The sequence below is a fragment of the Plectropomus leopardus genome, chromosome 24 (genome assembly GCF_008729295.1).
Source record: "Plectropomus leopardus isolate mb chromosome 24, YSFRI_Pleo_2.0, whole genome shotgun sequence".
Lineage (NCBI taxonomy): Eukaryota > Metazoa > Chordata > Actinopteri > Perciformes > Serranidae > Plectropomus > Plectropomus leopardus.
Window position 1 is genome coordinate 4,768,768 of NC_056486.1, and position 138,243 is coordinate 4,907,010.

Sequence of the window (138,243 nt, forward strand, 5' to 3'; positions counted from 1 at the left end):
ACAAGCTTTCAGGAAACGTGCACAAATACAGACTATATGAATGCAGAGTACAGAATGCTCCGTCGGTTTCCGTATGTAATGTTGAGCATAACAGGCTGTTATAGTTCTAAAGAAGAGTTAATTTAAGATCAGCTAAATGTGAAAAGACAAGAAAAGACAAACAAACTGCTTTAGCCATGCAGCTGCTGTCCCCTCCGCCTGGTGCTGCACACTCAATCCTTTAAGCTCCGTTTCGACCAAATAGTCTGGTTCAGTTCAGTTAGCTCAGTGTGCATTTTTTGAATTTCCATTGTGAATAGTTGTGGATGGTACCAATGGAACCATTCCTTCCTTTGTTGGGTAGTGTCGTTCCGGTGCGCTCAGGTGGCACTGAAACCCTGCTGTTGCATGACAAGAAGTCAATGCACAAACCTGCACTTTGAGAGAGACTCTCACTCCTGCCTGTTTTTCGTTGCTGTCTTTTATTTTAACGTTAATGAAAACAATCCTGCCCACATTTAGGGGTACTGTCTGCGGAGCAAACGATAGACAGATTAGGGTCTAGGTACATGTTTGTAAGATTTACTTTTTGTTCGACAGCTATTTTACTGAAGGTTTTTGGAAGACATGCAGCTTTAGTGGTAAGGAGAATCAGACCGATTTGTCCTCCTTTCTCCCCAGTTTATAAGTAAGTGAGCTATGGCAAAGAAATACTCCAAAGCTTGCAGCTACTTGCAGTCTTCAGCAATTCACCCGCTAAGTGTGAAGTAGATCAGATGAACAGATCTTGAGATATGAGAGGGAAACACAGAAAGACAGACGGAGATTCCTTGCTTTGTAGTTAAAATTTGATCCAAATGATTCATTAGAATTCAAAATCAGACTGCAATTGCCAACCTAAACCTCCTCTGAATAAACAGTACAGGTGAGGGTCAGAGGTCAGAGTCGTCATGCTGTTGCTGTCACTCATTCTTCATCTCTGCTTCCTGCTCGCTCCTCCTCTTTGACCCCCTCTCTTCCATTTGCTCCTCTTTTCCTCCCCACATCTCCTGTGCCACTCTCATCATCACACTCCCCTCATTTTCACTCCTCCTCCTCTCCTCCTCTTCTTTGCAACAACAGGAAAGAAAAATGTTGATAAAGACAGAGAGGGCGGGAGGAGAGAAAGGAATAATTTATTTCTCAGGTGATAAGTGACATTTGATGGACACACACGCACACACACACACACACACACACACACACACACACACACACACACACTCGCGCTCACACACACTCAGAGAGTAAGGCAGAGCAGCATCCAGCCAAGCTAACACGCAGTCTGAATACTGATTAACCAATCAGAGCCCATTTCTGCCTGGCACCAGAGACACTCGTTGGCTGCCATGGCAACCAAGAAAGCATCATAGCTGAAAGGAGAGGGAAGTGCCTTGGTGTGTGTGTGTTAAACTGAGCAGAGAAAGAAATCTGTCTCCTCCATCATGAGGAGCATTCACAACATATTTTTTTGAATCAGTCACTTTTTTTTTGCTGGTTGCTATGGAAATTATTATATGTTCAGCATCTTTAATGCTTTGAAACTTTCAAAGTGCTCCGAAATTAAAGCTGCACTGATCAATACTTTCTTATTAACAGTGTTTCAGATGACTATGAGAGACGAATCACTTGAGTAATAGAGCCACAGATAAGAAGACTCACCAAACTACAGTTTCCCCTGTGCTTTGTGGAGCAATTATTTTGTTTTAAACATAGTAATAAAACTAGTTGAAAGGGCGTTGAACTGTTAGACATGATCATTCGACTACTATGAAAGAAAATGGCAATTGTTGTTGTTGTGAGGTGAGATTTTGCAACATGCCAAAAGTAGGCTTCTTCGTACAGAGGGAAGCATGTTGCAATGTCAACGGTACACGTAAAAATGTCCGCTACTCTGAACATTGATTTCAATGGGAATGTCCGTCCAACACTATTGTTTCTATAGTTTTACAGCCCACTCATTCAGTAATAATAAAACAATGATCACTGCAACTTTTAAATGGAAGTATGATGCCTTTGCACAAAATATTTTGGAGTAAATGTGATCAAGCCTGTTGCTGGGTTTATTCTGGACAGAGCTTTGGCAACAGTGTGTCTGACACACTTTGATGACTGTGAAACATTTTATTATCTGAGAGGCCCTGAAAGAGAGAAGAGAGCAAAATTAAAGACAGGGAGAGCCTTTGTCTCGCTGCTTTGGCAATATTGTTCTCAACTGTCATGCAAATGAGGAGCAGTGGAGTGAGAAATGCAGGGAGAGATGGGGAGAGCAGAAAGAGATAGTGAAAATCGTGCTGTATTATTCCATATGTAGCCAAAAGCAGGAAAATTCAGTGTCTCTTTGTGTGCATTCAATGTAAACCCTTCTGAATGAGGTAGCATGCACACTATGTATATCAGTAAACAGTATTTTTCCTGTATACCACTGCAGGAAGTGTGATCATAGAGTGCATTATAGCACAGAACTGCTGCATGTCGCTACACAAACACATCTATTTACTCATCCAATCCCCAAGATTTAGGTTTCACCACACACCCCAGTCATGCTGTTGCTGGCACACACACAAACACACATACACACTCACAAAGCCATGAGTCATGGGGTAGTTTTCACAGTAATCACGTCCACTCCAAACCACTGCGTCACTTCTCGTCTCTGTGGAGCTGCGTCGTGTTTAGCTTGACCACCGCGCAAATTCAGCCTCTTCTAAAAGTGATCAAAAATGGCAGAATCATGTGTTGACAGTTAATCTCACCATCGCAATATCTAGAAGTGTAAAATTAACCTGTAGTACAAATTAACATTGACATGAGTGCTGTGTTTCACTCAGCGCCTCTGAGGCTCACTTCAGTAGTCTGTATTCACTTTCAAAGCATCAGCAGTGAGCCAGGAGGAAATTTGGGGGATTACTGAATACTATAACAAAATCAGGCAGGTTTAACACTTGGCTGCAATATTGCTGGGTTAACATTTAACAAGTGTGTCCTTTAACATCTGGATTAGTGATAAACTTTCAGTATTCAGACACCGTCCTCAGCAACAAAGAAGCAGCATTGTCTTGTCTTTAAATGTCTAAAGAAAGTCATGCATGTTTGTACTGCAAAACTAATGTTCCTCCAGGATTTTGAGGGCTTTTGGGGGGTGGCATTAATTAAATGGCAGCATTACTGAAAACTTGTAATGCATGTTGCATACTGCATTGCATTGCATGGTATATGGGAGTAAGATGTAGGGTACATAATATGTACACTCAAATTTGCTGTGCATTCTGGGTATTTTATAGTGCACTATATAGTGGATGAAATTAACAGCTGAGAATTTGAGCACCACTACAAAATAGCAAACACACCATGTAGTGCACATTTTCCATGATGGGGAACTGTTTCAAACACAGCTTGCGTGTGTCACAGGAGTGCACACTCCTTTAGCATTGGTCTTATGATAAAGAAAGAGAGGGGCGAGTAGTGTTTAAGCTAGTCATAAAACTGGGTGCAACTTAACAATTACATTTTTTTAAATGTTGTGAATAGTCAAATTTGTGGTTAAGTTGAGGCAAAGAGAAAAAACAGCAAGGTCACACATAATTTACAGTGATTGGCTGAATTTGTTGATTAACCTTCTGAAAGTTGAAACATCACTTTTCTTGTGCTGTGTTCAGATGTCTGTCATAAGCATTTAAAACTTTGAAAACTGAGCAAATCTGACGCCATTACAAAAGTCAGTGAGCAACTTGGCAGGAGATGACCCACAAACTGCAAGAAATTAGGAAAAGGAGACGAGAAAATGTCCTGAGAATTAGTTTTTGAAAAGAGAGAGAAAGAGAAATTATTAGAAGTTAATTAAAATAATAAAAATAGGGAACAATGTCCAGGAAAACTATATTTATTATTGTTTTTAGTAGTAGTAGTAGTAGTAGTAGTAAGTATTTTATTGATAAATGTATATCTTTTTTTTCTTTTCTTTTTTGCTAAATTTTAGGAAAATTGCTTGTGTTTTTTGAAAGATATCAAGTGAACTGCTCAGGTTTCAAAGGGTTAAATAACTGTTAGTTTATTGCTGTCATTGCAACATTATGGAGAGGTTGACGAAGGCAGTGTCAACCATGTCATAAAAGGTTAGTTTGCTGCATTATTTAGAAGTTAATATGAGGACAAACCATTATTCAAACATGCCAGTATGACATACTGTTTTTCCCACAGTTAAAGTAAGCCTTTAGAACTTTTATTGCACATATATTTAAAGTAAGGAAACTGAGAAATGCACCTTTAAGGCACTAAATCCTGAGTGTGTATCGCCTTTGTGTCTGAATATCTGTGTGTATGTGATATTATTAGATGGATGGATGGGAAGAACAGAGAAAAGGAGGAGTGCATTATTACAAGATTTTGAAGGGCACCTCAGCAGGTTTAATATTGAAGTCAGAAAGAAGCCTTCAATATCAGAATTCATAAATATTGCATTTCATATGAATATGATTTCCCTGGCTGGCTCTCATCTGACAAACACACACAAATATCTTATTATAATTTGGGATATTCTAGTCGTTTGTTATGAAGCTGTGTCATCAGGTGTTAACCTACTAATAAAGCCTCAATCCCACTGCGCAAAAATGCAACGCAGAAGTACACAATTGGCATCCACAACCGGGTGATGGACACACAACAAAGGGTGGATCTGCAAAGTTCAGCTCCTTAACCTCAGATATGCAATGACGCACGGCCACTAATTACCATCTGTCTCCTCCTAAGCAGCGCTAAAACACTGATCCAATTTAGTCTGCACCAAGTTTGAAAAAGGGATTGAATAATTAAGAAAAATGCTGCTTTCGTCTGTTTACCAATACTACGCCCTGTCTGTGACATCAAACACACTGAAACAACACACACACACACACACACACACACACACACACGTATCTGCAACAGAGCTGTGCACACAACTCTACTCTACTGGCAATGGAAAAGCAATCTAGCCTTTTTTTTAACGCGTTTACCAGTGTTTAACACCTGCGTGCATGCTCTGATTTTGGTAGAAAAAGGGAAAAAAGGCTGAAATATCTTCTAAAGAGAGGTTTACATTTTGTGCTTCATTTATGCATTTATAACATCTGGAGCATGTGTATTCTGGCTATACAGGAAGGCATTTGCAGTTTCTGAATGCTAGAAAAAGTAGAAGAAAAGGCATGAATGAAAAAGCTCTTTGCCTTCAGTGCACACAGAAAATTAGGATCTCACTATGGGACCTTTTTGAGGAACTAGAGTTAAAATTACTGGTGAAACTTCTGCCAACAGTTCACATTTTGCTGGAAATAGAAAACCATGGGTGTGAATGGAAAAGAAGAATAAGGCAGAGCTGGGTCAAAAGCAGCAGCGTTTTTGGGCCTAACAGGTAACTCAGCATGTTGGTTCATTCACAAAACAACCCCACCACGCTGGGTAGGAGCCATATTGAGCGGTTTTTTTTTATCCCCCCCATTTTTAGAGAGTAGCTTTGAAGTCACAGCTCCATGGTTTGAGAACAAGCAGGGGAGAGAGAGTGCACTTCCTTTGGAGGTTTCTGAGAATAGGCCGCTTTATTTCTGTCTACCTCTTTGCGGGTGCGGAAAGAGAAAAATGGACTGGAGCAGAGAGAGAAGAGAGTCAGGCAGACAGAGAGATCAATGCCCAACCTCAGCACAAAGCGCAAGGAAAAATAAAGTGTTTTTCTTTGCTTTTAGGCAGCAGTAGGTGTGCAGGTTTGGTGACCTTGGCAACCGGCAATGGAGCATTTGATTGGTGTGTGTGCACGGGAGTGTGTGTCACATGCAGAGGAGGTCAAGATGTTTAAATGGAAAATCAATGCCTTACTTACAAATGCACATCTAGAAAAGGCCTATTTTCTACAGAATAAGAGGAGTTTTTTGCTTCTTTTGAGCAGTTAGTTTATTCGCACAATAAACCTTTATTTAGGTAGAGCTTTTTAGCCTGACAGTTTTGTCAGTTGATCATAGTGTGAGGCACGTCTGCAATTTCACCCGTGGGTGCTGCCGCCACTCAGCCAATTCAGCCATTTCGGCATTCACAAAAGGTAATTGTCCAGGTGTGTGCCGGCAGCTGTTACCGCAATTACTCTAAATTATAGAGAAAAAAAAAGAAATAAACTTAACCTGCTCTGGTTGACTTTTATCTAACCTCTCAGTTGAGCTGTCGTCGAGATCACGAGATGAAAAAGCTTCAGTGAGTGTGACACTCCACAATCCAGCTGGGAGGCATTGAATTAGCAGGTACACTTATCAAATTTCTCTTTAAAATTAAACTTCTTTCATTTTACCAAGTCTACAGCCATCTTCGTGGAGCTACATGTTGCGTTTTCATATTAATAAATCACTGCCTTGTTCTTTTTAAGACATTAGTGTAATTACTGTTAACAAATAAGACCAATAGGGAGACATCCAGTGGCCTGTCCTTGTACATTTTGTGCAGCCAGATATGACCTGACTGCACAAAATGTTCCATCACAGTGTGCAACTAAACTTAAGACCATAACACAGTAGTGTCACTCCTGATTAACACTCCACTGTTTCATACATGAAGGCTTTCTGGGCAATGAAGGGGAGGCTATATTGATAAAGTGGAAAGTTCTCAAGATTAATACACTGAACTCTCGAAGACCTTGGTGCCTTTATTTTGTTGACACTGATTGAGTGATGCAATGGTAACTTGACAACGAATCAGTTTTTCAAGTTATTTGATTTAGTCATTACTGAATCTTTTTTGCTTTATGGTTAATAATTTGCTAATGTGCAATGCTAAATTTACAAATTTCTGGTGATCTATTTTCTCTGTCTGATCTGACTTGTTTTCTCTCCTGTGTTTATGACTTAAGACCAGGTACAAAAAAAGTTGGAAAAGAGTTTTTACCAAGATAGTCTTCTGGCATTCCTTAAACATATTAAATGCAGACCCAACATTTTTTTGAAATGCTTCATGGTGTTTCATGTCATGTTTGCTAAATGGTGCTAGACCAAAAGTACAGTTGTTGCTTTGGTTACTTTTCATTGTAGCCCTACAGAACAATGTATAGCTCGTTTTCAACATGCCCCACTGTATGTAAGACCTTATGTTGTATTATATCTACAGATAGTCTGTTTGTCATAATGCATTCTGTATATAGATGACATTGTACTAGATAATAGAAGGAGGGTGACATACTGTCTGGTTTTCATTGCCTAAAATATGAAAACTCTGCAGTATTTTCATCAAACATTAACAACACAAACACACCCACCCCAGCTCCCTCCCACGTCCCTCTGTCCGTCGATCTGGCTCTCTCTCTGTTTTTGCTGTCTGTCAATATCGGTGGCATTTCCAGCCTGCAGACAGCTTCTCCCATCAGGCCTCATGACTGACGGCAGAACTCTTGTGCATGCGTATGAATACAAGTGGGCTAATAACCTATTCTCTGCCCGTCCCCTTAATGTGTCCATCAATCCATTTGACCATCTAAGCTGAATAAATATCTTTAAATCAGCCACAGCTTGTAAGACTGAAATGTCACACTCAATAACTGAAATCACACTGGCTTAAAGTCGATCAGCTGTTTGTTCATCCAGCACTTTGGTCCACTACAAGATATCTCAACAACCACTTTATCAGATTGTCTAGTGGCTGATGTGGTGACCCCTGACCTTTCCTTTTGTGCCAGTCACACTTCCATGTACTGATACTCTCCTCCAGCAGCTCCATGCTGCCCGTTTTAGACTTGTTTGTTTTGTTGTGATTAACAAACTGAGTACAGATTCGACACTCTTGACCTTGTTGTGCAGCCGATTGCACGTAGAGACATTCTGAGTCTGAATGTGGACGGAAAGAGGCACAATTTACATTTTCAAGCCAGCACCAGCATGACCTTTTTGAAGGTATTACACCTGGAGAGTTCAGGACATGATTTGTCTCGTGCACTTTACCTTGGAATATTTAAACAGCGAAACTGCATCATTCCCATATGAGCACATGCACAAGGTTGATAAACCACGGGCAGGAAAAGGGCAGCTATGAGGGCAATGACAGTGAAAATGTCATGCAGTGTTGCTGCTGCTAAAGGCAGGTAGTACCACTCCAGAGGAGGGAGACGATTTGAAAGGAATTACAAATGTTTTGCAGCTCCAAAATAGCCGCGGATATATCTGTTTCAGACTAATCCATATCTTAGGCTGGATTGCACCAACAAGTATTAATTTAATCTAAGAGTAACTCTCACCAGAGTTTAGTTAAACCAGATTAAAATGTGAACATCCAGATTTTAAATTAAGCTGAGCTCTGTTGCACCATCATTAATCAATCTCAATTAAATAAAGCCAAGTTTATTTATTTAAACAGAATTTAATTTAACATATATGGAGATGTGAGTAGCAAAAATGCATAATATCAAATATAAATAAACAGATATTAATTAGTTTATTTATATATTATGTCTCTTTTTCCCCTAATAATTCCTTTATTTTCTTCTTCAGTGGATCCTCTAAAGCCTATTATAATGTTAAAGGGGAGCTGCCCAGGGTGGGGGTAGCTGATGGAGGTGGGGGGGTATTGTTGTGCATTAATATGTTTGTTGTTTATTCTCCAAGTTACAAAATAAAATGTTGATAACAAAAAAGAATTTAAACTGAATTAAATCAATAGGGACAACCATCATATTGAAACATGATTATTTTGCTCAATCCGGCCACAGTAAAAGTTAAATCTCTGCAACTGTAACTTCAGAAATAACGAATTAAATCTAATCTAGATTTAGAGTAAACACTGTAGAGTAAACTGAGTTTAAAAGCAAGGTTTAAATTGAATCTTTCCTAATTTTTAGGAAATATATCATCCTGCTTACAGTATTGTTATATATAACAAATAACATATTACATCGTGACCCCTGTGTCATGCAACATATCAGATCACCAGATTCTTGCCAAAGCACAGCCCTAGCAGACACAGTGCACTGTAGCCATAACAAGAGACAACTTTCAGCCGAAACTGCACTGTCATGTCTCTCAGCAGCATGCTGACGGGCAGCTCTGCTGTCCTGTGGACACTGAGGAGCTACAGCACCATCAACAACCAAAAATCATTTGACCAGAGTGATGGCAGCTCAGCTGGAACTGTCGACATGTTGCCTGTCCCTCGTGTTGAATAGTCCCTCCTGTCTGCATGGATGGCCGCCTGCAGAGATGGCCTGATCCCTGAGCGTTGCCTTTTTCACTTAAAGCAGAACTTGAGGAGGCAGATGAAAACTTGAAAGTGTTTGTTCCTACTGTGTGAAAGAGGATGTTGTGGTTTGAATAAGTGTCCAGATTTTCTGCCCAAACCTGCTGGCCATTTTTAGTGTAAAATTAACACAATGTTTTTTTGTGTGAATACTACAGGAGCCAGAAAAAGTTTCACTGCTTCATCCAAGTGACAGTGAAGTGGCTGAGACAGCTGAGACATGAGTGTCTCAAAGAAGCAGGGACTGCCGGTGGATGGTTCGGGTGTGAGACTTGCTTAAAATTCAAAATAGGGAACTACAGAGCAAAGCTGTCAAGATGTGGATGTGCGGAGGAGTCAGGTAATGCAGAGGAGAGGAGCAGAGACGGGCCTGAACAGAGAGAAGTAACCCTGCTGCAACATCAAGAAATCCAGCCGAGCTGAAGTGAGCTCACCTGCCCGAGTTTTTGAAGCCAGAGTGTTAGAAGCAGAGATGATGGAGACGAGATGTGCTGGTGAGCGACATCTTTCAGCCCTGACCCTCTTTGTGAGTTGACTCATTTTTGTTTCCCTGTTTTCTCTTGAGTCGGCCTTTCATATGTCGTCTCACAGTGCTCCCTGATATACTTCATTCCTAATAATTTCAGCTGTCAACTAGCACGACTTGTGTTTACTGAGAGGAAATTACTCCGGTCCTGGCCTCTCTTTGTGTGTGTTGTCTGTCAGGTTTCATACAGAAGAGGTCGGTGGAGGGTTACATAATATGGTGCAATATTTTCAAGCTTTCATTAACCACATCGTCTGAGTTTTAAAGATCAATGTTTCAGGATATTACCAGTGTCTAAAACAGTGTGAAATGCTTAACAAGTATCAACATCAAATCAGTTCTCAGAGCAATCAACCTGAACATAGACCATGAGGCCAAGAAAAGGCCTCAAACAGCAACATGTTCACACATCCAAGAAGCTGCAAGTTAAAACTAGATAGATATATCTTTTATTTGTAAACTGTTCTGTAACTTTACGATTGATTATGACACACAGAGGACAAAAGAGTGGAGGGTGGCTTCTGGGACTTCAGCCCCAAATGTGTCCTTAAAAGCCCCAAATCTTTTAGGTTTCTAAATACCTCCGACTCTGTCTTTCAGGTAATACTGTACGCCACCCCCATCAAATTTCATCCCACCTACAGCTCTCAACAAAAGGTAAGAAAGCTTTATTTGTACAGCACATTTCATACAGCAAGGCAATTCAAAGTGCTTTACCGGGCAATAAAATATAATAACATAATAAAGAATACAGATTTGCAATAAAAGAGTAGTGAATGTAATGATGAGTAAATGAATAAAATGGCTGACAAGAGATACAAAGATAAAAATATTATTTGAAATTATATAAAATCAAAACTCTTACAGGTGTCTTCATGGAAAACACTATTTTCTAAGCATTGCACTTGGAGGATTTCTTTTATTTCTAACTGCAATTGCAACATTACACCAATGTGGTGACACTGTATTATATATGTCTGTTGTGGACAGAAAAAACATTTGAAATAAAATAAAATTCTATTTTTTTTTAAATTTTGTTTTTCTTGACAGCTATAATGTGTTTCCCAAATGATATATAGATTTTATCTCAAATTACTTGAAAAATGATGCATATATCTTCAGTAAATGGGAAATAAAATATCACTGGGGAGGTATGCCCCCAGCCCATCGAGCCCTGAATGTTTACGACATCTGGCTCTGCCACGGTTGATAATAGGATGCAAATTTTCAAGTTTACTGGATGTGAGGATTTCTTAAACTTCCCATGGGTCCTAGCCAGACTTGAACAAGGACATAATAGTTCATAGTCAGCACCTTAAACAACAAAGCCATGAGAGCACCCGTTATATATCAGCCACATGTTAATTGTTTCATTTGTTCTAATTTTGGAAAGCCAAACTCCTCATCATAATCAAAGGCAAAGCTGCAAAAAAAGTTCTCCCAGAACATTGTTTTGTCTCACAATTATTTATAATTAGACAATCAAAATTAGTGAACATCTAACCTGGGAACCACTTCAAAAAGTGAAAGTTTGGGGTTGGATGAGGCTTCAATTATCCAGCACTTTGAGAGTCTTTTCACACCTTGTTCAGTATCCAGGCAAAACTATAAGACTTAACTACAATCTTCCGGCCTAATTAGCCTCATTAAAATCCCATAAATGCAAATGTCCAATTAATTCCGCGAATCTATTCTCAAGACTCTTGTTAAAGCAAACCATGAACAAAGGAGGTGGAGGTCCTGGACACAATGCGAGATTTTTCAAATTGTGGCCTTCAAGAGCAGAAATGTGAAGCTGCAGCTCAGTTCTGCTGTGTAACGTGCACATTTCAGCATGTCTTCCAGCATTGTGCTAAACTATGTATTAAGCAAACTGTGGGTACAACTCCACCGAGAGACAAGAAGGATGAGAAGAAGTAACAAGAATTCATCCTTTTGATAAGATTCTCTCAAAGACACCTGCTGCCAGAAATGCCATTAAATGTCAGCTGTCTGTTCCTGGCTCGACAACACACAGACACACACACGCACGTTTTTTTCTCTCCGTCTCACCTCAAAACAGTGTTAGAAGGTCGTACAAAAGAGGATCAGGTCTCGAGTCAGTCTCAGAGAAATGAACCAGGCTTTTCTTTAATGACATTCACACAGAACATAATGACGAACAGTGAGAGGAGAGAGAGGCTGGCGGACTATTCTTCAGCTCGCATTCATGCATTTACGGCATAGCTAATGCATGATGGGATATGACAGTTGGGCTTGTTGCTTTATATCAGTGGGTCAAAAAGAGATGTTTAAAGCTTGCTGCTGTGGAAATGGGACATGTGTCATCTGCGTCGCTCTGCTCTGTGGAAACCCCAAATTTAACTAATGTCCTGTTTTTGTTGAGCAACTTTAATGATGTTTTCAGGGGATTCCTTAAAGCTCTCATTTCATAAAAAGTCAGACTTCCATGTCCTTTTTAATATAAAGCAAGTACAGGTGCTGATACAGTATAGTATCTGGATATGGCAATGCTGAATCAAAACAGATGCAAAGTATGGATTTAAAAAATTATTAGCTTTACAAATGCAAATAAAATATTCAATTAGCCTATTGGTATAATAAAACCAGTTACTTGATACATTAACTGCAATAAAAATAATTGGAATGAGATGAACAGGCTAAAAATTTAAGTTCTTAGATAAAAAAAATTGTTGAAAAGATTTCCTTTGGGGACATAATTTGCAGTTAAAAAAATGTAATACATTGCAATACATTGCAATAGATGTTTTTGCAATACTCAGCATACTGCAAAATATTTAATATTATAGCCTTGGGCCTTTGGTGATTCCCATCAACTTACAGGATGTATATAAATACTGGAAAAGAACTGAAACGCCACAGAAACTGCAGGCTGCCAGGACGTCTGTTGAGTTGTGACACTATATAAAAGGAAGAAACTGCCACTACAGTGTATTTACAGCCATTCCTCCAGCTGCTGAGGTGGTACAGAGATGCCCAGAGCGTACAAATGAAACATCAGGAAACACTGACCAATCAGAGCAAACTGGGCATTTTGGAGGACGGCTTAAAGAAAAGGGCGCAGAAACGGAGCGTTTTAGACCGAGGGTGATACAGATATGATCAGACAGACAGTATGAGATAGATAATATTGTTGCAATGAAAACAGTAATGTTCCGTGGATAACCTCCATGTAATATAACATAAAAGCAAATTTATTTCCTTTAGCTAACAACATAACATAGCTCTACACACTTTCCGCCTCTTCTTCGTGTTCGCCCACTATTTGAAATCATGTTTGAATTGAGTTTAAATCTGATATGTTTAAAAAATGCAGAGCAAGTATTATTATCTATTATATATAATAGAAAAAGAAAAAAAAAACATCTAAATTTTGTCCATGAGAATGTGTTGAAACCCTGGTATTTCCTGAAATGTCAGACTATTCCTTTAATTGTAGCAAGGATTAGCAGTTAAGAGTGCCATAATCTGTTAAGCACAGTGGATTTCACACCAGCTTTTTTCAGAATGATGCTTTATTTATTTATTTAGTTAGTTATTGTTTATGTGTATAGGGACACATATACAGCTTAAACCAATAACACACACCACAGCATTTATAGCCTAAGCTAATTTGCTATGCCCCCCTATGGACCTTTAAAATACATAAAACCCAACAACAAATACACAAGAGGCGGCGCTAAACACAAACTCAAAAATAAATATGTACATTAAGGAAACAAAACTCAATGACAAAACTATAGACAGAATAATACAAGACACAGACTATTATACAATATAGCACCATAAAACAAGATGCAGCAAATCATTTATACAAAAATTGTTTCAGTTTGAGTTTAAAATGATCCTTTATAGTCAGGACACAGTTTCTGATTGCTTAACTTTCTTTAGATATCTCTAAATTTGTCTGCAAATCAATTGCAGTTTTCTCTAAATCTTATCAGACTTTTGTCTTTATTTCACCTGTAAATTGAACAAGATGACAGAAGTAACCTTTCAAGTAATTTATTAGGAAATGACGTTCCCATAAATCAACATATGACTCTTTTGTTTTACATCAGAAAGGAGTAAATGCTTTTACCCTCTGCTACTAGAAATAAAATTCTGCAAAAAAGTACTAAATCCTGTAATTGTTTAATAATGTTATATTGGACTAAACAATGTCATATTTCAATAACCTGCATCTAAAATAGGCCTAAAAAAGGTGAAAATATATTACTGTAGAATGCAAACTTCACTAACTTTGCTAAAATCCCTACATTTCCAGAAAATATCCCGACCATACGCCTTCACTCGAAGCTGTGGCCGAGGCAGGAAGTCCTGGCTGTCACCTCTGTGTGGCCTCGTGCCTCCAGGCTGGTGAAAGTGCAGATGTGGCAGTGAGGGGCAGCTGGATCTGTTTCTAAGGTATAAGTGAAGGTTCACTGCACACGGGCACAGAGGACACGAACACACATAAAAATTACATCACGACCATCGTTAGGCTGCAGAAATAAAGTACGCTCACAAAGACTACAAAACATTCAACTTTGATCAGCTCAGCTGTTTTTGGAAGATTTACTTGAAGAGACGGCTCACTCCAAGTCAAAAATACATGTTCTCTTACCTGTAGTGTTATTTATCAATCTAGATTCTTTTGTGTGAGTTTCCTTCACTTGAATACAACAAAACTAAATTTCACTCAGCTTGTGGTGCTGAAAACACCCAAAAAATACATCTGTATTTATTCTGCAGACTGCTAACAGCATGGCTGTCAAACGCTCCCAGGACCAGTGACACACGCAGAACGAACTGATACCAGGTCAGTTTGTTGGGGAGGTATTGCTGAATATAAAGGTCAGCAGAGCAAAGCTATTTCTGTTGAGAGAAAATGACATGAGGGGCGTTGGGAATACTGGGAAAGAATGTCTTGAGTGATCAGAAACCATTTGGATGTCATAGACAAACACCTCTTTACACTCTGATTCATCACACACAGACACAATGCAGAAAAGAGGGGAGAAAAGAAGATAGAAGAAAAGAAATAATGAAGATCCCCGTAGTCTGTCTTGTTCCGGCTGAGCAGTCAGGACTCTCAGCTCTACGGCTTTCCAAATTGACAATTTTCTCCGAGTGTTATCCGCAAAGACGAGAGGCTGTTATATCTCGGCCTGAAGAGATGGCTCTCTGGACAAATAAACAGGTATTTACGCACACACATACACAAAAATGCACATTTGCACAATCAAACGACTGAGTGAATCGCTCAAAGAATTGGTTTCTGAGACAGAAATGAAAGCAGACAGAATACATTTCTCCAGGAAAAAGAGGCCTTAGTGATACTGTTTGTGTGTGACAGGACTTTCACACCTTCCTCTCCCTCCTGCCTCTGCATTGTGTGAATCCTCCAACGTCCAACAGCGAGGGAACAAGAGCAGCGTTTTTTTTTTTCATCCCTGACAGCATGTGAATTACAGTGGCCCCACCGAATAACTTAATGTGAGTACAAAAGGCACTGAAATGGTCTGATTTTGTATAATAAACAGCTTTTTGATTGCAGGGACTTCACACCAAAGAATGAAAAGCCAGGATGATTAAATGTGTGAGTGAGTGTGTGTGTGTGTGTGTGTGTTTGTGCAAAAGAGAGAGAGTGAGAGAGGCTAGGGTGGAGAGAATGGAAATCCAAAAAGAGGAGCTGTTACTCCCTCTAGTGGTTTAACGCTTGCATAGTTTAGTCAAAATAAAAAGTATAAAATGTCTATATTATATTCATTTTTTATTGAAACAAGTGGGCGGTACATAGAGAAAATAGAAAACTTTTATTTTATCGAACAAAGTTATCAGTGAAATTATGAAGCAGAAGAAATGTGCAATTATAATTGAAAAATAAAAGAAAAGTGAATAACATATAATAATCCCATACAGAACATTAGTAAAGGTGGTGCATAAAAATAAGAATAAGCAGAAATAATGATAAAAAAAGGTACCCAGCCGGTACACAGATGCACAGGCACACACATCTTGAAGTACTTCTTTTGTCGCATTTGCTGTCAAGGTGATAAATGATTCAGGGATCGTACCTGGGGTACTGGTTGGGGCTGCTGAGTCTTTTTCTGCAGGTTTTTGCACAGCATGATAATCGTACATGAATTTTTATTTATTGTAAATTATATTTGGTTAAATGTGTCCCATTTTTATACTTTTTTACATGGAATGCCTTGTTGTAATTTTTTTAAATTTTATTTTATGTTTCTATGCATTTAGGGTATGTCTTTTATGTATGTCATGGTGAAACTCAAGGCAAATTGTCACATTTGTGGTTTTCGTAATTCACAATTTCAACTAGGTGGATCTTACACAGGGGCTAGATATATGTGTAAATATGTGTGTGCCGGCCAGGTGGCAAGACATGCGTCCAATCTGGACACGCACCAGGCAAGCTACTAAAGTGAGACCTTATCAGGGGCATAAAATGTCTATATTGAAATGTGTTTAAGATTGTTGGCTGAAATAGTTTGATCCTACCTAAGTCACAACTGAGCCAGCTCCTTTTGCTTATGTTGTGAAACACACTGTTATCAAGAGTCAAAAATCAACTTACAAGCACAAATCATCTGTTTTATTCTTCTAGACTTGTTTCCAAAACAGGGAGAGTCTGATTTTGCACTCAGGTGGAGTCGTGTTCACTGTATTCACGAGAACGCTCCTCTTGCAGCTTCAAAAGGAGAAATTGTCTGAAAGCTCAAAGTTCAGGAGGAGGTTCCATGGAAGTTTATTTTTCGAAGGATGGTAAGTGATTGTCATTTTCTGTTGTATGGTGTTATTCTTTGTAATTTTATTATATGTCAGAGGAAAATGTTAATATTTGCAAAGGCCTCCTCTTTTCCCTCTGTTATTATGCTTTAACCTTTGCTGCAAGCTTGCTAAATTGTTCGTCTTGGTTTCTGGACGCCAAAGGTCACTGTTGTCTAGCAGCTGTGTGATCATGACTTTAAACTGCAGCATTTAGGGTTTAGTGGCATCTGGCGGTGAGACTGCAGATTCGAAACAGCTGAATGCCCCTCAGCTCAGCTCTCCCTTTTTGGGCGTCTAGTGGCCTTCAGGTAACATAAAAACGTCAAAGCCCCTTTCTATAGACGGTGCTTGTTTTGTATTTTTGGGCTTCTATAGATACTCAGTGCAATATGGCGGACTCTGTGGAAGAGGATCCACTGCCTATGTAAAATAAACAATTCTTATTTTCAGATGATTATACACTAATGAAAGCATTTATTTTAATCATTTTAGGAATTATGCATGACTGATTTTCTTTTTATTTTGTTTTTTTTTTTTTTTAAAAGAAAAGTGTACCCATAAACACACTGTCCAAGAGTACATTTTTGCATATTCCTGCCAAGCTCTTTCATTTTAAACAGTTACATTGAACGTATTTTATTGTATTATTTTCTATTCTATATTTCAGCTTCTTGTCTTTGCCACACTCACATTCTGATTCTGATTTGGAAAAGTTCGCCTTGAGCTGATATAACATGATTTCTGTCGTCTCGCCTGTAGGTGGCAGTAAGTCCAAACAAACCCCCGTCCATCCAGAGGCAGAACTGCACAGCATCAGCACCACTGATGAATGGTAAGAAGTCAAACACACCAGAGCACACATTCATAAAAAACATTTTATTAAAGAAGAAGCGGGATGGTTTGTTTCCCTATATTCTATACATTATGTGCTATACAATGTAGAGGACAGACTGAGACAGACAGCGCAGGAGTGCTGACCCAGGGTCAGTTTGCTGTTTCACTTCACTCTAATTATTATTATTATTATTTTTTTTTACACAGGGAGGAAATCTTTGTCAGAGAGCAGTTAACTAGTCAAGTGACAAAATGCAGCATTGGTTTGTTTTACTGACAATAAACAAGACAAAATCAAAGCTGGAGCATCACTACACTCATGTGGAGAGTTACGAGTCAACCTGTGCACAGTGACTGCAGGGCAGACTCTAAAGACATCTGCTCCTGAGCTCAGTGTAAATATAGTTTCTTCACCTGCAGAAGTAAATGTTTCCCCATGAGACATTTACTTTTCACTAAACAAAATTGTGAAACACTAATCTAGGTTTGTTTCGGAGTTTAAAGTTTTAGTTTTTAGCCTATAAATATATAATAATAAATTCATTGTATCTCTTAAAAATGCCAGTGTGATTATTTGTCCTTTTTCTTTTAGAAACACGTCCTCTCTGACCCGGGATCAGAGCTCCAGAGAGGTGAGATCAGTGCTCACAGCCGATTGTATAACTCAATGATTATGATGCTACTTGACTTTTCAATCTCAACAAACATTTTGGCCTTTTTTTTAATCTCAAAAAGCATTTGACTACAAAGGAAATCCAGCAAATAGTTTATGTTCAATTAATAAAAAGTGAACAACAATTTGAGAAGCTCATCAACAGCAACGATACTGTCATCATTGTCATCTCATACGCACACAGACAGACCTCACGTACTAACACCACTCCTCTTTGCTCTTTATAACGTCAGAAAATAAACCGCCCGAGTTAACATTTAGAACCATTAAATTCTTTAAATATGGACTTTGATTTAGAAATATTTACATTTCTTTAAAAGAACCATCTGAACATTTATAGTTTTTATTGTTGATGTGATGAGAAGAAGTGAGGTTGTTGTGGTTGTGAGGATTGTTTCTTTGACATGATCCATCTCTCATACAGACAGAAAAGCAAAAACTGTAAAATAAGCAGAGAAACCACACTTAAAAAACACAAACTAAATTCTTAATAACATTCTTAACATCAGTCGAGGTGAAGCCAGATGTTTTTTTTGCCTAACTTATGTAATGGTGAACACAAAAAATGAACAACTGATGTCAGATACTAATATAAGGAGTAGTAAGTAAGCAACAAAGGATTTTTTTTGTCTGTATGAGCCAGATGTGTTTTCATGTCAGTGGAAGCAGAATTGTAAGCGAGTGCGTCATTATAGATCCTGTGTATGATTGTGATTGGACAGCTGACCTGACACTAAAAAACCCTGGATTTTAAGGAGGAGAGAGCGGAGGACTAGGGTTAGACCGATATACTGGTGTGTCAATACTGATTATAAATATTCAGTATGCTGAAGACTGTCAGTCTGAACAGTTTCAGTGTCTTATGCAGTAAATACTGTTTGTTTCAGGGTCATTCTGATGTTCCCCAGTCCTACATCCGTGCCCTCTGATGGTCCTATGTTCCCTGTTTCTAAATAGCAGCTCCATTTTTGCTTAATTTGACATGGCTAGGGTTAGGTTAAGCGGCTATAATAAAGAAATTATACTAGACTCCGGCCCCATGATACAATATCATCAGAGTATTTAAGTCACAATACAGTATTGCAATAACATACGTTGTAATTTAATGCCTTTTTACAATGCAAAATGATACCCTCAAAGGAAAAAGTCAACCTGCGTTTTATGTAATGTGAAGTTTTACAGATGAAGTTTCTTCAGTCATTTTTCTTGCAGCAAAATGTATTTAGCAGACTGAAAAAGCAATTGATTTTGTTATTCTGAAGGGCTACCAAAGTGTCTTTTGTATTTGCAATATTAGGTTATATGATTAAAAACTTAATAGTTGGTGTCTGTGTTTTGATACAGTATTGCCACACAAATTATTGCAAAATGATGCTGTACCGATATTTTCTTCCACCCCTGCCTTAGAGCTACTGGGGCACCTCAAAAGTTACTCTCCAAAGATTTTTCAGCCCTAAATTTAAAATAATATGAATTAATCAATAACTTACTTAACCAAACAAACAAAACATAAAAAAGAACATTCATTTTTAAACATTTTAGGGTCAAAAAATAGATAGTAGTTGATTATTGCATTTTCCAAACAGGTTACAATTAGGGAAGAGATTTGGGGTCAGGTTAGTTTATTTCTGAAATATTTTAACTTGAAAACGGTCAAATTTGACCAAAACACAACAGCAGGATTGATTTGTGCCGACAGAATATTGACCCAGGGAATTTAGGATTTCGAGAACATAAAACTTTGGGAACTGCAGACCCGTAAAACATAGGACCCTGGGAAGATAAAATCCTGGGAATTTAGGACCCTGACAACATAGAACCGTGGGAACATAGGACTTTAGGAACATATGACCCTGGGAACATGAATGCACTCCTGTTTGTTTCCATCATAACAAGAACAAGTATCCAGTAGAAACATGTTCACTGACGGAATAATTGTTCCTAAAATGCTCAGATTTAATCATTTTAATAACTGCTACAAATACAAAATTGAAAAAAGTATCAATATCACACCAGTATCGGTTGAACTCTAGTGAGAAGATGCGAAGCCACAAGTGTTGACGTGTGAAGATGCATATATACACAAACATACATTTTTGCATAAACTCTATGTACATACATTGTGTGTGTTGGGACTTGATTTGGCAACCACGCTGAGAAAAAAGAGTTTTTCTCTCATTAATAAGGCATGCCATGTGACTCGGGGAGCTCAGTCTGACAGCTGCTTTTATTTACCTCCTCACTCTGTTTTCCCAAATTGACCTCATGTTTTGCAGATTTCTTGCAGAATTTCAAGCAGTCTGTTTTGGGTGTTTACTCAGCACATCACGACAAGCTCTGAAAGTTTCGATTGACTGGACTTTATTCCTTTGTGATCCCACGCAGCCGACTTCGCCAGAGCTGTCTGCGTGATGTCATCACTTGGCGACAGCTGCCGCTGCTGTAACGCCAGAGCAGTGCTGGATCTCTCCTCCAAGGCATGACATCATCCCGACATGAAGCGCTTCAAGTCTGCTGGCCGGCCCGTCTCTGTGAGTGCACACTGTGATGTCATACGCCATGCTCCAACGACCGGATGCGTCGCCTGTCGATGCCATCAACGTCATGTCACATATTTGATGGTCGCCGCCCGCGGGTGGCGCCTAGTGAGGCTCGAAGCCTCGGCTCTCTGGCCCTGTAGAGGAATCAAAAGAATTATTTTAATTGTTTTAATTAAAATTACCCTTCCATTAATAGCTTTAAATTTGGGCACAAGAGAACCACAGAGATCATTCCTGTGCTGACAAATGCTGTCTGACATTTGACCTCTCAAATCCATAAATGAGAGTTTTTAGTCACTCACCATTAGTGTTGGGTTGATTTCTGGTTTTGTCAGTCTTGTTTGGTGTCCAAGCTTAAACCAGTTAGTTTATGCAAACCGGCTGAACTGACATTTTAAAAGTAGCCTAAGTCACAGCACCAAATCCAGCTCAAACTGCATTAGTAATTAGCAATATGACAGCATGAAGATTATGATGCAATATGACGCAGACACTGCTGTCCAATAGGTTGTGTTATTTACTGCTTACTATTATTATTATTTCCCATCCTCCTCCTGATGGAAAATATTATACCAAACTCCCTTTAATAAATATAACGTTTTAACAAAACTCTAGAAACACGCAGTACAAGAGAACTGAGACTTGTTCACGTTCTTGTGTAACCCTGGCTTATGACTGTTGACAATGTTTACATCACTGAGCCTCAGTATGAGTATGAGCCAAAACTAAAAACTTACAATAATATTAAAAATGTTTGATTTAGTCAAATCGCCAAGACAGGAAAAAGACTGACCTAAATCAGCTCGGACTGAGTTTTATGACCACCTTACACCAAATGATCAGGAGTGCGCACACACTGAGGTAAAACCCTCAGGATTTTATCCTGACACTGGTGTCACTTGTCTGCCACAGTGAAATTGCTTAAAAAGTTGTCATGAGTTGTGAAACAAACCTGTAGTGTTCATTGAAGTCCAGTCTGAAGCTGAGGAAACGAAGACTCTCATCCGAACTGGTCATCAGCAACACCAGGAACTGCTGAACGATGGTCTGAAGGAAGGAGAGAGAGGTGAGGAGAGACGGAGAGAAAAGAAGATATAAAACGGCTTATTGCATTGAAGGATGTGCCAAATGCAAATAAATGACAGCTGCTCCTGCAGGCGGATCAGGCTGATACCTGGTAGAAGTGTGTGAGGATGCGGAGCTGCGAGTGCATGTTTGGTATGGTTTTCTGAAACTTCTGAATCCTCTTCTTCTCCTCTGCTTCCTGTTCGGCCGTCACTCCCCACTGACCCTGAATCAGACAGAAGAGTATCATTCGTTGTGTTCCCATCATCCCTCTGCTTTTCTTTTTGTATTTAGCCTCCCACCTCCTCCTCTCTCTGTTGCTTCTTCTCTTCAAACTGTAGTCGGAGGGTGAGTTCTTCCAGGGCCGAGCGGTAGAGGGAGTCCTGTGCGCTCTGGAACTCAATGATCTGGTCGAATATGGCCCTCAGCTGGGTCAAAAGAGACTGCACAGACAGATAGATACAGAGTTCAAGGACGCTTTTGTGTTATAATCTACTTTTCTAAAATCCATAACATTATTGTGTGTGCATTACCCTGCTGTTATTGTCCAGCAGGCACCTCGAAATGACGCTGTCAAGGAAGACGTCGTGGGCAGCGATGATGTGGTCGAGGTCCTGAGCCTGCTGCACTTTGTTCCACAGCTCGTCCCAAGAGCACTCAAGCACCTGAAAAACAGGAATGGCATTGGTCTTTTATTTGAAATCATATACGTTACAGTCAGTGTGGTCCGGCTCTGATATGATGGTGGCGCCTTTCTGTCCACAGTCAATATGGATTTCTTAAAATTTGTGTAATTGTTTGATCAGATGTCTGAGCAGAGAAATCGTTACTGTCTGAGAAATGAATATCCCCTCTAAAACAAGCTTTTCAGTCTGACTTTCAGAGTAGTTTGAACCTGCAACCTTTTAAAATTGAGTTAATCTCACAAACTTCAAGGCTGCACTTGATCCTGTAAATCAGAGTCCTGCAGCGCTGCATTTAACAGACGCAGCAGATCGCCTCCCGCTGTAATTGCTGCTTTTTACTGATGTTTTACAGCCCGTGATGGTAACGGCACTGCTAATGGTCTGACCTCGAAGGTGATGTAGTACTGCATTTGGTGGATGAAGTGGACCATCTCGGAGGCCAGGATGTGACACTGATGCAGCACACCGGACAACTCTGGAGGGTAAAAAGCACAACGGCAGGTAAAAGATAAGTTTCTCCCTTTTTAAAAAAAAAAAAAAGAGTTGACAAAAACTTATAGAGATCTTTAAAGGAATACACCACCCCCCAAAATGATCATTTGTATATCAGTTATTCCCTGTGTTGTAATGAATATATGAAGAAAAATTTGACTATCTTGCACGTCTCTATGTTGGACAAAGATTTCAAAAATAGAGAAACTTCTTGATGAAAAACAGACATAAAGGTTGGTGTTTAAAAACAGCAAAACTAAATCAAAACATTGGTTTTCAAACTCTCGCAGAACTGGTTCAGTGTAATACGGTCTCATTTATCCAGCCGTATGCTCAGTACTTCACATACAGACAGCCTTTTCTAACGTGGAACTGAACTAAAAGGGATATTCATAGATGCTCTCGTCCAGGGTTCCTGCAGCTGAAGTCAAGGTATGTTTAAAACTTTTTAAGGATCCGCAGGAACCCAGACTCCACTGATATAACAGTGATTTTACCTCACTGAGCGCATGATCTGCTGGTTAACCACAGCCTCACTCAGTGAGTATTGTGTGACTTTAGTGTTTGGATTCACCAAAGTCACACAATAACACAAACCAACTAACCCACCGAAGCAACGGTAGGACAGCAGCTCCCGTGTTCAGCAATACAGATTTACTATTTATGTCAAATACTTTGAAAAGAACATAGATGAGTTTGAGAAGTACTTGAAAGACACTTGGATTATACTGTACAGGCTGTCTGTAAACAGATGTTTTGATATAGTTTTGCTGTTGTTAAATGCTCAGTTCATCAGGAATTTTCTCAGTTTTCAGATTCTTTGTTCACCATAGCGGCATATTTTACATCAAAGTAACCTAAAGAACAGCATCCATAAAAATGGAAACAACACAAACAGTGTTTTCCCCATGTATGTGTGTGTGTGTGTGTGTGTGTTTATGTACCAGGCATGGTTTTGAGCAGCTTTGCATTACACATTTGTCCCTTCCAGATGTCAGTCAGTGTGTACTCCATCCTCTTTGCCCGCCACAGGAAATTAAAGACGCGCAGGTAGTGGCCCATACACTCCCTCGTGAACACCTGAAACACACACACACACACATATATATACAAACATATGATAACAGCAGCAATAAATGGACATTATGTTGAGAGCTGTATTGAAAGTGTGCATGTGGTACCGTAGCAATGGGTCCATCAACGTGGTAGTCCAGACTGAAAACATCCCAGCCAGTATCACCTGGAGACACCTGCAGCCAACGAAAGACAGATGTCAAAAGATAATAAATCTCTCACACACACACACACACACACACACACACACACACACACACACACACTCTAGCAGGCGAACATCCAGCCTCTTGAGGATCTCTGCGTTGTCAAACTGGGCGTTTGTGGCTCTGACTGCCGTCTCTAAGATACCAGTAAGGTTGTGTTGATACAAAGTGGTGGCAGGACGCACCAACTCTGGTCTGGGACCAAAAAATCAGATACAGTATCATGAGTATTTTGTCTTATTGATAATCGAACGCTGATCATGATATATTCAAAGTGTGTGTTGCTAACTTGAGCAGGTCCATGAGGTGTCTGATGAAGTCTCCCTGGCCCAGCAGCAGGTATCTCCTCATGGCCTGCAGATGCTCCAGCAGCAGGTAGTTGCGGTTGAGGACGTCCAGCAGGTATTTGCTGGTGTCAAAGTAGGCGGCGTCGATCTTCTCCTGAAACGCCCCCCAGGTCCGACAGCAGCTCTGCAGCTATGAGAGCATCGAGATGAAAAGGTTCTCAAGTGGAGTTTTAACTTTTAATGTTCTGCATGAGTTTTCCCATAAAAAAGGATTTGCTGCTCTATCATGATTTTTGTAATAATGTTATGTGCAACGCAATGATATATTTTGCTTTATCATCAGGGTCAAACATGCAAATATCCGCATCAGGCCTCTGCTGCTGCTGCTGCTGCAGGATGACGGAGAGGACAGCGTGATGTCCTTCAGCAGATACAGTAAAAGCTGCAGATCAAACTGGTCAGATGAAGTCCTACAGACGTGATCAATAGAAGACAGCTAAGTATATCTCTTTGCTATGCATAGTCAAAAGGAGCGCAGGACAAGGCCAGTGAGCGGTAAGAGCATCGATCATGGCCTGTCCACTAGCCTCCGTCAATATAACAATATCAATACGAGGACGAAACAAAAAAGGACGCTTATTGCCACTGTCAGCCGATTCAAAAATATAACACTAAATAAGAAAGAAAACAAAACAATAAAGAGAATCGATTAGGCCGGCAGTATCATTGACTTTTACATTTTAAGCATATTGTTTTTCCTTAAACCTGAGCAAATGATTTTAATTTCTTTCAAAAACACGGGGCAATGATGAAGGCAACGAGCAACTGGACAAGACCGAAAAATCTGCACCAAATTAGAGAAAGAACAAACAAATACAAACAAGAAAAAAGTTTAAAATAAAAAATAATGTGTATTAATTTTATATATTTTATAATTATAAATACTTGGAACTTTGGATCCTTTTTCTTATTATACTAAAAAGATGCACTTTGGACTAATATTTTCTAACAATAATTTCTAATAATTATGTCAAGAAGACTCTTTCAATCGTAACTATGCCCAGAAACAAAGAACAGATATAACCATGCTTATTTCACTCTAAATAGGAGAGTGTGAGGCAACATGGGAGAGAAATCGAGACTCTCACCATCTTTGGGTGTATCTGCAGACGTGGACGCTGGTGTCATTTTGCCCGGCGGTGTTCTGTCGTGACAAACTTGATGCAGGAAGTTGATGGATTTACCGATCAGCAGCACCTAGAGGTGAGCAAGAGAGATTTAATGAGTTGATATGACTACATGTCAACAGTCTTACTTGTTTGTGTAAAGCAATAAGATGTGTGATAGTGTGTGTGTACCTTGCGGGCCTGATCCATGGTGATGAAGGAGGGGATCATTGACTTCCTGAGGGAGTACTTGTCGTGCCACAGACGATCTGTCTTCACGTTGGGATCTGATGCTACAAAGAACTGGAAAACAATCAAATAATTAACAATAAATAATAATAATAATAATAATAAAAATAATAATAATAATAATAATGATGTTTTTTGTAGAACTGATCCCACTGTCCAAAGAAAGCCCTCAACCTGAATGGACTCTCATGAAACCTTTGAAAGAGTGAAGTTAAGAGTCAAACACTGGATGGAGAGCTCAACAGACAGAGTGTACCATCCATGACAGAGGTCTTCATCTATTGTCACGTTCACTTATTTTGTCCATTAAGTTCAAAGAGTTACTACAGTAGCTTCAACTGGCTTTCTAATGGGCATGCTGAAGGCTGCGTACTGCATGTATACTGACTCCAACTGTCAGCCTCACTATGAATCCAGCTCTACGCAGCACTTTCACATCAGCTACTAGCTGAAATAAGAGTGTACGGGAATTTTTACTATGATACTGATTAGCGGTGCCTTTGTCTTCCTCTCTTTCTCTCTCTCTCTCACACACACATTAAAACTACATCCCTCTTTTGCTTTTCAAACCCACTTTAGATGAAACTGGCTAAACTGACCGCAGCAGTAATTTGGGAAATAACAATATGGGGCACTGGATATGATGAATTTACTGTTTGTCAGACCACACACCCCAGCCAGATTAAAGCCAGCGGTGTGGACACATTTCGGTCATCCGATGGTCAGCAATGAAACTGATCCTCTATATTTAGTTTTGTTAATTGTATGTGAAGTCACCTTAGTTTAAATTTTACTTTATTAGTCATATGTAGGTTACAATAACATGTATTGGACAAGAGAACAGGTCAGTTCAGCAATAAAAGCACTAGTTGCAATAAACATGATATCAGATGAAGTGACAATAAAATGTAAGATAAGACAGGATGACATAAATAAATAGCGTAAACTTAAACTGATATTTATTTTTAGTTGGCTTAAAACTACTAATCAGTGAAGGCGGAGTTTGCGCAGCCTCTGTTTGATTATATGTACGTGATGTGGTGGTTAGTTATCAGTTAATAGTGATTATTTTCCAACCCCGCTAAAAATAGTGGATAACTGTAGTGGAAGTCTGTGAGGTCATTTTTTTGTGTGTGTGTGTGTGTGTGTGTGTGTGTAAAAACCATGTGTTGTTAATGATGTGTGCCTCAGTGTCATCATTTGGGATCAAATTCATTCATGATCTGCTTGCTTAATATCACAGATTTCTGGTCTTTTTACTGGCTTCTTATTTTTCAGGAGGAAAAAACAGCAACACGTCACACAATCTAACTCCACGCTTTGTCATACCCATGTTTCTGCAAAGTTCAGGTAAATTCCACATTCACTAACAAGTGTCACTGATTTGAGACATTAAAAACATGTATTATTAGTAAAATATAAGGCAGCTGAACTACAAATGTACAGTTAAATTGTGTCTCCTGTCATGACCTAAAACATCTCATATTTACTCCGTAATTACAGGTGTTGTTTATCGCATGTGTTTAACAGACTGTGCGTGTGTGATCTCCAGGGTAATTTCCCTCCTGAAAGGTGCCATAATTTTATCTCTGTGTTGTTAAACACAGCACTTAAGACCAGAGTCCACTGATGACTAATGCTTAATGCTGGACACATAAATACTGTGTGTGTGAGAGGGAAACAGAAGGAGAGAAAAGGGCAGGAGGAAGTAAAGGAGAAACATCCATCACCGGGCTCTCCATTACACTCCTCTCATCAGTCCTCATTGAAGAAGCTGTCCTGCCTCTCCCCCCGCTCTTTATTCCTCTCCTCCCTCCTCCTCTCAGTAATGTTCTCTCTCATTGGGGTCAAACGTCAGAGCAGCTCAACGGAACAATGTTCCAAAAATGACCAGTAAATTCCTGCTGGGCCTCTGGGAAGCAAAATCTCTCATTAAGCATCCGACACCAAATTTAGGGCAGAAAAGAAGTGTGTGTGTGTACCTCGTGGTAGGTGTCTTCTAGCTCTCCATCATAGATCCACCTGTAGAGGAAGTTGAGGATGGGGTGTGACACCAGGCTGAGGATGTGTTGAACCAGCGCTCTCATCTGCGGGTCGCCCGTTTTCCCGTATTTCCCCGTAAGAGTGGACGGCCGAGGCCAGCTCGCCTCCTTTCCGACCTTGGCAGAAGTCGACGAGGGGGCGGCCAGCGTTTTGAGTCGGACTTTGGGGTCGTACATCCAGACCAGGAGCCTTCTGAGAGTCAGAGTGCTCTCTGTGCACACGGTCACACCCTGCTCATCCTCCACCTGCAACTACGACACACAAACAGACACAGCAACATTATCATCAAATGCTTTTACATGAACTTCTCTGTGAGCTCTAGGCCTTGTTTGATGTGTGTACCTGGGAGTGGAGGACCGACAGCAGCCTGTAATACTCCTTCAGCTCCTGGTGGAGGGAGGCGCAGAAGCTCTGAGCGGAGAGGAGGAGAGAGGAGGACACACAGATGAAAATCTATGCTTTGGTAGATTATATACAAAAAGAACATATATGGAAAGCGCAGACACACCTGTCCGACCAGTCCGAAGGCCCGGTCCAGGCTCCTGGCGTCGGTGTACTTCCTGACTTTGTTGTGGAGCCAGCCGAGCTCGGCCAGTCTGCTGCTGGTGTCTCTCAGGGACTTACACAGCACCACCTGGTGAGGAACAACACACATTACAACACGTACACAACATCCAGGAGTCATTAGGACTGCAACTAGGATTATTTTAATGATTAGTTTTTTATTCTGTTAACTAGTTTCTTGATGAATCAATTAGTAGTTTGGTCTATAAAATGTCAGAAAGTGCCAATCAGTGTTTCCAAAAGCCCAAAAATGATGTCTTCAAATGTCTTGTTTTGTCCACAACGCAAAGATATTCTGTTTATTGTCACAGAGGAGTAAACAAACCAGAAAAATATTCACATTGAAAGGGCAGTTTGAAGCTTTTGAAGGCTGTATGAGGTACATATCCAAAGTCAGTGTATTACATTAAGTAGATTATGGCAGCACAATGCATATCTTGAGTCAGTAAACATAATACTTTGTAAGTCGATGTTCGTAGCTTTAAAGGATTTTTCTTCACATTTTGCATGCACGACACACTAGACTCTGGTGAGATTATGTTACTCACTGAAATTGGCATTGATAAGATACATTTACAATTTTAAAGGTGCAATTTGTAACTTTCATGCACGAACGAGCTTAATAAAAAATAATCTTGTGTGCAGTTTGCTGGCACAAATTTAATTTTGGAACCTCTGACAGAATTTATGGAGATTCCCGTATTAACATAATGTACCAGCTGTGACTGGGCTGCTGTGGTTTTGCAGCGACTGTTTTTTTTTCCAGCTGAGTAAGATTCACATTTAATGATGCATTAATTTTTTTTATCTGTTAAAAAAAAACCCTCTTATCCAGAGAGCTTTGTGAAGGGAAGTTAAGTGGCCATAGAAGAGTCCAAAATATTTCCATCCTTGACTCATTTATTTTCGGCCTCAGTGGTTCCTTCTCCATCAGGACGGTGACAGCAGATTGACCACGAGTCTATGTTTAGCACCACTGAGAGGATATGGGACAGGTTACATCTAAGGCCTTTCCTATCAATAATACGAGAGAGGACGATGAAAGGGGAATAAAAGAAAACTGACAGGACAGAGAAAAGAAAAGAGAAAAAAGAGAGGTCGATGTGGCTGGGAGCCAAAGAGCTTCTTATTGATCTGTTGAATCTTTCTTTTAAAGTCCAATCAACAACAGCGGTCTTGATACCATATTGTCTGCTCTGGATATGTGGTGGCCTTTATAACTCTGCTTTATTTAAACAAAACAAACAAAAAAAGAAGATATATTAAACAGCGACTGCTAATGAACAGATTCTCTGTTATTTAAAAAATATGGATAAATAAGCTGATTTTCACTATACAAACAGCCACCATGTGTTCTGCTCGTTTCAGGCGTTTCGGGACGGTGTCGACCAGAGCTGCACTGTGAGGTTACTCTGGGTAATGTGTGCAACCCGCTGAACTAATGAGGCCATTAAAAACTTTGCGGGGCTGGATGCAGGTTCACGTACCTTGCTGTCTATTTTGTAGCAGTTATCCTGGGCGCTCATCTTGATGAACTTGCCATCGATTCCCTGGAAGACGTAGAGGATGTCCCGCACCAGCGCCGCCTCGCTCACCTCCCCTGTGCCAACAGAGGACAAGAGGACAAGAGGACAGACAATTAGCTGGGACTCAGTAGGTGCTCTCATTTTGAAATGAAAACATTTGAGTCAAAGTAGGCTACAAACTGCAAAAAAAAGTTTGTATAATTTTTTTTTTTTTTTTTAAAAAAAAAAAAAAAAAAAAAAGAACATTTTGTATCACTTTGACTGATATCAATCACTTATGTTGAATTTGTGAAAAAAGTTGTTTTTTTCATGCCTCTGGAAAGTGAAGACTTAAAAAACGGAGAAAATATTTGATAATTTAAGTCATAGGCAACTGCGTTTTACAACAGCAAAACTATATCAAAACATCCAAACTTTCACACAACTCATGAAGTGTAAGTGCCATTTATCTAGTCGTGTGTTCTTGATTGATCGATTGATAACTCTGACTTTTCGTTTCGTTCTCCATCAGAAAGGGCAGTCTGTTTGGGAAGCACTGACTGCAGGTATGACTGGATAGATGATTTTTGGATTGGATTGGTATGGGAGTTTGTGAACAAAAGTTTTGATATAGTTTTTTCTGTTGGTAACGATGGACCCTTATGACTTCCATTCATAAAGAAAATTCTCGGTTTTTGGATATTATCTATATATATATATATATATATATATATATATATCTTATTATATATTATATTATATTATTCTGCTTTGTAGATGTCACTCACATCAGGGCGAGGACGGACCACTCTGGAGGAGGGAACTGGGGGTCCAATTGGAGGTCCGAGAGGTGGTCGAGTGGCGAGAGGGGCCAGAGCGGAGGAGGGAGAGCAGCTTACAGGAAGAGCCCAGGCCAGCCGAGAGCCCAGAGGCTGAGCAGCTCCTGCTGCAGACTGAGGGGGTTGACTGAGACACACACACACACACACACACATGCACACAGATATCGTCCTTTTACTAACACTTCAATATGCTATATTTTTTTTTTTTTTTTTCTGATTTGAGTCCCATAGAAACACAAAAGACTGTTTTGTACATCCAACAGCAACTTGCATTTAGAGATCTCCTGTTGGACAATGTACTCGTTTACAATTCAATACCATGAGACCTTTTTTTATGTTTGGAGTGGGGATTTGCGCTTTCGTGACTAAAAAGGTGAGCCCGGACAGCTTGATGGTCATGTTTATCTGAGGAGCTTCTGCATTATTAATGAGCATAAATGGAATTAAATGGCCTTCTGATGCCTCATAAAAACAGATTTATAAGAGGTCGGGCTGAGAAGCAAGTCATTTTCTGGTGCTAATTGATGCTTCCTTTATGTGGCTCTGAGTGTTTTTACAGGACGAGCATCAGATAAATAACCCTTCTCCCCAGAGCCTTTCACAGGAATCTGCTTAAACACAGCTGATGAGTGTGACTCAGTTATGAAAATGTGAGTGGGTTCGCTTCTCTATTAATGCATCATCTGATTACTTAATAACTCGAAAAACTAGCAGTTTTGTTATTGGCATAATGTGTCTTCAACAGGTGTGTTTATGCATGGAAGCTGATCTGAAAACTCACCCAGCCAGCAGCGACTGCGGCGTTGGCGTGGGTCCGTTCAGGGTGTAGACGCCCAGACTGGAGATGCCGCTGGTCCCCACGCTGGCTGACAGGCCGGCGCTCCTCTCCACGTAGCCCAGGGCGAGGCTCTGCGGCCGGGTGCAGTAGAACGGGGTGGAGTGGGCGTCTCTGGGGAGGGCCTGGGCAAAGAGTGCTCCATAATTTCCAACCTGATGAGAAGGTGAGGGGAATCACCCACATACTTTATTAATATCATACCTTTATAATTCGTAAAGAAAGTCTTAAACCTGTGTGTCTCACCCTGCTGGAGGGTTTTCGGGGGTCTTCAGAGAGGCTGAGCAGCAGGTAGAGAACAGACCAGCGATGCTTCAGAACACTCTGTCAAAAACACAACATCCCATCAGCTAAACTTCCCCATAATATGTCAAAGAAACTGCAAAAAATATCTAACATTAACATCTAATTACCCTTTGAAACCTGGATCAGCTTCATTTGTCTTTTGCTGCTTTTAGACACCTTTCACAAGCAGTTAAACATTTTTTTAAAATGTAAGCGGTTTGATATTTTATTATGTTTCGAAAACATGATATAATGCACAATTGGCAACTTGGCATGAGATATCCAGCAAACTGCAAAAAAAATAGTAAAAGGTGACAGGCAAACTACCTGAAAATTGGCTTTAAAACGAGAGTGATTAGAATAATATCAAATAACAAAACAGTTTTTTAAATCATATATTTAAAATTAGATCACAGAAGAAAAATATTATTATTATTATTTTATTATTATTATTATTATTATTATTATTTATATTTATCAATTTATTTTAGCACACTTTTTTCAACTCGTTTTTCAGTTTTATTCTATTCTATCTTTTTCTTTTTTGTTGCCAATTTAAGGTAATTTTCTTGGAATTTATTACTAATTTCTTGTTAAGTTCCTTATTGCTGCTTTCCAGCAGAAATCAAGCAAATTTGCTCAGGTTTCAAAGGGTTAATACATATAACATAATACATTGCATGTTCTTGTAAAAGCCTTAATCTGAGCGGAGAAAATACGCTGACAGACACAAATACCAACCTGTGTCTGAAGTTTTCTGTGCAGCTCTGAGAACAGTGCAGCGTCTGCTTCTCTCCTCTGCTTCAGCACTGCAACACCATTGAGACAAATTTAAAGAAATAAAAAAAAACTCTCCAAAGACACCTTATTTGGGATTTGAAAATAACTTAAACTGCACAGTAAGACATAAAAAGGAGAAAATAAACTGCTGAGGAACATGAGGTCCATCAGGCTGCACAGCTCGCTCTGTTCTGCAGCACAAAGAAAGCCATTGTTGCACTGTGAGTGTAAAATACAAAAGACCTCAAATAATTTTGATGTCTTAAATTTGCAGATTTTAAGAGCTGGGCTATATTTTTCTCAGCAGCTCCATAACCCTACACAATACTTAAACAAGGTCCCATAAATCCACCTAAAGACCGTGAATAAATGATCAGTCTGTACAGTAATGCTGTGCTATTTTTGTTTTATTTTCTGCATCAAAGCTTTGATCAATGTTTTCCTTCTAATGGTACTACCTTGGCTCATGAAAGTCCACTGGGATTTTCTGTTATTGTGCAATAAACACTTTTTGTGTGGAGTGGCTGCAACATAAAAGGCATATAAAAAACCACCTGACAACAACAGAGATGGGCAGCTGTGTCTGGTTGATTAGGAAAAATATACTGTAGGTCACTTATAGAAAGTATTCCCTGGTCACTGGGGGACAATGTTTGTCCTAAAGGGCACTTACATTCTTTCTTGATCTTCTCTGACACCAGGAACTCATCCCGTTCAATAGTGGGGGCGTAATTACTGCCAATGACTCGCACTGCGTACTGGAACTGGTGGGCAACTTCAGCTGGAGGAATAAACAGCAGGTAAAAACTAAAAGGCAAAACAGCCAACACTTTGAAGCAACAACAGATGTAACCAGAAGATTATTGTCTTGACTTTTGCTGCTATTTCAAAATTAATAATATATACAGGGTTCCCACACAGTTTCATGGACAAAATCTCAAAACGTTTCAATTACTTTTCAAAGAACCATTGTGAGTTTATTTTCTTGCCAAACTTGCTTGGTGTTTCTAAACATATTAGATTGAAACTCAATTCAAACATAATTTCAGCTGGCTGGCACATGTGAAGGGAGCGACGTAACGCAGGACAAAAATGTAGAAACATACGTGATGGTAAATCAAAACTTCACATATCGACACATATTAAAGCAATGTCATTATGACAGCTAAAGAATACAAACCTGCTGTTACCCTACATAACGTTATTTTTAAAGAAAACATCGTGACACCTCAGCCACACTGTTACCCTGATCAATAATGAACAGTCCCTAACATTCTAGCTTTGGATAAAAATAACAGCTAACATGCCTGCAAACGTGTCCTGCAAAGCTTTGGTGTGTGCAATCACAAAATTAAAGCTGCAATCGCGTCAACACGACTGAAAGCAAGGATCAAACTGCTATTTTTTCCTCTATCTGATCAAATATGCAAATCTGGGATGTCTGCATCCAGCAGCCTGGGCCTGCAGCTAGCAAGACCCAAGTGCACCCAATAACCATGCAAACTGAGTGTTGATCATTGGAGCACGTTAATACATAGCTGGAGATAACAGCCAACCACTGTATTTATTCAGGCTAACAATGTGTTACAGTGACAGCTGGAAGTACGATGAGGCTGTTCAGCGGGATGTGCAGTGTCTAGCCAAGCCCATTGGCTGACAGCTAGCCCCGCTAACGTACGTCTGTTGTCCGTCGCCGCTAAAGTGATACAAAATTCAATTTACTTCTATTAACAATCAGTCTGTTATTTAAGTGTGTGCTTGTCTAACTGCATTAAAGAAATGAGCAATGTGCTCTTTTTAATTCGGCTTATGTCCCAACGACCAAGACACCGTATTTCAGTAATATCCCAACCGTATCCTAAAACTTTCCGTTACAAAAACACAGCGGGTTAGGCCGGCGTAAGCAGTGTTAACTTCTGATTAATATCAAAATCTGTGCCGCGAGGTGTTAAAATGATAAGCCGAATTAGCCAGCAGACAATACAGATTCAGCCGATGTCTTTATATAATGTGTACAACATATACGATCACTAATGGAAATAGCAACGACAAAGTGCCGGTTTTTTGAATGGGGTTTGCTGTGACTAGCGCGCAGCGTGCTAGCGGTAACGTTCACCGATGTACCTTCGCTTTTCCCCGTGATCCTGCAGCAGAGGCTCTGGAGAAGCACGTTGGGTGATTTCTGATCCAGGGTCGCCATGCTGTAGCGGCAAATGTTGCGTATGTTGCCCGATGATTGAATAAATGGCAGTAAATAATATGGACTAACTCAAGTCCGCTACTACCAACAACGCCATTTTGACAAGTTGCGTCAAGTTAGCACCACGCAGGAAGGATGTGACCCGGCACGAGCGCTATGTTTCCTTCAAAATAAGAGCAAACCTTTTTCATTCAGTTTGCAAACGCCTGCCAATTAGAAAGAATTATTTAATGAAGGCAAAATATCAAGCTATTTTTGAAGTATTTTGGATAAGATGGAAGTTAAAACTAATTAATAGTGTAATACTAGGTATGTGAGTCGAAGATTAGCCTACATCTAAATTATAAGAGAGTCTATAATGTAAATCAGAGTATCTAATCGATTTCTTGCACATTTTTCAGCTCTTCTTCCTGATAATTACTATGAGAGAAATCACAAACTTCAACTTCAAAATGATGGCAACAATGCAAAATAGATACTCCATAGCCTGTTCATTGACACTGATTATTGTCTTTTATCAATACTGACAGCAACCACTGGCATTTAGAATTGCATGGACAATAGAAAAAAAGACAAAACTGATTTTAGAATAATCGATATTTATGCATGTGTTGGAAATATAGGACTGGAATAAAGAAACAAATATGCTACCCAGGGGTTGCACCTTAACACCTTTCATAATCCTTTTTAGTCTGATTTGTTGTCAGCAATAGGCTATAAAATCTTTTTTTTTTTTTTTTTTTTAAGAATGTAGAACTGATCAATGTTTATCTCAGTGCGTGCACTGGTCTTTTCACATGGACCTACTGTAAACCATCAGACTTCACTGTAACATTTAAATAGAGGTGAAAGTTTTATGACCAGAAAAATACTCCCCTGACCTTAGACCGCTTTCATATTAATTACACAGTTGGTCTATGCTGGTTTTGGCAGAGGGTTAAAACTGCTCTGAATTATAACCTTATAACCTATGTGTCTTTGGCAATGCTGAAAATGTAAAAAAGATATAGCCAACTATGAAACATCAAAAATACTCTATGGCAAAGGCTAAAAGTATGACAAACCTGAAATACATACCAAATACATAACATTTTTGAGTTCTAATAATGACAATACAACTATTTAAGAATAATCTCACTGTTTCAAAAAGCAAAAGTACTGAATGGCTTTTTCTCCAAAAAGTTTAACCTGTTTTGGGGGGGTTTACTTTGAAGGTAACAACCGGATATGGTGATTGTTACTTTTGTTAAATTGACGCTGGTGTTTCAACAGAACCCGCCGAAAAGCGTCTCCAGGAAACAGAGAAAGGACAAATGAATGAAAATATTCCCCTCTGGAAACACAGCACCACGATTTATAGTTCTGACCCGTCTGACCTCAACGAAACAGTCAACAGTTACAAACTTATGGCTTAATAATGGCTTAATAATAACGCATTAATTACTTGCATTTTTTTCTGCAGCAGCAGTAGTTATAACTGTAGATATGAAATATCTCTAGAGTGAAAAAAAAAGATTTTACCATGCTAATTTTCTGTATTGAAAAGTTGGAAATAGGAAGTCAGAGTAATGTTACACACACACACACACACACACACACACAGGCTGTATTTTATGCAGAATCTGAATCTGAATCTGAATATTTGAGGGTGACATAAACAATCATAACACTCCTTTTTGCTGCAATCGTATGGTTTTGAGATTAATAATTGATTAATGTAAAAATTGATGTAATTATAATGGTTAATGATTTTGTCATATTGTTAAAAATATTGTCATTGCAAAAATCCCCTGAAATATCATGATATCATTTTACAGCCATATCGCCCACCTCTTGTACACAATAAAAACAAGAACTAAGGAAACGCTATCAAAAGTGAGGAAACTGCAGAGGCAGGATAAAACTTTGCAACTGATAAAAAAAGAAAAAACATAGATGAATCAAAACTCAAAACAGTAGATAAAAAAAAGAAATGGAAGGATAACATCACAAAGTAGAATAAATAAATATGTTGATAATATTAATATCTTATATATTTAATAATAAATACCAGTACAAGATGGTCGTTAAAATGTTTGTATTGAAATATACTCTTGTGAGGAAAAATACACATTTGTATGAGATCTTTATTTATGGTTTCAGCACCATGTGGGTGGACAGCACTGGGGTGTCCACATCTGGACAGCTCCCCAACACACACACACACACACTGTAAAATGTATGCACTGTCGTCTCATTGCATCTTGCAGAGTTTAATTAAAGTTATTGCTAATGTTGTCTTTGGTGCACCATGACGCCCCGTCCCGAACAAACAAATCAATATACTAATTAACTGAAACGTTCAATCAATTACGCCCCCAAAACACTAGAGAGCGCATGCGCTCACCTCCAGTCACGGCCACCACCTGGCTCCTCGTGACGCAGGGGAGAGAAAAGCTCCTTTGGCCGCGGCGCGAGACAAGAAGATTATTAGTCCACGCGCAGAGAGGGGGAGAGGAGGAGACGAGATACAGTCCTCACTCTCAGGAGGAGCAGCCCACTTGTCTGTGCCTGCATGAACTGTCTGAAAACAGACGCACACTCCTCCTGTCACCAGTAAAGCCAGTTACAGTCCCCAGTAGGTGAGTTCAGGTTGTTTGGCGCACCTTTGACGGACCGAGCGTCTTTTTTGTTTAATCCAGGAAGAAGAAAAGGGAAAGTCATGGACAAAGGAGGAGAATTAAAAAGAAGTTAGCGCCTACAGTGAAGTCACCTCCAGGAAAAACGACCCAGAAAGAAGGAGAAGAAGAAGCGTCCGGAGAGGAAAGGGGAGCAGGATGGGGATGGATTTCAGCACTCTTCGGACCCTCATCAGCAGATATGTAAGTTTTTACTTTCCTGTTCGTGCTTTATATTTTGCTTATTCCGACCTCTTGTTCTCTGCACACCGCAGCTCTTTACAATAAGATAAACACAAAGCTTTTATCACTGTTGGTTTCAAATTCCGCCGAAGCAGCTACTCATCCGGATTAAGTTTCACTCGCGGCAGGGAGTGGAGAGAAACTCACTGGGAAATGATAAGGAAACGACGTGACGCCTGAAAACAAACTGTGACTCATTTTCACAGGAAGTTGTGATTTGTTTTAAAGTGTGTTTTTTGTTTTCAACAAAAACAATAGCACTTTTGGCAGATAGTCATTCCAATGGTGCAAACTACGTCCAAATATTATTTATTGACGAATTTTAAAATTTACAGTACAGTACAGTAAAACAGTCATAGATTCATTTTCAGTGTTAACCCTGAGAAATCTGGACTTCTATGATTTCTTTGAAAAACATGGAAAGAAAGCAGTGAGCAATTGACGAAGAAATGACACAAAAATGAGCAAGAAATTAGTTGGGTTTTTTTAAGAAAAAAAAATATGAAAAAAATTACCCAAACAGTAAAATAAATCCAAAAAAGCCAAGAAAACTGCCACAAAAAAAGAAAAAAAAAATGCAAAGTTTAAAGAAAAAATAAAGAAAATGATTATGAAAAAATGCTTGTAAATTATAATAGTTCTCTCAAATTATGTTAACTATGATAATTGTGAACATAGTCTAGTTTTAGAAATGTTTGCCTTGCTTTTTATAAAACAATACACTATAGGGTGTATTATAAAGGGTTGACATACACCATGGTTGGTTATAAAGCTTTTTTAAAAAAATTTTTATTCATTTAAGTGCTATTTAATGCAGTATTTTTGACTTTTTCATCACCATGGATGTTTAAATGACAGATTCTTTAATTAGATTTGGCAAACACCCTAATTATTATTTGGCACATGAAGATATTAATTAAGGTATTACAGCACATCATCTTCAAACTCACCAGCATTCAGTCAACAAATCAGAGCGGTTCCTGAATAAGTGAAAGGTGGAGTCACTTAACGTTATCACCAGTTGTAATGCAGACTACCTACTCAGTCATGACAGAACATGCAAAGAGCTGCAGACAGACGGCAATAACTCACAGAAAAAGTGCATTTTTCCAGCAGCATATTTTGCATAGTTTAACCTTTTTTTTGCATCTGATAAAATAAAATAGTTGAAGTCATGTGTGTGCTAATCACTTAAATTAATGACGCTGCGTCTCCCTGTTGAACAAGACTAAAGTCAGTCACATGAATTATGTAATCCAGTTGTTTTCTCCCTGCTCGTCTAATCGATGGCCAGCAGTGGAGCAGCCGGACTGTACGGCTGTGAGTTGCATTAGGCTCCACAGTAATGTGTTTGACAATAATCCAGGCAGAGCAAAACCCCGTTTACAGGAGCACCACTGAGGTTTATACCCGGCTCCGTGCTCAGCTGAGGCTCAGACACGGTCTCCCAACTGTTACAAATGGCTGATTAGATAAAACCCCCTGCTGTGTGGAGGCTGAAATGGAGCCTCATGGTAAGAAACATGCTCAGACGGGGCTGTGGCTGGGAGGATGTGGGATGCTGATGAGGTCTGCTGCTGTAATTGATCTGGAAAACTGCTTTAGATAAATGGGTTGGGGTTAAATTGATTGTACTGCCGCTGCAAAAACCCGGATGCAAAGAGACTGCTGAATGCTTAAGATGAGGGTTAGGAACATTTATCTGGTTGTCAATATTGGGGCTTTATGAAATATCAGTCAATACTCGGAGCCAGCGGTATGATGGAGGATTCTCCCTCTGATTGTGTCTGTAAAAGTAACGAATAAGAAAGTGATAGCCTGATATATCCTTTTAAAAAAAGCTAATGTGAAATATGAGTGATTTCTAGTTTTTGTTTTGTAGAAGGGATGAAAAATGCATCCAACCCCTGACAAGACTTTGTTTCACGGGGCCAATTAAACTGGCATCACTTGTCGCTTTGTGGGCTGACAGCCGTGATGCTTTGGGCATGTTGAGGTTTGTCTTTGATCAGGAAACTAATAGACAGAAAACAACATCTGTGATTCACGTGCGGCGATAAACATCCAGGTGTAATAACAATAAACAATAAACAGAGCAGAAGCAGGACAATCCCGTTGAAACACATTTGAATCTGCAGTCCATGCACGCTTTGTTTTCACCCATTGCAGTCAAATGATCAGAGTGTTCTCAGTCAGTGTGCTCAAGATGATTTTTTTTGATGTTGCAAAAATCAGATCTGGAATTGAGCATAAATAAATCCACATTTTCACTTTTCGACAAATCTGTTTATAATAAAGCCATAGGGAGTTCAAAATATGTGCTGAAATAATCACTAAATTAAACCCACCTTGTAAGAAACTTAAGAATTTTAAATGAATGTTATTTTCTGTGAACACTGTGCCATAGATCATAATTGGTTATTACCTACAAAAAAACTTTTTGGAGTCTGTAAATCAAAAAGAATGAATTGCTGTCTATGATGTGACGAAAGATGTTGAGAGCAGTAATTTTTTCAAAAGCACATTTCAGTGCACAGATATAGTTTAAGGCAAGTACTCTAAGTTTGTAGAAGCTATTAAATTTATTCAGATATTTTTTCAGTGACTTTCACAGAGCTGAAAGGATCGGTCAATTAATCCATTAGATTATAGCCTGGATATTCTGATAATTGATTAATCTTGGTGGTAATTTTTCACACAAAAATGTACGATACTCCGTGGTTCCAGGTTCTCAATTTTTAGACCACATCTCTGTGTAGTAGCACACTGGATGTCTTTGGTTTTTGGATTGTTTCTATTGGCGTTACCTTTGAGTTGTGATGGATGTCACTATTTTAGGACAATTAGATGCTTAATCTGCTTGGATTAATCAAGGAAATAGCAAAATTAGCAGCAAATTAATCAACAGTAAACAATAAATAGAAGTTGCAGCTCCAGAGAATTATCTTTTAATATGCATCTAAATGTAGCCTACAATATAAAATTTCTCCTGGCAGTCAAGCCAATTAAAAAAATACATAATTAGTGTTGTCAGATATCAACGGTAGCTATGCTAAATTCACTTAAAGGAACACTTCACCCACAACATGATTATTTACATATTAATTACTCTGTTTTACATTTAATTTGTGATGCAAATTTTTCCACAGTGAACAAAGAATCCAGAAAAACAGAGAAAACTTTTACTCTCACTCTCATACAGCTCATACAGTATAATCAAAATCTTCCATGTTCTGTACTTCCCAAACAAAAAGCATTTCCTAAAACCGTACAATTTAAAAAAGCTTCACATTCAAGTAGCGTGACTGGGCAAGCTCGTGCGTTTAAACTCTGCACGTGCATGCCTTTGAACAGACTTCAAACGCCCGCGCTTGCCCAGGCGCGCTATACTTCTTTGTGCGTGAGACTGCAGAGGGGTTTTATTTAGAAAGGGTTTAGCAAAAATGCATGTGTTTGGGAAGCACTGAGCACACGACTGGATAAATGAGACTTTGATTGTACCTCAACAGTAAACAGATGTTTTCACATAGTTTTTCTCCTTATGCACTATCTACTTCAATTCATCAAAAGTCTTCTCCTTTGTTTTAGATCCTTGTTTCAGTAGTTTTCTTAACAAATTCAGTGTAACACGGGGTAAATAATAGATATACAAAAGGTCATTTTGTGGGTGAAGTATTCCTTTAATGCGACAATATGTGAAAAATATGTGTGACATTATTTTAATTAAATGTAACTAAGGGCCACGTTGTACCACTTGGATACCATTTGTACAGTTGCAGAGTTATTTAGCCTCTCCACTTGCTGTCATCTCTGATGTGGAAAGAAGGCAGAGGACGTTATGTAAGCCTACAGATATCTATTAAAGTGTAACATGTAGAGTTTGTAGCTGTCGCTCCTGTCTTGGCTGAATGAGAACAAAATGTAATCTCAGTGACAAGTCGGAGCACTGAGACCTAGTGTACTTGTACTGTACTCTCTCTGCTGGCTCTCCTCCCTTCTTCTGCGCTCTTCTTCTGAAAGTTTTAGAAGGACAATTTCCTGTTCTAAATTCTCTCTGTGCAATACTTCACTGACAAATTATTCTATTATTCTTTTTTTCACCATATAACCTTTTTCTTCATTTTGCATGTTGACCTCTGTGTCCTGTCTGCTTTACTAACATCATAGTCTCTTACAGTTAATTCCATGTTGTCCTTTTTGTGTTTTACCTATTTTGGTCTCTTTGTTCCACTTCGTGAACGATTTGACATCCTTGTTTTTTTTTTTTTTTTAAATCTGTGTGTGATTGTGGCTGTTATGAAGTAACTACCCTAGTTCTCTATTTGGTGTAAAAATAGGATAACACATTCACCGCATTGACACACATAGTGGCTGTTTAAAAACAATGCAGCAGAGATGAGGTGTTAGTTTACTGATGAAAATGTTACAAAAGCAGCACCAGTCTGTGCTTCGCATGTATTATCATTCAAGCCTAAGACTTAATAGTCTTTTTTTTTTTAAAGAGCAGATATAAAGAGGATTAAATGTAGGTATCGTTTGACTGCAGAAGTTTTGGTACCGCTCAGTACTGGGTTATTCTGGGCCAAGACCCTGAAGGTATGGCCTACTGATACCCAGCCCGAGCTGTAAATGAAACAAACTAGAGATGTCATGTCAGTGCAGAGGTGAGCTAAAAGCCGCCGGGCAGCATTCCTCTGCTGCTGACGATCTGGATTCCTCGACAGGAAGTGCCTCTCCTCTCTCTCTTTCTAGCTTCCTGCTTTCACATAGTGGATTAAAGGGTTACTGGTGTTCACTATACCCTCACACACTTAATCCATTTTGCAGCTATGCTTTCAAATAAGCGAATCACTTATCCACTGCTTATTAACCACCTGCTGTATGTTCAGATTTGTACGTTATGTTTCCTTTCCATTGCAGTAGCAGTCTGTAGCATGAAGCATGTTAGCTGATCTGTGCATACAAGACAGGAATAACCGTTGACAGTAAGTGAATAGCAGCTGGTGATCATATTGTCTCTGTAGTGTTACTGTTAAGCGGGCAGGTGGAATTCAGTAGTAGCCAGGTGACGCAGAGGGCAGCGGATCACATGAACTCTTTGGCTCTGTCTCGTTGTCAATAATTCATACGCAGACTGGCTGACAATGTGGGCTGACGTTTGTCTGTGGAGCTTCTTATGGAGTCCTCGCTCAGCAGGGCTGCTCAGTGAGGGGTCCAGGGATGACCGGGGGTGATTGAGGGGGGTACCATGGGTTCCCCAGGAAAATGAGGATCACATAAATGCCATTAATATTTGCTCATGTTAAAATTATCCAAATTGCAGACAACATAAGTATTTAATCATTAAAATACCATGTAGACTAGTATTACAAACAGGTATGTGGGGTATTGTTGTTAAGAATTTCTAACGTCACTACTTTTATAATACCTTTTTTGATACCATGGGCGAAATTTGACACTAAATTGACATAAACTTTAAAATAGCTTTTAAAGGAAAAAAAAACCAAGGCTGTTAAAATTGACTGCAGAATGACTGTCGTTATCATGAACAACAATTAAAACTTTTTTTTACATGAATGAAAACAGGATTCTTCTGGAGGTAGTGTTCAGAAATCTCTGAGATCGTCGCACGTCCAATAAAGTACAAGTAAAAAACAAATCTGAGCTGCAAAAGCTTAAACAAACTTTGTGCTCGTGAGAGGATGTTTAGGTATGGGGACACTGTGGAAAATGAGTATTGAAATCATTTCAAATGTTTAGAGCCAATATACCAATATGAATCAATAAATCTGCATTTTTGACAACACTAATATAGTAATATATCAAAAAAGGCCAAATAATGGAGATAAAACAGACAGCACTCAAAGCCAAGAGGGACCTTTCTTAGACTCCTGTCTTATATGCTTGTTTTATGGTGGCTCTTCTGATGCACCTTTATCCCAAAATTTCCTGCAGAGTTGCAGCTTTCACACAGTAAATTAAAGTAGTAGATAAAATGTTATTTCCTGAGTTAGCAGTCAATTATAAGGCTTTATAAGTCTTTTACTTTGAAGGATATCCGGGTTGTCATGAAGTTGTGTACTAGCATTTGAAACATGCTTGCGTTTGTGTGTGTGTGTGTGTGTATTTCCTCTCAGCCTCATGCTAATCATTTAACACCTGCCCCTCCATACTGTCCACAATCCACAAAGTGCAGCAGGGTTAACCTCTTTACCTGAAGGATTTACAGGCTCTCACTAAGCCATCCAGTCTGGGGATTGTTTCACTGCTTGACTGACGGTTGCTTCACTTTTCAATCACTTTTAGCAGCACTCACTTGTATTTGTATATATATATATATATCGGATCAGTGCTTTGACTAGCATATTGGGCAATGACTGATCCTGCATATCCTATGAATAGCCAGTTGTTGTTTGGTTCAAATGTGAAGTCCAAATTTCCCTTTTTTAATTTTCATATCTTTTGATTCATAAGACATAAAATTCCTGAATCACTGCTTTTTAAAGCAGGTTATCTCCTGTTCACATTGTCCAAATAGTACCTGCTGAGGAGTGTGCGCCCCATTAAAGGGGTTGTATCAGTGTCATTGCAGTAACATTAACAGTGTATTACAGCCCATTGAACAAGGAGACAGATGATGGATGGCCCTGGGTTAATGGTGCATGCAGGGCTCTATCCAAAGAGAGAGACCGATACAGAGACAGAGGAGTGTTGTTTGAACTTGGGTCATCATAATAACATTGCTCGGGGTTGCCAGTGAAAGTGCTGAGAGGGGCAGGTACACCTTAATGTTCTCCCTATCTGAGGGAATGATAGCTGGTCGACTCGCTGCCGGAACACGCCATTCCCCACGGTCCTCATGTCAGAGAGGAGGAGAGAGAGGGGAAGAAAAGTGAAGTGAGAGCGTACACCCCCTCTTCCCAAACGCTGATGCTGCAGACATCAACCCCCTCGTCTCTCTTCCTTTTAGCCCCAACGTCTCCCCCTGTTTCACCTCTCTTTGAGACATTAGTAGGACAGCATTAAAGAACTATTGATTATTTGGATTATTAGTTTGTTGCACTCACCTGAAGGGAAGCAGAATTTTGCTTACTTGCAAGACATTGATTGTTGTTGGTTGACCTCTTCCATTAGTCCCATTAGGAAACATAGTTTGACGGACATCTATCCATAATAAAAGAGTTAGGAACAGCTGTTTTGGCTCTTGCCTCCCTCTGTCAGTGGAATATGATGAGATACTTTATCTGCTGCGGCAGCAGCTCTTTAAATATCTTCTGAGCAGTTTGTATTTTATAGACTTTGCTTAGATATCAGTTGCAGGTGTTGGAAGGAGCACCATTGTCATCCTGTAAATACACCATAGCAGACATTTGTGGTCTGATGAGTAAGGGTCAACAGAAAATTGTCCTGGACAATTATTGGGGCAGATATTTGGCATTTTGCTGATCATCTGCATCTGTTTTATTTTAATAATTGCTGATCAAATTAATTGATTTATTAATTAAAAAGTGCGAAGACAGTGTCAGCGTTAGAGGAGCTTTTACTCTGAAAACCAGAATGGCAAACACAGTATTTGTAGTTACAGGATAGAGTCATCCTTGTTTGCGTGCATCTCATTTTTGTATTTAGAATGATATGGACATTTGATTGCCTTTTTGACAAAAAGCTGATTTATTATGAAATATGGAGCTCCTGAGGCTGAGTTAAAAGCTTTTCAATGGCATCCAAGGGGAGCAATTGTGAAGCCACTTTCTCAGCAAGCAGTAGTACTGGTTAGAAAAGATTGTCCTACTGAAAGTGCATTTGTTGCCTGGCAACAAAATGCAAACCAGTATTATTATTATTGCTGGAAGTGCAGATGATAGATGGTGGTGAATTGCATGTGAATGTTTAGAATCAAGTTGAAACTACTGAGCACTCAAGTGATTTCCATAGCTGAACAACTTGTGCACATGAAACAACATTGATTATTCTGTCCGTAACGTTGTCAATGCACTTTGGCAACCAGCATGAAGTAGATGACTGTGATCCTCTCCAACACGCTGTCAGGCTGCCAGAGCAGAGCAACGCCAAGTGATATAATACTGAGATTACACACCACTGCACTTGGAAATGTCTCTGATAGAATTGAAATGACATGGTGTCACATTAGAGGCAAAATTGGCTTTTTAGAAGTATTCATTTTTGGTTTTTTTGGATGATAAGACTTCATTTATTGAATTTGTACATCTATGTGGACACTTGTGTAAAAAACATTGTCATTATTCTGCAGTTTATGATCAACATGTCCTGTTGAGTTCTAAACCTAAGAATAGGGGCTCCTCTGCAGAAGGAGAACAATACGCATAATGGAATTATGGTCATATAAATATATTTTCTCTGAGTGCAGCATTACACATAGAGTGAACCCAAATGACAACACTAAATCCCGTAAATGTGCTTTGTGTGGCATTTTAACATGAATAAATAATCACCACATTAATATTTGAGCGTAATTGCTACAAACAAAAGAGGCCACAGCTAAATTTGCAACCTAGCAGTATTTTTACATTATGTGTTACTGGGTTTGCTTCAGCACTAAATCTGCAAGATTGATTTAGAGCACAAAGGTAGACATGAATGAGAAAATGCAAATTAACTAAGTCCCATTTACATGTACACAGATGTTTTTACTCCTCCTTTTAAACAATAATTCTGTCCACACAGACATTACAAATTTACATTAGAACGCAAAAGAAAAAAAAAGCTTGCTGGTCTTAGCTGTCTTGAGCAGTACACTTAACACTGAACAAGAGTGAATGGGGGGTTCGTTTTCACTTCTACTGTTGCTGCCAATATTGTCTGCAAACAGTTATTGTCAGTTCCTGCATAATATACCATTAAATTCTTGTTGCTTTATATATATTGAAGTACGAAGACCTTTTTGTTGCTGTGAAGTAAATTTTCCCTGAAGTTTTAAGTGATTGTAAAGATTCACACACAGTAAACACAAGTCAGCTGCAGCAGCGTCTTATAAATAGTTGTAGCACTGGTGGGAGGAGTGGAGTGGATGCAGCGCTCAGCGGACTGACTGGCGTTCCTCCAGGATTTGTGCATCAAACCAGCATGGTGTTCTGCCATCGCCTGGAGCCAAGTGCATTTGTGTATATTTTAACTGCATTCTGTTCAGTGAATCATTTCACTCTCCTGATCAATTAGTTTGTCCTGCAGCTGCAGCCGTACGAAACACTGAGTGCATTTAATAGCATTATAAATAAAATCCTGCAGTCACAGGCGATAAATAGGTGTCGTTGAGGTTATGCAGCTGTAATTATGACTATGCATGAAAGCACTTGTACTTCTTTTAACTTCTAGGAATCCATTTCCACCACGCTGCTTGGCCAGAGTCATGTGACAGGTCTCATGAGGGCCACATGATACCATTAGGTTCCTTCATCCCTCTGATTTGTCCTGTGATTTTAAACTGCACACTGTGATCTAATAATCACACTTGTTGCCAAGACATTTCAGGAATGTTTTGCATTTTGTGTGTTGTCCCTGTTGTGTTGACCATAAAATATCATAGCTGTCAGTCTGTGTGAGAGTATTACACCGTGACAGATGTCAGTCGGAGTCAGAACTAAAGGAAAAGAAGGAACAGTGGGACAGAAAGAGTCAGTGGCTGAGAGATAAAATCTAAAGAAAGAAAGGACGACTCAGACAGTGAGACAATAGTCGGCTGTAGAAGTGAGCGCAGAGAATGAGCGAGAGGGAGATTGTTAATCTCATGGCTGTCAGGGAGATAATGAAGAACAAACTGACCATATAGTAATTTTCTCCTCTCCTGCGCCCTCTCACACAATCACACCGAGTGTGTGTTTGTCTCCCCGGGTGACATGGAAGGGCAGCGCGATTCATGGGGACATGTGACAATGAAACACCACCAACAGAACAGAGCAGGGAGCAGTGAAGCTCAGCTGGACAAAATTAAACTCAACTGAGGGGAAATAAACCAAAAACAGTACAAAGCAGAGAACAGTAACAGTATAAAAGTTACAAAGTATAAAGTGAAAAGTAAGGAATATCAGAATTGGCCCAATTTCATAAATAGTAAAATGGAGCCATTACTTTGTGCCTTTGAAGTGCATTTGTTTGTTTTGGTCTTCAGGAAAAAAGAAGGAGGCATTAGCAGTAACAATCAGTCTTTCATTGTCTGAACATTTTCGGTTACTGACAGCCTGATGGGAAACGCTAATAAGTGAGAAAAAGCATTTCAAAGTTGAGTAGATATGAAGAGCGGGGGCTGCAGAGAGAGACTTGAATTAGGTTTTGACTGCAGTTATTTCACAGTTGATCATCATGTGACTGATATAGAGTTCCCGGAGCCCAGACCAGTGACAAGACCAGGCAGACTGGCTACCCAAAAGCCACCAGTTGGTTTAACCAGCAAACTGACAAGAGGAGTCGAGAGGGAGAGAAAAAAGGTCCAACAGACTGATGCTGCTCATGCTAAGTGGGCCTTGTTGGGCCTCATTGTTTGTTTGTTTTTGTGCATATGGTCACTTGGATTGTACCGAATGCCTTTTTTTGTTTTTACATTTGAAGCTTGGATTGAGGTTTTTGAATGAAGTTTTAAGTGTTTGCATTTGTATTGTATGATATCATCTTTAGCTTTAATTGATGAGTTAAGATGCAGCAGTAGAAACCACTAAGATATTTCCATTTTTGGTGTATGTGTGTGCATGTGTGTGCATGTGTGTCATGTGCTGGAATGATTACTGGCAACCCAAACAGTGTAATAAACACCATTAAGCAGCAGTGTCCCCTCAGGACAAACGTTATAGAAGAGCGAGAAGTGCTCCCATTAACGAGAAGGAGAGGGGCGGAGAGAATGAAAAGTTGGGAAATAAACACATTGGAAGAAGATTAAAAGTATTGAAAGCATTTTGCTACTTTTCTCTGAGCTCCTTGGAGACCAGTAGACAGGAACGCTTTACAGCAGGAAGTGAAAGCATTAACAGAGTGAGGTGAAACACATGTACACCAGACCAGCAGCTAATGGGACTGTCACCCTGAGGAAAATAAAAAATGCCTGACGAACCTCTCGGGATCACAGGCTGTTACCATTAATATACTTCAGCTACAATAATGCTTCTACCCTAAGTGCTTTGTAGGTGGATGAGTCAAATCAGATATCAGTAAAAAACTGACTTTGTGCTAAGCTAAGCTAACTGTCTCGTTGCTGTGGCCTCATATTTAACAGACATGAGAGAGGCATCAATCTAACTCTTGGCAGGAAAGTGAAAAGGCATCTCTGCAAAGTCTTTGCATATACAGAGCGTGAGATGCTTTTTATACTTCTGCACCAGGCATTGTGTTTTTGGTACGTATGTATATCCCATTCTTGTGAACACGATATTTCAAGAACAACTTTAAGGGAATTTCTTCAGTTTTATGCATATGTCAGCAATTAACTGATCAGATTTTAATAGTCAAAGATTGAGGTTATTGTAACCATGTGTCCATCTTATACTTGTGAACCTGATATTTCAAAACTCATTTTTGGCCATGACTCAAGAATTGCTACATTAATAATGGCAGCATTTCTCACAAATATCTAATAGGATAAAATTCTGAAGTGAAAACATAATATATCCAATTAAATTGTCTTTGGTGCCCACTAAAATCCTGCTCGCTTCAAGATATTTGCTAAGCATGTTTTCACAGACGTGAATGTACACTGTAACACTTAACTTAGAAAGCTGGGGGAAAAGGTTATCATGCAGGCCATATCCTGCACAAACAAGACTGTATTTTGCTGTATCCACTAAATATTTCATGCCTCTTCAACATACCTAATCTATAAGTTGTGCACGTCTGCAAAAGCTAAGTGGTGTTACTCACCGTCAAGAGCCTGGTTCCTTTCAATGGCAGTGTCGGAGTTATTTAAAGCGAGCTGAGTATCCACAGATCAATGCAGACACTTGGTGTGACCTGGGTACTCACACAGACACACACACATGTTTGACTGAAGAGTTGGTTACAGATGATAATTACTGAGTATTTACTGAAACTGGTTGGATTCGGTGTTTTTCTGTGTGTTTCTGTGTCCATCTATGTGATGTTTGTGGTTCTCTCGAGGACAACCAAAGACAGTTTGTACTAATGTGTGTCAATGTTTGTTAATGGTTTTTAATGCTGGGAAGGTAGAGAAAAAGTCTGAGTCAGACTGGTGATGTTTCATGTGATGTTTGGAAGTCGAGGCATTCATGGTGAGCTGAATCATTGGCATTTCGTAATCCGCTAACTGCTGAACAGTGAAAGATAAAGTTTGTGTGTGATGGAAATTGTTTTACAATTGTTTACAGACAGACTGTCCTCTTCAGTTTTATAATCGGCTGCTAATTCTGATTTCACAGCTGTGATCAGGTGATGAAAGGCCGCTAAAATGCTGAAAACCTTAACCACATTTATTCCTATGTGGCCTGAATGCAGCATTAAGTCAAGTCATGGGGGATCAAGTGACCATCAGCAGTCCCTCCCTCTCACACATACGCTCAGTAGACACAATGACACGAGTATGAACAGCGTGTAAGTTTATTCCCTTGACATCCAAAGAATGACCATGTTTATCCACAGGAAATCCACAACAATGGTCTTCTATCCCGCTCAGACGAGAAGCACAGTGGTTAGCCTGTTAGCCGCTCGGCCTCCCACCTTGCATCTATCCTGCATTATCCTGCATCGACTGCACTGAGCGCTTAAAGCAGCTTATAACAAGCCGTTAGAGTCGCTTTCAGTGCTGCTACAATGGATCTCTGACTCTGAGGCAAATGCGCATCCTTGAGAAAACATTGACTGTTGTTTGTAATTATGGGAATTTTGGCTCATCAAAGATGAAAATGAAATCTGGAGCTAGAAGTCATGCGTGCGGTGTGGTAAAGCAGGCGTATTATCCCAGTTCCCCACTGAGATCTGCTCCGTGAAAACCAGGCTAATGAATTTCTGTGTATAGCTGAGAGAAACACTGAGGTTATTCCTCTCCTCTCCTCTCCTCTCCTCTCCTCTCCTCTCCTCTCCTCTCCTCTCCTCTCTCCGTTTCAATAGTTTCAAAGAAGAGAGCTGCGATTTAACAGGAAAAATTGTTCTTGCGGGGGTGTTGTGTGTTGGTGATGTGACCCCCTCTGTGAAACGGTGTAATGATGTATTTCCATGCATGTTTCTGTGTTACACAAGATTAAACTGAATTCATTATTTTTTAAAGATAATTGTGTCATCACAGCAAGAAATAATAGAGATACAGGCTGCTTATGTAATCATCCAACAAGTACTCAAGTGCACAACAAGTGCTCGTTAAAAATACATAATATTATTTATATAATGCCTTTCAAAAACCAAGTTACACAATGCTTTGGATCTCTAGACCACGCTCAGTGAGCTGCGTAGTGGTCTGCTGACCCACATAGTAGGGCTGCTCAATTATGATAAAAATCATAGTTTTTCATAACTAGGATTTTACTACAATGAACAACATGCATGGAAATTAATTATTATATAATATATTGGAATATGTTTCTGTGTTTTTCCCTGATGGTCTGAATACATTGCAAAATGTGTCGCCAGGTATCTTTTTGAAGTCACTAATTGGTGTGAAGGTCCAGAAATCTAGGAAAGAATAGTACAAATTGGTAACAACGATGAAAGGGTACAGACTTAATCTTAATTGTCACATTAATTAGAAGACATCATTAGATCACTAGATCATTATCATTAGCTCACCATCTGGGACACTGAGCAGGTGCAGAGTGACCTGCATCACCTCAGTGACCACTGTGGTCTACAGCGTGTAGTCATGCCACTTTAATGACACAATCCCTCTGTCTGCCACTTCCACAACCTGTTATGATTTTGTAACGGTATGATCAGGTGTGTTGGTATGTAGTGTGTTTGTGTCTTGCGTTCCACAGTGAGGGCTGGATCAAACACCTGTCACTATGATTAATTACCGAGGGTGTTGTTTGAAGAGGAGAGTTAACGGAAGCTCTCGAGGTTCAAACTGTTACTCAGCTTTTTTCGGATACATTTTGCTGCATGAATAGTCTGTAATCTATGCAGGCTAAATAAATCTGTTAATAGTAATAGAAGGGACAGTTGTTGTAGCATTGTTGTTGTGGTTGTTGTGGAGGAGGAGGAGTTGTAGTAGTTGTGATAGAAATAGAAGTGTTGCTAATTATAGCAGCAATTGCAGTGATCATTCTTTAAAACTTTTATCAAACAAACTGCAGGACTTTCTCTCTGCATTATCCTTTCAGTATTTCTCTGCACTTTGTCCTTTTTTTAACTGTGTTTTCAGATACGTGGGCCTGTGAGGACACGCAGGTGTAGAGCCTCACACCCAAACACACACACACAAACACACACACACACACACACACACGCACACGCACACACCAGAACAAATGCTGAATCGTAAAGTCTGACTCTGATTAATACCAGCAGTGCTCTCATGTGATTGCACCATCAGTGTGCGTGTGTGTTTGTGTGTGAGGACTCGAGGGGTCGGATCACTAAATCCCCCAGAGACACACACACTTTCCTTTATAGACTGGCTCGGTTTTAACTGATTTGTATTCTCTCCTCTCATCTCTGGTGATGCCGGAGTGCCTTCCTGTTTTACCTCAACACACAACAACAGATTTTTGTTGTTGTTTTGTTTTAAACTTGAGAGACTTTTTCTGTAATGGTTTTGTGATGGTGTTTAATGCTTTTTTACCTCCCAAATCTGGCCTTCGTGTGGAGTGTGTCGATAGTTTGTTCTGATTGACAAAGAGTCGCCAAATACCATCACTGTTAAAGTGTAACATGCGTGGACGTTTATGTCAGTCCTGTTGGGACACATAACCTCACTACAGCCATCACTGATGGGCATTTGCTTCCACCCTGCGCTGTCTCCATGTCCTGACATTGTTTTATGGATTTTTCATTTGTGGCTGATGATTTAAGAATACAGCTTTTGGTTGGCACTGCATTGTCTTTTGCTGAATGAAAATTAGAGTGAAAGTTGTAAGTAGACTGTTCATCTGTTTAGAAAAGAAGTGTTCAAGGAATACCCTGGGTCTGGGTCTGCAGCTCCCTGCAGCTCCCTGCAGCTCCCTGCAGCTCCCTGCACCGGAGAGGAGTGTGAAAGCAAAAAGCACTCACTGTGCAGCTTCATCTGCGGACCAAAGCGTCCTCAGATTTACACTGCACACTGACTTCCAGAAAAAAAAGAAAGAAAGAAAGAATAAATAAATAAATAAAACAGCTGCTCGACTTGAAGAGACCTTTAACTGATTTGAATATTCAACTTTCAAGGGGCATAAATACATGATCAGTTTGTGGGCTAAGTATTACTTTAACAATTGTTAGTTATAAGAAAAGAGAGTCATAAGGTTTGCAACAGTGGAAAAATTCTCACAGTAATTGGATTGCCTTTTTTGAGTTTTGGCTGCTGACACTTACAAAAAGCTCCTCAGTGGGGGTCTTTTATCTGCCCGACAGCTTTTTGAAAGTCCACATATCCTTTAACTTTTCCTGGTCACTCAGCTCTGCCTGTTTTGGACACTGTGTGAACACATCGTCATGGTTAGAGATTTAAGGGTGGTGCTTTGAGGTGGATGATGAGGGTTTATCATTATCTTATTTGGTCTGCCCTATTGCCTCTGGTGAGGCTGAGCGACATGGTGACAGATGGGGAGCACAGCTGGTATTTAATCTGTGACTCAGGTAACGCACACGCCCTCGCTGCCGCACACAGATATCAGGACGTTTATCAGAATATCAAATATTAGAAAGATAACAATATACACAGCCTAGGCGGTTGACAATAATTCTCTAATCCTGCACATTATCGCTCTGCAGTGTGGATGTAGATCCTGCAGCAGTTCAGGCCTACCAGCTGACGCACAGCACAAGATCTCCACGTGCATATAAAACAAGACAGTACGTGTTGGCTGCTATTTTCAACCTGCCCCAGTGCCTCTTTTAAACTTTAAGTCCATTGGGAGCAGCCGTGAAGAAAGTGGTGACTTTGGAAAACGCTCCACTAAAGCTAAAGCTGTTCTACATACTGAGCACATCCGCAAAGGGCCCCACCACCTCTCAAAGCAAGAAGACACGCAGACCATTGTGGTTTCATGTCTCTTTCTGTTTAGTCAGCTTATGTCTCCTTGTGGTCATTTTGTAGTTGTTGGGGTCTCATGAGGTAATTTTATGTCTCTTTGAGGTAATTGTATTTATTTTTGTGTGTATTGTATTGCTCTGTATTTTGTGTTCCATTGTGGTTGTTTTTTGTCTCTTTGTAGTTATTTTGTCATTTTGTGTCCTCCTGTGGTCATTTTGTGTTGTTTTGTCGTCATTTGTGTCTTTGAGGTAATTTGACGAGGGTTTTTTTTTTTTTGGTAGTTGTTTGTGTCTCTTTGTGACAATGTTGTTTGTTTTTTTGGTTTTGTTGTGTTGCATTGGAGTCATTTTGTGTCTCTGTACTCATTTTGTCATTTTTTGTCAGTTTTTTGTGTTGTTTTGCAGTCTTTTGTGTGTTTGTGGTCATTTTGTGTCTAATTGATGTACTTTTGTGTCTCTTTATGTTAGTTTTGTGTCTTTGTGGTTGTTTTGCTTGTTTTTGTAGTTATTTTGGGTCTTCTTGTACTTCCTTTTCCTCCATTTGTGACTGTTTATGGTCATATTTAGTCCCTTTCTGGTTGGTACTTGTTATGTTGAGTGCCGTTTTGCAGTTGAAGGCCAGGGGGCCTCACAGTTTGGGCCCCTGGGCTTGTGCCTGGTAGGCCTGCACAGCAGTCCATCCATGATAGGGAGAATTAAAAGAGGGACTTCCACTAGTCTCTACACTTCTGCATTTATTTATCCCTGTTTTACCCTTTTAGCCCAAACATTTCCACCTAATCTTAAGAGTAGTAGTCAACAGGCAGCCGCACACACACGCTCGTGTGCACGCACACACACACAAACACACACACTGTATGTCTGTATTTAAATCCTGGTTTAGTGAAGGGGACAGGATTTCTCTTATCTCTGTAGCTCAGTGGCAGCAGGAGATAACGCACTCATTCGGCGTGTTTGCACATGCAAACCTGATATATGACACAGTATTTAGATGTGGAAGTGTGTGAGGGGTATGTGTGTGTCTGTCCATCAGCGGCTATCGCAGAGAGCAGGTTGTCGTCCGTGGCTTTTAGTGGAGACTTATTTTCAGCGCTGCCTGTTGCAGCGGGAGATAAAATACTTTGGGATTGGTCGTCAGTTGAACAACAGCTTAGACAAACAATAGTCATTTGTGTGTGTTGCAGTGATTCGTCTTTCCTGTCCCGTTAATGTTATCTATACTTGCCAGGCTTCATACAACACTAACTACAGTATTACTGCAGAGACTCAGCACCACTTATGACAGTTTTAAATCACAAATTTTACAAAAACAGTTCAAAAATCTTAAGATATACAGAACGTAGTAGTTTGCTGTGTAGTGCAATATTGTTGATGTTTGTCAATCCGTGCATCGTGTCTCAGTCATGTGCTGGTTTAATAACAGATTTTTAATGGATTTATCTGTGTTTTCCTGCCTGCAGAAATGAATTTCCTCCTTGAGCACAAACATAGAAGTATGTTTAATCTAATTTAAAGGGAAATTTAGAGGATGTCTTCAAAGTTTTCTGTGCTTCTTTGATCAGTGTGGCATCTCTTTTGTTGGTAATACTGGAGGGAATAACATCGGAGTAACGTCGGTGCCGCCTTTCTTCTCTGGCTGTCTTCTGGTGCTCCACATCTATACCGCTCTCCTCTTGTCTTTTGTCATCCCCAAATCTTTCTCTACTGTGTGTCACTGGTGGTTGGGGTGGGGTTGGGGTGGAGGAGGTGCCTGCTTGTTTCAGGAAGTGTGTGTGTGAGTGGGCGGGTGGGTCCAGCTCTTCCTGTTTACAATATGGTACTCTGTTCCTGATCACAGTGGGGCTTCAGTTTCTGGCTGTGTAATGCTGCATTCAGGTCCTGTGGGTATAATTAGAGCTATTTTTGAAACACCAACTTAAATCAGTAAAGATTTAAGTCATTAAGATATATTGGTGGAAGTCTGAAGTTGAAGTGATGGGCTTCATTGGATGCGTATTTAATTGTGCACAAAAAAATAAATGCAGAACAGAAACGTGAGCATAGACAAGTTCTGTTACCTAATACTGAAGAGGAAAATATACAGAAGTGTCTCTTTCCTTATCACTAGGGTTGCGTGATGTGATGATGATTTCATAATAACTTTTAGTGTTAGTTTCACTTCTTTAAAACACACGACTGCTCTGTGCACCTGTTTGCACATTCAGACTCTAACCTTCCCTTAAACATAACCTTAAAAAAACTCAAATTTAGCCTGAATGTATTGTTCTCAGATTGCTTGAGTTTCTTTGTCTCAGTAAAGACATTGAGAAAAACACACACACCACACAATTGACATGAAGAATAGGTGTGTACTAATTACATCCTTTGGACCAGTGACTACAGAGGTGACATTGTGTGTCATTGTTCGTGTATACCTGCTTTCATACATGTTTGATGTTGCAGGATGCATTTGCCTCCCTGTGTGTGTGTGTGTGTGTGTGTGTGTGTGTGTGTATGAGTAGAGAGAGAGAGATCCCTGAAAGGCTCCCTGTGCTTTCTACTAATGTGGCTTTAAGGCAAATGGATGTGGGTGCTGAGTGAGACAGACCGAAACAAAGCCTGTGAGCTCTCTCCATCCTTCTCTCCTGACCACAAATGTTTCCCTTCCAACTATAAATACACCCCTGAAACCTGCCGCGTCCTGTAACATGAAACGCCGCTAAAAGTGATTATCAAGGTCCAGAATAGCCCAAAGTCTCCCGTTACATCCAAAGGCTGAAGGCCCGAGCTAATACAAGGCAGTTTTATTTTATAAGCCCGCTTTTATTTTGCGAAGATGAGATTTTATTTGATTAAACACAGACAGGCTTTCATGTAAAAAGCTTGAAACCGGTGAAAGTTAAACGTAATCGATAGCAGAGAGATTGTGTGCTTAGAGGCCATCCAGGTTGTGGTGAGAGATGGAGAGGAGAGAGGTGAGAAAACCAATAAAGCTGCATTAAGGGAAAAATGGAAGAGATGACAGTGAGAGAGGAGGCCCACTGATTCTGAGGCAGTGCCATCTGTCTCTGTTCAGTCTCATCAACACTATCAACCTCATCATTACCTGTTTTTGCATGTAATATGCAAGTGTCCATGTATGTTAGACAAAATGTACCAGACTGAACTGGCAAAGTTTCAATTCTATCTGGCCTTTATCAGACAAATGATGAGGTTTATAAACTGCTGGCACACAGCTGATTATATCTGTGTCCACCAATCAAACAAAAACCAGAAACTGTTTCAATAGCTCACTCATGTACAGGATTCCCATGGTCATGGAAAACCTGTAAAAGTCATGGAATTTCACTATCTAATTTTCCAGACCTGAAAAAGTCATGGGTTCCGTAAAAACCAATAATCATCAGATAATTTCCTGTCATATGAGCTACTTCCCTTACCTAGTTTGTTCAATGAATCAGAAAGGACACAAAATCTGGCTAGCCACCAATTAGTAGCATCTCCATAATGTACAGCATGTTTATGCAACAGTGTGTATAATTGGCTGTGTTCCATATTCAGACAGCTAACAGGAAGTGTGTAAGAAATGTGTTAGGTGAAGCAGACGGAGCAGGCAGGTGGGAGAGAAGAGGAGGAACAGTAACACTGTGTGGGCGACAGAGTTGGCAGGCCGTCCATGTTATCTGGTTTTCATCTCCTCCTTCACTGTAAATCAGATATCAGTCAGTTAGTGCGCTCTCTCGCTGATGTGATGGATGTGATGTTGGTTCGGTCTTGATAAAGCATCAATACTGGCCTTCAGAAAGGTAAAGAAGAGGGCAATGATAACAGGGGAGTAGGGATGACAAACTATGTGTACGGCTTGAAGATATTGATTTTTACGTGAGGTTTCCCTTCATTTTCATCCTCTGCTGTCCCTTAAATAGTTGGAGGTCACAGTATATAAATAGCTTTCCATCTTACACAATATAATCAGAGCGGAGAGTTATCCGGGTACTCTGTCTGTCTGTGTGTGTGTGTGTGTGTGTGTGTGTGTGTGTGTGTGCGCGTGAAGCAGACAGAGAGAGTGTGAAGAAACTGGGCCATGCAGCCTCTTGACACTCAATCTCACTCACCGGCCACAGATTACTGTCACCTCTCGTTAGCCTGTGCGAACGTGTGTTTGTAGACGGAACCTGGTTTATTTGTTGTGATTGACAGCTGCCATTGGACATGTTTAGAAAATGATTCATGACTGAAAGAGAGAAAGAGTGTGAGCTGTGTCTCGCCCAGGCCTGTCCCTCATTCTGGTCACTGCAGTTCAAAATGACCAGGTGCTTAATGATAGCTACGGCCCGCTGTGACATGAAAGCCCTCTGGTTAGGGTTCAATCTGTTGGCTGACTGATGACCGTTCTCATTTCTAAATATTGCAACCACTGGTTGTATGCACACTGTGAATTTGCACATAAAAACATTATGTGAAGTTATGTGAAGAAAAAAAAAGAAAGAAATTTTGCAAAAACTATATAATCTGGGGCTAAGATGGAAAATTTTGCATTTTGGATGAAATAATACCAAATACACTACAATGTAATGGTCCGTACCTCTTCCTAAACACACTTAAACTTACTATATTAAAAAGAGTGGAGCCGTTAGGGATGGATGTAAATGTAATGTTACCCAGCAGAGTATTTGTAGATCAGAAAAGACAGATTCATTCATAAAAAAAAAAAAAAAGATCACACACACATTTGTGGTATCTTAGGTGGGAAGTAGTAATGAAAAGCCATGATATGTCGAAGTTACTGGTGTTTAGGGCTGCACCTATCAATTATGGGTTTTTTTGATTAATCTAACAATGATTTTTTCAATTAGTTTATTAATCAATGACACTTGCCAATTTCTTTTGACAAAACAAGCATTCAGTTAATTGAGAAAACCAGAAGATTAATATTGAAAATAATAATTAGCTGCAGCCCTTGTGTTTTCATAGGATTAATGGACCACATGGAGATAGTCGAGCGTTTCCCAAATCCAGCTAGTCATAAAGCGTGTGTGTGTTTGTGTGTGGTGTGTGTGTGTGTGTGTGTGTGTGTGTGTGTGTGTGTGTGTGTGTGTGTGTGTGTGTGCGCGTGTGTGTGTGTTTGTTCCCAGTGCAAGTCCAGTCTTGCCTAAAATACTTGGAACTCAAAGATCTTACTCACATGTTTCAGGTTTAACTGGAGTATTAGGATACTACACCAATAACCTCTCGTCCAAGGTCTGCTACTCCTTGTTTATATAATGGCCTGTTGGGATTACATTTTTTAAGAATGGCAATTTTTTTATTAGAAAAATAAAAAGGTAATTTAAAGTATATTGTTAAAATACATAAACAGTATAGGGGAAATAAGAGGAAAAACAAAAAGATGCAAAAGAACTAACATTTTCAGGTGTCTCATCAGTCTGTATACGTGTGTGTGTGTGTGTGTGTGTGTGTGTGTGTGTGTGTGTGTGTGTGTGTGTGTGTGTGTACTCTGCATTCCAGTCTGAGTCACATGCAGGTCTGTGTATCCGTGGTAACAAAAGCGCTCATTCATGGAGTAGAAACTACTCATTCACTCTGACTCTCATTTCTCTGTCCTCAGTACTCTGTTATCAGTGTGTAGGAGAGTGTGTGTTTGTGAATGTAGAGGATCATCATACATTCAATGTTACACATATTGTTATTCTAAGTGTCTGACAACATTTTGGAAAGAATCCCTACAGAAATAGAGCTTTTTGTTGAAGAGTAAGATCTGATTTGTTTAACCAGAAACAGCCCCCGAATCACTGTTACAAAACCCACCAGGCTCCATTTCAAAAACAGTGATTTTATTTATTTTACGCTGAAGAAACAAAATAAAACTAAAAACAAACATGTTGGTTCATTTATCTTTGTATAGAGCTCTCTTGGCTCTATACAAGCTAAAATTATGGTTTATTTAAAGTTAAAGAGTTTGGTGGGTTTGGTGAGGGCAACTCTGGGGCTGTTTCCAGTTAAATAAAAAGGATGTCAATCTTTAACGAAAAGTTCATATGTTGTCAGATATATATGAGCCTGTCAGCGGTAAAAACAGGCACTTTCATGGATGTTACTTGACGATCCTCTGTCACTTTCACAGCTGCCCGCTGCAGTGCTTTGGCTCAATACTGGACCTCTTTCAAAAATGTTGTTGCTATTACTCATTTAGACACAAAACATGGTAAAGTAGGGTCCCCATTGAAAAAAATACATAATTTTCCAGTTTAAATTTGGGAGTCCAATAAAAATGGGAAATGAGGTTTGATTGTACACATTTTGGATGTTTTATTATAGATCTTAAATGCGTCAATGCAAACCTTCACCTCACTGACCCATACTGCATTTCAGATACTAGAATACATTTACAATGAAAACTAACATTACATAATACACAAAAATATGTGTCTGCTCCAACACACACTCAAACGTGTCTCTTTTTTCTCTACAGTGTGCTGGTGAGGAGAACTGGGTGGACAGCAGGACAATCTACATTGGACACAAGGAGCCTCCTCCAGGAACAGAGGCCTTTATACAACAGAGATTCCCCGACAACAGAATAGTCTCCTCCAAGGTCAGCGAACACCCACACATACACACAAAGATCAAAACACACTGCATGGATACACAAACACAAGACGGCAAACATTTTTTTCTGTCACGCCATTCAAGTTAGCGATAGTGTGAAAGAGTTGTTCTTGGTAATGATGAGATTTTAGAGGAGGATGGGACTTTCAAAATTTAAATTATGAAAGCAAATCTGTTTAGCCTCTTCAGCAAGTCATTTATTGATAATTTTATTGTCTTTTTTAGACTTCTAAAAAAATGTATAGCTGTGGTTAATAAAGGATTCATATTTGTTCTGTTATACTGGATGATATCTGAAGTCAAACTTATAGTCAGATCAGTGAAGTGAAAAAGCATCTTATCATCTACTTGATGTTGACCCCGTTTTTGCTAAAGACCTACTGATAACAGAGTAACACTCAGTAACACTAACACACTAAGTACTGTTTGAACTGTCTCGTGTCTCCAGTATACATTTTGGAACTTCATCCCGAAGAATATGTTTGAGCAGTTCAGGAGAGTCGCCAACTTCTACTTTCTCATCATATTTCTCGTTCAGGTAAAAACTTTGTTTTTTCACGTTTATATTAATTGCAGACGTTTTTTATATATCTTCCAGTCTTTCCACTGCTTTTGTTTCTGCAAAGCCTGCTCCTACTGTTTACTGTAATTGAATGCAGTTTTTAGAGAATTCTGATCCACATTGTCAAATTTGCTGTGCTGTTGTGAATATTTTATATTTGTTTATATATCTTAATAGTAGACGCTGCAACAATATTGTTTTCCCCATGAGGATAAAAGATCCTATGTTAATCATTTTGGTCCAGTGTAATAGTTCCTAAGGACCAGTTCCCCTTAAAATCCAAAATACATATTTTCTTTTACTTGTAGTGTTGTTTATCAGTCTAGATTGTCGTGTGAGTTGCAGACTGTTTGAGATAATTGGAGGTTAAAATGTCTGACCTCTCTTGAATAAAATGTAACTACACGGCACTCGGCTTGTGGTGCTTCTTTCCATGGACGAGAGGCTCCTGCTCGCGCTCACGACAGCACAAGACCTTCATGGCGTCCTCCTCCGCTGAGCTGTAGCATGCTCAGTGATGTTAGGTGAACTGGCAGTAGATGCACGCTTCCTTCTGCACAGTGATACAGTTAGCAGGTGTAGCTCTACAGACAGAAAATAGTTCTGACATTAAAACTGCTCACACCAAGCTCTGTGGATTATCTTGAGCAAATGGGTCATTACTTCTCGGGAGAGACATCGCCTTTGAGTTTTGTTTTTTTTTTTGTTTTTTTTTGGGTGCATTGAGCACCCTGCAACTCACCCCCAAACAATCTAGACTGATAAATAGCACTACAGGTGAGAGGAAAAATATGTATTTGGATTTTTGGGAAACCTGTCTCTTTAAAGAGAAGCAATCACACTAAATTGTTTAGTAATTCTTTTACTGATGTCCTGATTTTGTGTATTTATTCTGAATGACCTGTCATACAATAGTAGGAAGAATGTGTTATACAAATAATAATATATATTTTTTTGTAATCCAAGGACAATTTTAATAAAGAAAACAAGCCAAAATGTAGCAAACTGCTATAAAGTTTGACCCACTGTAATTAAAAAACATTATTTGTTTTCGTGTGTCAGTTGAGATTAGCTCTATCAGTGTTTTTATGATTCATATTAGTTTCCTGTAGAGGCCTGTAAAGGTCAGATAATACTTAATGTCACTTTTTAAAGCTCTCTGTCACTTTGAAATATTATTTTGCCCTCCATTCATGTCCGACATTTAACTCTCTCTGTATGTGTGTGATACTCCAGTTGATCATCGACACTCCCACCAGTCCGATCACCAGCGGACTGCCGCTCTTCTTTGTCATCACAGTCACCGCCATCAAACAGGTGCGACCGAGAGGTTTTAATTTTACTTTGTTGTACAACTTACTGACATTAAACACCACAAGCAAAACCTACACACTTTTCATCACAGCAACCTCTTTGTCCCCGTTTCCCTCTGTCAGGGTTATGAGGACTGGTTGAGACACAAAGCAGACAACTCCGTCAACCAGTGTCCCGTCCACGTGGTGCAGCACGGGAAAGTGGTCCGCAAACAAAGTCGCAAGCTCAGGGTACGTGTGTGTGTGTCACGAGATAAATCACTCACCTCGTATAACATGAACAGAGCTTTGGTGCATTTGTTTTATTGGCTCGCGCCGAGGGATTTTCCTGCCACTAAGCTCTGTGTGTGTGTGTGTGTGTGTGTGTGTGCGTGTGTGTTTAGGCCTACAATTGAGAGCTTTTAAAGTGTGTTATATTAATGTACGTTATGTAATGTATTCAGAGAGTGAAATTGCGGCTAAAATAACAGATGCGGAGGATCTGTTACAGGATCAAATGTCCCGTGAGAGAACAAATGTTTGTGACTGTTGGCTGAACTTGAGCGGTTTACAGGTGGTAAAGCAGAAGGTTAGCTCGTTAGGCAAACTGCATTAGTCGAAACTGCATTAACAATGCTAACAGGATGAGTGATGGCACGAGGGTTGCCAGACACAGTGCATTGCTGAAATAAAAAATATGTCTGTCTCAGGTTGGAGATGTTGTTTTGGTGAAAGAAGATGAGTCTTTTCCCTGCGACCTCATCCTTCTTTCTACATCTCGAGATGATGGGACCTGCTACGTCACTACAGCCAGTCTGGACGGAGAGAGCAGCCACAAGGTGCGTACAGTTCATGTGCGTGTATTGAATGCCTCCATGCTGGCAATAGCTATGGTGAGAGGCATAATAAATAAATGCTAATAAATTGCACTTTGAGAGCTAAGGTGTGCGGACCTTTCTTTGTTTTGTTTTTTTCGATATTTCTATTATTATTATATTGTATATTTTATTGGTCCAGCACGTGCCTTCAATGGTTTTTGGATGTGCAAGACTACAATGCCTTTTTGGTCTCTTTTTATTCACCAATCCCATCTCTTCTCTTCACTAGACATACTATGCAGTTCAAGACACCAAAGCTTACAGCACAGAGAAGGAGATCGACTCCATACACGCTACTATAGAATGTGAACAACCACAGCCGGACCTGTACAAGTCAGTACAACACACGTACACCTGAAAAACACAAAATAAAAACACAAAGTTAATGTCTGAAACATATTATTTCTATTTTCTCCGACGTCTGTCTGACACAGATTTGTGGGTCGTATCAACTTCTACATGGAGAATGAGCCAGTGGCAAGGTAACTCAAAGCCCTAAATTACCACAGAAATGTCTTCATTTCCCCCAGTAAAGATCAGTTAATCAATACAAGCTGAGTTTTCCAAAGAACACTGTAAAATCTACTGTATGTCAATCCACCAAATGTTTTCCATCACATTTAGTCTCAGTAGTCTCACGCTGATGCTGAAAACATACCAAGCCATGAAATGTCTGTGGAAGCTAGAGCAGTCGCTCTGAGCTCAGCGAGCTGCAGCCATTTGATTCTGTGCCGGAGTGCGGCAAAACTAAAAGTTGGGGATAGTTGAATATTTGCGGGCAGAGAATACTGGAAACTAATCAGTAAACAGAGTCCTGTGACTCCTGTAACATGTCACAAAGAGTTTCTGCCTGACTGAAAAACATGGAAATGACTCCCGACCACAGAAAAATGTAATTATTTCGGTGGACTGCAAGATGTTGTTTTGTGTGTTTTTGTTTTTACTTTGATTTAAAGAGTGTTGGACATTCTGAATTTCACATTTTTCTGCAGTAAGACAAATGTGTTGGGGTATAGTTTTGTTATTTTTCCTTCAGTTGTTTTGTTTGTGGTGGTAGTAAAATATAGGAATGTAATTTTTGTTTGTTCTGTACAACATTGCAAAACGTGTCTCTAAAATGAATTTGTTTCTACTTGCATTTGTCCCAGAACAGAGACAAACTTTTAAAATAAGGACTTTTTGATCTTAGACAGAACAATATAAATCCTGTACAAGGATAAACACCAGCGCACTTTTACTTAAGACGTGATGAAACAATCTGAAAATAAGTTGCTGTCTGTTCGCAGGCCGTTAGGATCAGAGAACCTGCTGCTTCGAGGAGCCACACTCAAGAACACTGAGCACATCTATGGTAATATCACCTGAAACACAACACATGTATGCTAGAAAAAGTGTTTATGAAGGTTTCTCTATATAAGGTTCACCTCAACTTTTTTCTAGAGCTCTCAGTTGCTTCTCAGTGTGTTGTTTACTGTGCTTAGTTTTCCTCAGTTGATGTAAGCCACATCAGTCACATACAGTATGGTGTGTATAAGGTTGCATATATCTCCTTGACATCTCAAAAAACTTTGGACACTGCTGAAGACTGAGATTTGATTGATAGCTCTGGGAAAAGTAACTCAATGGACCTTGTGTTGAAGGTCCTGCGTGTAGGATTTAGGGGGACATATTGACAGAAGTGGAATATAATACAATAAGTGTGTTTTCTTTAGTCCTTCATCACCTGAAAATAAGATTTGTTATGTTTTCAATCCCTTAAAAATAGCCAATTATACAGTTTCATTTGGTTTCAACTTCAACAGCTAGATGCCACTAAACCTCACACACTACACCTTTAAGATGTTGCTTTGTCAAACTGTTGGTCAAGAATTAAATTTAATGTTCAACATTCACCTCTGCGTCCTGTTCAGCGGTGGCCATCTACACTGGCATGGAAACCAAGATGGCTCTCAACTACCAGTCCAAGTCTCAGAAACGTTCTGCTGTGGAAAAGTAAGTTTGCTGATGTAAATATTGCAAGCTGTTTCTGGAGGAGAAGCTGTTAGCATTGATTGACATCCACATACACGCTTTGCAGTCTTTGGCAGCATCACTTAATGCCGGATTAGATAATAGTTTCTATTTTTTACCCATCCATTTATTCATTTCTTCATTTAACTGAGAGTCCTTGTGTCTCTGTGGCTCGCTGCCTTGACTGGATCACTGTCTTTCCATCTGGCGTTGACATGCATCTTGTATCCAGATGGCTTGTAGATATGACTGTCTGTAGGTGGATTACATTTACACTTGGCAGCAGCGTGGGCTCATTAACTCATTGGAATTGCATTTGTCCTTTTGCCAAAATGAACTTGGCTCGGAGTAAATGTCTCAGTCGTTCCTTTTAAGGACACTGTGTTTCTGTCCAAACCACCTTCTTTCTGAATTCATGCACTTTTGTTTCTCTGGTTTTTATCTGTGCATTATTCATAAAACGCCCCTCGTTGTTTCCCCCTGCAGGTCAATGAATGCTTACCTAGTGGTCTACCTGTGCATCCTCATCAGCAAGGCGCTAATCAACACGGTGCTGAAATACGTGTGGCAGGCCGACCCCAACAGAGACGAGCCGTGGTACAACGAGAGGACAGCGACAGAGAGACAGAGACACATCGTCAGTCTGCTAATTACATATTCTGAATCTGTTAAAAAGATTTGTCTTCATCCCGTCTTTACCATCTCATCCTCCTCCTCTTCTCCATCAGGTGATCAGGGCATTCACCGACTTCTTGGCCTTCATGGTTCTTTTCAACTACATCATTCCCGTCTCCATGTACGTCACCGTGGAGATGCAGAAGTTTCTCGGCTCCTATTTCATCATGTGGGACGATGAGATGTTTGACGAGGAGCTGGGAGAGAGAGCCGTGGTCAACACGTCGGACCTGAACGAGGAGCTGGGACAGGTAGCACAGAACATTTCGAACAGACTAAATGTTACTGTTCTGTACGGAGTCGTGCAGACATAAACTTCACACATACACGTACTCATACACATAATCCTGCTGTCTTTCCAGGTGGAGTATGTGTTTACAGACAAGACGGGGACTCTGACAGAAAACAACATGGAGTTCATCGAATGCTGTGTGGACGGACATGTTTATGTACCTCATGCAATCTGTAACGGACAGGTAACAGCTGATGGATGTTTGTTTTTTTGCTGACACATTTTAATTTCCAACCTCAAGGGGCCATGTCCACCAAATAGTTTTGCCTGAGACTAATATATTTTTATATTTATATTTTTTATTTGTATATGTGTCCAACACAATTACCTGAGATTGTATTGTTTACTGACATTATTCCAAAAAAACCATCAATGCTTTTTACAACGTTACAAAACAACTGACATAACACAGCTGTTTCCAACATTGTACACGTGTTTTGTTTTTGCATGTTTATGTTAATATACTTATTTAAATGTACTTAATTGGTGTTGTTGCCAGGTGATGCCTGGTGCAACAGGTATGGACATGATCGACACTTCGCCAGGTCCAGGGGCCAGGGTGAGCATAGCCTCAGAGTGTTTTTTTTTTTTTGCATGTGTGTTGTGGCGTATGTGTGTTAGGGTAACGCTGTGTTGTCCACCACAGGAGCACGAAGAGCTGTTTTTCCGGGCGCTGTGTTTGTGCCACACGGTGCAGGTGAAGGAGGAGGAGACGGTGGACGGCATCAAGCATGGCATCCACCAGGGCAAGTCCACCTCCTTCTACATCTCCTCGTCTCCAGACGAGGTGGCGCTGGTGGAGGGCATGAAGAGGTGGAGCGCACGCACGCACGCACACACACACACACACACACACACACACACACATCTCTATCTGTACACACACAGAGAGCATTGAGAAACACTCACTTTTCCTGTCTATTTATTTCTTTCCACCCACACACATTCAGTGTATTCACTCCATTTCCATTAACGGTGCTCTGCTGTGTGCCGCAGGCTCGGTTTCACCTATCTGAGACTCAAGGACAGTCACATGGAGATCCTGAACAGGGAGGATGAGATTGAGAGGTGAGCTTGTCCCTTTAAAAATAATAGTGTTTATCTCTTTAATCCTCTGCTATAATTCACCAATCTGCTTTTGATTTACTTTAGAAGTAGTTTATAACAGATTTAGTGCTTATTATTATTGTGTATGTACTTAATATAACATTAACTTCAGATTAGATTATTACAGAAGTCTGATGCATTCACTTGAAAAAAAAAACTGCTCCTGTTAATTCTCAAAAAGAGAGCAATTTTTTTCTCAAGTTAGTGCATCACACTTCCAAGGATTTGTTGGTCATCTCTCTCTCTTTTTTTTTGTTGACCATTTTGGAAATAGAGGCCTAGTTTCTAGTTCAGTGTGTAACCATACCTACATAGTTTTTATAGCACCTTTATGGCCAGTGTATGAATATAGAGCAGTGATAAGAGCTGATCTGATCTACATATGATTTATACTAAAATTACATCACCACTTCGACAAGTATGAGCAGCCTTCCAGCTATGAGTATAAATTTAGATCAGTGTTGAACAGAGATGATTGTTGTTTACTGGAAGCCTCGTACCGCTGAACATTTAGTGGTTTCAGCTTTCAGATGATCATCTTCAGTATGTTTGAGTTCGCTGAGTAAGATTTTTAAGGTTTGTATGACCTTTGATTAGAACCAATTCGACCCAATTTCAACAGTCAATCCAGGAGTCTCTTAATCGATCATTTTGGCTCCGATAAAGCAGCTTATATTACAATCTTTTCAACAGAGTACTTGTTTTTGTCATTTCAGCAGACTAGTGTCACTGCTCTCTTTGAAGTTATACAGAATTTTTTGGTCTTTCTTTTTTTGTTACTTATTGCTTTCTTCACAAGAAATTAGGGCAAATTGTCCAGGTTTCAAAGGGTTAATATGAATGTAGTAGAATCATTTTTAATGTTTGTGTGTTTTTGTTTCTTATCAGGTTTGAGCTGCTGGAGGTTTTGACATTCGACTCTGTTAGAAGGAGGATGAGCGTCATTGTCAGGTCCAACACTGGTAATCAACCTTAAACTGTTTTTAAGCATTTATATATTGGGGAGGTTTGTGTGTTTGGTTTCGAGCTTACACACTTTACCCTTTTCTGTTTGCCTCTGTGTGTGTGTGTGTGTGTGTGTGTGTGTGAGCAGGTGAGCTCTATCTGTTCTGTAAAGGTGCAGACTCCTCCATCTTCCCCAGGGTTATATCAGGCAAGGTGGAACAGGTCAGAGCTCGGGTGGAGCACAATGCAGTGGTGAGAGCGTGCACGCGCACACACACACACACACACACACACACACACACACACAATTCTTCTCATACAATGCATTCATAATATGACAGAAACTATTTTTCTATGGGAGCATTATTCACATGATTCACCTTGTGAGAGTTTCAAAGGCTGTATTGCCTTCAGTGGTTTCCATAGTTATAGCATGTGACCATAGTGGTTTCCATGGTTACCGCAGGAAGTCGATCAGTGGAGCATGGCCCACTTCAGTCAAGCAGTTGTTCTGTAGTTATCCATTAAAGGTCCAGTGTGGCTGGCAGTTTTTCCCATCAGCTGTTGGACATTTCAGTTGATAGTGTGTGTTTTATGATCTCATGACTCTGGTCCTTCTGTCTGCTGGACTAACCAGGATATACTTCATCAAAAGAAAGAATCCACCATAAAACATTTAAATTGATCAGTGGATACTGGACAGAGCATGTGTTTTGTTGTGCAACTCATCAATATATTAATGTCTTTATACAACCACATTTGATTGTTAAAAATTCACCTGGCAAATGTAGGAAATAACCCACTAATACAGAAGTAGGCCACATATTAAATGCAAAATGAAAAAAACACATTTCCAAATAGTTGCCAAAATGGACAATAGATATAAAAGGGTGATAGTAAAAGTATCTGATGATGAGGCTTTTAGTTCTCTTTACGCATAAAGATGAATTGAATAAAGTGAATTGAAGCTGTAGTGGAAACCAGGTCAGTGGGACCTCACTCATTGTGCTCCTGTTGATAAATTGTAGTTTTCTGTGCACACAGAGAGATCTCTGGTGGGCGCTGGAGTGGAGAGGTTCAAATATAATGAGAAGTTGCTGCCCACACATTGCACTTTGCATCCATAGCCCAAACTCAAACAAATGTCTGTATTTTATTTGTTTAAAAACTCAACTGCAGACAGCATCTTTCAGATAAAACATGAAAAGAAGCCCATTGCAAAAAGTTTATTTCTGTATTGATTTTTCCTTGATGCACCAGTCGGACCCAGTTTGAATCTCTCTTCTTCTCCAGGAGGGTCTGAGGACTCTTTGTGTTGCCTATCGGCGTCTGAGTCCTGAACAGTACCAGGAGGTTTGCCACTTGCTGAGCGGGGCCAAGTTGGCGCTACAGGACAGAGACAAACGACTGGCGGAGGCCTACGACCTCATCGAGAAAGACCTGACACTGCTGGGAGCCACTGCCGTGGAGGACAGGTCAGCAGTCTCTTTTAAAAAACAATTCTGCTGCGAGTTATGTGGAAATTTAGTCCTTTTGGATTTAAATGTATGCACTTTAAAACCTTTTATTCTGTGCATGCTGCTGCCATGACAATTGCTGCCCCACTTCTGAGCTAGCGTAACTGAGCGAGGGCAAGAGGCAGTTCAACCCCCTGATCGCACAATCGCTACTACAGCAATTACAGTGCAGGCTTTAAAGGGACTGTTAACCCAGAGGGTATCGCAGGGCAACTCAGCTCACTCTGTGCACAAAGAGGCAAAGTGAAAATGATTCAAATGTTGTTTCTCCGATCCTCTAATGAATGCTTTCTTTTTTGTGTTCTCCTACTTTCATTCAGGCTCCAAGAAAAAGCAGCAGACACCATCGAGTCCCTCCACAAGGCAGGTATGAAAGTGTGGGTGTTGACTGGCGATAAGATGGAGACAGCGGCTGCAACCTGCTACGCCTGCAAGCTGTTTCACCGCAACACCCAGATCTTAGAGCTGACCACCAAACGCACTGAGGAGCAGAGCCTCCACGACGTCCTGTTTGACCTGAGCAGGACTGTACTGAGGCAGCACGCAGGCATGACCAGGGACACCTTCTCTGGGTATGTGTGTAGCAAACTTTTAAGATTTCAGCTAAAATATCAAGGAAGAGTTCTACAGAAAATGAAATTTAACAAAGACAGCTCAGTTAGTCATATCTAAATAAGGTTTTGTAATCAAAGGTCAAAGTCACTGTCACCCCAAAAACATGTTATTGGCCAAAACTCAAGAATTCACACACTATTTCTGACAAAAACTCATGCAAAATGTCTGATAAAGTGATGAAGTGATGACATTTTATAAACAACAAGCTTTGGTGTTGTGTTGTTTTAGCTGAATGAAACCATCAAGCTGTTTCCATACAGACTCGGGTTTGACAGGTCTTGTGTTTGTCCAGTTTATCAGGTGACTGTCCCGACTACGGTCTGATCATCGATGGAGCCACCCTCTCTGCAGTGATGAGGCCCGCCCAGGAGGACTCCAACTCAGGGAACTACAAAGAGATCTTTCTAGAAATCTGCCGCAACTGCAGCGCCGTGCTCTGCTGCCGCATGGCGCCGCTCCAGAAAGCACAGGTAGACAAAAACGAAATACATAAAAATTTAAATATAAGTCAGTGTTCTGGAGTTAAGCTTTGTGCTGATCTGTTAATCTCCTGTGAGGAGTAAAATGTGTGACATCACTTTTTCATATTTCTAGATCGTGAAGTTGATCAAAGCCTCCGAGGAGCACCCGATCACGCTGGCCATTGGAGACGGAGCTAATGATGTCAGCATGATCTTAGAGGCCCATGTTGGCATCGGTTTGTACTCCGGCAGTTTTGTTTGTCCTTCAATATGAAACTAACATGCTTCATCTCTGTAAAATAACCTCATATTAACAATCGCCACAATTTACTCAACCTTTACTTTCATCCTCACCAGATGAAAGAGCACTTTTTGCACACACCTTAGATACACACTGCTCTAACACTTTATATATATGTGTTAATTATGTAACTTTAATGACAAACCTTCACATCTTCAGGTATCATGGGAAAGGAGGGTCGTCAGGCGGTGAGGAACAGTGACTACGCCATCCCAAAGTTCAGACACCTCAAGAAGATGCTGCTAGTCCATGGACACTATTACTACATACGCATCTCTGAACTTGTGCAATACTTCTTCTACAAGGTAACCTGTCTGTTCATTTCATGCATGGCGTTTGTGTGAGACCAGCAGTTTGCATATTTTATATATATTTCCATTTTTCACTTTTTTTGTGAGGCTGCAGCTTTGTTACAATTTAGTTTGTGAATATTTAGTTCAATAAACAACAAATGTTTGCCTCTACAAATGTTTGTAGAGGCATGATACATTCACTTGAGTAAAAAATATTTGCTGTTTTTCTAGATTAAAAAGAAATTTTATTAAGTTACTGTTTTTATTAATCAAAAAGATTACACTTTTGTAAATGCAGAAAATGAATATAAAAGAAATATAAAAGCAGATATTTTTTCCCATGAAAACTGGAAAACTTCCATGATAATCTTTATAATAAAAAAGGTGGCAGATTTTTTTTTGCATAAAAACCTAAAATTCTGATTCAACTTCAGCAAGAATTTGCAAAAACAAAACAAAACAAGCAAAAAAAAACCACTTTTAATCACTTCTATATTCTTTATATCTATTGATCTGCTGCCTACATTTCTTCTAAAATTAGTTTTTTTTTCTCGTAGAATGTCTGTTTCATCTTCCCCCAGTTCCTCTACCAGTTCTTCTGTGGCTTCTCACAACAAGTATGTACTCACACACACACACACACACGGTCATAAGAAATTAATGAAAAAAATATCAAAAACTTGTAAATGCTCTCTTCACGTCTCTCCAGCCGCTGTATGACACAGCGTACTTGACTCTGTACAACATCAGCTTCACCTCGCTGCCCATCCTGCTCTACAGTCTGATAGAGCAGCACATCAACATGGACATCCTGAAGAAGGACCCAACTCTCTACAGGTCAGTGTTAATATCTGGTAACATACAAACACAAAATATGCACTTTCTGATGCTGAGTTTACATATTAGTGTTTTGTAATTTTGGTATTGGAAAACGGTGTTTAACCTCCTGGAACAGGTCAAGATTGAGATCACAATGACTCAGTCTGCTCCGGGACATGATGTAATTTCTGCTATTTTATTAGAGTTTACTTCAGCCTCATCAGCAAAATTGAAACAATATTTCAATTTCAAGTTATTTTATACATTTCAAAGCTCATGTTTATTTGCTCTGGTGGGTGTGTCTGGTCACCCTCCTGTTCAAACACATTTCCAGCAAACCAGAACCTTGGTGAGCAAATAACAACTGTTTAAATTATACTGGGTGGGTTTAATACAATGACTTGTAACTGGAGCCTTTGCGCTTTATGCAAAGTATGTAATGATGTAATTTTTGGGTGACGCACCCTTGCACCAGGGACCAACCCAGCTTAGCAAACAGGAGTAGAGTTGAGAAACGGCTGTAAATGATTTTGAATTTTCTGTTGAAGCGCTATTTTAAAATTCTGATTGCAAAAATGACAACACTTGTTCACAGACATACTGATGCTACACCGTCACAGCTCATCTCTGCACGCTGTAATCTGTTTCCATTTGTTCATCACTCAGCTCTACGTCTTAACACCCCTTTGAAATTAAAAATGAACTGACAGACTCCAGACTAACTTGTATTTGTAAATTGGTCTGGCTCCATTTTACACATTTTCAGTCATAATATCCTCCGCTGGATTTTTTTATGTACAAAATAATAGCAAAAGATAAGGCATTTTTTCAAAAGCAAAAGAGTGCACTAACTCAATATGAATCCAATAAGCTGCAGGCATAAACATTTTTTATTGATTTTACGTCCACGCAAAGGAGACATTTGCTCAGTGCATTCAGATCAGGCCTCAGAGGGCAGAAACCTCTCACTTTAATAATTCGGTTTGAGTTTGGTCAGAGCAAAGTTTCATATGAAAAAAAAAGGCTAAATTCTCCCTTTTTTCATTATATTATCCTCAAAAAATCACACTGCATGTCTCTTCTTTTGTTAAAAACAGTGAGATTTTTGAAGGAACATGAATGGTCTCAGGTCATTAGGTATATTCGGGTTTATGGGCGCCTGTGGCAGTGATGCATATGTTATTGCAGACAAATGAAAAATCAGATTAGAATATCTCATTACAATCATTTCTGGTTAAGGCTAATGTAGTTCTGATCAATAACTGTAATTGCTCGTATGGTCAACATGAGTCATTCATACTGTTTACTGTTATGTTGTCGTCACAGGGATATTGCTAAGAACTCTTTGCTGCGGTGGCCCATCTTCATATATTGGACCATCCTGGGTGTATACGACGCCATCGTGATGTTCTTTGGTGCTTACTTCCTGTTTGACAACACCACCTTCACCAGCAACGGACAGGTAACGTCCACGTGTCAAAGACAACTCCTTTAATTCAATTTTGGTGGGGACAATTATGCTACATCTTTCAAATTATAAATATCAATCAATTAATGACAAAATCATTTTTGGATGTTTAAAATTATATCAGATTCGAGGCTGCATACTTCAATAGAAAACATTTTGTTTTAATTTCTTCTCATAATGCAGTTCTCGTGTTGCATCTATAATTTGCTTGTCAATTTATCAATGCACCTAGAAGCAAAAATAGTTTTTTTTTCTGAATTACATTTGGGATCATTCTCTTCATTTTCTTCACACAGGTTCGATTTATGTTAATTTTATCTAAAGTTAACACTGTTAACCTTTACTGAAAGCCACAAAGTTGCTTTGATAGTAGATTTCTTAAAGGTCTGGTGTGTAAGATTCGGGGGGGGGGGTCAATGGCATCTAGCGGTTGCACATTGTAACCAGCTGTCACCACTCCTGGTTCGAATTCCTTTAGTGTTCATTGTTCAGGAAGTTTTTTTTTTTTACAGGAGCTGTATTATCCTCCGAAAGTCTCTTCCTCTAAACGCAAATAAACACAACAGGTTATTTCAACCAGTAAAAACACTGAATAAAGCAGTTGCATGTGAAAAGAAATCTGTTTTTTTCAGTGCTCTTATTGTGTAGGTGTTGCTAACTGCAGAGGACAAAACATGTAAGTCCCTATCTCGAGCCAGTTTTAGAGTAGTCCGTTCTGGACAGCTTTAAAAACATGGCGCTACAACACGGCGATCTCCGTAAACAAGGTCGCGCTTCCTTTGTAGATACAAACAGCTCATTCTAAGGTAAAGAAAATACTATTCTTATTTTTTTTGGTGATTAGACACTAAAGAAGATTATAGATTATAGATGAAAATACATACCCCTAAGTCCTACGCACTGGACCTTAAATATAAAGCATCTAAGATATCCCTTTTTTGGCTTATATTCTGGCGTTTTTATTTATCATTTTTATTGTATCTCAAAACTAAGAGTGGTCTTACTTGTAGGTAAATTAACTAAAACTAACAGTTAAAAAACTCAGTTGAAAATCAGTAAAAAAGAAAACCATGAAACAAAAAAAAGGCAATTTCAGTGGACTGGCAGCTCTTCGTATGTACTTTTAAAGCTGATAGTCGTTCTCCCATTAACATCCAAGATGTGACAGAACGACGGGTTTCCACCATCTTCCTCTGTGTTTCTCTATTTGTTTCTTTTCATTTTCAAACAGCGTTACTCTCCCAGAAACCTCTCAGACTGCTTTGATTTGCCTGATTTCACTTCTTTTTTTAAAAAAAAAATTCATTGAATTTTTATTCTTCTCCAGCCACAAAACTGTTGTTTATTTTCTTATGATTTTCTTCTTCTGGCCTGCTCCTGTTCTTCTTCCTCTCCCCCTTACCTTTGTGTTGCTTTTTCTTTTTGCTTCTCTTTCCTCCTCCCAGCTAATGACAACCAACACACAGATGGTAAGCCTGTCCCTGTCTCTCTGTCATCTCTCCCTAGTTTCAGTTTCCAATTTCCTGTTTGGTCCCTACACACAGAAACCGCTCATCATCACCGTTCATCTCATGTCCAGCCCGTAGAGCTTGCTGTAGACATAAGCTGTAGGCTTATGTAGTGAACCACGCTCATGTGTCCAGGTCTTCATGTAGTGAAACACCTTGACTATACTGTCTGTGTTTGTTGTGTGTGTGTGTGTGTGTGTGTGTGTGTGGTAGATGCTAGTGTGTTACAACCAGGGGATAAATAAATACAGAAAAATAGCTGCCCTCTAATTGCCATCCAATGACATCTGAGACATTTAGCCGTCTTTCTAATCTAATTCTGCCTGAGTTAATGGAGCTCCTCTCAGAGCAGGAGAACATTGTCACATTTGCGGTTTCGCTCTGAATCATCTGAACAATTCATAGGCTTATTTGTAAAAAAAAAAATAACAGAGGTTAAGCTCAGCCAGGACCTAAGAAGATGATTGTGATGTTTTGAAGCTTATGCATTTACAGAAAGTAAACGGGGAATTAAGTGCATTTACATAAGTGAACAATTTCATAGCAAAACAACAGAACAATTAAAACAGTCTTATGGTAACAGATGAGTATTATAGAAGTTGCTCTGTGGTGCCAGGTGATTTTTATGGATTTTCATACAGGTTAAAGACAGAAAACACTGATAATGTGTCCAGTGAATGAAGATGCACAATGGAGACAATAGGTACAGCATTTGCTGTCAGGGACCTGGTAGATAGACTAAACTAATGTCGTTATTTGCTCACAGATATACAAACAAGATATCTGTGTGAATTCATCATCATTAGTAATGATGAAAGTTTCAAAATACAAATGTTTCTTTCCATAAGGGTTGGCACGATATCAGATTTTCACTACAGAAGAATTTAATTATAACAATATTATCAGGGTTATATTATCAATATTATCTATAGTTTTGGTTTTTTTTGCAGGGATGCAATCTGTCAAATTTATCTTTAACATTGTTGCTTATGTGTTTTGTCTCTTTTTTTGTGAACCAATTACACCTGAACTATTAATATTTCATACTGTGACACCCCTACTTTTCATTACTATTTGTTAAGTTCTGAATGAAAATATGTCTGAAAATTGTTGAGAAATAATTTTCTTAGGAAATAAAATTTGTGAGTCTGCTAGAAAATAAACCTGAGTACATCAACAATCAACTGAATTACAGTACAGTCAAACAAACAGCTCTAACAGTTTCTCGCAGGCACATAATTCTGCTTTATCAGCAAACTAGAAAAAAATTAACATTTGAATAGTCGTGGTTAGTAGTTATAGATTTAGATTTTACTTATGAGCCCAAAATTAACCAAATTTTCCTCAAAGACAGAGTTCAGGATTAAACAAGTACCTTACTGTTTTGCCATTTCTGTAATTCAACTTAAATGATAGAAAACTCGACATTTTGAGTCTCATTTACTTTGTCCTGCACCTGGAAGCTTATAATGTTAAGCATATGACGACAGGTTAAAAAGTATGTCTGTTAAAACTTATTACCTTCATCAGTTCATTTGTCACAACAACATTAAAACCACCACACATGCTGATGGCCTCTTAAAAGCTTAATTTTTTTTTTACATTTTTTAAAATCCCTTCATGGTTGTATTTAAGTTCATTTTTATCCTAATTTCTTCATATAGAATGAATTCTGAATTCTTTCTCATGGATTAAGCACATTTGAGGAAACAACAGCAAAAATTCAAATTGTTTATATTAAGATGTTTCTTGCATGTTAGTTAGTAAAGATTGCAAAGTTAAGCCAGGGTGAAAGTCTTTAAGACTGAGTCTTGGTTTTAAAGATTGGCCATTATCATCTTAATGTCATTATTTTAGGATTATTATGGAAAACTATGTTGGTATAATAACTGTCAGGAAGATATTTTGAGCTATTTTTTTACTAATAAAGACCATGTTTTTCATCACGTTGTAGCCTTCAGTCATAAAGAACAGAGAACCATGTGAATAATTTTCCTTTAGGCTGAAACTGATTTTTATTTTGCTCTTTCATTATCTTCAATTCCCAGAAGTTAACACATTTTTTAAACAGATTTAAGTTGCAATGCACATTTGTTTTTTGTAAAGCAATACAAAGACGTTTCCTCTTTAGCTGCCCATTTCCCCATCAGGTTTTCATGCACATCACCTCTTCTGGTTATATCTAAGGCACCTCACCTGTTTCCCACCCATCAGTCACCTGACAATCTCCCCTTCACCTGAGCACCCTGCCATCTGTTTGATTGATTGATTCCTTATTGAATATGTGCACTTAAGTTTATATTTGTGTACCGTATTAACTCCGGGCCTGTTGAGTGATCTCAAATGACCTCAGTGCATTAACTTGTGAAACGAACACCATTCAAATAGAATTTTACAGAACGAAAACAGAAATCTCACTAAAAGCAGCTGTTGTCACTTTGCTTGTGCAGATGTTTGGAAACTGGACATTTGGCACGCTGGTCTTCACTGTGCTCGTCTTCACTGTTACATTCAAGGTAAACGCACATACAGACACAGTTTTCACAGCATCTACACTCACGGGGCACCCATGCGAGGCCGGTTTAAGCCTCAGTGTGTCATCAAATTAAGCTCTGACATCTGACAGGTCGAAGGTTTCCTGCTCTCATTTCTCACCTCTTTCTTACAGTTGGCTCTCGACACTCATTACTGGACCTGGATCAACCATTTTGTCATCTGGGGCTCGCTGATCTTCTTTGTGGTCTTCTCTCTGCTGTGGGGAGGAATCATCTGGTGAGATGTGAAAAAATACCCCAACCCAATGGCATGTCAAGTTAATGAAGGTTTACTCAATGGAAAACTAAGAGCCGACTCCATGTTAGGATGGACAGGTTTTTAATTTTATGGGCTTCTGTAATTAACTTATTCAGATTACCAAAGTGAGAAGGTGCTGAATGGATTTTATGGTGAATTTGGCCAAAACTGATAAAATTATTTCTTTTGATGTGTTTTTAATTTTATGTTATTGTTCTATTTTATTTTCTTGAGCCTCTTACAAGGAAGCACATATAGCCTTTATTTATATTTTTTTATGTTTATTTGCCAAACTGTGACTAGGTCTTCTCCTTTTCTTCTTCTCTCAGCAATGTGTTATTCAACTTTGAATAAAAATTTTGTGAAAATAAAAAGAAGAAATAATATGTATTTAAATTTTAGGTTTTACATCAAAGCCTGAAACCTAAAAAGCATTTTTTAAAATTTCCCCTCTTTTCTCCTCCAGGCCCTTCCTCAACTACCAGAGGATGTACTACGTGTTCATGCAGATGTTATCCAGTGGTCCGGCCTGGCTCAGTATCATCCTTCTGATAACAGCCAGTCTGGTGCCAGATGTGTTGAAGAAGGTCATCTGCAGGGCGCTGTGGCCCACCACCACTGAGCGCATACAGGTGGGTCCACACACAGCCACACTGATAGCTATTCATTTACAGACTGATTTTGGTTTTTTTTTTACTGAGCAGGAATTACATCCATGATTGTACTGAGGTACTTTGTGCAGAATTTTAAACCTAAATACATAATTGTCAAAGTTATATTTTAGAATAATCAAGCTTAGCTCACACAGGTAGAATAGCGCCCTCTGCTTGTTGTGTTCATAAATCAATTTAACGGATTTACCTAAAACTTTTACCCTTATCGCAAAAAGTTTGGATGAATACCACCTCTGCAACGTATTTAAGAGTTGGGACAGGGACATGTTTTCTTATGTGTTACATCACCTTTCCTTTTAACATTTAGTCACTGAGGACAATAAATATATGTATTTTTGAAGGTAAAATTTCTTTATCAGTCAGGATTTACTAGAGTTTCTCCAAAAATCTTCAACATTTAAAGACTGTAAGTGTAAAGAATGGGCCAAAATCCAATCTGAACACTGCGACAGATTAGTTTTTTTATACGGAAAGTGTCTTGAATCTGGCATTGCGAACAAAGGCTTCTCCAAGTGTGTGTTTCTATGAGCATGTTCAATATTTTTTCCCTGTGGAAATACACTGAATGAAAATGTTGAGATTTCTTTATCCGTGCATTTTTATTGAGCTAATACAAATGTCTGGTCTAAATTTCATGTGAAATGCTGCATTGCAAAGAGGTGTACATCAAAAAGGATTTGTAAATAATTGCACAGTGTCCCAACTTTTTTGACGTTTATTGTGTGAAGAATAAGATATTTTTGAGTAAAATTTGCTCTCAATGATTTTCAGTATCTGTCTAAAGCGTTCTAGACAAACATATGATACTGTTTATTAGCTGTGATAACGCAGTGTGTGAAACGTCTAACTGATGACTGTGGGTCAGCAGATGTATTCTGGCTTTGGCTACGTCTCTGCTCTCCTGGATGTAAGTCAGTGAGCCTCTCTGTCTGTGTGCAGTGCTTCTATATTTCTAAATCAAAAAAAAAGTTAGAAACGCAGCCATTATTATGTCACATGTCTACAGAGGCTGGGAGTAGCTCTTTTGCTCTCCCAGGCTCTGGAGTTTAGTCACAGGGGAGATATTTCATAGCAGAGAACTAATGTTTTTTTAGGTGCAGGTGCAGTACATGTACGGCTGGGGGATTTCCACCAAGTCTGTGTTATTACAAACAATTTGACAGTTGGATCAATTGCTGTCATGACATCAGCCTTTCTGGGTTGTGGTAGATGTGAACTATCATGTGTAGGCTGTTTAAATGTGTTTGCAGGAAGGTTTCAACTTTCGATACTTCCTCTTACATGTCCTAAACTGCTCCTTTTCTTTAACTGCTCTCCACAACCATGGTATATAATTTTAGGAATTACCAATGTTACCAGTTATTAATTAGTGAAATATCCATGTCTGGTCTAAATTTCAATAGCTGCATCGGAAAAATGTGTAAAATCTTAATGTGCACATCAAAAATGATTTGTAAATCAGTGCATTCTGCTTTTATGTACATACACTTTTGGACTTTTCTAAGCGTGGTTGTGGAGAGCTCATAACGAACCTCCTGAAACATGTCGAGATATTTCTGATCCTCAGGGACGGGCTTTATGTTCTCATGTCTGCAAATGTGAACCTTTGCATAAATTAATCGTGTGGCATTTCAAATATCTGTCTGATCTCCAAAGCTTTAACTCTTCCCTCTCCTTGTTCACTCCTCCCTCTGCCCTCCTGGCTCCTCTTTGTCCTCCTCTCCTCCCTCTGGGTCTCCTCCGTGGCAGACTAAGCGTCGGTGCCTTGCCTCTGAGCCCTCCACCATCTTTATGCTGTCTCAGACTTCCAGCAGAATCAGTTTCTAACCCAGTCCTACTAGAGGTGACCCTCTGCCTTTCCTCAACAACCCTGTTTCTCTCTATTTTCGTATTCTGTTCCTTTCTCCCTGCATATTTTTTGCCTGAAGTCAAACTGTCTGATTGCATGTCAGTGCATCAGCATGTGGATTTACATTTTGTGTAAATGCAGCATGTTATGTGAGGCCTTTATGACTTTTTGTGCTAGAATTTACTTCTCTTTTGTAATACTGAGGTTAGACTGTGTGTTTTTTTATGTGTACGTGTTAGACCCCTAATGTGTTTGTCTTTGAATGTGTGTGTGTGTGTGTGTGTGTGTCTGCAGCGTGTGCGGGATAATAGAGAGTGTGAGAGGACCCTGACCTACCACAGTTCTGACTCCTTACTAGATGGACTAGCTGTCACAGAAGCCTAGAGGGCTTCAGCACGGTAAAACACACACCCTGCCACCGTGTGTAATGGTCAGACTGGGTAATGGTGGGTGATGTTAACATCCTGCAGTGATGGGGTTGCTGTGGTGTAAAGTTTCACAGATCTGAGAGTTTTATCAGACTAACACATGGCTATAGTGTGAGAGTGTGTCTTTGTAAGGCTCTTTAAAGTTTGATGACCCAAAAATCCTCCAGGTATGTATCTGTAAACATGTACTATAAAGCACTTGTATCTTGCTGGGTGATGGTTTACATGGAGCACTGGTGACCTCTAGTGACACATTGCAGCTTTGCTGCAGAGCCAGAACACTTTTACACACATTGGGACTGAATGTTCATGCATGTTTATGTTTCCATCTGCATGGTTTGGTTTGCTTTTTATGGTGTTTTATTGCATTATAGTATTAATTTACACATACTTGTAAATGTATGTTATTTGCTTGGGTTGCATCACTTGTGTCTGAACAGGATGGACAGGATATTGCCATCACAGCCGGCCAATTAGATTAAAGACAGTGCAGTACTTTATTAATTTAATCATATGAATAACTGAATTGTCTCGAGGAGGCAGAGTTGTGTCCAGGTTCAGGTTACGGACACAAGAAAGTGTCTTGTTTTTATGCACTGGCTCATTTGATCTTTGTCCCCTCAGCTTTTGCTTTGACCAAAAAATGTTTGTTTTCTTTTTGATACCAACTTTTATCTGCAAAATTAAAAAACTATCATTGCAAATCTTTGATCTGAACTGGGCTTTACAACATAAATGACGTTTGAATTTTGAAAATGGGCATAGTTCCACTTTAATCTCTGCTCCAAAATATCTGCTGTAGTGTAAGAAGAGTTAAGTCTGTTATAAGAAATTGGGTTTTGGCTTAGTTAAGCAGCTAGAAAAATAATTTGATATAGGAAGCACTGATGCTGTCAACATGCAGATGATACTGTAATCCATCAAAGTCAAGTTCTTCCACATCAAACTCAGGCTGATTCTTTATGAGCATTAATTTGGGTAAGGCTTTTTTTCTATATGCTGAAGCTGGAACAAACCATATCACCTAAGATATCATTCTAAACTGCAGCACTAAGATTTCCATACAGTGACTCTAAGGCTTAGACCATACAATGAAAAACAAGAAGACAAGTTTGATTTCTGGCCAGCTGGGGTAACAATGCCTGCTCCATTTATCTCCTCCACTTCCTCTTTGAGAAACATGTTTTCTCTCTCTTTTTACCTTCCTCTTTCTCCCTCTGCCTCCTTTTCCTCCCTCTGTTGTCTCACACAGAATGCCGATAAACTCTACAAGGGCCAGCTGTCTGAGTTCACCCCCCTGGCGTCCCTCCGCGCCCCGCCCAAAGCTGGCAGCCACCGGCGAGGCTCGGGCAACCAGAGGAACGCCCCGAACCCACGAAGGTCTGAACCTTTTACCAAGAAAATCATGTTCACACGCTGGCAAAAAACACCAGACTACTGCACCTTCACACCCCTCCTCCAATTTGCCGATGGCTCCCGCCACTCGAAGCAGGGACACGCCTACAGTGGGGCGGGGCCAGAGACCTCAGTCTAATTTATTTCAGTTTGGTGTTTTTCTAGTCTTAAAATGTCATTTTGGATACATTGGCTCAATAAGTTGGTCCAGGAGCTGAGCAGGCCACTCGGAAGTAAAGTTACCCAAAAGTAGCTTTTTTAGTTACCGTAGGATAAAAGTGACCTTCACAACTGCTCCGAGTCTGCAGCCAAGTGCGGCACAAAGCACTATGGGACGGCTCTGGAAGGGACTCCATCCACAGGGCCTCGCCTGCCGCGACAACGTGCAAAAGGGCTCAGCGTAATGATGTCACAACAAACAGAATCAAGAGCTTTGATTTCTTAAATCACTGAAAATATGTGCACTGGCCCTTTAAGTCTGCTTGCTTTTGGTAGCTGGCAGCTAAAGTGTACTTGACTCCAGTTTAAAGTATTTCTATAACTTTTTAAAGAACAATAATGACGTGTTGTGATTGTGCTGCTGCTGCTGCTGAGGACAGTATCAGTGCTTAAGCCAGCTCGAGCTTTCTCTGACCAAACATCTTCTTTTCTTCATTCTCTCTATCTCCCTCCGTCTGTCTGTTCTGCCTCTTTTCAGGTGTAACTGGTGTTGCCTGTGTGCAAACATATTATCCCGAAACACTCCCTAGGACGCTCTGCAACACTGTAAGGAAGAGTTTAGTAGAGTTTAGAGCTTAAGTGTTGGAGAAGTGGCTCTGAGTTGCTCTTTTTCCTGTTTAAGAAGTCAGTGTTTATTACACTGTGTCTTAAAACAAGAAAGACGACTTCAATTCCACATGCAACACTTGAGTTTTTACCTGTACTGTAGTCGAGAGTAATTGGTGGAACAGATGTGTGTTTCTGCGTGCTGATAGCTAATGGTTGTGGTAGTGTGTTGCATTTATCTCTGCAGGACCCCCCTACTGTCTTTAAAGCACTTTAACTGTCGACCTTCTTGTATGCATCTTTTCTGCGATATACTGAGACTAATCTATGTTTTTAGGGCTTAGAAATGACAGAAATAGTAGATATGACGGTATGATGGCTTCTCAGCTGTTTCTCAATGCCTTAAATCACCTTGTAAATACCACATTATCCTCCACAGAGACCTTTTACCAAAGAAGCAAAGACAACATGACGTCCTTTAGACAGAAACTGACAGATATTCTATATTGCTAGGAAAAGTTTGTGATCTATACGTCAACGTACACACTCATGACTTAAAATGAAAGTGGTCACCAGAAAGAATACGACGTCTTTAACCTTTTAATGTATGAATTATTCAATCACAAAGTAATATTTTAAATGTTTGTTTTTACTTTTAAAAAAATGAAAAATTATGTCCATAAACTTTTTCTCCCATTGTGTTATTTTGAAGGCGTACATCAGTGGTATAAAAGTGGTTCAATGGACTCAATATGAAACATTTACTAAGAGCCAAGGGTATAAATACTACAGAGCCCCTTCAGTCCTAAGAGTTGGTATTTTTTTTTCTTTAAAATAATAGTAGTTAATAATAGTTATTTATCTTGTAGGAAGTTATTATCTCATGTGCATACGTTATTTATTTTGTCACGATAAATAACTAGTTCCCTACAAGAGAATTATCTTGTGTGCACAAGAAATGTATACAACAAATGTATATTTTTCCATCTCATATATATTTTTTATTCTTTTTTAAAGATTATTTTTTCAGGGAATTTTCCCTTTATTTATAGGACAGTTGATGAGAGGCAGGAAAGGTGGGAGAGCGGGGGAGAGACATGCAGCGAAGGACCACAGGCCGGACTTGAACACTCGCCGCTGTTGAAGCTTCAGCTATGTGGGGTGTGAATTCTGCCTGGTTAGCTAGAGGCCACTTCATTTTTCAGATTTATATTGAGTCCACTGAATCACTTTTTATACAGTTGATGCCTGGTGTCCATGGCAGTAACTCTTTCGAAATAACATATCTTATATCTTATCTTAGACATAGGTTTTCACTAGTTTAAAAGTAAGAACAAATATTATTTGTGATTTAATATTCATGCCTGAAAAGGTTTTTAATATGATGGTAAAGAAAATACAGCCTTCTGAATCTGATGTTTAAAACGTGGGGTGCATGTTAGCTGTAAGATTTGAGAACTTAGTTGTTTTTTTATTATTGCATATTATCTGTACTTGCATCTACTTTCCTTAAAGCACCTTAAAAAATGTCCTTATAGAGATAATCATAACAGAAAAAAATGATTACATCAAGTGCCCCAAACTACATGTCGCCTTAAAAGAATATATTTCTCCGGAGATTCGATTATTTGACAGTCAGCCTTTAGAGACAAAACACAGTGTTAAGCTGCAGAAAGCAGCCACATAGTAAAGAATAAAGACTGGAAACAACACACTCACACTCTATTGGGAACCAAATCAACTAACCAGCACCTATAAAGCTGGTATTTCCCCAAATTTTCAAACTATTTCTAGTGATATAAAATGATTTGAGAGATAAGCTCCCAAAAGAACTTCAGGTATCAGACATTCATACACATCCATTTATTATAGTTTACAGAATCTGATAGGTCAGTGTTAATGCTGTGAAAAGCCTTATGATGGTGTTAAAATAAGTCTAATGAGATTCTCTACCTTGAAAAGAGCCTTTGCAGTGCAGTCTTTAAATTCTGTCGTACTCTTTCTTGCTTCAACATTTACCCTCTCTGTCTTTCTTTCTAGCTGTCTCTCTCTCTCTTTCTGTCTTTCTTTCCGTCATTCTTTCTCTGGTGAAGTGGAAGTTTTCCTACCTCTGTGAGAGCCGCTTCCACCCGTCTGGTCATCATCATCCTCTCGTGTGTCACCTTCTGCGTCTTCTTCATTCATCCATCAGTCTATCATTATGAGACAGAGTAGAAATGATGTTTTTTACTCCACTTTTAGTACTTCTATGAACCAAAGCCTTGTTGCTGCTAGAGATACTTTTAGCTGCTTTACATTAGGTGCCTTGTGGTAGTTTTTTCTGTCTCTGCTGAGCTGTCTTTGCTTGCTTTATGGTAACTTTACAAATAATCATAGACATTTGGATCGTATATAAAAGCACTGCAGATGATGGATGAACGGATACATGGCTGAGAGAATGGATATGCGAGTGAAAAGATGAATGTAAAAACCTGTTTAACACAGATTATACTGTCCAAGGATCAAACAAAGCACTAAAATAACACAAATGATGCACAATCAGTGAACAAATTAATTACTTCTTGCACCAAAATATTCAAGTTATGTTTAATATCTGTTTTTTTAAATTGTTTTTATATCTGTCTCAAAATGTTATTTGTATTGTTTTCTATTTTATGCAATGTGTAAAATTCCCCTTTACAACATTAGGATTGAGTGAAGGTCTCCCTTCAGTCATCAGAGCGCACTGGAAATATATTGATGTGATGTTTACTTTTATTTGAATGAGATAGGAAACTTGAAGAGCTCCATTTGATCGATAACTGTTACCAACTGGATTTTTTTTCCTAAATATTCTGTGTATGTTTCCTTTTAATGTAACATCCCTGACTTCTCAGAATTCTGGTTCACTATTTAAATATTCATGTAAAATTAATGGTAAAGCGAAGGGGTTCTTATACTGTCATAATTTGTGGTAAAATGCACAGAACTTCATTCTCCAATTTGTGTATAAAATAGTCACTTCACTTCATTTTCTTGCTCGCCTCAAGTGATATCTGGCCATGCAGATTGAAATGACTTACTACCAAAGACATAGCCCCTTTTAAGACAACCTGGGCAGAAAAAAAAACAACTATCCGCATGGATAGATACCTTAAGTTGAAATATTGCCTTGCATGTTTTGGATCCATTGCAACACACATGACCTCAGCACTAGCCATGTGATAGTAGATAATAGTGTGGCGATAAGAGCGCATCACCTGCTGCTTATTTTTGTCTGAATCCATCACAAGTCCAAGAGACAAGTAACTCTACCTGACCCAAACCCGATAGGCATTGTGTTTTGATGTCCGAACCTGACCCAAGTCTGAAGCTGTTCATGTAAGGAAAAAGATAAAAAGAAACGCTGTGCCACCATGACCTTCTTTACACTGTTCTGTCCTGTATCACCTGAGCAAATTGGCTTGTTTTCTATCAAAAATATGAAGGCAATGAGCAACATAAAACAAAATGACTCCAAAATTGGCAAGAAATTAGTAAAAAGTACAACAAATTTACCTAAAATTTGAAAAACAAATAAAGGTAAATCAGAAATCTTTGCTTTTTTTCATCTTTTTGATAGGACATAGTTTATGTGTGAAAAGGGGAGAGAGAGGGGACATCATGCAGCAAGGTGCTGAAGCTGGACTTGAACCCACAAACTGTTGTGCTAAAGACTCAGCCTCTGCACATGAGCCACCAACACCCTGAGATAAATTGAGTTTTGAAATACACACAATACAACAAAAATTTATTACCAAAGTGCTTATTGGCTTTTCTTCCCAGGTTCGCATCAATTTGCTTAGGGTACAAAGGTTTAAATACTTGTGAAAGGCATCTAAAACCAGCACAAGAAAGTGATGTCGCTCTAGGTTTCAAAGGGTTAACTGGAAAGCAAAACATATGTTTTTTAAAGATGATTTTTTTGGCTTTTCATGCCTTTATTATAGTGCAGTCAGAGAGCAGGGAAGACATGCAGCAAAGGGCCGCAAGCCGTATTCAAACCCGGGCTGCTGCTAAGAAGTCAGCTCTCATGGAGCACATGCTCTACTCACTGAGCTAGAGGCCACACTGTCCTAAGTGAACATCTGTATGAACCGGCCTTAGCTTGTCTTGCTGGGCTCGAGTCTGATATCTATAGTGTAGAGGAAAACAATTACAGTTGTCCTGGTCTTGTATTCAGAAGCCATGTTTAAAACACGCACCACAATTGAGAATCAGTTATTAGAAATGAAAGTTTCTCTCTTTTTATCTACAAACAAATCCACTGAATGTCTTTATTGTTGGATACAACAGAAACAGTTGTAATTATTGGATCGTGTCTTTCTGAATTGATTTGAAGAACCCCCTCTCTGTGAGCGGCTGTCCCAGAGATAGTCAGGTACCTTGTGTATCTCTGTCTCTTGGAGTCGTTCGAAAACTGAGGAATCCATATAAATGAGTGAATGAATGAATTACAGAAAATACCCCCAGTTACAATAGTGCTTTTCGTATGTATGTCAAAGGTCATGCTACTTTTTTTTACGTTCTGGAGACAGTATTTGCGTGTCTTATTTATGTTGACGAGTACTGGAACAACCAAACTGATTTTTGACAAAACTACACTGGACATGTATGTGTGCGTAGTTTTAATGCTTAAAAAGAGGTTTCTGTGGTGTTAGCTCAGATACACTCCTGCACTGAACCGTCTGTCTGATGATCGACACTCTGCTGTAGAAACTTTCAAAGCCATTAACGGTGGATTTATGGTCTTACTGTACCAGTCGCTCCTGTCCTAACTGTCCTGAACTTTCAAGACCACTTAAACTGACAGCCTTCGAACAGAATGTTATCTTTCTCTTTTACAATGTATTATTGTATAGTGCTATATTTCTCATAACCAACAGTATCTACAAATCGCTGTACACTCAGATACAGTATATACAATATATATAAATGTAGTTATGTTAATTGATGTACAGTTTTGGGGTCTTTTTATATACAGTTTTTAACAGAGTCATATCAAGATTTACTTGTGGATTTTTGCCAACCTTTCTGTAGCTATCAATGGCAAACAAACTGTACATTTGCTTGAAAATAAAAGCCAGAAGATGAAACCTGAATTAATGTTATTTTTTTCCCAGGAGTTTCAGAGGTTCTTTGCAGCTGCACTTCATGCTTCAGCCACAGGGAGGCAGTAGAGTATTACAGATGACATTTCATTCATTCAGCCAGACATTTCTGAGGCCTTCAAAGACGTGAGTGGACAAATGAAACGCACCAGTTTCTTTTTCTTGAATATCTGATGCGATATGATCAAAAGGATATTTCATGAGTAAAGTTTATAGCATTTTACCAACATGTGCTCGCATATGCTGCTCCAACTAAACTACCAGCTGTGTTAAAAATGACATTTAGGAAATGTTTTTTTAAAAAATGACAATTTTTAGATTTAGTGTGTTCCCCAAAGTTGCTCCAGGGCTGCCGTCTGCACCATCTGAGGACGTCAACAAGATTAGGATGGAGGTTTTGGATCGATTGGATTCTCTTCATCCTTTTCACATCTCATCTGCGCTGATCTCCACGTCCTCTCCTCCACAGCTGGCAGCCGATGAGACCTGCGAGTGTGTCTGACAAGGATGGAGAAATATCTAGGGCAAGACTGTCAGAGGTGAAATCTGGGGAAGAAGAGGAAATATGGAAAGTAGATGGTGAAAAGTGGCTGTGCGTTTTCAATGTGGTTGCATAGACCTCCTTTTCCCCCCTAAAATGCCTTTTTTTGCAGTAGCTAAATTGCAATGACTCATTCAGTCATTTTTAAACTGCAGACAGAATTGAGATGGCCTCTAGCTCAGTGCGTAGAGCATTCACTCCACATAGACAGGGACTTCAGCAGTGGCCTGGGTTCGATTCTGGCTTTCAGCTTTTTGCTGTGTATCATCCCCATTCTCTCCCCCTTTCCTGTCACTCTCTGACTGCACTATGATGGCATGAAAAGCCCAAAAAAAGTCTTTAACCCCCCCCCCCCCAAAAAAAACTGAGAGCAGAACGACCAAAGTCTTAATGTTTTACCACCTGTTTCATCAAACACCAAGAAAAACTTAAACTATAAATATGCAATGTGTTCACCTGTAATTTCATGTTTATGGTGTATTACTTAGTTTCTAAAATATATAGACAGGTGGGAGGTGTAATTCAAGGTGTAACCAAGTCCTTTAAAACCTCTTCACTACCAATTTAGGCTTCCTTTAGGCTTGAACTGCTTGAGGTTGATTGCTTGAGGCCCAATAGTAACATAAGATAACACTTTTTTAAGGTAGGTGTGTTTGTTCAGGCTGTAACAAAGTATGTTAGACTGAGATGAATTCACACCCCCGATCAAATGAAAATACTCAACATATCAAGAAAACATAATGAAACGGCAGAGACAGAAATGGGACTGGCAGAGAAATCAAAGTGAGTAGATATCGGTTCATTTTACATCATGTTAACAGTCTGACTTATCTGTCTGAAGCTGCATTAAGCAACAGGTGTTTGTTAAAAATAGAGAGTTCAATAGTAATCCTGTAAAGTGCCATGCATAAAATCCTCCTCCTTTGAGAGGTGAGGGTAAAAGGAAAAGTTGAACATTACAGGAAGTCTGCTTTTTGGCTTTCTTGCAAAGTGTTAGATGATAAGATTGATGCAACTTATGTTCATACGCCACAGTATGAAGCTACAGCCAGTTTAGCACAAAGACTGGAAGCCAGAGTTACCACAGTCATGGAAAACCTGAAAAAATCAAGAACACATTTTACAGGCCTGGAAAGAAATCAGCATGATGGTTTCTAGCTCACCTGCTAGAGTGTGTGACCCGTAAATAGGAGTTTTTGCAGCGGCCCGGGTTCGATTCCCACCTGTGGCCCTTTGCTGCATGTCATTCCCCCTCTCTCACCCACATTTCTTGTCATTTTACAGCTGTCCTGTCAATAAAAGTAAAAAATCCCCCCAAAAAAACAATCTTAAAAAAAAAGAATAAGTAAAAACTTTAAAAGTCATGGAAAAGTTTTGAAATTTCCTTGTTATAAAAACAGGTCATTAGTGTGACCAAAGCAACCAGTCTTATAGACAACATGTATTGCTCATTTTTATATCAAGACAATTTAATTTGTTTTAAAGGTTGACCCCCATAATTCCACACAATAAGGAAGGTATATGTGAGCAATAAATTACGTACAGGGTCTTAGAGTTTAATATATCCTTCAGTGTATGCAGGATTGCCACTGACTTTGAAATTTTCATCCACTCGCCTCATTTTGGAGTCACTATGTCTTTTGTCATCCTCTGCAGCAACTGTCAGCTTGCACTGAAACGGAAACTTGTTCATTTAGATCCTGGAGTACTCCGCCTATACTCAAAATGTTCCTCAAATACAATGATTATGAATAAAGGCCAGAGTTTAAATGTCATCACAGACAGAAAAAAGGAAATCCACATTACAAATCTAAATTTTAACCTTTTGTGTTCACTGTGTGGATCAGGGATGAAAACCTAAGCTGCAAAAGTCACGTTTTTGAGTAATGTACTACGATTTTATATGAACTGTGCATTATATTACAGTTGTGCGCTCAGGAAAGGCTGATTATGTAAAAAAAAAAAATCAAATGGAATTAATCTGTGTGTATTATGTTTGATTACCAATTTACATTTAGCTCTCAACAAGTCATTTTGACACCTGTAGCAACAATAGATTGTGTTTTTCTGCACACATCTCTGACGCTCAAACGAGACTTAAATCATTAGATCTAAGACCTCCACTCACCCCCCACACACACACACACACATGCACACACACACTGTATCTCGTGGTTGTAATGTCAGCGTGTGTCTCTATTCACGGCATTAAATGGAGGGAGGTGATGGAGGCATCCACACGTGAAATCTACGAATTAGCTGTGAAATTGCTGTTATTTGCCACCAATTGTTTATGACTCAGTACACATTGTTTTTTTTTCTTTTGGGGGGGCTTTTTTGTCTGTACAAAGGGCTGTCTTATTATTACAGCCTGGCTTTTAAAGGGAGATGTTTTGAGGATGGATGCACTCACACTCACCAGCAGGGAGGGCGATAAATTGATTTGATAGTATTTCACGAGTATTAACAGAAACATGTAAAAATTTAAGGAAGATCTCAACATTTTAAATGTATTTTCTGTTGCAATAGCTCTTTCTGTCTCTGTCTCTTCACCCCCAGTCTTCTCTAAATGAGGGAAATTGTGCAGAAACTTTATTTCATCTGTCCTCCAGTCTTGTCACTCATCTTGACACACAATAGAGTCAAATACAGCACTGTGCAAGACAATCTGAGCCTTAAAGACTTAAGGGGCTGTAGACGTCATCTTAAATCGACTGTGGACACACAGTTTTTACTGTTCACTCAAGGCCACGGCTGAGCTTTCTTTTTCACATAATTGCTGCAATTGATTTCATAGGCTAAACATTTACAGAATTAGGACAGTAAATACTGGAAAAATCTAACCTAAAGTTACATTGTAGGAGAGACACACACTTGACACATATTACTGGCACTCAGTCAAAATCTAAAATTTATATTTCTCTGTTTCCTTACAGTTTACAATATGTTACACATATATTTAAATGTACAAAAAAAAATACATGTGAAAATAAGACATACACACAAGGGGGTAGAATTTGGTCGGGATGGCAAAGACATCATAGAATATTGATATGTTTAGTTATTACACCAAGCTGGCAAAAACACCCATTTATTATTTTTTAAAAATGTTATTTAAGTATTTTTGAATAGGCCAGTAGAAGCAACTGGTCAAACTGTGCTTAAAATGTGGTGTTTTTCTCTTTTACAGGCAAGCCAGGACTCCCTCGCTGATCAACATCAGTCTAATTTTAATGAAAATGTGATTTAGGATTTTTTTTTTTTGTAACGTAACATGCAGTTTTTTCGTGTCTTCTGTACATTTTTTTGAGTTCCCTTAAAAATGGGTGCAACAGCGCCCCCCTCCTGTTTTTAAGTCTATGTGGTCTAAAATAGTACTGCAGTCTACTTACGGTTACCTTCCAGGTGCAGGCTGTGTGCTTGATCAAGAAACACTGTTTCACACAATTCAAGGCGGTCACTGTAACATTACAAAACAACACAGGGATACTTTGATGGTTAATAATCTCTTTAATGAACTTTTAGGTCCGTGACAGAGAGAATAATGGAAAGTTCACAACATAACGTAAACAACCGCTAACATTAGCATCCCGGTGGAAGTAGCACGTTGGATAGCTAGCGTTGCTAATGGTTTTGGCTAACCGCGGCTAACATGCTAAACCAGCGGCGATTCAGAGAGGAAACGAATAATGTCAACAAACAAACAAAAAGGATAGAAATGAAGAAGACGTGTGTCAACAAACAAACTGGCTCTCAAAGGAGAGGAAGACCGCGGTTCACAAAGAAAGAAACAAAGACACAAACAAACAAACAAACAAACAAACAAGCTACTGTAAAGTAGCTAGTACAGCTGGACATCAGAGGACTACTCCAAGAAAGGAAGATACATGTAAGTACTACACTTTTAATTTGAATTTTCTTGCTTTATGTCTGTCTCAGCATCAGTTTGTCTCTTTGCTTACTAGTTTATGTCCTCATAGTAGGACTGCTAGCTGCTTGAATGTCTTGATTTTCGCTTCGTACTCAAGCTTTGCTGCACAATCATTTTTAAGCTTAAGGTAATTTTGTTGTTTAATGAGCTATGTAACTACTTTGTGTACCATGCATACAAATAAAAGCGTGACACATGCATTGATACTTTAAGAGGGGAACCAAAACTTTTGTATCAGAATGTTGTTTTGTATGTACCTGAATCAAAGTATATGCTTTGCAGGACTGCATATATTTTTTTGTGTGCTGAGAATATACATGGCTACTGTGTGCAAGTCATTTATCTGTGATATGTGCATTAGGGACTGTTTATTATGACTCAGAGAGGAATAAGACTTCTTCTGTCACCATGCAAACTAAATTACTGTAAAGCAGATGCTAATAGTCATGTACTCGATACATGCATTCACACATTTGAATTTGAACACATTTAGATCTAAATGTCAGTACTGAATGCTGAGCTGTACTTGTATCAATGTATAAGCTTTGCAGTACTGCATATATATTTGTTTGGTAATATACTTAACAAAGGGGAACACTTTTCACTTTAACTTTCTTGTTTATGTCTGTAACTGTATCTGTTTCTTTGCTAGCTGTTTTTTCCTGTCTACAAGCTGCTTGTGAGAATTTATTGATCTTTTCTTTGTATTTAAGCTGTGTTGTATAATGAGTTTTAACTTAACCCTTTGAAATCTGTACAGTATTCATTTTTACTGTGCTGCATTCAGATACCTTTCACAAGAATTTAAACCTTTGAACCTTGAGCTAATGGATTTGCTTTATCTCGAAAACATTGGGAAAGAAGTTTATTTTTGTTTTTTTTTTTACTTTTATTTTTTGTGCTAATTTTCAGGAATTTTGTTGTATTTCCTTTTCTTTTTTCTTCTTTCTTTTTTTTTTTTCATTTTTGGGTAATTTTCTTCTTAATTGCTCATTGGCTTCTTCCCACATTTTTGAAAGAAATCAAGCCGATTATCTAAAGTTTTAAAGGGTTAAGGGATGTCAAGTTTGTTATGTTGTAAAATGGTTAATGGTTTGTGTACCATGCATACAAGTAAGCGCAGTTAAGCTGTGTATTTGATCCATGATTTGATGCATTGAATGTGAACAAAAACTTATATGTCTGAATATTGTCAGTATTCAGCACTGAGCTGAACCTGAATCAGAGTACAAGCTTTGCAGTACTGCATATATTTTTGTTTGTTGAGAATATACATAAGAAAGGTGTGTAAGTCATATATCTGTGTGCATTAGGGACTGCCTGTTATGACTCAAAGCAGCATGTGCACTTGGACATCAACTCCATGAAAGAAAGATGACAACAAATGTGAGTAGTATGTAGTTAACTCCTTTCAGTGGACTCATGTTATGAATGTTATAATCTTCACTTTATGCTGTTTGTTGTTTGAAGTTGTTGTGATGCTGCTGTCTACAGAGGCTTTGAATAATGTGACTTTTCTCAAGTTTTGCATTATCTGGTCGTTTAACCCTTTGAAACCTAAGTAAATTGGCTTGATTTCTGTCAAAATGTGGTCAGTATTGAGTGCTGATCTTCACTTGTATCACAGTATTAGCTTTGCAAAAATGTGTAGATATTTTTGTCAGTTCAGAATATACATAAAAAATGTGTGAAAGTCATATATCATTGTTATGTGCATTACGGACTCCAAAAGTCCAAAATGACTGCAGAACGTGCAGTTGGACATCGATGGACATCTTGCTTCCTGTGTTTGTCTGTGTAGCTTCAGGTAAATTAGTCATGCTGTAAAATGTTTAATGAACTAAGTAACTCTACTTTGTGTACCGTGCATACAGATAAGAGTGTGTAAGTAGTGTATTTGATATATGCATATATACTTTTGGATGGAAAAAAAACGAAATGTTGCCAGCATTGACTGCTGATCTGAGTTTTGCAGTACATAAGAAACATGTGTGACATCTACTATATGTGCATTAGGGGCTGTTCGCTTTGTCTCAAAAGGACGAAGACTAGACATCCGTCGACATCGCCATGAATGACCTCTCCAACAAACGTGAGTCACTTTTCACTTCAACTTTCTTGCTTTCTGTCTTTCTTTGTATCAGTTTGTCTCTTTGCTTCTTGGTTTGTTTCCTGATAGAAGGTCGTTACGCTACTTGTGAGAATTTCTTGATTTTCGCTTTGTATTAAAGCTGTGCTGTTTAATGAGTGTCAGCCCTGCGATGGTCTGACGACCTGCCCAGGGTGTACCCCACCTCTCGCCCAATGACAGCTATAATAATAATAATAATAATAATAATAATAATAATAATACATTTTATTTATAGAGCGATTTTCACAATACTAGAAGACGCTTTACAGTGAACAGATATAGAGAATGGATAGACTCCAGCCTGTCAATTAATGAATGAATGAATGTTTAATGAGTTTGGAGATTAAGGTAAGTTTATTATGCTGTAAAATGTTTAATGAGATATGTTATTCTACTTTGTGTACCATGCATACAGATAAGAACGAGTAGGTCATGTATTTGATATATGCAGTGTTACTTTTTGACGGTAACTTGTAGTTCTGAATGTTGTAAGTATTCAGTGCTGAGCTCTAGAGGTGTAAGGTCTGCATTAGTTCATATATTTTTGTCTGTAAGTCATATATCTGATATATCCATAAGGGACTGTTCGGTAAGGGGAGGCGTTGATGCAAAAAGGGGAAGACATGTCAAATAATTTTTCTAAGTACTGTGGAGAGACTTGTTTTTTTTATTTGGACACTTAACTTTATAAGGTTGTATTTTTTAATTAATTTTAAATACCCTTTAAACCTCAAAACCAGCTGGCAACCTTGAAAGACTTGTTAAAAAAAACTGTTTAAATTACACCATTTAGGATAGTATCAAACTATAAAAGCCAAAAATATTGGCAAATTTTAAAACTTCTGATGAAAAAAATCACGTGCGAAGAAAAATCTTGCACCGTAGAAATAGAGGGAGAGTCATGCGTTCATGGAGGGTCAAGATGATAAAAAAACTACAGTTTAGGGGTTAAACTGTCTTAATTTTCAGGGTTAATTTGGCCCCAGTTTGGCCCCAGTGGTTTAAGTGGGCCAGAGCCGCCACTGATCACAGACAAGAGGTGATAGCCTGTTTCATGTTGGCGGAGGCTAAATATGGGACACAGACTACATCACACTGCTGACTGTCTCCTCTTACAAGTGCAGAAACAAACTAATCTGATTAGCGTGTATCCCCCTTCTCGAAGCTGAATGGAGTCCAAGTGCCAGTGGCAGAAAGCTGACATTTTTCTGCTGTTCTTCCAAGCAGCGCTGTTAGCTACAAACTCATTCCCTTTTTTATCACCAGTAACTGAATCACGCTGAATTATCATTTGAAGTGTTTGTAAAGTACCAGGGGGAATAGTCTCTTCCTACTCTCCCTTTTCTGATAAATCTTCTTCCTAATCGTCTGGTATCATACCCTCCAATATCTCACAAAATCAAAGATCAGAGAAAAGTCTGAAATTGAATACAGATTTATGTATCAGAACTTAGTTTTTATTACTTTTCTCTGAAGTTAATCATCTCATAACCGCTCAGATTTATCTTGGGACTGCATGGAGGGGCCTGACCCCACTCTGAGATAACCTACTGTTGCAAGGTAGTTAAATTTTGCTCCACATGAGCACCTGTAACAGTGAATCTCGCCTACACATAATGTAGGTTGTTATATATCTTACAAGGGGAGGTTTCTGCAAAATTATTATTTTATCTTTTAAAATTTTAAGGAAATCTGCTGATGATATTTCTGTACTTAACTTTTAAAATATTGGAAGAAACCAATGAGCAAAAAAAGAAGAAATGACCCAAAAATTTGCAAGAAATTAGTGAAAAGTACAAAAAAAAAAAATCAAAAAAATAGTAAAAAATTAAAAACAAACGAATAAGGACATGACCCAGAAAAAGTGCTAAAAAATAATAACTTAGTCACATAATTTTAAATATGCAATTATATATGCCCTAGAAAATTATTCCAAATTAAAAATCTTCCAATTTTTTGCAATTTGTGAAACATTTATTACTAATTTGCTCATTTCCTTTGTCCCATGTTTTGCACCCGGGTTCCCTGAGTGTTGGTTCAGGGTTCAAAGATTTGAATACCAATATGAAAAGCGTCTGAAAGCAGCACAAGAAAAGTGATATCATTCCAGGTTTCAAAGGGTTAAGTAGATGACTTGGGTACTTCCTCCTGCACTGTTTATTGTTTTTTGTATTTAGCCTTTTTTTTAATGCTGTACGACTTCTCTCCAGCTCTCTGTACACTCATCCTTCCTGCCTCTTGTCGACCAATCAGGTTGATTGATTTTATGCCCCTTCTTATCGAGCAGAGCAGCCATTGTTAATAAATGTCAGCTGTCCTCTGGCCCTGCTCAGACACACACCCCACACACACACACACACACACCCGGCAGAGTGAGCAGTAGAATTTAGTCTTTTTGTTTTGGAAACTTCATTAGGAGTCCATTCATTCGTTTTTATGTTATTGCTTTCTTCACTTAACTAATTCTGGCTTTTATCAGAAATTTAACATAAGAACAAATCTACAACCATTCTAAAATTCATAATTTGGACAAAATTGTCAGCATTATGTTGTCCACATTTGTCCAGTAGCTTTAGTGCTTAGTATTTGTAAGCGTAGTTTAACAGTACCCAGTAAGCCAGAGGAACATGGGGGTTCACTTTGCTTGCTCCAGATTTGTAGTTGTTCAAAGGAAGACGTAGACTCGTTTGAGCCTGTGTCCCATGAAGTGGATGAAACAGTGGATGGTTCCCGTAGACAAGTTTGGGGACGCAGCCGTACGCTTCTCTTTATTGGAGGTGGGGAAGTTAACCACTTAGTTTCGGCTCTTAAAGTCTTTTCTCTTTTAAAACCAGAAATCCTGCAAGGAAACTTCCCTGATGAACCTTAAATCTAAAGTTAGGACAGGGATTATTGTTGCACCTTGTGGCCAAAAAAAACAGCCATCAAGTGTCAGTTGTTTTTTTTTCTAAACTAATTACTTTGATGGTAATTGAGGCTAATCAAGGAGTGACTATTTGTTAAAGCTACTTAAATAATTGTGAATAACGTGTACAGCCTTTTCTTAAATCACTCAGTGAGCTGTTCTCCCTTTTATTCGTTGCAGTTGCTCTTTATTGTCATTACACAATTTGGGCAGCAAAGGCACATTTGCCCACAGAGCTTTACTGTTCTGCTTGTATTTTGTTGCCACATTACCCAAGTTATACATCACAGATGATAGCTATATAATTCAAAGTTTATTGTTAAGATAATATGTTCAGTAAGTACCTATTCAAATGTTATATGATATGTTTTTTTTATTGCATTTAACTGAATGCAATGTTTTTTTTCTTTGTTTTATAGAAACACATACTGCGTTTCCTATGCCCACTAAGGGCCTTCAAGGTTCATGTTTTTATGACATTGTCAACACGTTTCACAATGCTTTTTTTCACATTGCAATTATGTGAGCCAACTTGAAACCATACATACGTCCTGTCTCCAGCTGCTCTCCTGTCCTACTACTTACAGCTAATTTCTCCTCCGCTCTGATTGCCAGCTCGTGCTCAACACTTAGAGCCACTGTCACTCTTTCTTTTGCTCAACCACATACAGCCTCTACGCACGAGGCACCACACTACTCCTATCTTGTGATGATAGCCTGCCAGAACTTTCTGTAATTGGTTGTAAAATCCGAACCATTCAACAAATGTTTTCACGTTAGAAACAAACTAAACTGTCTTTCATTTTGATCTGTTCCAAAACCAATCTACTCGATACAATATATAGTGAATATGACAGCGCAGTGGTGCACCGCAGACATAATAAATTACAAACAACAAAGACAAAAACAGGATATGTCGGAGCGAAAACTCACCAGCCGTCTACAACACTAACTTTTACCAAGTCAGAACCGTAGAACAATTGATGTTACGTTCAGAAGCGGATGCATTCGCGATTTCACTTCAGTTTCTTTGTCATGTCTCTTGGTGAACATCATCAATAGCAAGTGACTTCTGCTGGTTAAAACTGATACTGTTAAAACGGTTATGCTACGAAGCCGTATACAGTTAAGACCTTGTTGATTTGTCGGTAAAGGATATAAACAAGACGTAGCCACATGCTGAGATAATATTTTAAATCACCAAATAAATCCAGTTGCTGAATTGCACCTGCAGCTCTGCACATCTTTAGAAAATCCAGTTAAGGCCATTTTTTGCTCTGTTTCTGCTTTACTGTCATTTAAATGAGTTCAGATGTTTTACCATTTGACAGTGTGCCAGAATGTTTCCCCTGCCAGTGTCTTTGCCTCAATTTCACACAACTGTAGACAGAAAAAAAACATCATTCAGTTTTTGTGGATTGCTTTCCTTAGTGGTAGCTTCTCAAAAGGTAAAACATGATTTTGACAAAGAGGAAAGCACACTGAAAGTAACCACCAAGCTACACAAAATAAACACTTGTTTGTGATTTTACTTCCTAAAGCGCCCTTTGTCTGCAAAATGAGGCTGATTATTTTTTTCCGGTGAATGGGTCACATATTGTCAGGGATCACAAAAGTTGTTACCTGACCCCGACTTTTTAACACTGCTTAACAAACTCAGTTCACTAACCTTAGCTGCAGTGTCACAACACAGTTAGTGTCAAACATACCAATGATGAATAGACCAAGACACTCGAGCAAGACACATGAGATACACTGTCTCTAACCTTGAGTGCTCTGTCCGTCTCCCTCTGATGTCTCACTCTCTGTGTGTTTGTGCGTGTGTGTGTTTAAGTGTAGCCACTATCGATCTCATATAATTGCTCTGACCTGCCTCACTGTTCAAAGGCTTGCTGATGGATGTGTGTATACTGTAGTAAAAAAAAAAAAAAACAACTGTACCTCAGCTACTGTGTCAAATGTACTGGAACACGATGTTCTGTTTTAGTTGGTAATTTTTTTTTAATGAATTGGTTCAAGATCTAAATGTATGGCAGCAGACTTAAACTTTTGCATAGACTACATTCAAAAAGAAACACAGATTTATAATAATATGAGGAAAAAATATAACAACAGTAATTACTTTTCCATCCATCTCTTTTTATTCATATTTTCAGTTAGTGAATAAAGAAACCTAAACCAGGAATATTTTATCGATTTGGATATTATGGTTCATTACAGTTGTTCTGATGCTAAACATAGAGAATTATTGCAAGAAGAAATAAGTACAAGCACAAGTATGTAAAATATAAGATATATTTTAAAAAATACAGTAATAGTAAACAATAAGTACGGTATGTAATTATTTAAAAATAAAGTTTATATACTATGCTGAGTATGTAAGTTTGTAAAATATATTAATGTACATGTACATAGACATTTACACATGTATGTACACGTACATGTACATTGACAATTAGCACTTATATATGAATATTTAAATTATAATATGGATAATGTGCTGACTGTGTAAAGTTTGTAAAATATAAAAGTGTTCCTTATGCAACAATGCAATGTATAAAAATAGTATGTAAGTTAAAAAAATATAAAAATATAAATGTATGCACTGCTATAATGAACAACAAAGATAAACATAGCCAAGAATAACAATAAGAATATATACAATATGTGTAACATGTTAAATATCTATACATCTATATTCAAATATCTATATATAGTCTATATTCAAGCGTTTGAAGTATTTTGCACCTTTGAATAATTGCACAGGATTGCTGTAGTTGAAGTTTTGCACCAAATATTGCAGTTAAGACAGTGATATAAAGAATGATTGCACCTTAACATATTGCTTAAACGTTTTTAACTTATATTGATAAAAGGTAAATGTGACTAAAGATTCAGCAAATAAATGATAATTTAATGTTATTGCATAGGCAAGTGCAAGCTGCCCTTATAGTCCCTGGATGATGTTTAACATGTTTGAACTGTAATATTTTAATTAATTATAGATATAGATAATATAATTAGAGACTTACGGTTAATCTAGAATGTTAAACATTGTCTGAAAAAATATTGCGTGTATTATAAGAACTATCCAAATCATCAATTATATTTTTCAGTAACTGAATTGTAACTTAAATGCTGCAAATGTGTGTCACGTTGCACCATGAATTATGATCATTGTACATGAAAGAAAATTAGATCAATACGTTAAATATAAACCAAGATTCTGTTACAGTGTTGCATATTTCTTGCCTTAAATGTTTTCAGAAACTTGTTTTAGCTTTCCGTTTAACTGAAACAAGAAATTCGACTGGCCATAATTGTTCTCAAATGGACGAGGTCCCATCACATCACCCATCAGCAGGAGCGGTTATGAGTCTGATGCATTTTGGTAGTTGTAGGTTTTTTTACTTTTTGAGCAAAAGCCAATGCCACAGTTGTTTTTCTCTGTTTTCTGTAGTCATGTAGCACCAACGTATTTGTGTCTTTGTACTGTAGACGGCCTAGTTTTATATGGACTGTTTTTATATCAGTGAAATACTTCTTTAATGTTGACGTTTTGGCTACATCTTGCTCAGGATGAAAGTTTTGAACCCCCATTTAAAAAAAATGCATCAGACAAGCTAAACTTCTGATGGTTCATGTTTGTCTCTCACAAGGTTGTGACGCTGTTTCAAAGTATCTGCTCGTTTATGTGGTTGTTCTTGATTTACTGGAGTGTCATTGTCAAAAGGCTTTTTGGCATGAAAATGGAGTTATGCACACATGAACCCCTTTTTTTGGACAGAATGTCCCTTTCCTGTTCAATGATATTGTGTTCTCATGGACAGGTTGTTTCCACGCTGTGAATAAGAGGCAGGGTTGAGTCTAATTAGCGGGTGAAATTCATTCCCTGCCTTCGCTTCTTTCAGCGGGAGGCTTTTTGGTTTTCTGTGGGAATGGGGAGGCCCAGTTTATTTGTGTGTGCGTGTGTGTGTGTGTGGGGGAGACAGAGGGAGATCCCCTTTCCCCCAAGGGTTATATCATTACATGGATAATTAGGCCAGGTCAACCAGAGAAAGAAGAAAGCAAGAAGGCAATTCCAATGATTTCAAGAGGACCTCTGTGTGAATCATAGTTGAAAAATGTATATTGTGCGTGCGCACACACGCACATAATAAATGAAAGAGATTAGTCTCTTTCTGTTTTGTCCTGTGTCACTCTCTTGGTTCATGAATAACACTTAAAGAAAATTACAATATTAAACTCATTCTGACAAGCTCGGGCCAGCTTGCTGAATATAGTTTGCAACAAAACCTTTTCTAATTCACTAAGACATAATCAAACACAATTTTTGTCACTGTGACACATGACAAAATATACTGTACTGTATAGAGCTCGACCGATATGGGATATTTGAGAGCGATTGATTGACTGATTTTATAGTGGAAAAATTCACTGATTACGGATATGGCGAATTTTTGATCTGGAATGAAAATAGATAATTTCTATGTGGATTGTGCACTGATTTTGCACCGATATGACTATGCTAAAATTAGTATTCAGAAGGCTGCTTTCTTAAACAACTTTTTAAAAAAAATAATTTACCTATTGAACATTACAAACAAACAAAAAAAAAAGAATAAAAACATCTGTACTGTATGTGTTCAGCATCAGTGTGATTTGATCGCAGTTGAAACAGAACAAATAGACAAAACAATAATCAGCTCAACTGTGGTCAGTATTTTTCTGTACAAGTCCATCCAGTTCCATCTGCACTTAATAAGTTTATAATTTTTTACATTTCTCGATCAAAACAATAACAAAAGACGGACTTAGATGACGTTGTGAAGTAACAGTGAAAATTTAACTGACGTGGCTGAGACAGAAATCATGTTTATAGACGAGTTAATGTATGAACGTTTTAAACATGTAACCTGTGGTCACGTCAAGTCATATGTTTATATGGAAAAGCCGGTTAGTCATGATAACTTACTAAAATACCATCAGCATTAGATGAGTAAATTTAGCTGGCGTTATGTGGTGAATTCAGTCACAGTGCAAGATTACATGTGGTCAAAAAAATCATACTAAAAATAACTTCCTGCATTTTTAATATTGTTGTAACATTGCCATTTGCATTAGTGGCCAGCAAAAGGTGGCCGGTCGGTTGGTCCCCCTTTCGTCCTTGTTCTCTTTTACGGCTGCTGCTACATTGGTGGGTGGTAACTGGCGATTGAGGTGCGTTACCTCCCCCGTCTATGGGTATATGGGTGGTGTAATTATTTGGAGGATGTATTGAACATTTATTAAATCGCTATCAAGAAACAATAGATAGAGATTATTATCATTTTCATTCTATTGCCCAGCCCTACATCAAACTTGTGATTGTAAAGGAGCTTCAAGTAGCAGTCGGCAGTTTCAGCCACACCGTGATATTCTGAATGTAAAGATTAATATTTAACTTTACTTGTAAAGGAAAATGTGTCTCCAGTGTTTTGTGCTGTCCTCGTCCTGTTCAGGTGGCAGGGCAATTGATGCACTTCCTTTGCCGTAAATCTAACCTTCATTTTCCCAAGTGATTGTACTTGGCACACAGAATTGCACAGTAAAAGCGAGGCTAATAGGGAACCGATCCACACACTGATGGTGTCATTATTGTATAGTTTTTACGTTGTGCAGTCAATGCTGATTTCATGATGATTTGTTTAAGCAAAAAACTTATCTGTTTCTACTTTAAAGAGCCATTAAAGGGTCAAGTCAAGGGCCAAAAAGTCAAGTTTCTAGACTGTCCTATAGCACAAAAGCACCTTATTGATTAATGAAATAGGTTTTATGAATTTTTTTTACAGGAAGAAGATCCTGTGAATACTGTGGAATTTCTTGACTTCTTTACACACAATAATCCAAGCCCGAGAAATAAAAGAAAATACTGTGCAAGAGATACAGAGGACATGAAGTAGCAAGGCTGCACGACCAGAGAATAGAGGCTCTTGATATCATTGTTTATCTTGCCCGTCTGTCTGCCTATCTTAGGTAATATTTCACTGTTACACTAGCTAACCTTGTATGTAATCAATTGGTTTGGACCGAGGATTCATAATTCTCCTCGTCCTTCCATTTAACTGGGTTCACTCGAAGACAAAGACCTCACTGACTGAATTCAAACTCCTACACTCTCACACATACGACTAAACTCTATACACACACACACGAATGCACACGCACGCACGCATACGTGTTTACCTCTCTTCACAGCCCTTAGTCACTGCTGAATTGATCCAATCTGAGCAGCCTTGGAAAACTGTATTCACTTTTGTTAGCATTCATTCTCGCCTTTCTTCCTCATCTATCTTTTTTCTCCTCTCGCTGCCTCTCTAGCTCAGTTTTTTTCCTTCTTCTCCGACCTTGGATGCTTTTGAGAGCAGCTATTCTGTTGACAATAGGCCATGTCTGGGAAGCTGTGGTACTTGGTGAAGTTTTCTGACCTCGGAGAGTTTTCAAGGATTGTGGAGATGAAAACGGCATCAATTAGGGCTGAATGTTTAATCAAATTTAAATCGATATTGTGAAGGGGATTAGCCCCAAAGTGAGCACCAATCTCCCAACCACTGTCTGACAATACAAAAACAATACTGACAGGAGATCAGAAAGATTTATGTTTAGTGCTTAGCAACAGTAATAATAAAGATATGGAAGAAGATAGGGAAAGATAATACACTTTCAAAGAAAATTGCATACTAATTGTAATTGCAATATTAATTTAAAAATAGTATTTAGAAAATTGTATAATTTGACAATATAAGTCCTAATATTTTGAGATAAAGTAAATATGTATGTATACACACATACATATATACATATACACAGTTCCACTGAACCTTCAACTCCAAGGAGCTGCATACAAGCTAGTCTTGAGAAAGAAAAGTTGTTTTTGCACAAAATGTGTCCTTGAAAATCACCTATATGCCAGCGAGAATCAGTGCCATTATGTGTGCAGAGCACCAAACATCTTCCACACTAAAGTCAGTCCTTCCTCCTCCGCAGCAAAGCCAGCAGCAATGTTACTTTTTCTCTCCACAACACAGATTTCCTCTCAGCAATCTGTGTTGTGGCTGTAATGTTGAGTATTGAATAATATTGTATGGTGCATAAAATTGCAACATGCTTAAGTGTTTCAACCCACAAGAATCAGGGCAGTAGCAGTTTTCTTGTTTGTGGTTTAGTATTAAGTCAATCCAGAGCTGCTCACCCAAGTCAAAAGGAATGTATGGAGAATTTGTGCCCTGTAATAGCTAGGCCTTTTTTTCCAACAAGACACTAAGCTGAACAAGTGCAATTATCAAAATGCACTCCATTTAGTTTCTTTTGTAGCCAGATATGTTATTTTTTATTCCATTTCTATTTGCAGGGACAACTAAACGCACAGTAGAAGACAAAATAATCCTCACCCCTCTCCCTCCACCTCTGCTCCCTCCTCCTCTCCCTGCAGTCATCTGATAGGAGTTGAAAGTTGCCTCTTTGATTTGGCATTGAATCAGGTTCTGATTGATAGGCCTGTATTACTGCGACAATACAGGGGAATAATTACAGTGTTAAACCCGGGACATTAATACGGCACCACGCCCTACAACCACACAGAGACAACTTGTAAGATAAGGTCAAGAACGAATCTCGTGTCTTTGTTCAGGTGGACATTGTCTTGTTTTTGGCATCACTCCAGTGATAACATTGTTCCAAGTTTCCATTACTTTTGATGCATGAAAGTAAGTGCAATGGAGATGTGAGAGTTTCAGGTAGGACTGGATATTTAGCTGAATATTTATCCAGTTTGTATTTCCTGTATTTTTTAACCTTTATTTTCAGTCGAATGTGATCAGATCTTTGTTGGCTTTTCTCTTGAGGGCATCCTAAAAAGAATTGATTCCATTGTCAGGCCTTCCTCCTGTGCAACATGTAACACAGGGTGCTCATATGCACACAGTGTGCTTACATGCACTGTAGCTCTGCAGTGTGTCCATATACAGTGCATGCAGCAGTTCAGTGATATGTCTTTCCTGTCCTCGACCATATGCTGGAGTAAAGAGGCTACTTGGTGTCTGTTTCATGTGAAATCTACATTGTCTGACAGCGTGTAAAGCATGTTATTGTGCAACTATGTGAATGCTTTCATTGCAATCATCATAGTTATCTCTCTTGGTATGGATGGCCGTTAACAATCCCAGTTATGTGCAGACACGGCCAACAAATCATTTTTTTCTCGCAGAAATCTAGATTGGAACTAGGGCTGCATGATTTGGGCCAAAAAGATAATCACAATATTGAGGTCAAGTATATTCAATACTAATATATTGAGGTTTAGGGGATATTTTTATAGCATTTTATTGTTTTAATGAACAGAGGGCTGCTTTCACTACATTCCTTCTAATTAACAAATCTTTGCATCAAACAGACTTAAAACAGAGTTTTTCTCTATGTTATTTAGTGCATCTTCCATGGTATCCACTGCTATATCTTTTAATTTTTTACAGTGGTCATGTTACCATGATGTGCTGCAGCGCCAGTGTCATAAATTGACGCAGGAAATGAGCAAGGATTTTGTGAAGTGACGTTACCGATTTTTTTCTTCTTTGCCTTCATAAATTCACCGTAAATTGTGGTCTTTTGTGGTTAAAGAATTTAAGGCCCTGACCAAGACAATGGTTGGCTGTCCATCTGCGTTGGGCTGAAAGCGAGTGTCCCCAGCCCTTGTCCCCATAGTGTGTTCAGCACTGTTGGCCCTCGTCAACCCTTGTCAGCTTTTCTCTGCTGATTCAGCATGTAAAATCGGTAGCAGCCCTGGAACCTGCTGCTTTGCTGTCTGTTTGGTGTGTTTATGTGAAACTTTACCATTGAGACACGTAACGTGAAGCAACACAGCAGGGGACTTTCATCATAGTTCTCAGATTTCAGCTTGGTGTGTTACGGCCTTTAGCTGTGTTTCTTTGCGGCACAGACACAAGTCTGATGCACTCTTTGCATATGATTTGTTCTCTCTTAAATCCAAAATACTTCCAAACAACAGATGATGGTTAATGAACAGATGATTTTTGTCTGCAGTTGCAACATTCAGGAAAGTTTTTTTTGGGCTGCGACTGCCGGGTGAACATGTAACAGCCTGACGGCTGTTTGAGTGAAGGCTGCTGTTAGTTTAGGAAGCGCTTGATTTGATAGGCAGTGGAGTTTGCCATGAGTGGGGCATGCATGTATTTTTAATGACAATATCACAGTTGATCACGTTCATTTAATTGTGGGAAGACAAAATCCTGATTGTGATTAATACTTAAGAAACATTTTATTGTTGGGAGGAAACAGGACGTGAACTACTACGTAGAAGAAGGCACGGGCTGCCCAATTACTGTACTCAACTAACCTCCAAAAAACGAAGAATATTTGGCATAAAACTGTCACACTACTTCAGCTGTTGACAGTAGAAGTGACCACGCCATTGGAAACAACTGCATTGGTCATATCAATAAATCAGCAATACTGTTGTTTTTCTGATAAGTCGGTGTGTTTTGAGACAAAAACAGTTTTTTTTTAAAATGATACAGCAACTCGAGTATCAATCAGCATAAACAAGTAGCATTTCTAACTTTACAAAATGAAGATACTCAACATAAACAGTTGCTAAATAGGGGCTAAAGACTTCGTGTTTTTTTTTTTGTGGTTTCTGTCTATGGTAGTTAAAGGATTAGCGGTGTCCATGTATTCCCATGGTCTCTATCTTCAAACAACAAGCCTATATCTCTCTCTCTCTGTCACTCACACACACACACACACACACACACACACACACACACACACACACACACACTTGGTGGTTTTATCAGCCCATCGACCTCTAGTCAACCTGAGCTGCTTGAAGTCAGAGCTTAGCAGTGTCGCTGGTTGATTCCATGCAGACACACACACACACACACACACACACATGCACACACGCACATACACACACACGCACACACACACAGATCCCCAAGAGACTGAACTCGATCCCTGGCTTTACTGGCTTGTCAATCGCTTGTGGGATTGTCTTACGGATAATTGACAGTTGTTGGAGCCGGTCCCAGCGGCAGGTAAAGACCGCTGGAGGAGCTCGACAGGTGAGAGCTTGAGTGGATGTGTTTGTGAGGACAAGTGAGGCCTGGGTACTGTACAGTGCAGGGCCGCGTTATCTGATAACAATCAGTCTTAGAGGTTAAGAGTGTTTTTGTGAACAAGTAGGAAGCGCTCTTTAATCTATGGTATGCTAATTTTGTTTTAAGAGCATCTGAAGTGTTTACTCAAAGCACCTTTTCCAAGAGCATCTTTTCAGAGACAAACTGAGAGTTACATTAGAAGGGACTGATACCACTTTTGTATATATATGTTAAAAATGAAGCTAAAGCCGGAGACGGTTAGCTTTGCATAAAGACTGGAAGCAGGGGGAAAAGCAAACCGACCACAGCACTCTCTCTCAATAATAAACCTGTTTTTAAAAAGTCTCCATCAATCAAAGAGACACAAAAACAGACACAAAAGGGTCCAGGTTGACAAAAAGAAATGTTTTTCACCTATATCATTTTTTTTGTTTTGTTTTTTTGCTTAAAATGCCAAATATTTTCTGCTTCTCATATGCAAGGATTTGTAGCTTTTCGCTGTTGGATATTGATCATGTCTGGGTTTTGGGGTCTGTCCGACAAAAATGAAGATGTTTAAAGTTGTCACCCTGGGCTCTGGGAGACTGTGATGATTAATTGATAAACCTACAGTGGAGGCTTTCCTTGCTTTTCAATTACACTTGTCATGGCAGCTTTTATTGGGAGTATGGAGTATCATAGATGTGACAGATAATAGCAGTGCGGAAACCATTCATGTAACATTTTTAGGCTGACTCAAGTGAAAGTGAGTGCAGTTTATAATCAGATTTTTGTGCATGGCGTTACACTTGTAGTATATCAGGAGTTCAAATATGAACTGACCTCGTAGTAAAGTAATACTGTGTACTGTACTGTCCTGTCACAACACTGTATACAGTAAATCAAAGTCCATATGAGGTATATTTCACTGCTGTGGCATCTCAGAATAAAGCCTCCTCTTTAGAGTTTAACTTGACTTAACATTGACGGATAAGCAACAATAATCCAAACACATTGTACCTGAAGATCTTTTTGTCAACAGTATAAGTGCAGAGGCTGTTGTCACGGTCGTTTGAACATGAAGGTCCTTGACTTTTGAAAAGGTTGTATGCTATATGTCTGGAAAGAATGCATCAGGCACTTTAAATTCAGTCTGTTCCTTTTCAGATATGTTTTGACTTTATTCTTCATCATCCCAAACTTCCAAGGATTTTCAAACTGTGAGAAACATTTTTAAGTGGTGACCTGCAGTTCATCATCATTGACCAGGTCTTTTTTTTTTTTTAGTGATGAGAGTTAATAGAAATGTGCTGTAGAATCTGTTATACTTAGTTTTGGAGGTCAGTGCAAAATGTGCTCATGTTATCTTTGCCTCTTGAAAGCACAGTTTATTTTTTCTTGTATTTTGTTCCTTTTTCTCTCAGTTTGTATCAGCTATCTCTACTGCCGACAGTCTTGCTGTCATTTGACCTATGGTGGATGAACTGTAAATAGGTGCTAGCCCTCTGAAACATGGAGAGTAAAATACGAGCAGACAAGGAGTGCAGCAATAAGAACATATTCCCACACTGGATTCCCACCCACAAACACTGCTGTACGAGTCACTTTGTTGGCCGTAGCTTATTTGGGTGTTGAAAATGAATTACATTACTGAATCAAAAAGTAGGAGAAAGCTTTGTATTTGTTTAAAGTGGTAACTTTCCACTAGGATTAGTAATTTAGAAGAGTCAAGTCACATTACAGCTGTGTCATAATTTTCCAAGATGAATCGTGTTTTTTAATGGGATAGAAACTCTGCATAGGCCTAAAACTGAAACCTTAACTTAGCCTGTACCTGCATCCTAAAATTAAATCTATACCCACAAATTGGTAAACTGTACATCAATTAATCACTGGTGTTATGTTGAATTTGTGAAGAAAACTTTGGTTTTATCACATACCTCTGGTGAACTAAGAATTCAAAAACAACAAATATTCTTGATGACTTTAAGTCTAACAAAAACTAACAAAAGATCTGTTTACAAACCCTCACACAACTCGTGCTCAGACAAGGAGCACACCTAGACCAGCATGGGCATTTGAAATCTATTCACATGGCATGCACCAGTACAATGCAAACACTTGCAGTTACCCATAGGTGTAACTCATTATGCAGAAGTGAAATGCCAAGTTTGGGATATACTGAGCAAATGACTGGATAAATACGACGGAGCATTACTGAATATGTGTCCAAAAGTGTCAGCAGACGTACTTGCACAGCTTTGAACCTGATGCAATCACTGACGAGCAGGACGGGCAGGTTGACAGATGAAATGAAAAGAGCAGTGACTACTGGAAAGTCAGCTACAGCTCGGAGAGCTGGTGACCAGGGCAGTGTGGGCTGGCAACCCAATCTGTGATCCACTATTCAGATGAACACAACAGCAAGGATGAGGTGTTTACAAATTTTGTAATTTGTAATTTGTAAGTTAAAATCAGGATGAACAAAAAATATCACCAGTAGTGACCTTGTAGGCCTATTTGATTTTTTAATCCTTTAACATGTAGAAAATAGCAATGACAATAAAGGTCTGTTTAACAAGTTTTACAGAGGAAATACTGTTGAATGTTGAATTTTAGATGTCTTCATCATGTACAGTGGAAGTTATTTTAACGGAGAAACTACAGCTAGACATGTCTGTAATGACTCCTCTCATTCTTTCACTTTCTGGAAGACTTTTTTGTTTATTGATTGCTAGAAAGCACAGTAAGACCCTCACCAATTTCTTTTCTTTTTCTGTCTCTCCCTCCTCCCTCCTACTCTATTGCTCAGCTATCTTCAAAGCAGCAGCATACATTAGTGTCAGTGTGTGGATGTTCCCAACAGCGTCTGGAAGACACACTTGAGGTGTGTGTGTGTGTGTGTGTGTGTGTGTGTGTGTGTGTGTGTGTGTGTGTGAGTGTGAGTGTGAGTGAGAGAGATGCAGCATAGAGACATTTTCTTAAGAGCGTCGGTACACAAATTATTTCATTCCAGATACAGAACTGAAAATGTGTTCATCACCAAATCAGAACTGAGTGTTTGTTTTTGTGTTTGTCTGTGGAGCCTTGAATGAAAAAGACGCAGTTGATTTGTCACTTCATGGACAAATATTCAGAAATAAGCAATTAACACGCAGACAATATATGTGCTATTTCAGCCTGTGGTTTCTCACTAGTTACATGCCTGAATCATAATAGACTCTGTGGAGGAAACATCTAACACTTGAGAGACAGCGAAAAAAGAAAATGCACCCACAAGTTAGCTGGTTAGGCGACGAGGTGCAGGTGACAGGTGTTCATTGCAGTTTGGGCAAACCTGAAAACCTCCAAATGTGATTACAGTAGGCAGTGCTTCATGCCAGCCCTATCATGCCTAACACATTGGCATCATGCCGACATCGTGGCTTCCAGCAATGTCTGCTCACAATGTGGAATTCATGTGCTTATCTCATCGAAATGGACATTTGACAGTAAATGTCAGAGCAGCGGGTCTTAAAGTGAGGCTTAGGTGTTGAATAGTCGGGTTAAATGGTTTGGATTTTGGTTGGTCATGGTGCTTTACAGAACCCTCACAGTGTCCTCGGATATCTTTTTTTAGCAAATCAGGTGCCAGTTCATGTTCAGAGCCGTAGAACAGGGAGAGCTGCTCCTTGGCAGGCAGCAGATGTTACGATGTTCAGGTCTCCGCTCAGGAACCAGTGATGGGAAGGCTTGAAGAGAGTCAGAGAGAGAGCTAGTGTCCTAAAATAGGCAAGGACATTGACAAAGGTCGATGCTCAAAAACACCTAGAACTTAAAGTAAGTAAACCACGGAGGAAGTAGTTGTCTGAGCTACCTAGCTTAATTTTTTACGTTGTGGACTTGGATAAGCAGCAGAGAATGGTTGGATGAAATTGTTACAAAAAAACAAATCCTGGTAAAACAATGAATTAAAGGTTCAATGTTTGAGGTACAGTGTTTCTCACAGAAGAGTGCTGAGTGAGTGAATGAATTTAGACTTGGCATAACGAACAGTTAAATTTCACTTTCATCCTGCCTGGTTTTCTTCTTCTCCTTCTGTGGCAACAGTGTGCTCTGTGCTCCGAGAGTGTGGTGCGGTTAATAACCCCTCGGTTAGGGTTGGGCATGAGATTTTCACGATGCGATTACGTTAAGTTTTTGTCATTCAGTCACGCTGTCCTTACATGTCGAGTTGATGTTTCGCATTTTGAGTGGCCCTAGTTTTCAAAAGTCAAACCACTGCTGGACAGCTGATTTTCAGCTTAAGCTTAAACTTTTCTGTGTTTAGTCAGATTTGATTGGGTGGAGGCAGAATTCGTTGTACTGGAAGTGTTGTGGTGTACCACAAAACAAGAGCACGCATATAGTACACACACAGCTACATCCGGCTGTGTCCAGCTCCCAGCGGAAGAGGTGGGTTGTTAACAGCTGTACTTCAAGCCTCAGAAACACGATTGAAGTACTGAGAGGTGACATTATGGTCAGGTAGAACTAAATTGTGAACTGTCCAGGTTTTCATCATGTTGTTGGTCAAAACCCACACATGGACTGCACGCTGTCTGTGGCACATAGTCTGCACCACTCTGTTATGCGTTTTACTGAATATCCAACATGCTGGTTAAAGAATAGATACTAAAAAAAAAACAAAAAAACACACACACACATTGTCCCGCATAGAAAACATACTCTTTGTCTCATATTTAGTTTTTTGGGACCTGGTCACCCCACAGTACATAATATGCCATGGAGGTGCCAGCTCAAAGCTTGCTTTAAAGCTCCTAATATTTGTTATAATACAAAACTGACAAATCATACCAATCTATAGAAGTTACATGAAGGTTCTTTGTTGCGGTTCAGTAAATGCTGCAGTAAAGAAGGATTCTGTGAGCTGGAACATTTTCCGTCAGTCTTTTCACTGAACGCTGCCCTTCTTTATTCATCCTCTTGTAATCTTCCCTCCTTCCCTCTCGTTGTCCGTATCCCTCCATCTCCCTCCCCCCCACACCTCTCTCTTCTCCTCCTTCAGTGACAGTAAACAGCCCTCCTGCTGTGTGTCTCCTATTACAGCCTCCATCCTGATTCCCTCTTTCTTCCGTCCTTTCTCCTCTTTTTTTATACCCGTTTCTTTCTAACCATCAGTCGCTCAGCCTAAAAGCTAAAGGCCCTCTCCAGACACTGGCTAAAAAGTGACAAGAGGTCCGGAAAAAAATCAAAGGCCCTAAAGAGGAAAGTGACGATGAGGTCAGGATGATGAAGGAGGCGACAACAGCAGTGATGATGATAAGGGATGACATTAAGGGTGCCAGTGATCAGGGCGATAGCAGAGGCGAGAACGGTAGAAAGAAACCTCTGATGACAATATTTAACATGACAAATGCTGCAATAACATAAAGATAAATGTAGATGATAGCGATGGTTTCATATTCCAGTTGGACCGATGATAATTTTTGTCCTAGACCAAAATATAGGGAGAGTTTCTGATCAGTATTTTCTAATGAAACCTCAATTTGTTCACATTCTTTAAAAAAAAAAGACCTTGTTTTTTGTTCCCCTCAGAAAACAATATGAACCATGACAAATAGAGTTTCATGTACAAATGATAACTGATAGTGAAGGTATATTGAGGAAGAGATTTTTCACAAACAAGAAAGAAAATTAAATAAAAAACTTAATGAATTAAAATGATACTTACTATATCCCTGTTATTTTTTCCCCTCATTAGTTCACCTGCACAGGATAGATAAAGTGTACACACTGTGTTTATAAGGTCACTTTATCAAAGCATAAATAAAAATGAATAAATAAAAAAAATATTAAAAATAAAATAAAAAATAATTATAATTTGTTTTAATCACTGTCCAGCGTTGTGGAAAAAATCTGCATGTGGATATGTCCACCTTTCTGCCAAACATAAAAATTCAGCACTTCCTTTCTCGTCCAGGGACCGTGGTTCAGAATACTCTACGCCAACCTCACCTGGCTGTAACATTTAGATTAGGTGGCTTTAATAGGCACTGCCTCTAAATTTATTACGTCAAAGCCGGCCCTTTGCAGAGTTAGTACATCATTCTTCATGACATCTGAATTGGTCTCCTGTATAACTGCTCACCTCGGGTTATGGCACCATAATTTCCATGTCAAATTCTGTGTATTAGGAAATGATCGATGGCTAACGGTCCCTTTTAATTTGCACTGACTGGGGTTTCTACTGGTATTGAAACTGGAATTTTGGCAAAGAAAGAAAAGCTTTCCATGGAGCTGCAGTCTGCATGAACCAAGACAAAGATAACCTGACCTGAATGAGCCCCTATGCTTTTTCTACTGCTGCAGTGTGCTGGATCAAATGTTAATGTAACAGCATTGGATATTTATATCCTTTTTCAGGCGCAGCTCTCTAATACAGCATCCTTAAATGTCCTGTACCATCTTTGCCGAGCATTCTGTATATTTAAGGATCGGGATCAGGGGTCAGGAGCGTCCATCAGTTAAAACACAGCCTAAATCTGAACAAACTTTACAAAAGTAGAAAATCAAAGAACAATGTCCTGTAAAAAGCTTCAAAGGTTGTAAGACTTCCTCTTAGCTAATCCAGCTAACCAACTATATTCCTCTTGCCAAAACCTAACCAATCCAACCAGCAAAGGCAACGAGCACTAGCAAATCATACGGAAAATAGGGCGGGTCATTCCTTCGCTATCCTAGGATTCTCAAATTTGTGAAGGGGATGGTGGATAGTGTGACACCTAGGTGAGGCAGCTGCCAAGCTACAGACCACTGTTTGAGACCAATTAACAACAAAACCAGTTGTTTTTTAGCGAGACATCAACAGAATTTCCTGCTGCAATTTTGTCACCAAAATTGGATATTTTTAAGCTAAAACATGATCTCTTTTAATGAACCATACCCCTTCTTCTTTTTTTGCTTAAACATTACCACATATTAACCACAGAGTTGTTGAAATGTAGAGACAAGCTTCAATCTTTTTATAAACGTACAGATGTCACACATCCATAGTTTGCCAAATCATACACTGCCAATATTTAGTCTGCTGATTGAGTCAGCAAGTCTAATTTATTCACGTTTCAGCTTTAATTTGTCATTTTTCAGTATGTTGTGAAGAAACTATGAGTGAACATACTGATGTAAAAAAGTAGATCAGGCTGCAGAAGCGTTCAAAGAAAAGCATCTTTGTTAGTTTTGACATAAATGATGATTGATTGATTTGGGGTCTGCATTGGACGCTATTGTATCTGCTGTGAATCCAACATGCATACAGCTAATGACCTCCACTACGGGCAAGCTTCAAAGTGTGTATAATAAAACTGCTGTTTCCTACAGTGTCATTCTGCGCTCATGCAGCAGGTTTGCCACCTCTAGTGACCGATCAGTATGATGTTGATTAACTCCTGATTGTAACGCATAATTATTTCAACATAAGACATGAAAAATCCTCAGCAAGTAGATATATATATATGTATATATATCTTTGTTTATTTTTTTAATAATTGTATTTTTTATCAGGGAGGTCATACATAGTCTCGGCAGATATATGTTTGATGTCTACAGTAATACTTGTTGTTATGGACATTTTGGTCCCAGAGCATGGTTTTACACAGTGCAGATTCTGTTTTCTGTTTAGTTTTCTGTTTTTCATTTCATATACTTTGACATATTTACCTCATACCAGGCATTTGTATTTGAGTGTGTGTGTGTGTGTGTCAAAGTGTTTCCAGTAGAAATGTAAAATGTGTGACATTGCTCCTCAGTAGGGAAAGAGGTAAGGACTTTGTGAGGAAAAATTACTCTTAATTCTCCTCATCTCACACTCAGTGGGGCTGGAAGGCTTCCTGCAGGGCTTATGTACATGTACACACACATATACGCATGCACACAGCCAGGTCAAAGCCCCAAAGCTTCTGTGGCAACTCGGAGGGCCAGAATAATGACTTTCATAATGTGTCCCTACAGCGAAAGGAGAGAGAGAGAGAGTTAGTGTGGAAGAAAGTGAGGGAGAAGAGAGAGAGCACTCTCCTTTCCTTGGCTGTAGGAGTCCTATTGTCGCTCGCCCTGCGGGAGCTTTTAGTCCTCGGCTCCAACTTATCGGCTGTCCAACCATGTGGGGTGGGTGGCTGAGACGGCGCAGGAGCGGGGGGGCAATTGATACAGTAAAATGCCCTGGCCGTGGAGGGCTCTGAGGCTTTTTTTTTTTTTTTTTTAAGGGAGGGAGGAGGGCTTTGTGTGTGCCGAGAGGTCAGAGCTACAGTCGATAGGCCTCCCTCCCTCTTCCTCCCTTTCTTTTCACCGTTTTTTCTCTCTCTCCCATCAGCATGATTGATCTATTTTTCAGTTCTCTAGCTGTCGTGTGTTTACCACCGTTCAATATGTGATTTTTAATATCATAGGCACCTGCCAATTGAGCATTATGTTGGAGAGACACAAACACATACCTCTTTAAGTCGCTGAAAATGAAATTCTATGAATCATTTTGTTTTTGTGCCTTTAATATTATGCAGAGGGAGATGAAGGATGTTTTTTAAATGAGGCTTTCAGTGCGAGGCCAACAGGGAGCTAAAATACAGCTTCATTTATGTGTGTGTCTATGTGTGTGTGTGCAACCTGTATTAATCACGTAGTGGAGACATAAATCTGCTCACAAAGTCATATGTTGGAGACGCTGTTCCTATTTGCAGGCAAAAACCTGGTTTCCATGAGGTAATCCAGCTAAAAAAGGTAGGGTTAAGCATCAGTTTTTGGTTAAAGTTAGGATTATGGAAGGGTAAATCCAAAAAAAAGCAGGTGTTACTCTGTGTATTTTTAATGTCCCATGAAAAGACCAAACCCTGCTTTACATTAATCTTTCATTCTCTCATTTGTCTGTGGCTCTCTTAAAACTCAGTAAATTTAAAATTTTTAGCAAAAATTGCTCAAAAAGCTGAAAATGTTAGACACTGAGTATTTACCAGAACTGTGTGTGTGGGAATGTCTCATGTTGGCATAAAAGACTGACAGACTACCTTTAGTGCCTGTTGGTGTTAAAATTTGTTTTTCGTGTTGATTTGATATGTCAGTTGTCTTCCTTTTATTTCTTATTGCTGTGGACTTAAACTCAAGTGTGTGTCACTAAAGTTTTATGTTCATATACTAGATAAATACTGTAAGACACACATAATTATTGAACCAATATAATGATCAGTCTTGCTGACTTTGTTCATAATATTCCACGAGCAAAACTATATCAAAAGATCTGTTTAGAGATTCTCACACAATCTGTGCAGTATTTATTTATTTCTTTAATTTTGTAGTTCCCAAGCAGGCAGCCATTTCTGACAAGAGACTGAACCAAAAGCGAAACTTGTATATTCTCTCTTTGAAGCAAAACTCCTTTGATAAAGACAAATGAACATGAGAGCTGCAGGTCTAACACTGCCTTGATTGGTAGTTAGTTTGTGTTATTGTGTGAGTTTGGTGTTTTCAAGGGTTTATTTGCATTCTCAAAAGTCAAATACTAACACAAACAAACTAACTGACGAGGGGGCCGATCACACCGAGAAGTGTTGCTAGAGAAGCGTTGCTGGACGAGCATCGCTGCTGCAGCGTGCCTGCCTGGTGCTCCTCTCTTGCTGTTGCACGACGCGTTTTTCTGGCGGTTTTTGGGCATGCATAGAGGTTAAAATATTTCTATCTTTTCCGCTCAAAGCGTGGAGTCGCCCCACTCATCAGTGTAACTTTTGGCCACGTGCACGCAGACCGGCTCCACAGTTGCCCCCAGCTGTTTTTCAAAGGCGTTTTTGGAGTGGTTATACCTGGCGCAACGCGTCTCAGTGTGATCGCCCCTTTAGGCAGTGGTAGACCAGCAGCTTCCATGTTGACTAAGTTAAAATTACTGGGTATTTTTTTGGTTGTTTTTTTTCAGTGGAGTTTTGCTTTGAAGAGAGCATAGATAAGAACTAACAGTTTTGTTCCCCCTTGGAAAGGGAAGTCTTTTTGGGATGTACTGAGCATATGACTTGGAATATACTGCACAAGTTGTAAGAGTTTGTAAACGGATGTTTTGATATAGTTTTGCTGTTGTTAAATACTATGACTTCAGTTCATCAAGATTTTACTCTGACTTGGATCCTTTGTTCACCGGAGGCTTGCGAGAAAAACAGTTTTCTCACAAATTTAATGTCGAACAAAGTGAATAATTAATTAAATGGTCATTTGGGGTTGAAGTATTCCTTTAAGGTTTAGCAAAGTCTCTTGGAGTTGATGTAAGTCAATGGAAAACAGTTAGGAGTTGAACACGTTTGTGCTATGAGAAGATTCTGCTTGAGTGTTTGTGCACTGTGCATGCACTGTATGTAGAGAAGCCGTGCTTAGACACACACACACACACACACACACACAAATGCATGTAATTTATATTTGTGTGTGTGTGTGCACGATTGATTAGATGATTATTTCTAGACGAGATAAGTGGGTGAAATAGAGACTCTGTTGACTGTTGTTCAGGTAATCAACACACACACAAAGTCGTGCCACGCCATGCCAGATTGCATTACCTGTCCCTTTTCATAGACACATAATGAGATCATGGAAACCCTAAACGGATGGATGGAGGGAGAAAGAAAGGCAGAGTGACATAGAGACATAGTGAGAGAGAGAGAGAGAGAGAAGAGAAGGGAAATGACAGAGCAATTATGACAAGTTTTAGAAACTTATATGTTCCTGAATGAAAAAGAAAAAAGAGAGAAACAGAAAAGATTTCCATTATTAATTATGTATTTATTTCTTCATAACAGTATTTCTATTTTTTTTTTATTTCTGTGTGTCATCAGAAGGAGAGAAAGTAAGTGATAGGTAAACAGAAAAAGAGAGAGATAGAGATAAACAGAGAGGGAAATCTGGCTGCCTGTCAGCTGGGTTCACTGTGTCAATTTGTCCAAACAGAGGAGGTTCGGGTTGCAGTGGAGGGCCAGGTAACAGGAGATCTAACAGACCACACCTATGCAACAGGTATTAGCCGTATCCCCCTGCCTTACATGCACACACTTTCAAACAAACTGAATGTACAATATGGACATGGCTTTTTTCTTTCCTGGCTCTCTAAAAATTGAGCAGGAGTGTGTTTTGTTTGGTCCTGATGCAGCACAGTATTGTGTTATTTTTGTGTCAATATTGAATCACTCCATGGATGGCAAGTATCTTTTTAAAAAAAAAAACATATAATAGAATTACATTACAAAAACAAATGAATCCTCTGCCTAGTAAAACCAGTTGCTTTTTCAGTCTCATTTTGCTGCAATAAAAGTAAAGGAAGTAAAATGGACAGACTGAAAACTTAATCTGATGAGATAAAACACATGTCCACAAAGTTTTTCTTTGGATACATTATTTACTGCTGAAAAAAAGGTATTACATTGCAGTATATATTATTGCAATACTCAGCAAATTGTAACGTTTAAAATCACAATAATACTGCATCATGACTTAAGTATTATGATAATATCATATTGAAGGGTCTCACGTGATTCCCACCCCTACTAGTTACCCCTCTTGAGTCCATTTGGACCTGTCAGCGACAGCATGGCATTTTCTGCCTATATTTATTTTTATTTTATTTATTTGACTCATCCACCGCCCCTTGCCATGCTCACTTTCTTCCTTTTGATAGCCTACTGATGGGGCTTCGGTGTCTAACAGTGAGAGCCACTGAGCAAGCGTCTGGAGTTTGACGAGTTTGGAGTAAGATCTGGTTAGATGGCGAGCACGGCAGACCTCCACATATCCAACAAAAACATCCCAGCGCCGCCAACACCGTTTGATAGACAGTTGATCTGTGGAAGTGCGGAGCAGAAACATCACACCAAAAATAACCCAGGATCTTGAAGATTAGCGGTTTCATCTGCCTGCGTGTCTTTAATCTCCAGTGTCGTGTGAACCGAGCTGCCAAAACCTGCCAGACTGCTGCTCTGATGGATTTTCAAACATCACAGCAGAGGAGACAAGGTGGCTTCCTGGACACATTTCCACAGCTGCCTCCACGCTTCATTATGCAGCTTATTCTCATCATATTGCCCTCGGTTAACAGGCTGATGCAACAGTCAGCAAGATCACTCCTTCACTCCCTGCCTCTTTCTTCCTACTCCTTCCTCCTCATTCCCTCCTTCTTTCCCCTCACCTCCTTCATCCTCCCATTCTCCCCTTCCTCCATCTCTGCTCTCTCTACCACACTGTTCATTATTCCTCTTTTCTTTACTTTCTTGTGCGTCGCATTTGTCACTTCTCTCCTTCATCCTTCCTTTTTCCGCCCATTATTCTCCAGTTTTTGTTGCTTCCTTTCTTCACAACGAATCAATTCCTTGCATTTTTTCTTTTATTCTTTCCATTTTCTTTTTTCTTATCCTCTTTCCTACCTTCTTCCATATTTTATTCTTTATTTTTCCCTCCTCTCTGTGTCTCTTTTCTAGTCTTTTCTTATCATTCTTTCACTCCTTTTATTTTCTTCCATTCTCTTCTTTGTCATAACTCTTCCCCTTCTTTCCTTTTTCATACTTCCTTTCTTTCTCTCCTTTCTTCATGTCTGTCTTTCGTTTCTTTCACATCACTCTTTCCCGTCTTCCCTCATTCTTCTTTTCTATCCTTTCATTACTTTCTTTCAGTCTTTTTTCTCCTCTTTCTTTCTTCTCTCCTTCCCTTCTCTTTTTCTTTCCTTTCTTCCAATCCTTTCATTTCAGTGTCATCACTCTTTCCCCTGTCTTCTCTCTTCCTTCCTTCTTTTCTATCATTTCTTTCAATCCTGTCTTCACTCTTTTCTCCCTTCTTTCCTCTTTCTTACTCCCTTTTTTGATTGCTTGCTTGCTTTTTCTCAATCTTTCCATCTTTTCTGTTTTCTTTTCATTACTTTTCTCCCTTCTTTCCTCTTTCTTACTCCCTTTTCCTCCTTTTTTTACTTTCTTACATTATTTTTTTTCTATTTCATTTTCATCTTTCCCCCTTCTTTACTTTTTCTTGCTTCCTTTCATTCCATTCTTCCAGTCTTTCATTTATAACACTTCTTCTTCTTATTTGTTTCTCTTTTGTACTCCCCTTCTTTCCTTTCTAGGAGTCTTTGCTTTGGTTGTTTTTATCATCTTTCCTCTTTCTTGTTCCTTCTGTTCTCTCCTTCTTTCTCTCCTTTTTCTAGTCTTTTTTCAATTCTTTCCCCTTGTTCCCTTCTTTTCTTAAATCTTTCTCTCCTTTCTTGCCTTTCGTTAATTTCCTAATTTCCCTATACTCCCTTATACTACTACACTATACCTTCTTTCCATTTTCTAGTCTTTTCTTCGTTGTTCCCTCTTTCACCTTTCCTTCCTTTCTTAACGTCTTTCTTTCCTTTTTGCATTTTACTTAATGTATTTTTCATGGCTTGGTTCTCCCTTTCTACCCCTTCTTTCATTTCTTCCAGTCTTTCTTTAATTTCTTTTTCATCATTCCTTCCTCCTCTCTTTCCTTTTTCTTGTATTTTCCTCTCTCTCCTCTGTTTCTCTTTTCACAGTCTTTACATGATTTAATTTCATCACTTGTTCCTTCCCCGTCATTATGGTCTTTCTTGCCTCCTTCCTTTTTTTCCATTCTTCCAGTTTTTCTTTCATTACTTTTTCATCACTCGATTTTCCTCTTTCTGGCTTTTTACCTTTTCTCTCTTCTTCCAGTCATTCTTAAAATTATTTTCATCACTCTTTCCTCTTTATTGTTCCTTTATTTTCATCTCTTTTTTCATTTCTTTTCATCACTCCTCTATCCTCTCTCTTTGTCATTACTCTTTCCTTCATTATTTCCTCATTCTGGCCTCCTTCCTTTCTTTTCATTCCTTCAGTCTTTCCTTTTTTTCATACTCTTCCCTGCCTCCTTTCCGCTTTCTTTCTTTCTCTCCTTCTTTCTTTTCCTTCTTCCAGTCTTCCTTCTCCCTTCTGTCCTCTTCTTGCTTCCTTCCTTTTTTCCTTTTTCCTTTCCATTCTTTCAATCTTTCCTTCATTTCTTTTTTATCATTACGCCTTTCATACTTTCCTCATTCTTGCTCCCTTACTCTCTCTCCTTTCCTTTCATTTTTCCAGTCTTTCTTTAAATTCTTTTCATCACTCTTTTTCCTGTCTTCTTCTCCCTCTTTTCATCGTTTTTTTGCTTGCTTCCTTTCTCTGCTTCTCTCTTTCCAGTCTGCTCTGTCTCTTTTTCATCACTGTCCTTTCTTCTTTCCTTTCCCTTTCCTCCTTCCTTCCTTTCCATTTTGCATTGTTTCTTTCATTTCTTTTTCATCTCACCATCTCCCCTTATTCCCTTTCTCTTTCTTTCTTTCTTTCTTCCTTCATCGATTGCTTGCTTATTCCCTGTCTTTCCATCATTTCTTTTTCATCTCTCTGTCCTCCCTCTTTTCCTCTTTCTTGTGTCCTTCTTTTAATTCTTCCTCTCTATCTCTCTCTTTCTCTCCATACTTTTTCTTTCTGTTATGGAATGTGTGATGAGCCTCCAGCTAATCCCATCCCTAAAGCACCTTAGCAACGCTCGCTAAGGGAATTTGGAGGGAGCTACAAAAAAAAAAAAAAAATCACAAACACACACATACACACACATATATACACAGAGACATGCACAAAGCCCAGCGAACAGCCCCCTATTGGCAGCAAGTGGATTCAGGGATGCACTAATACATCTTCAAATGTGCTTTTTAAAGCGTTTGGAAAGGCTCTGTCGTCGGGCGATAACTCCCCACCGGTTAAAGGATGGATGCTCCCGTTGTGTTTCAGCATTGCTCTACCCTCCCTCAGTTTTTTCTCATCCTTCCACATCCCTCGCCATCGCTCCCTCCTTCCCCTTCTCCTCTCCACCAACCAAGTTGTCTACTTTAAAAAAAACAAGAAAAAGTTTGTGTCTAAACAACGGCTGCATTGTTTAAAGTTTCCTCCTGAGGATGTTTGACACGAGTGCAGAGACTGCAAGCTGAGTTTCATCTGCTGCTTCTGTTTCTGTGGCTCAGCGGGTTTTTACTCATTTTATTTTTGGTTGCTTTGTAGTTGTGGTCCTTTAATAACACGTGACCAAACAGTGGTCAAGTCATGTGTTTGTTTTTTTTTAATCAATATTGGTGTAGAAAATTGATTTGTGAATATTTTAGGCTGCTTTTCGGTGTTTCAGTTTAAACATAATTAGTAAAAAAGTTGGATAAATCATAATTCTTTTATACAAGCAATTTCATCGTCAGCAGTGATGCAGGCATCGTACCATCCTGTTGGAGTAAAGAGGGAGCTGAGCTGGAAGGAGAAGCTTTCAATTTACCAATCCATTCATGGTCATGAGCTTCGGATAGTGACCAAAAGAGTGAGATTGTAATACAAGCTGCAGAAATGAGTTTCCACTGTAGGGTGGCTGGGCTCGGCCTTAGGAGGAGGGTGAGGAGCTGGGATATCCAGAGAGAGTTTGTAGGAGAGCAGCTGCTCATTTGCTTCGAAAGGGGCCAATAAAGGTAGTTTGGGGATCTGATCTGGATGCCTCCTGGGTGCCTCCGGTTAGAGGTTTTAGGGGTGAGTTTAACTGGTAAAATGCCCCGTGGCACACCCAGAACATTGCCGGAGGGATTACATATCTCATCCGGCCTGAGAACATTTTAGGGTCCCCCAGGAGGGGCTAGAAAGCAGTTTTGTGAAAAATTGCTTTTTCAAATCTCCTGAAATACCACCTCATGCGAGCATAGAAACTTTTTTCGTGATAAATGGGAGTTTTTTTCAAAATTGATGTGTTTCCATAAGGCGTATTTCATATTTGCAGTTTCAATTTGTGCAACTTGAGGGTTAATGGTAACCTGCCCAGTGTTTTCCATATTGAAGATTGAGCACCACTGCCTGGTGTTGTAAATATCTTGCTTGTGCATGCACTGGTTTTGAAGTTGAGTGAAAGAAAAAAGCAAAATTGTCCTTAAATCTTTCCTCCACTGTTTTTGGTGTTTGTTTTGTGTCTGCTGCTGACCGTTCTCTGTACATATGTTCACACGTACCTCTCAGTCATGGGTCGAATGTACAGTACGTCACTCAGGCCTTGCAGCTATGTAGACAAGAAAACTTGAATTTGAGTGACGTGAGAGAAGAAAAGAAATTAACTGTGATTGAAAGCAATATTATGAATTTAGGTGAGTAATTTAGCTTCTCTAATGGAATTGAATCTATTATTAAAATAATTTGGTTTAATCAGAAAAATGAAGGTGGACCTGTTTAGAAAGTTCTGCAAATACATGTGTTGGTTGAGGCCAGAGGTTAGATAAGTTTTACACATCATACAGGAATGCCAAGTCATTTGATCATTGTACTAACCTGTGTTTCTTGTTGAGCATTGTTAGGCATAGGAGGATATCCCAGCATGCACTGCATACTATGTTTATATACATTCAACTTCCAGCAAAGAAACCAGCTTAAAAAAGTAAAATTATGTTAAAATTTGTGCTATAACAGTAAACGGATTAGGCTATATAGGTGATGGGATTACTGTGTGTGTGTGTGCGCGCATGCATGTGCGCTCATATTCTGAGTCTATAATGAGAATCTGTAAATACCCTCAGACTGAATCCCTCTCCATGTTTAATCTGAGTCCACAACTACTAGCTGCCAACACAGATCATCCTCCTGTACTCCCTCTCTATCTTTCTCTCTCTCTCTCCCTCTCACACGCACACACACACACACACACACACACACACACACACACACACAGGGATATCATTATCCAATATGCTACATCCACTAAAGGCAAAGAAAAAGGGAATGTATATATGAAAACATATATTTTGAAAGATCATAAACATTCACATAAACACAAGCACGCACACACACACAAACACACACGCACACACACACTGAAGGCCTGTGGAAGTGGATCAGGGAGGTGGGTGTGTGTAGGAATCTTCAGCCAGGCTATCGCTAACAAGCATGCTCCTCTCTCACTCCTTTATACAGCAAATCCCTCTACTCCACGCCAGAGATTAGCATATTGTTTTACCAAACACACACATACACACACAAACACACACAAACACGAACACACACACTCACATGCTCTCCTATATAAACACTTAATGCTGCATAGCCCAATTGAGAAGCTGGAGTCAGTATGGTTGCAGTATGGTCGTTGAACTCACCTGCATTCAGTCTTCTCTGTTGCCTTTTTGGTGCACTTTCAGTTTTACCTTCAAATGAAGCAGTTTAGATAATTTAGACAAATTATCCATTGATGCAGAACGATGGATCGTTACAACCCTGCAAATTACTGGCTCAAGATTACTACAGTCTATTAGTTTAAGAGGATCCCTTCTCATTTGCTCTTCCTGAGTTTTCTTCCATTTTTCCCCAGTAAAGTTAAATTTTCCACTGTTTCTCAACTCAAGCAAGATGATTGATAGAGAATGTAAAACAATAACTGTATGTAGTAGACATTGATTCGGATATCAGCCTCGTCCACAAGTCATTGGATAGAATCTATTGTTTTGCTTTTTGTTACTTTCGTGTTTCACTCACTTTGAATAAGATGCATCTCCAAATTCAGGTATGAGGGGTCCAAAAAAGCTGCTAAACCTGAATAATTTTACTAATCTGGATTTCAAAGGAGGATTTATCTAAATGTTGAGATGTTGACATTTGACACACTCAACACAGTTTTTATTCTTTGAATTTAAAACCTAATTTAAAGCCACTGAATTGTAGCCTCTTGGATTTTAAACCCAGAATATGTCTGCATTGGCTGTTTCAGACCTGAATCTGTAAAACATAAAAACACACACACATACACACACAGGTCTCCCCATGTCAAACATCACTAAATAATTACGGCACCATTGCTGATGATTGGCACTAATTGACCACTGTTTTTGGCGGCAAGACTGGTGGGAGGTTGGAGAGAGGTGAACCAGATCTCACCTGCAATCTGCAAATGACAGAGTTCCCCTCCGCAGAGGTGAAAGGGAGAGAGCGGTTCACTGGCCTCTGGGCTGGCAAGAGACCTTTTAGCTCCCGTGATTACCTGAGCCTGAGCTACAGTTGTAATCATGTTAGTGTTTTCTGTTCTCCTCCATTCCTTCTTCTTCTTCTCTCCCCCTCTTTTCTTTCTTTCTGCTCTGAAATGCCTTAACCCTCCAGGAAAAGTACCATGGTGTTTGAGGTAATTGGCTTGAGGAGACCTCACTTCTGCTCCTGCATTTATAATTGGTCTTAAAGTAAAAATTCTAAAGCTTTTCTTGCTTTCTATTGTCTAATGTTCGCTTTTCTGGCCGGTAGAAAACAACTGCTACATTCACAACGTGATACATAAGCATTGCTACTTTCTTTGGAAGAATACATTTATGACTTTAAAATTATGTGCATGTTTTCACCATGTCAAGATATATTAAAGCTCAGTAATGCTGGATTTATTTTTACATCAAGGACTTATATATTCCTCGAAAAGTCGGAACATTTTAAAACAGGGACAATTCATCATAGTTATTGAAACATGTTTGAAAAATAGTAGTGAATAGCATTCTGGGAGGTCCAACATAAGAGCATGGCATAACGCAAGTTGTTTATTTCAGCACCTGGACAGCTCCTGTAAACTAAATTTACTGTATGTTTACCAATCTTCATTTTAAACACGTATGACTTAAAAAAAAAATACATTTTACTCCTACATTAATGACATGAAGTCAAGATATGAGCGTTTTAGAGCTTAGAAACTCGGTTCTTGTGATATTTTTTTTTTCCAGTGGAGACATATAATCTGATTACACTGGCTAAAACAACTCAGCTGCAGCACTAAAGATGAGTAGTTGGACATTAATGGTTAATTTCAGCTTAATACTACTTGGCTCTTTCAATGTTTAATAGTTTTGGAAGTTGGTAATTAGAGCTGTGTATTGGCAAGAATGTGGCAATACAGTGCGATCAGGCTACAGCGATCACAATACTATGTATTTTGACAAATATTGTGATATTGTAACCATGGTAATATTTGAAAGTTTTTAAAAATCTAATCATCGGTAATCACAGTTTTTGTAACATTCAGCATTATTGCACTACCTTTTATGCTACCTTTTTACATTTATGCAAATTATTGATACATTACATTGTTTTATAGCGGACATGTCGAAGCTTTACATACAAAAACATTACTGTTATGGTTTATTTGTTTTGGCTTAAAACACCCGTTTAGTGGCACAAAAATCGCTGGTTAAGGCTGTGATGCGTCAATGAAAAACTAGATTCAGAGCCACAAATGCTGCTGAGAAATGTCATAGTGTTTCAGTGAAAACATCCAGATTTAATCGCTTAATTGGCTCTGGGAAATGCAAAAAGGTGTTTCTAAAATAACCCAAGTCCAAGTTTGGGAAAAAACACCCAGGTTCGATGGCTTAAATGCTGCTGGTAATGTGTCGCTAAAATAACTTAGGATTGGTGAATAAAAGGGCACTAGAACACGCTGCGGTGTGTTGCTAAAACAACCCAGCTTTGGTAAAATAAAAAAAACCCAAACAAAAAAATCCCTGATTCAGTGCCACAAAAAAACGGTGGCCAGGTGACACGTCATTGTTTTTGTGTTGTACATAAATGTATAATGCGAACATTTTCTTCAGGCGACCGGGCTGGGGGTCAGCATGATTCAGTCATGATTATGAAACATTTTGCTTTACTTTTAGGTGTCCAGTATTCTAATAGCAAAGATAGTGAGCCTCTTTTTTATCGTAGATGGAAGTACCTCTATGAAGTCACGGCTACTGAAGGATGGTGAAGTAAAAGTGCTTATTTCAAGGACGATTTTCCTTGGCTAAGATTTTGTGCTTGAAAAATTCAGACCTAATTTGCCATCAATTAGAAGATTTAGGCCCTTTTCGCACAGCACGTGTCAGCACTGCGTGACCTCGCCGAACTGCAGCGTGTTTCATGCTTGTGGTGTTCACACATGCCATGTTGTTGCAACGTCGCTACTAGTATAAATATAGTATATACTATAATCGTAGTGTAATTGCTAATGCATTGTAGAGGTGTGCCATATCTTATTGTTCACAATAATAACTATATAATTTTTTATGTAAGAAAATTCATATGGTGATGATGACAATACATGGATTTGTTGACTTGATGACATCATATCTTTATGTATAGCAACAACGTGTGCCTTCAAGAAGCGAAATTGCTTCTTGAATGTACATTTTTGGTACATTTGAAGCTTTTTGGCAGCTGTACCGTTGTTTAATCTGTAACAGTCCATCACATTTTAGAGGCTTGTTGTCAGTTTTTTTTGTCAAATCTTTATCCACATAGTAGAGCTGTCAAATAAATGGAGTGAAGTGGGTAAAAAATATAAAGTAGCAGCATATGGACATGTTGAAATTAAGTACAAGTACCTAAAATTGTACTTAGGTACAGTTCCTAAGTAAATGTATTTATTTTCCACCTCTGCAGCCCATACTGTATGTCTAGTTTTGTATGAACCCTACAGTATTTTTTAGTTTCCCTAATCTTGCAGTAAATAGCAGCAGTGCATCAGGAATCAATGCTCTAACCCTTGAATGTAATTACCAATCATCATAAACCCAAAGCATAAAAACCAGGCAGTAAAACCTTCCTGGTAAAACCTCTTACATGCAGGAAAATTGGTGCAGACGAGCAAAATTTAAAGGGGGAAAATCTACATTCAACACACAGCCAGTGAGGAAAACAGGAGCATAATCTGAAGTAAAACGCCTTGAAATTAAGCACAAACTGTCTGCTCACGGCTCCCAGTGGCCCTGTTACGTTTCACTGAGGCGTCCTTGCCACTGGTGGGCGGGGCTCCCCTCTGCCTGTCTGAGCAGACGGTGTGTGATGATTATAGGCCCCTGGGGAGATCCAGGGGGTACTCCCTAATTGATTGTCATGAAAGGGCCTAATTGAATTGAGCAGCATGGTGGAACAACACACCATGCAGTCCGTTTGATGCCTGATGTTAAAAAAAACTCAAGGCTGCAGTGTAAAGTCTACATTGGGATTAATGTGGGAAAAGTTAAAGTTTCTACATTATCTGCACTTAATGCAGAAATCTAAAACCACAATAAGAGACGGAGGATTTGCAAAAAAATTCACGGTTACCACTTACAGACTGCAGAACATCAGTTGAAATAATTCAGAAATGTATAGTGAGAAACCATGGCATCATTATGATGAAATCACCTTTATTTGTTTGAAGAGTTAAAAGTTACAGCATGTTATTAATGCTTTAGTGGAGTGGAATTGTTACACAATGCACCTTGCACTCTTTGCGAGTTACATCTGCAAAACCTTAGGCGACACGTTTGATGTCTGTCTTGTCTTTTACAGATACGTGATGAAATGATGCTCATTCATGAAACTGCACTTTATCAACAGTCATTGCATTTTATCTAATAAGCACAAATCAGAATCGTATCATGGTTTTTCTGATGTTCATTGTGTCTATCATTGCAGTGAAAGAGATACGGACCATATGTGCATATGTCAGGGCAACAAAAGAGACACATCCTTCTCAAAATTTAGAACATGTGGATTTGTCTCCTCCGATAAAAACATGAACGTAGTAGAGGTATTTTATTTTGACTAAATTTGAGACACTCCCACCATAAATTGATGTAGAAAAGACACAAATGGAGGAATGTAAGTCAGAATGTAAGTATGGGGGTACATAGTAGTAGTAGTAGTAGTAGTAGTAGTACTTTTTAATACATTAAATGATTATTTTAAAATATGGTCATAAAGTAGGCTATATGTAGCTGATAAATCCTGGTCTGTAACAGGGTTAGAGATGATATTTAAATGATGTCTCCTGCTCAGTGGGTTGGCTCAATATTCACTTTTGCCGATGCTAAAAATAATTTTGCTAAATAAAATTTTAAAAAATAAGACGATCAAATTTTGACTCATGGAGAAAACTGAACAGCCAGTTAGAGTCAGTGCATAAAGTTCTTTCTTCCTTTATTAAGATTTGTTCTTGCACTTTATTCTCTTTTTTATTTTCTTCCATTACCCTTTATTCATTTATTCATTCATGTTGTATGTGTTTGGAACTCTAAGCCTCTGAGTAAACTTTTAATATTTTTTCCTAGTTCGCCTTTTAAAGTTTCTGAAATAGAGATAGACAGACACAACAACTCTTTAGTATGTTTTCCCTTTTTAAATGTTTTGAAATATTAACAGCGGCAGATAAAGAGAGAAACAGACTTTTCAGACAGAGTGATGGAGGGAGTCAGACAGAGCAGCGAGGCTCCCTCAGCACCAATAGGTCTGCTTTTGGAGAGAGAAGGGGGAGGGAAGGGGAGGAGGGGGCCCTCGGATTAAGAGGCTGAAAAATGGTTAAAACGTGTCAACGTGTAATTGCATGATAAGGCCCCCTCGCGAGGAATCCGTTGGCCCCGTTGCTATTTTCTATGGCGTCCCGGCTAATCTCCTCGCGCCACATTCGGTCTTGTGCAATCGGTCCCCCGTAATCTCCCATGACAGAACCGGGTCCAACGTCGGAGGTGAGGGTTTTTATAGGAGGAGAGGGAGGGAAATATGCGAAGGCGTGATAAACTGATGCCGATTAGCCACGTTTAGGACACCAGGAGCACGCGGGATGGGAAGGGGGGTTGCACAGGGTTATGGAGTGCCAGAGCAGCGGTGTCCAAGCATGTGCCAGCACAACATGAGGAGAGGAGGAGAAGTCAGGAGCATCCCGGGCCACTGAACTTTAATTCTGACTGATTAGTCCCAAAAAAACACTCGTCCTGGCCTTTATTATTCCTCATTTGCTCATATTTCTTCCTAGCTGAGCATCAGTGAGGCCTGATGTGATACTATGATTCATCACACTTCTCAGATTAAAATACCTTTTCATAGAATTTGATATTTGTTGTGTTTGGAGGAAAATCTCTTGACATACCTTGAGTTCAAGGATTTGAAGCTCCTCACAGGCATACAGTATTTTTTGTTGTTGTTGTTATTGCATCAATCTCTGATCTTACAGACTTGCATCATGAAGACATTATTAATGTAAAAGTCCATCTTTATTACCTTTTTCTTGTAATTAAAGCTGCAACGGTATGACATTTTTGCTGTATGATTACGTCTTAGAAAATATCGCGGTTTGACAGTATCAAGGTTTGACAGAACCATTATTGTTATAATTCAAAGGAATGAAAACAGAGCAGTTAGTTTTGGTTTAGTAAATGTTTTATCACTATAATTAAGACGACTTCCATTTTTTAAGAAGAAGTGGAAGTACGTAGAAAAAAGTCTCCCTTTCGGAAATAACTAAATTATATGTGAATGTTCTCCATCCAGTTGCATTGTTTTTTCAATATCGTAGATAAGCAAATGTACAGTGTGATGCTCGGCAATTTTCGACTTAAAAATGGTATATAGCTGCAAGCTGAGTTATAATTAAATGGTCAAATACCTTTTTTTCCCCTTCATTTCAGTTTTTCTTTGCTCACACTTTCAACGTGTCAGCTTTTAAAGTCCCTTTTATTCCTCAATAAACGGCAGTTTATAAATACTCAAAAAAACTTAAAAATGAAGAGAGATGGTCTGTTAACATCTCTGCCTTCTTCTCTTTGACACACTTACTTTCAGGTTACGTAGCATTTTCTGACATTTATGACTGGCACCCGTATAAATTGTATTCCCAGCGATACAAATATTGCCTGACACTCTTTAGTGTCAGTTTTTGTGTCATGAAGTCTGAACAACAAATCTTTGACAGCCTTTCAATCCTATCTCACATTTCCTTCACATCAATTAATCGAGTATCGATCATTATGAATGTGAAATTCATTTAAGCATTGATAAAATTGACTGCCTCTGAAATTCCTCTTTAATGTATCCCTGGCATGCTGACTTCAAAGATTTATTAATATGATAGAAAAAGAATGAGAAAACAAGAATTCACATTTATTAATTGCTATCAGTCATGCAGTTGCAAAACGCAATAAAAAGGTGGTTAACTCTTTGAAACCAGGAACGACATTACTTTTCTTGTGCTGCTTTCAGACGCCTTTCACAAGTATTTAAACCTTTGAACCCTGAGAAAATCGTGTGATTTCTTTCAAAAACATAGGGGAAAGGCAGTCATCAACTTTGTAAGAAATGGTCCACAAATTGCAAGAAATAAAGTTAAGGAAAAATGTCAAGGGAAATAAGAGAAAAGCAAGGGATAAATGATATTTTTAAAATTATGTCACAGAATTTTTCTCTTTTTTTTTTGCATTTTTTCATGTAATTTCTTTGGTTGTTTGTTTTACTGTCTTTCTTTTTCTCTTTATTTCTTTCAAGATTTCGAGGTAGATTTCTTGTACTGCTAACTAATTTCCTGCTTATTTTTGGGTAATTTTTTTGTTGTTGCTCATTGCCATCTTCACATTTTTGAAAGAAGCCAATATGTTCATGTTTCAAAGGGTTAAATGTATCCCTCCATAAATTAGAAAACATATTTATGCCCTGTTCCTTAAAAATGATCCTATCCTCATATCTATACAGTTTTTTTGGCTTTTATTCCAATGTATGTTATATTTTTTATGTTTTAAGGTTGCAGGGTTTGGAAACAAATTTAATTTCTGAAGATAAACCCTGCACAATCCAAATTTAAGAGCAAAGACAGTGCCTGAAAAATTGAGTCTATCTGAGTTTAGCTAAAATAAATCCCATGTGGATGATCCAGGGCTAATAAATACCTTCAGTTTAACCAGCTGACATCCATGGAAACAGCTTTATTATATGTGATTTGCATCCACGTTGCCCTCTTGTTTTTAAGTCCAGACCCGAGTGGGAATTAGTCTGATAAAACCAGGGGTGTTGTTTGCGGGGCTTTTTGTTGGGGTGACCCCCGGGCTGCCCCAGCTTACACCAGGACTAATCCCCATTCTCCTCCAACACAAAAACCTCCTCTCCTTCTCCCTCCTCCTCCTCCTCCTCCTCCTCTCTGCTCTCCGCTCATTCATTTCTCCCTCCCCACCCCGTCCCATCGTAGGGCCTCCACTGATTCAGCCATCAAATTTAAAGAAGGAAATAATGTAACAACCAGGAGACGCAGGCTTTTGAAGCAGGGGGTGAGGAGCGGGGCGAGGTTTGAGGAGCTGTGAGGGACCCAGGTGGAGGCAGAGTTGAAGTGGGCCCAATTGAGGCCAGCTGAAGAATTAGCAGTTCATTGACCAGCGGATACTCTTGTTGTCAGATTTACTTTTGCTTGAGATCTAGATTACTGAGGTCATGACCCCGAGGAAGGTAAGAAAAAAAACAAAAAGTTTGCTTTGCTCGGCCTGTGAGAGCAATGTTATATTAACACATAAAACCACAATTTCAGTACATTGAAATGGGTCTTAAGTAATCGACAGCCGATGCATGATCAAGTTCATGAATAACTGTGGCAGAATTTGAGCTTTAAAAAAAAGAAAAAGAAGTTAATTAGGAAAAAACGACAGAGAGGCCTTCTCATCCTGAAGAGTACACATTTTAGATGCACCATAATACAGCTGACTTATAAAAAATGTCATTTAGCTTTTGAAAAAAAATATTTTACATGCATTTTCACAAGAAAAAACGAGAAAAAATAGGAATTCAGCATATAACAAAATATAATTCATGTAAATGTTATATATTCCCATCATCAGTTATGTTTAGCATATTTTGCATGCATGTTTATTCTGGTATTGATCAATAATAAACATGAAAATGTACTTTAGTTTTAAAGCACTGGAATCTTTAAAAATGTGTCCCCATTTAATGTATAAATGGTGACATTGTTAGACTAATATTTTATACATTCCTCTCCCTTCAGAGAAAATCCTCAGCCAACAAGTGTTTAGTGCAATTTTGAGTGACACACTGTCAGATAAACTGTCCACCTACAGAATATATTAATCTTATGTTTGATCAGCTCTTGGAGATGTATATTAGGGGCATATTGTATTTAATATAATTTTACAATTACAGGTCAAATGTTAAGTCAGAAAACTCAAATATAAATAACAAATAATATGTAATTTCAGTGGGAAAAAAGTAGGCCTATAAAGCTTGTATTTATGTTCTATTCCTCAATTAAAGACCATAGTCTCACTTATCTCCCATCACCTTCATATGACAGATTACCCACTATGATATCCAACATAAATTTACATTGATATAAAGCATATTATCAAGATTTCATCCAGCTGGAAAGATTATAATTTGAAGGTTTACAGATTATACTTTACATTATCTCAGAAATAATGGGGAAAAATTTAAGAGCCCAACGATAAATATCAGTCTTTTCTAGGGAAGCACCTAGAAAACACGTGCCTTTAATGTTGTAATTATGAATATCTTTTTGTTGTAATTTGCATTTTGACCAGATTTTTCTCGCAAATGCATTTAACCCGTGCGATACAGTAAGCTTCTAGGCATTTAGAAATATGTTAAGAAATTAGGCCTAAATAAATGTAAATAAACATTAAATATACGAGCCTTTTAAAATCCCCTGAAAAAAATAAACACCCCAACAACAAATCTGACAGTTTCAGTGTGTTAAACTCAGCACAAAATTGTTTCAACTCGAAAATGAAGCTTTTGTAAATTATGTACACTTGCATTAAAGCGTTTTCAGTAGGCCTATTTATTCACAATTTACAAGATTTTACAACAACAAAAACAAATTCAAATTACACCGACTGACTCACATGTTTACAAGCATTAAAACTGGAAATCAATTTAAATTGCAGCCTAGAAACTTTTTTTTTTTAAAAACACATCTTCCACACCGCCTTCCATTTATGATACGCTTCCCTCTTTAAACAGGTTTCTGGATCCCTCAAACACACAGCTGGCGCCTTTTAATTCCACTGAAAAGTCGGAGAAAAAAAATAACCTTCAAAATGCACCAGCGTTCACGGATTATAATTTAAATCGTGTCAAAACTTGGCATGCTCTTTTCCAGAGAGCAAAAGTAAATCGGATGCGCTTTCCTTTAGCTCGGACAGACAAAAATCCATCACTGAAAGAAAATAAAAATAACAATAAAAAAGTTTGTTCAAAGTGATTGCATTTTTATGGCTATAACCGCCTATAATTTACAATTCATCAGCAGCCTGCGCCCACATCTAGTTTTAAATATTTGGTTGTGGTTTGTAGTGCTTCTAGTACATTTAGAGATTTAAATATGAGTCAGCGGAACCGTCCCGTTTACCGGAGCGGAGCCGCTGCTCTGGTAGTGCTGCGGGTGGAGCACGTGCAGTCTGCTGTGAACCGGGGAGTCTCCCGCCGCCTCTCCGGTCGGCAGATACATGCTGATCATGTCCCGCAGGTCCCCCGTGGGGCACGGCGGCGGCGCGCGTGCGGTGGACACCGGAGGGCTCACACTCGGCTCAGATTTCACCAGGGACCCCAAAGTGCCTCCGATGGCCCCGGACACCGGGGACACACCGGAGCTTTGGTGCTGGTGCGTGTAGCCGGTGATGCCGCCGTATCCCGGCGGAGAGGCGCTCATGTAGCTCTGAGAGTTTGAGATCGGGCTGTACGATAAAGCGCTCATGTCATACCTGTGCACGGGCTGCGGGTTGTGCGGATGGTGGTGCGGGTGGTGGTGCGGGTGGTGCGGGTGAGCTCCGGTGCCCGGGTGTTGCGTGTACGCCAGCTGCGCCTCCTGCATCATCGCGTGCGCCGCCGCCGCTGCAGCCGCCACCTGGCCCGAATAGGTGCCGTTTGCCCAGCCGTTCACGTGCGTGGCGTAACTCGCGTTTGCGCCTACATGGCCCCCTCCCGGGCTCTCCAGCCGCTGCCCGCCGCCCATTCCGACACCCGCGGGTGAGCCGAGGAGCCCACCGGCCAGAGAATACTTGTCCTTCTTCAGGAGCGTCTTGGTCTTCCTCCGCGGCCGGTACTTGTAGTCCGGGTGCTCCTTCATGTGCATGGCCCGGAGCCGCTTCGCCTCGTCGATGAACGGTCTCTTCTCCGCCTCGGTCATCACCTTCCACTCCGCGCCCAGCCGCTTGCTGATCTCCGAGTTGTGCATTTTGGGGTTCTCCTGAGCCATTTTCCTGCGCTGGCCCCGGGACCACACCATGAAGGCGTTCATGGGTCTCTTGATCCTGTCCTGGGGGACCTTTGCGCCAGGCCCCCCGCCTCCTCCTCCCGCGTGTCCCCCCGTGTTGGATGGGTTGGTCTGGGGCACCACGGGGGAATGTAAGTCCGTCTCCATCATGATGCTGTACATTCACCTCGTCTGTGTGGGACAACTCTGCTCGCTCACACAAACATTCAGGCTGCAGCCAAACCTCAGAGACAGATAAAGACAGAGATGAAAAGATGCTCACGATGAAATCCACTCAACTTGCTTCCCCTTTTCGCCCTTTTCCCCCGTCATCCGCGAGCGCACAGTAGAATAGAAACCGCTTGTTTGACTTTGGTTGAAGCTGGACTGGGAAAAGTTACCGGAGCGTGCCCGGGCCGCGCGCTCTGACAGCAGCTAAATGAGCGAGGGGCGGCCAATGGAGAGGCTCGAGTGGAGACGTGATTTGCATGCTGGAGGTTCTGGTGACGTCGGAGCGCGAGACCTAAAAAATTACTCCCTCTGTCATCTGTTTTGTGTGTGTAGCTGGTGTGTGTAGCGAAAAATCACACATGTAAACAGTTTAATTCCCATAATTTTGCGCATGTCCTCCGTGCTTAATGCAGGCTGAAACAGAGTCTGCACGCTCTGATATTTTTTTATCACTTTATTAAATATTCAATATAAGAAAAGAAAAAAAACCTTGAGGGGATTTTTTTCACTATCCTCTTATTTATTTACTTTTGTCAAATTTATTTTTCATCTTTTTATTTATCATATTCTTTACCATGTCTGCACACGATCACCCTCAATAACCACCCCTAGTCAAAAAAACCCAAACTGGTTAGCATATCGATAACAGCAAATACTCTCATGCCTGAATATCTTTTGTATGTTTTCTGTTTGTCTTGTCTTGTCCTGCCCTTTCTATAGTCCAGTCTCCATCTTCCCTGTGTATGCATTGCTTGTCACTACCCTGTTTCTTTGGAGTTTTTTTGTAGTGTAAGTTGCACTCATAAAGGATAACAAAATTAGCAAAAGACAGAAATGTTAAAATAAATAAAAATAAATGAACATCAGAATTAAATATTTAAAATGCATTTAAAAGCATAGTCACCATTACTACTAAACACAAATGTACCAAACCAGTTTAAAAATATTTGAATTTTGAAATAAGTTGTTTCCTATATTCAGAATGCATTAGAGCTAATTTAAATCTAAAACAGCCTATTAAGCTCATTAGTGTGTCTTCCCAATTCCGAAATAGGTGATATAATTTGGGGATTTAATTATTTTGGGGAAATAGCTCTCATTATAAACCATGACCCATAGTGCATAGTAAGAAAAAGCTTATATTTGAAAATTTCTCCCAGTTTTTTTTTTCCTTTCTTTTTTTTTCAAACTAAGGGCTCCACTGCCTCCTATTCAGAGCCACAGGTGCTTTTCTGTTGTGCCCGTTGCTAGGAAACAGGTGACTGACGCCCGGAGCACGTGCCATTCAAAGCTCCCCTTTTGTTTGTTTCGCCAAAGCTGCAGTAGAGCACGAGAGAAAGAGGGAGAGATTTAACCCCCACCAGAAAAACTACAGTAATCCTATAATAAATGTCAGGAATATACAGATTTTTAATGGTAACATTTTGATAAACTAATGACGTATAAAGCTGCAGCTGCAGGCCTGCTGCAACAGGCCCGAGATTACTTACATGCTGCTTTTCTTATGATAAAGATCAAGGACAATTCTGTTTTGCAGATTTCCTAATAGATATTATTTTATTGAGTCTGTAAAGGAGAGAATGCTGTTTTCAAACAGACAAATTTAATGTGTTAGTAAAACCTTTGAAAAGATATTAATACTATTTCTACTTCTACTACTAGAAACAGAGATGTCGTAGTGTGTGGAGAGCGGGACTGATTACCCCGGGTCCCAAAGGGGATTTCTAAGTTATTAGTACCGTAAATAAATTAAAATTATCTGAAGAGGTTTGATGAAAAACTGAATTTCATATTAAAAAAACAGTGGAAGCTCTCTGAGGCCTCTCTCACCCTTTAAAGGCGCAAAATGGTTTAGTCCACAATTGCATGAGGATTTGTGTCTAAACGCAGCTAGAATCGAGTAGGCGACTGCTTACGCCAGCGGCGGTGCTTACTATAGGCGATACAGGCAGCTGCCGAGGGGGCTGTTCTGAGGGGGGCGCTAAAATTACACCCCGAAAAAAAGTGGAATTGAATCATCA

At 39.1% G+C, this 138,243-nt stretch overlaps 3 protein-coding genes and 1 long non-coding RNA gene across 8 annotated transcripts; 2 read left to right on the forward strand and 2 right to left on the reverse strand.

Annotated features, from left to right (window-relative positions):
* The first annotated feature begins 9,434 nt into the window (after nt 1-9,434).
* On the forward strand, nt 9,435-14,600 carry LOC121962664. The gene is made up of 4 exons (XR_006107153.1): nt 9,435-9,778; nt 10,379-10,435; nt 14,067-14,206; nt 14,534-14,600. It is a non-coding gene; the product is annotated as an uncharacterized LOC121962664 (long non-coding RNA).
* Nucleotides 14,601-19,098: 4,498 nt separating this feature from the next.
* On the reverse strand, nt 19,099-34,991 carry tubgcp3 (tubulin, gamma complex associated protein 3). The gene is given in 25 exon segments (XM_042513206.1): nt 19,099-20,754; nt 21,573-21,667; nt 21,795-21,911; nt 21,988-22,128; nt 22,219-22,350; nt 22,758-22,846; nt 23,808-23,943; nt 24,045-24,113; nt 24,203-24,338; nt 24,433-24,597; nt 24,599-24,620; nt 25,579-25,687; nt 25,789-25,899; nt 27,828-27,956; nt 27,958-28,023; nt 28,026-28,139; nt 28,231-28,299; nt 28,397-28,522; nt 29,940-30,052; nt 30,745-30,923; nt 31,581-31,789; nt 31,881-31,958; nt 32,661-32,728; nt 33,373-33,480; nt 34,824-34,991. Coding segments are annotated over 25 exon segments (2,724 nt in total). The 5' UTR covers nt 34,900-34,991; the 3' UTR covers nt 19,099-20,687.
* Nucleotides 31,733-86,128, forward strand: atp11a (ATPase phospholipid transporting 11A). 5 transcript variants are annotated; one of them, XM_042513201.1, is made up of 33 exons: nt 31,733-31,800; nt 33,401-33,499; nt 37,581-37,760; nt 60,391-60,513; nt 60,976-61,065; nt 62,326-62,406; nt 62,526-62,633; nt 63,092-63,220; nt 63,489-63,592; nt 63,694-63,741; nt 64,546-64,610; nt 65,170-65,251; nt 65,756-65,906; nt 65,998-66,195; nt 66,307-66,420; nt 66,736-66,795; nt 66,883-67,049; nt 67,233-67,304; nt 68,232-68,305; nt 68,437-68,540; nt 69,582-69,763; nt 70,126-70,377; nt 70,713-70,890; nt 71,015-71,117; nt 71,342-71,487; nt 72,033-72,092; nt 72,185-72,312; nt 73,621-73,756; nt 75,208-75,231; nt 77,721-77,786; nt 77,939-78,042; nt 78,530-78,695; nt 82,267-86,128. In XM_042513201.1, exons 3-33 carry the CDS (start codon nt 37,716-37,718, stop codon nt 82,546-82,548), a joined length of 3,642 nt encoding a protein of 1,213 aa, XP_042369135.1. In that variant the 5' UTR covers nt 31,733-31,800; nt 33,401-33,499; nt 37,581-37,715; the 3' UTR covers nt 82,549-86,128. The 5 variants fall into 5 exon arrangements, with proteins under 5 accessions (XP_042369135.1, XP_042369137.1, XP_042369138.1 ...); XM_042513203.1 differs by lacking the exons at nt 31,733-31,800; nt 33,401-33,499 and adding an exon at nt 80,881-80,984 and having other exon boundaries at nt 37,339-37,760; nt 82,267-82,347; XM_042513204.1 differs by lacking the exons at nt 31,733-31,800; nt 33,401-33,499 and adding an exon at nt 80,487-80,580 and having other exon boundaries at nt 37,339-37,760; nt 82,267-82,332.
* A 48,987-nt stretch (nt 86,129-135,115) lies between these two features.
* LOC121962811 (transcription factor Sox-1a-like) lies at nt 135,116-136,230 on the reverse strand. Its single transcript, XM_042513115.1, has one exon. It carries the CDS (start codon nt 136,172-136,174, stop codon nt 135,116-135,118), a length of 1,059 nt encoding a protein of 352 aa, XP_042369049.1. The 5' UTR covers nt 136,175-136,230.
* Nucleotides 136,231-138,243: the final 2,013 nt, after the last annotated feature.

Bases quoted from the DNA above. Each gene is read 5' to 3' on its own strand.
- LOC121962811 (XM_042513115.1), bottom strand. From the start codon at position 136,174: ATGTACAGCATCATGATGGAGACGGACTTACATTCCCCCGTGGTGCCC.
- atp11a (XM_042513201.1), top strand. From the start codon at position 37,716: ATGGGGATGGATTTCAGCACTCTTCGGACCCTCATCAGCAGATAT. The intron at 63,221-63,488 runs GTGCGTACAGTT...TCTCTTCACTAG, and splicing joins ACGGAGAGAGCAGCCACAAG to ACATACTATGCAGTTCAAGA. The intron at 64,611-65,169 runs GTAATATCACCT...CGTCCTGTTCAG, and splicing joins GAACACTGAGCACATCTATG to CGGTGGCCATCTACACTGGC.